This window comes from Scyliorhinus torazame, chromosome 4 (assembly GCF_047496885.1).
Source record: "Scyliorhinus torazame isolate Kashiwa2021f chromosome 4, sScyTor2.1, whole genome shotgun sequence".
NCBI lineage: Eukaryota > Metazoa > Chordata > Chondrichthyes > Carcharhiniformes > Scyliorhinidae > Scyliorhinus > Scyliorhinus torazame.
The window spans coordinates 5,211,159-5,352,950 of NC_092710.1; positions in this window are offsets into that span (position 1 = coordinate 5,211,159).

Genomic DNA, 141,792 nt, shown 5'->3' on the forward strand with positions numbered 1-141,792 from the left:
GGATTTGAGCAGGTACCATGGGCTGAATTTGAGCAGCTGCAGTGTTAAAGATTGCCTGATTGTGCAGACCACGATCCATCTGAATACATCGGTCAACTATGTCTCGGTACATGCCAGCTGTGGCCCAAGCTGGTAAAACCAAATTCAAGGCAGCAGAAACTTTGGGTTTAGCACCGGCTATAAAAGCCGTTTTAATTGGACCTAAAGTGCTTGTGTCCCACGTGTCAGTTTCCTGGGCGAGTGTCATTCCTGAGTAATCCATCCAAGGATGTAAAAATCTTTCCTCGAAATCCGGAATATCTTCAGTATATTTTTGAATGCAAGATGTGATCTTAGACCAATTGGTCCTCGGCGGGGGGGGGGGCGAAATTTTAATAGCCAATTCTTGACTGCGAGCCAACCAGCTTCTAAATTTTGCAAATCGTCCCCAAGGGCAACTTCTACCTCTGCTCCAAGAGTGGAAATGACACGAGTGCCTACCACAACAGTCAGAATTTGTACTCCATCAAATGGGTGGAGACTGTAAATGGATTGTAATCTGTGAATTCCATCCCATGTGGTCACACCACCCTTTTTAGGGTGTGGAAGATCTTTGGACCATTCGTCAATTTTTGCAGGATCTGTTGGTTCATGAATCCATTGCTGATCAAATATGTTTTTAGCGACAGTGTCACCTCCCTCCTCTATTTTTTGGCTTCCAACTCGAACCCGTTTGCGTTTTAAAGGGGCTGGTCGAATTAATTTAGTATTTTGCATTGTAGGAAAACTTGCTGCATCACTATCTTCATCCGATTCAACTGGCAAATGAACTTTGGATTTTAATGTAGTCCTGACACTCGATCTCGGCTGTGCAATTGCTGATTGTGCCACTGGGGCTGCATGCTGAGTTTGAGCTGCGATGCACGATCAATAACTCCAGAAGCGCTTGGAGACAATTGACGGCTTTAATAAGCTAGATGTTTCCCCCAGCAGCGCAGGTACAGAAGAAAGCTGCTGGGGAGGCACGGGCTCTTATACCCCGCCTTGCAGGGCGGAGCTAACATACAAGCTTAACCAATGGGAACAAGTACCTTCTCCACCAATGGTATTCCGGCATTACCAGGTACCGTAATCCTTCTAACACAGACTACCACATTCACCCCCTGTTAAAAAAGAGTCCAGCGGGGTAGTGGCTTCGTATTACAACGTGGTAAAGTGGTAGAAGTTATAGTTATGAAGGTGCCGTAATCCTTCTAACACAGACTACCACAAGCTGTTTGTTCAACTGGAGCTGCTTGTTGAATCTCAGCTGTTTGGGGTACAAGAATTGTTTGTGAAACTGAATTTGGAGGTAAAACTGTTTGAACTGTGTTGCTCAGAGTACTTACTCCAGCATCAGAACTGCCATTCACGTTTGTGCTTTGGTTTAAATTATGAGCTGCAAGACTGTCAGGATTTTGCAGTGTCCTTTAAAATTGTTCATTTCTCTTTCTAAAACACATCTTTCTTTGATTAACTTGCAATTCTCAATTTCGACTCGCTCAGCTTTTTGTTTGCAACTGTTGGTATTTTGACTCCATTTCAAGAACTTTACGTTGCAATTCCCCAATTTGAAAAGCCTCTGCTGGACTTTAAAGGGTTTGTTTTCCAATTCTGTTCTAATTTCATCATAACGCTCACGTTTGGATTTTGCATCTCGTAATTCCCCAACAACTGCAGTTAGTTGATCTTTAGTGGACTTAAGCTCATGATCACTTTTATTTTTAATAGTTATTTTTTTGCTGTCTGCGCAGCTGTCCCATTATTGCAAGGGACCATTTTGCACATTCTTCACTGTGCAAACGTGTGTATTTTCCCCATGCCCTCTTGATATTATCGAGGGACCACTGTCCTCTGGGGATATCATATATCGATCCAGGTTTTCTTGAGATTTCACAGAGTCCAAATTGTCTACGAATGAAAGATCCAAAATCACCCAACATATCTTCAGTAGAGAAATCCGATACGCGCTACCTCCCTTGGACGTTGTGGGGAGTAGTTCTCTGCCGGTTAAGGGTTCTGAATCTATCTGAGGATTTGTTTCAGCCATAAATTCAACTTTACACCTAATTTTTTGGTCGCCAACCGTGTGTAATCTGTGTACACCACCGTGACTATTTTTTCAGCCCCGATTTATTTTAGTTTCAATGACCTGCACCTGATTGAATTAACACAGTCTATAAAAAGGTCCTTTCCAGGGGTCGAAACACTGCTTGATGCGGCTTTAAGACTTTGAATGTGCGAAAAAGATGTTTCTTCCCCCAGTCCAGCTGCTTTCCTTGGGTCTTCTGTCCTCATGGGCTTCCGCCGACTCTCCCCGAAGGTTTCCGAACCTCTCCGATTTCGTCCAGCCTGGTCCGATCTCGGCCCAGAGCTCCTCCCCTTTTGCCGATACGGCGCCAGTTGAGATTTCTACCATGCGGATTCAGCGGCACTTTGCGAACACTAAAACTCAGTGGAAATTTGAGTTAAAACTTCTCAGGTGCAAATATAAGAATCTGTTTTATTTTATCTCTATTGATTACAATTGAGAATCATTTAAAGCCTTATTCTCGAATAAGTCCTAGCAAAGGACTCACAGAGAGGCAATCTTGTCGACAATTCAACTTTCAAATAACACAGAAATGATTTTCTTGCTTCCGGCAAACAGCTTGCAATAACTTCAAAAGTCAAAGTCAGAAAATGAAAAATGAAAGACAGAAAAACAGCGAATAGTTAAGTCAAAGTGTGGATTGATTCATGAAAAAGAATGGCCGTACGATCTAGCACGGTTATACTAAATCATATCCGACTTTAGCCATCTAGCTATACCCCGATGTAATCCTAATTGCCTTGGGTGAACATCACATAAGTTTGAGTCGATGTTTTAGCTGTCTGTCATTTAATATGCATCATAAACTTAAAATGTATAAGCTGAGGAATGCGATTCACCTTCCTGATCGCATGTAGTTTGCTTGTTCGGACAATGGTCCTTTTAGGCTCCATGCTGTTGCCATGGAGCTTGCCTTGTCCTTGGGTTACTTTATCTTGCAAATGTATTTGTTAGCTGCGTAGGAATTTCTGTTTAGAGCTATGTTCCGAAATGCTGAATCTGTGTTTTAAATGACCTGAGGTGATGAGTGAGTTTTTAAACTGGTATTCAATGGACCAGGGGCTTAATGCTAAATAGCTATCTTTTGAACTATCACTTTTACCTATTAGATGTATTAGAAAACAGCGGGCTTCCACAGAGTCCTCCCCCCAACAATGTCGCAGGCCTCGATTTCATTGATCCAGAAACGGGAGAAGGATCCGGAGCAATGCGGGTCATACAGGCCGATTTCTCGACTGAATGTGGACGCCAAACTGCTGGCTAAGATACTGGCCACAAGGATAGAGGACTGTGTCCCGGGGATGATAGGGGAAGACTAGGCGGGATTTGTAAAGGGCAGGCATCTCAAGGCCAATGTTCGAAGGCTTTTAAATGTTACTACGATGCCCTCAGGAGGAGAGGAGGTGGAGGTGGTGGTAGTGATGGATGCGGAGAAGGCTTTTGATCGGGTGGAGTGGAATTACCTGTGGGAGGCGCTGGAAAGGTTTGGGTTTGGTGAGGGCTTTATTGACTGGGTACGATTGCTCTATCAGGCACCAGTGGCGAGTGCGTACGAACCGGCTGAGGTCGGGGTATTTTAAACTACACCGAGGGACGAGTCAAGGGTGCCCCCTCTCCCCGTTACTGTTTGCTCTGGCCATAGAGCCATTGGCCATGGCGTTAAGAGCCTCTAGGAACTGGAAAGGGCTGTTTGGCCGGGGGGGGGGGGGGGGGGGGGGGGGTGGAAGGGGGGGGGGAGGGGGGGCGGAGCACCGGGTCTCGCTTTATGCAGGTGACCTGCTCTAGTATATTCCGGACCCGTGGGAGGGGATGGGGGAAGTTTTGCGAATCTCGGGGGATATTTGGCAATTTTTGCGGGGTATAAATTGAACATGGGGAAAAGCGAGATGTTCGCGATCCAGGCAAGAGGGCAGGAGAAGAGACTGGGAGAGCTGCCGCTTAGAATGGTAGGAAGGAGCTTTTGATATTTGGGAATCCAGGTGGCCCGGGAATGGGAGGCACTGGACAAGTTAAACCTATCCCGGCTGGTAGAACAAATGGAAGGGGACTTTAAGAGATGGGACATGCTCCCGCTATCACTGGCAGGGAGGGTACAGGCCGTGAAAATGACGGTCCTCCCCAGATTTCTGCTTGTCTTTCAGTGCCTCCCCACCTTCATCCTGAGGGCCTTTTTCAAGCGGGTGAATAAGGTGATTTCGGGCTGTGTGTGGGCGGGTAAAACCCCGCCAGTGAGGAAGGTGTTGCTGGAGCACAGTCGGGGGGAGGGGGGGTTGGCGCAGCCGAACTTCTGCATCTACTACTGGGCGGCCAATATAGCCATGATTAGGAAGTGGGTAGTGGGGGAGGGGTCGGTGTGGGAGCGGATGGAGGCGGCGCCATACAAAGACACAAGTTTGGGAGCACTGATAACGGCACCTCTTCCAATGTCGCCGGCCCGATACTCCACAGGTCCGGTGGCGGTGGAGGCTCTGAGCATCTGGGGGCAATGGAGGAGATTTCAGAGAGTGGAGGAAGCATCGGTTTGGACCCCGATTTATAATAATCATCGGTTTGTACCGGAGAGGCTGGTTGGTGGGTTCCGGAGATGGCAAAGAGCAGGAATTAGAAGGACGGGGGATCTATTTATAGACGGGAGCTTCCCCAGCTTGAAAGCCTTGGAGGATAAATTTAAATTGCCAGCAGGGAATGGGTTTAGGTATTTGCAGGTGCGAGACTTCCTGAGAAAACAGGTTCCGGCCTTTCCCGCTGCCGCCACGGGGGATACAGTATAGAGTAGTCTCCAGTACCTGGGTGGGAGAGGGGAAGGTTTCAGAGGTTTACCAGGAGCTATCGGAGGCGGAGGAAACTCCGGTGGAGGAGCTCAAGGGCAAGTGGGAGGACGAGCTAGGAGGAGAGATAGAGGCGGGTCTGTGGGCGGGTGCCCTAAGCAGGGTTAATACCTCCTCATCATGCGCCAGGCTCAGCCTGGTACAATTTAAGGTAGTCCACCGGGCACACATGACGGTGGCCCGGATGAGCAGGTTTGTCGGGGGAGAGGACAGGTTTGCGAGGTGCGGGGGAAGCCCAGCAAACCATGTCCACATGTTTTGGGCATGCCCGAAGCTTGGTTTTGTCAGGGTTTTGCTGAGGCAATGTCCACGGGGCTAAAAACACGGGTGGTGCCGAGTCCGGAGGTGGCGATCTTTGGAGTGTCGGAAGAGCCGGGAGTCCAGGGGGCGAAAGAGGCCCACGTCCTGGCCTTTGCCTCCCTGGTAGCCCGGAGACGGATCTTGGTTAATGTGGAGGGACTCGAAGCCCCCGAGCGCAGAGACCTGGGTCAGTGACGTGGCTGGGTTTCTCAGTCTCGAGAAGGTAAACTTCGCCTTGAGAGGGTCAATGGTCGGGTTCACCCGGAGGTGGCAGCCGTTCGTCGACTTTCTCGGGGAAAATTAAAATGTCAGCAGGTGCAGTATTCCAAAGGGGGGGGGATTGTTGTTGTATGGTGGGGGTGGTGTGAAGATTGAGATGGGGGGGGAATGTTTATTATACCATGTTGATGCCATTGTCTATGTTATTTTTGTAAAAATTTCCAAATCCCTTAATAAAAATATTTTTTTTTAAATAAAGTTAGAGGGTTAGTTTATTTTGCACACACAAAGTGTGGCAAAGGGCTATCGCAACGTTCACCCCTTTCGCAACAAAAGAGCAATAAGGAAAAGAATTGGGTACAGGACCAGGCCGTGATAAAATTAAGAGTTATGGTTCCGCATGTCCAGCGTCTTGAATCAAAGGTCGAATGGCGTGTAGTCCTTCAGAGGGTAGCAGGATGGCTATTGTGACCGGTCTTCCCAGAGTGAGGAGTTCCACAATGGGAGAGGGCACCGAGCTAGGAATGAATCGGTCTTCCAGGCACAGATACGGAGATTGCAACCTTCACCATTCAGAAAAGGAGCAGGCAATTGTAAACCTGGGATTGGCTCGTTCTGATGCTCCCCTGTGAGATGATCAATGGGAGACGGCGAAAGGCTGCGGCTTGGGGTCGTGCTCTACTGAGGTCAAACAGTGACAGCCACACAGCAATATTACAGGTCCTAGCAGCTACCTCTCCAGGGTGCTGAACAGAGGATATAGCTTCCCAGCTCTGCAATCTTGCGATGTTTCATCGAGGAGTTCATCCTGGGAAACATACTGTCTCCTGTCAGGGTCCTTCCTGTTGGTACCCTTAATTCCCCTTCTTTATTGTTGCAGCTATCATTCTGATCCATGGATGCTTAATGGACATGTGTCTTTAAGGCGAGCAGGGCAACTTGAAAGTTACCACAAAGATCACTCTGCCAGCTTCGGACATGGAAACTCAGACTTTTCGCCACCCGAGAGACGGGGTGAGGTTCAGTTCGATTGGTTGGCCAAATCACTGTATTCTGCCCGGTAACAGATCCTGCCTGAGTGGGATGATTTCCAGCGACTTAAGGATAACAGAGTCGGATCCCCGCACTCCCAGGGGATAGGCCTACTCTCTCGCTCTGGTTTGACAGGAGGTGTGCTGGAAACAGCCACGTGACACAAAAGCTCTCTTACTTTCATTATCATTTTTACACCCTCGCCTCCCTTCTGTGTATATCTGTCTTGTGTGTGTGTGTGTGTAGAGTGTGGGATGGGTTTAAGTGGGAAGGGGGTTAAGGGATGAGATAATAGTTAACCAGTTGTACTTGCTGCATGTTTCATTACAGTTCCTGTTCTATAATAATAATAATAATCTTTATCATTGTCACAGGTCGGCTCCCATTAACACTGCAATGGAGTCACTGTGAAAATCCCCTCGTCGCCACATTCTGGCGCCTGTTTGGGTACACTGTAGCGGGTTCCATTCTTGCTTTACTCCACTAGTGGGCCGATATCTGGGGTTTGAGTATCTGTGTGTGTCTCTCTCCAGCTGGCACTGAAACTTCAGAGGCCAGGGGATGTCGCACTGGGACACCTCCACGGGAGAGAGCACTGAATCAAGCCTGCCGTTTATCCCTAACCGGTAGCCTGAGGCTTATATCACACAGATACCCAGACCCCCACCAATGCCCAGGTGATTCTCTCTCTTGCCGGTGGTACAACACCCACCCGGTTCCTACTTCGCTGGAGTAGCTTTCCCAAGAGAGAGAATAGGACACTGCTGTTTATTACCTAACCAGCAGTCTGTCCTGAGTCAACGGGTTCGAATCGTTCAAGATGACCCCAGATTCTCGACCCCGGAATTAGGGTGAGGAGCGTTTAAATGTGACTTGGTCAGAGATCGCTGGTGAGAGATGGAAGAATTGAAACGGACTCCAATTACAAACAAATCGAGGTTTATTGAAAAACCCAGGTCAAAATCACCAAAACAGAAGAAAATACAATAAAAACCTTAAGCTCTACCAAAACTATGTCTATCAAGAAATTGCTATGACAGACACAACATAAAAGCTTACTGTTACACAGTTTCTTAGCAATGTTTCAAAACAATTCATAAACAAGTCAAACCCCCTTTCCCCAGATTCTCAACACCTATGAATCTCTCGGGAAACTTCGCAAGCTGCTCGAGGTACTCACAGTTTAAAAGGTCCGATTTCTCAGCAGACTGGAGACACAAAAACGGCAGGAGCGTAGAATCAGGAGCATTTAGAGCTGAACTGTTAGCTCCACTCAACTTGAGTTACCTAGCTGAACTGCTGGACTTGAGTCGCTGGAACCACTTGATTGAACTCCCCATCGCTCTCCTGCCCCTTACTTTATAATATGATTTCAAAGCTCCCGCAGTCTCCGCCCACTCTCCAACAGGCAAAGTCCCTATGACAAAAGCCACTATCTCTTTATCTACAAGATAAAAGGACTTCTTAACAGCCGTTCCTTGTTTCTCCGGAGATTCTGAACTTACTTCCCCATCATGGTAATGGGTATCTCCTTACCCTGAGATAAGGCCGTTAGCACCTGTATTGAAGTCCAGTTTCTGTGCTCTGACTTCCTGCTGGTTGAGTCTGGTGACATCTTTCACTCCATTGTTCTGTTGGTTGAACTAATCAGTGGCTGTCTGGCATCTTGCAGTTTGTCAATTCAAAGCTGGGGTTTCTCACACGCACACACACACACACACACACACACACACGCGCACACACACACCCACCGGCATGCTGAGCCTACTGGGAGATTTGGTCAGGTTTTGCAGCCAAACGTGGCCAACTTTCACAGTTCCTTGATTTCAATCCTCTCCCAGCTCAGAGAAAAGCCTGAGTTGCCTGAAAAACTTACAACACGGAGGGAGATATCAGGATGCCCAATTCGCCTAACAAGCGCGTCTTTCGGGGACTAATAAACTTAATTGTGTTCACATTTACAAATCCGGTGACTGCAATGATTGGATAGGAAAGGGGCCAAAGGCTTTGGGTATTTTTCGAGGAACTATTTCTTAATTCCCGATTGTGTCCTGACCCCAGGTTAGGTGGGCTCTTGACCGTGCCCGAGCCCAGGGACTCGCAACACTCCGATCACCAGAATGCTTTTGAGAAACGTAAAGACGTTTTGTGCAGTTCCAGAGCGGGTGGTTTGGCCGGGGCGGGGGGGGGGGGGGCGGGGGGCGGGGGGAGGGGGGGGCGGGGGGGGGGGAGTGGTGAAGAGAGGGGGAAATGTGATGTATAAGAGGGGGTGGAACAGTTGAACAGAGTGGAAGGTCAGCGATCGGTGGGCGTTGCCACAAAGAGACGGAAGAGGTGCGAACGGCAGGAGGCTCTCACTTCTGAACGTTATTGATTACTCACACAACTCCAGGTGTTTAGGGGTTCTCGTTTTTTGTATTCCCCCCCGTGCCCCCCCCGATCCGGAATTCTCCCATCCCGCTGCAGCTGAACAGGGGGGGTGCGATTCGGCCGAGCGCCAAATATTCCGCCCTGGCTCGCAGGCGGCAGACGGGGCAGCCTCGCGACGGAGATTCCGGCCGCGATCCCGAAACCCGCAGGTCGGCGGCCCCTGGCGACCCTGCCACTGTGCAGGGGACTGGTGCGCCCACACGCGGATGTGGGTCACTCTCGACGGTGCCGAAGATGTACTGCGGACACTGAACGCATCCACAGGGGCTAGCAGTAGGGGAATGGAGATATTGGTTTGCACAGCGGCCAGGCGCTCTCCGTCCCCACCGGTTAAGGCAACGGTGGGAGGAGAGGTCATTGTTTTGGGTTTTGAAGAGGAGCTCATGTTGGCGGTGAATAGCTGTTGGGTCAGGGATTGGTGAGCGCTGATGCAGATGGTGTGGGGGACGGGCTGTGTTTGGACTGTCAAGATGGATTCCACGAGCGCTGTGTAAATTCACAAGAATGCCACCGAGAACTGCGAGGGTTAAACTCCGAGGACATATTGCTCAAGCCAGGATTATATTCCCCGGAATTGAGAAGATTAAGGGGCGACTTCATCAAGGTTTTGGTGATATTGAGGGGAAGAGATAGTGGTTGACAAAGAGAAACTCTCTCGGCTGAGTGGGGGAGTTTCGGAACGGGGCGGGGAGGGGGGTGGTGGGCTGTGTTTGTGTGTGTGTTTGTGTGTGGGGGGGTCAGACTTTGAATATTGGACCCAGTCCTTTCCGAAGAGAAATTAGAAACCTTACTCCACACGAAGTTCGGAAAGTCTTCCACAATTGGCAACAGATCGGTTGTTAATTTTAAATCCCAGATTGATTTTGTTATCCGTAAGGGATATGGAGAGAAGGCGGGTAATTGGGGTTGCGTCACAGATCAGACAGGATCTCATTGACTGGTGGGTGGGACAGAATCAAAGGGCAGAATGGCCTCCTGCCCCTGTATTACTCAACTCTAATCCAGGTCAATCTCCCGGAACCCAAACACAAACAGCACCATTCCTGTACCCACACCTCAGGGACTGCAACGTTTAGGATCCCGGATGTGAATCCAACTATTATCCATAACAGTGAGGAAAGGAGACTTCAGATCAGGAATGCTGACTCTGACAAAATAACATAAGAACTAGGAGCAGGAGTGGGCCACCTGGCCCCTCGAGCCTGCTCCGTCATTCAATGAGATCATGGCTGATCTTTTTTGGACTCAGCTCCACTTTCCGGCCCGAACACCATAACCCTTAATCCCTTTATTCTTCAAAAAACTATCTATCTTTATCTTGAAAAGATTGAATGAAGGAGCCTCAACTGCTTCACTGGGCAAGGAATTCCATAGATTCACAACCCTTTGGGTGAAGAAGTTCCTCCTAAACTCAGTCCTAAATCTACTTCCTCTTATTTTGAGGCTATGCCCCCTAGTTCTGCTTTCACCCGCCAGTGGAACCAACCTGCCCGCATCTATCCTATCTATTCCCTTCATAATCTTATATGTTTCTATAAGATCCCCCCTCATCCTTCTAACTTCCAACGAGTACAGTCCCAGTCTACTCAACCCCCCTCAACTCTGGGATTTACCTAGCGAATCTCCTCTGCCCACCCTTCAGCACCAGTATGTCCTTTCTCAGGTAAGGAGACCAAAACTGAACACAATACGCCAGGTGTGGCCTCACTAACACCTTATACAATTGCAGCATAACCTCCCTAGTCTTAAACTCCATCCCTCTAGCAATGAAGGACAAAACTCCATTTGCCTTCTTAATCACCACATTTTTGCAACTCATGCACTAGCACACCCAGGTCCCTCTGCACAGCAGCATGTTTTAATATTTTATCATTTAAATAATAATCCCTTTTGCTGTTATTCCTACAAAAATGGATAACCTCACATTTGTCAACATTGTATTCCATCTGCCAGACCCTAGCCCATTCACTTAACCTATCCAAATCCCTCTGCAGACTTCCGGTATCCTCTGCACTTTTTGCTTTACCACTCATCTTAGTGTCGTCTGCAAACTTGGACACATTGCACTTGGTCCCCAACTCCAAATCATCTATGTAAATTGTGAACAATTGTGGGCCCAACACTGATCCCTGAGGGACACCACTAGCTACTGATTGCCAACCAGAGAAACACCCATTAATCCCCACTCTTTGATTTCTATTAATTAACCAATCCTCTATCCATGCTACTACTTTACCTTTAATGCATCTTTATCTTATGCAGTAACCTTTTGTGTGGAACTTTGTCAAAAGCTTTCTGGAAATCCAGATATACCACATCCATTGGCTCCCCATTGTCTACTGCACTGGTAATGTCCTCAAAAAATTCCATTAAATTACCCTGTGTCCAATTCTCTCAGATGGCATCCTGAAGATGGGACAGCGCGGTAGCACGGTGGTTAGCACAGTTGCTTCACGGCTCCAGGGTCTCAGGTTCGATTCCCGGCTTGGGTCACTGTCTGTGCGGAGTCTGCACATCCTCCCCGTGTGTGCGTGGGTTTCCTCCGGGAGCTCCGGTTTCCTCCCACAGTCCAAAGATGTGCAGGTTAGGTGGATTGGCTATGCCAAATTGCTCTTCGTGTCCAAAAAAGGTTAGGTGGGGTTACAGGGATAGGGTGGAGGTGTGGGTATAGAGTGGAGGTCTGGGCTTAGGTGGGCGCTCTTTCCAAGGGCCTGTGCAGACTTGATGGGCTGAATGGCCTCCTTCTGCACTGTAAATTCTATGAATTAGTTAGGCACGATCTGCCCTTTATGAACCCATGCTGCGTCTGTCCAATGGGACAATTTCCATCCAGATGCCTCGCTATTTCTTCCTTGATGATAGATTCCAGCATCTTCCCTACTACCGAAGTTAAGCTCACTGGCCTATAATTAGCCGCTTTCTGCCTACCTCCTTTTTTAAACAGTGGTGTCACGTTTGCTAATTTCCAATCCGCCGGGACCACCCCAGAGTCTAGTGAATTTTGGTAAATTATCACTAGTGCATTTGCAATTTCCCTAGCCATCTCTTTTAGCACTCTGGGATGCATTCCATCAGGTCCAGGAGACTTGTCTACCTTTAGCCCCATTAGCTTGCCCATCACTACCTCCTTGGTGATAACAATCCTCTCAAGGTCCTCACCTGTCATAGCCTCATTTCCATCAGTCACTGGCATGTTATTTGTGTCTTCCACTGTGAAGACCGACCCAAAAAACCTGTTCAGTTCCTCAGCCATTTCCTCATCTCCCATTATTAAATCTCCCTTCTCATCCTCTAAAGGACCAATATTTACCTTAGCCACTCTTTTTTGTTTTATATATTTGTAGAAACTTTTTTTTAGAACATAGAACATACAGTGCAGAAGGAGGCCATTTGGCCCATCGAGTCTGCACCGACCCACTTCAAGCCCTCGCTTCCACCCTATCCCCGTAACTCAATAACCCCTCCTCAGCTTTTTTGTCACTGAGGGCAATTTATCATGGCCAATCCACCTAACCTTTTACGATCTGTTTTTATATTCTGAGCATGTTTACTCTCAAAATCTATTTTACTCTTCTTTATAGTTTTTTTAGTAGCTTTCTGTTGCCCCCTAAAGATTTCCCAGTCCTCTAGTGTCCCACTAATCTTTGCCACTTTGTATGCTTTTCCCTTCAATTTGATACTCTCCCTTATTTCCTTAGATGTCCAGGGTCTATTTTCCCTCTTTCTGCCGTCATTCCTTTTTGTTGGTATGAACCTTTGCTGAGCACTGTGAAAAATCGCTTGGAAAGTCCTCCACTGTTCCTCAACTGTTTCACCATAAAGTCTTTGCTCCCAGTCTATCTTAGCCAGCTCTTCTCTCATCCCATTGCAATCTCCTTTGTTTAAGCACAAAACATTAGGATTTGATTTTACCTTCTCACCCTCCATCTGTATTTTAAATTCCACTATATTGTGATCGCTCCTTCCGAGAGGATCCCTAACTATGAGATCATGAATCAATCCTGTCTCATTACACAGGACCAGATCTCGGACTGCTTGTTCCCTCGTAGGTTCCATTACATACTGTTCTCGGAAACTATCGCGGATACATTCTATAAACTCCTCCTCAAGGCTGCCTTGACCGACCTGGTTAAACCAATCGACATGTGGATTAAAATCCCCCATGATAACTGCTGTACCATTTCTACATGCATCAGTTATTTCTTTGTTTATTGCCTGCCCCACCATAATGTTACTATTTGGTGGCCTATAGACTACTCCTATCAGTGACTTTTTCGCCTTACTATTCCTGATTTCCACCCAAATGGATTCAACCTTATCCTCCATAGCACTGGTGTCATCCCTTACTGTTGCCCGGATGTCATCCTTAAATAACAGAGCTACACCACCTCCCTTACCATCCACTTCCGAATAGTCTGATACCCTCGGATATTTAACTCCCAGTCGTGACCATCCTTTAACCGTGTTTCAGTAATGGCCACTAAATCATAGTCATTCACAATGATTTGCGCCATCAACTCATTTACCTTATTCCGAATACTACCTTATGTTGGCGTTTTTACCTCTGTTTTGAATGTTAACACCTCTATCAGTAACCTCTCCTAAGTTATATTTCTTTTTAATTTTTCTCCTAATTTTCCTTATCGGAGAAGCATAATCTGCTTCTTCACATTCCATTCATGTTTTTACTTCCTGTTTTCTTTTAGTATTACTGGGCCTATTCACTGAGCTCTCCTGAGTCACTGTACCTTGCACTGTGGCCCTTTTGATTTTTGATTTGGCTGCTGTGCCTTACTCTTTCCCCCTTACTGCCTTTTGATTCTGTCCCCGCTTTACTTCCCTCCGACTTCCTGAATTGGTTCCCATCCACCGACCACATTAGTTTAAACCCTCCCCAACAGCTCTAGCAAACCCCCCCCCCCCCCCTGCCAGGACATTGGTTCCAGTCCTGCCCAGGTGTAGACCGTCCAGTTTGTACTGGTCCCACCTCCCCCAGAACCGGTTCCAATGCCCCAGGAATTTGAATCCCTCCCTCTTGCACCATCTCTCGAGCCATGCATTAATTCTATCTATCCTGACATTCCTACTCTGACTAGCCTGTCGCACTGGTAGCAATCCTGAGATTACTACCTTTGAGGTCCTACTTTTTAGTTTAACTCCTAACTCCCTGAATTCAGCTTGTAGGACCGCGTCCTGTTTTTTTTACCTATACCGTTGGCGCCTATGTGCACCACGACAGCTGGCTGTTCACCCTCCCCCCCCCCCCATGGATTTATGAAGGGAATCAGCATGGATTTATGAAGGGAAAATCATGCTTGACAAATCTGTCGGAATTCTTTGAAGATGTAACCAGTACAGTCGACAAGGGGGAGCCAGTCGATGTGGGCAGTTTTGGTCTCCTTCTCTGAGGAAGGATGTTCTTGCTCTCGAGGGAGTGCGGCGAAGGTTTACCAGACTGATTCCAGGGATGGCGGGACTGTCATACGAGGAGAGATTGACTAGGTTGGGATTGTTCTCGCTGGAGGTCAGAAGAATGAGGGGGGATCTCATCGAGACTGACAAAATACTTTTTTTAAAAAAAAATATTTTATTCAAGTTTTTTGGCCAAACATAACAGTACATAGTGTTTCTTTTACACAACAATAAAGCAATATAAATAACAGTGGCCAGTTTTAAACAAATAGATAAATAATATATGAACAGAAACAAAAACCAAACTAAATGGCAACTGCCTTGTCCAAAATAAATACTCTCCAAAGATACAATCTAACAATCCAATATACATTACCTAAAACAAGTGCCTATACATATACAATAACATCCCTGAGAGTCCGTCCGATTCCTCCCCCCCCCTTCCCCCCCCTCCCCCCTGGGTTGCTGCTGTTGTCTTCTTCTTTTCCATTCCCTCTATCTTTCTGTGAGGTATTCGACGAACGGTTGCCACCGCCTGGTGAACCCTTGAGCCGATCCCCTTAGGACGAACTTAATCCGTTCTAACTTTATAAACCCTGCCATGTCATTTATCCAGGCCTCCACACCCGGGGGTTTGGCTCCCTTCCACATTAACAATATCCTGCGCCGGGCTACTAGGGACGCAAAGGCCAAAACATCAGCCTCTCTCGCCTCCTGCACTCCCGGCTCTTCTGCAACCCCAAATATAGCCAACCCCCAGCTTGGTTCGACCCGGACCCCCACCACCTTCGAAAGCACCTTTGCCACCCCCACCCAGAACCCCTGTAGTGCCGGGCATGACCAGAACATGTGGGTGTGATTCGCTGGGCTTCTCGAGCATCTCGCACACCTATCCTCTACCCCCCAAAATTTACTAAGCCGTGCTCCAGTCATATGCGCCCTGTGTAACACCTTAAATTGTATCAGGCTTAGCCTGGCACACGAGGACGATGAGTTTACCCTACGTAGGGCATCAGCCCACAGCCCCTCCTCCATCTCCTCCCCCAGCTCTTCTACCCATTTCCCTTTTCAGCTCATCTACCATGATCTCCCCCTCGTCCCTCATTTCCCTGCATATGTCCGACACCTTACCATCCCCCACCCATGTCTCTGAGATCACTCTATCCTGCACCTCCTGCGTCGGGAGCTGCGGGAATTCCCTCACCTGTTGCCTCGCAAAAGCCCTCAGTTGCATATACCGAAATGCATTCCCTTGGGGCAACCCATATTTTTCCGTCAGCGCTCCCAGCGCTCCCAGACTCGCAAACGTCCCATCCACGAACAGATCTCTCAGTTGCACAACCCCAGCTCTTTGCCATGCTCCAAATCCCCCATCCATTCTCCCCGGAACAAACCTATGGTTATTTCCTATCGGGGACCGCACCGAGGCTCCCGTCCTTCCCCTATGCTGTCTCCACTGCCCCCAAATTTTCAATGTAGCCACCACCACTGGGCTTGTGGTGTATTTCTTCGGTGAGAATGGCAACGGTGCCGTCACCATTGCTTGTAGGCTAGTCCCCCTGCAGGACGCCCTCTCCAATCTCTTCCACGCCGCTCCCTCCCCTTCTCCCATCCACTTACACACCATTGAAACATTGGCGGCCCAGTAGTACTCACTTAGGCTCGGTAGTGCCAGCCCCCCCCGTCCCTACTACGCTGCAAAAATCCCCTCATCACTCTCGGGGTCTTCCCAGCCCACACAAAACTCATAATACTCTTCTCGATTCTTTTGAAAAAAGCCTTCATGACCACCACCGGGAGGCACTGAAACACAAAGAGGAATCTCGGGAGGACCACCATTTTAACCGCCTGCACCCTACCTGCCAGTGACAGGGATACCATGTCCCATCTCTTAAAGTCCTCCTCCATCTGTTCCACCAACCGCGTTAAATTAAGCCTGTGTAATGTACCCCAATTCTTGGCTATCTGGATCCCCAAGTACCGAAAGTCCCTTGTTACCTTCCTCAGCGGTAAATCCTCTATTTCTCTGCTCTGCTCCCCTGGATGCACCACAAACAACTCACTTTTCCCCATGTTCAGTTTATACCCTGAAAAATCCCCAAACTCCCCAAGTATCCGCATTATCTCTGGCATCCCCTCCGCCGGGTCCGCCACATATAGCAACAAATCATCCGCATACAGAGATACCCGGTGTTCTTCTCCTCCCCTGAGTACTCCCCTCCACTTCCTGGAACCCCTCAATGCTATGGCCAGGGGCTCAATCGCCAGTGCAAACAGTAACGGGGACAGAGGACATCCCTGCCTCGTCCCTCTATGGAGCCGAAAATAATCAGACCCCCGTCCATTCGTGACCACGCTCGCCATCGGGGCCCTATATAGCAACTGTACCCACCTGATATACCCGTCCCCAAAGCCAAATCTCCTCAACACCTTCCACAAATAATCCCACTCCACTCTATCAAATGCTTTCTCGGCATCCATCGCCACCACTATCTCCGCTTCCCCCTCTGGTGGGGGCATCATCATTACCCCTAGCAGCCTCCGTATATTTGTATTCAGCTGTCTCCCCTTCACAAACCCAGTTTGGTCCTCATGGACTACCCCCAGGACACAATCCTCTATCCTCGTTGCCATTACCTTGGCCAGAATCTTAGCGTCCACATTCAGGAGGGAAATGGGCCTGTAGGACCCGCATTGCAGCGGGTCTTTTTCCTTCTTTAGGAGGAGCGATATCGTTGCCTCTGACATAGTCGGGGGCAGCTGCCCCCTTTCCCTCGCCTCATTAAAGGTTCTCATCAGTAGCGGGGCGAGCAAGTCCATATATTTCCCATAGAATTCAACTGGGAATCCGTCTGGTCCCGGGGCCTTCCCCGCCTGCATACTCCCAATCCCTTTCACCACTTCCTCCGTCTCAATCTGTGCTCCCAGTCCCGCCCTCTCCTGCTCCTCCACCTTAGGAAATTCCAGCTGATCCAGAAAGCACATCATTCTCTCCTTCCCATCCGGGGGCTGAGCTTCATATAATCTTTCATAAAATGCCTTGAACACTCCATTCACTCTCTCCGCTCCCCGCTCCATTTCTCCCTCCTCATCTCTCACCCCCCCTATCTCCCTCGCTGCTCCCCTTTTCCTCAGTTGGTGGGCCAGCAACCTGCTCGCCTTCTCCCCGTATTCGTACTGTACACCCTGTGCCTTCCTCCATTGTGCCTCTGCATTACCCGTAGTCAACAAGTCAAATTCTACATGTAGCCTTTGCCTTTCCCTGTACAGTCCCTCCTCCGGTGCCTCCGCATATTGTCTGTCCACCCTCAGAAGTTCTTTCAACAACCGCTCCCTTTCCCTACCCTCCTGCTTTCCTTTATGTGCCCTAATAGATATCAGCTCCCCTCTAACCACTGCCTTCAGCGCCTCCCAGACCACTCCCACCTGGACCTCCCCATTATCATTGAGTTCCAAGTACCTTTCAATACACCCCCTCACCCTTAAACACACCCCCTCATCTGCCAATAATCCCATGTCCATTCTCCAGGGTGGACGCTGTTGTTTTTCCTCCCCTATCTCCAGGTCCACCCAATGTGGAGCGTGATCCGAAATAGCTATAGCCGTGTACTCCGTCCCCGTCACCTTCGGGATCAGTGCCCTTCCCAAAACAAAAAAGTCTATTCGTGAATAAACTTTGTGGACATAGGAGAAAAACGAAAACTCCTTACTCCTAGGTCTACTAAATCTCCAGGGGTCTACTCCTCCCATCTGCTCCATAAAGTCCTTAAGCACCCTAGCTGCAGCCGGCCTCCTTCCGGTCCTGGACCTCGATCTGTCCAGCCCTGGGTCCAGCACCGTATTAAAATCTCCACCCATTACCAACTTCCCCACCTCTAGGTCCGGGATACGTCCTAACATACGCCTCATAAAGTTGGCATCATCCCAGTTCGGGGCATATACGTTCACTAAGACCACCGCCTCCCCTTGCAATTTGCCACTCCCCATCACGTATCTACCCCCACTATCCACCATTATGGTCTTTGCCTCAAACATTACCCGCTTCCCCACTAGTATGGCCACCCCCCACTAGACGTCTTTTGCGTCTAGCCCCGAATGAAACACCTGCCCCACCCATCCTTTGCGTAGTCTGACCTGGTCTATCAGTTTCAGATGCGTCTCCTGGAGCATAACCACATCTGCCTTAAGTTTCTTTAGGTGTGCGAGTACCCGTGCCCTCTTAATCGGCCCGTTCAGCCCTCTCACATTCCACGTGATCAGCCAGGTTGGGGGGCTCTTTACCCCCCCCCCCCCCCCTTGTCGACTAGCCATCTCCTTTTTCAATCCAGCTCCTCACCCGGTTCCCACGTAGCCGTATCTCCCCCCAACGGCGCCCTCCCGCCCCGACCACCCCACCCCATACCAGCTCCCCCTTCTCCCCAGCAGCAGCAACCCAGTTGACCCCCTCCCCCCCCCACCCCCCCGCTAGATCCCCCACTAGCGTAATTGCACCCCCCATGTTGCTCCCAGAAGTCAGCAAACTCTGGCCGACCTCGGCTTCCCCCCGTGACCTCGGCCCCCACTGTGCGAGGCCCCCTCCTTCCTACTTCCCTGTTCCCGCCATGATTACCATAGCGCGGGAACAAAGCCCGCGCTTCCCATTTGGCCCCGCCCCCAATGGCCGGCGTCCCTCAGCTCCTCATCCTCCCTCCCCTCCTCCCCCACGACATGGGGAAGAGAGAAAAGTTACAGGGTCGCAGGATTGACAACTTGGGAAATCATCTCTTCCCCCTTTTCCCCCCCTTCACCCCACATATTCGCCCCACCACTTTGTCCCAGACGTTCTTTTTCTAGCCCGCTCACTCCAGTTTCTCCTCGACAATAAATGTCCACGCCTCTTCTGCCGTTTCGAAGTAGTGGTGTTTCCCTTGATGTGTGACCCACAGTCTTGCCGGCTGCAGCATTCCAAATTTAACCTTCCGTTTGTGCAGCACCGCCTTGGCCCGATTAAAGCTTGCCCTCCTTCTCGCCACCTCCGCACTCCAATCTTGATGTACGCGGATCACCGCGTTCTCCCACCTACTGCTCCGAGTTTTCTTTGCCCATCTGAGGACCATCTCGCTGTCCTTGTATCGGAGAAATCTCACCACGATGGCTCGAGGAATTTCTCCAGCCCTTGGTCTTCGCGCCATAACTCGATAGGCTCCCTCCACCTCCAGCGGGCCCGTCGGGGCCTCCGCTCCCATTAACGAGTGCAGCATCGTGCTCACATATGCCCCGACGTCCGCCCCTTCTACACCTTCGGGAAGACCAAGAATCCTTAAATTCTTCCTCCTCGCATTATTCTCCAGCACCTCCAGCCTTTCCACACACCTTTTGTGTTGTGCCTCGTGCATCTCTGTCTTCACCACCAGGCCCTGTATGTCGTCCTCATTCTCAGCAGCCTTTGCCTTCACGACCCGAAGCTCCTGCTCCTGGGTTTTTTGCTCCTCCTTTAGCCCTTCAATCGCCTGTAATATCGGGGCCAACAGCTCCTTCTTCATCTCCTTTTTAAGTTCTTCCACACAACGCCGCAGGAACTCTTGTTGGTCAGGGCCCCATATTAAACTGCCTCCTTCCGACGCCATCTTGCTTTGTGCCTGCCTTCCTGGCCGCTGCTCTAGAGGATCCACCGCAATCCGGCTGCTTTCCTCTCCTTTTCCCATCCGTGTCCAGGGGGGATTCCCTTCTGGTTTACCGCACAGTGTTTTTAGCCGTTAAAATTGCCGTTGGGGCTCCTATTAAGAGCCCAAAAGTCCTTTCCACCGGGAGCTGCCAAAACGTGCGACTTAGCTGGTCATCACCGCACCCGGAAGTCCCGAGACTGACAAAATTCTAACAGGACTGGACAGGGTAGATGCAGGGAAGATGTTCCCAATGGTGGGTGTGTCCAGAACCAGGGGTCACAGTCTGAGGATTCAGGGTGAACCATTTCGGACAGAGATCACACGGGATCAGGGGTGAACTGGCAAGGTGGATACAGAACTGGCTAGGCCATAGAAGGCAGAGGGTAGCAATGGAGGGATGCTTTTCTAATTGGAGGGCTGTGACCAGTGGTGTTCCACAGGGATCAGTGCTGGGACCTTTGCTCTTTGTAGTATATATAAATGATTTGGAGGAAAATGTAACTGGTCTGATTAGTAAGTTTGCAGACGACACAAAGGTTGGTGGAATTGCGGATAGCGATGAGGACTGTCGGAGGATACAGCAGGATTTAGATTGTCTGGAGACTTGGGCGGAGAGATGGCAGATGGAGTTTAATCTGGACAAATGTGAGGTAATGCATTTTGGAAGGGCTAATGCAGGTAGGGAATATACAGTAAATGGTAGAACCCTCAAGAGTATTGAAAGTCAAAGAGATCTAGGAGTACAGGTCCACAGGTCATTGAAAGGGGCAACACAGGTGGAGAAGGTAGTCAAGAAGGCATACGGCATGCTTGCCTTCATTGGCCGGGGCATTGAGTATAAGAATTGGCAAGTCATGTTGCAGCTGTATAGAACCTTAGTTAGGCCACACTTGGAGTATAGTGTTCAATTCTGGTCGCCACACTACCAGAAGGATGTGGAGGCTTTAGAGAGGGTGCAGAAGAGATTTACCAGAATGTTGCCTGGTATGGAGGGCATTAGCTATGAGGAGAGGTTGAATAAACTCGGTTTGTTCTCACTGGAACGAAGGAGGTTGAGGGGCGACCTGATAGAGGTATACAAAATTATGAGGGGCATAGACAGAGTGGATAGTCAGAGGCTTTTCCCCAGGGTAGAGGGGTCAATTACTAGGGGGCATAGGTTTAAGGTGAGAGGGGCAAGGTTTAGAGTAGATGTACGAGGCAAGTTTTTTACGCAGAGGGTAGTGGGTGCCTGGAACTCGCTGCCGGAGGAGGTGGTGGAAGCAGGGACGATAGTGACATTTAAGGGGCATCTTGACAAATATATGAATGGGATGGGAATAGAAGGATACGGACCCAGGAAGTGTAGAAGATTGTAGTTTAGTCGGGCAGTATGGTCGGCACGGGCTTGGAGGGCCGAAGGGCCTGTTCCTGTGCTGTACATTTCTTTGTTCTTTGTTCTTTTGAGATGAGGAGACATTTCTTCACCCAAAGAGTGGTGAACCTGTGGAATTCACTACCTCAGGAAGTAGTTGATGCTAAAACATTGAATATAGTCAAGAGGCGGCTGGACAAAGCACTTGGGGAGAACGGGATCAAAGACTATGGGGAGAAAGCAGGATTAGGCTATTGAGTTGGATGATCAGCCATGATCCTGATGAATGGAGGAGCGGGCTAGAAGGGCCGAAAGGCCTCCTCCTGCTCCTATCTTCTATGTATCTATGTATCTATGTATGCTAAAGCTCTCCGATAGGGAATGGGCTGCCCGGTGTCAGTAACTGGGAAGAGGGTGTGTGAAAGGGTTAATGCTCCCCGATGGGGAATGAGCTGCCTGGTGTCAGTAACTGTGTACCCTTGACCTGAGAGGCTCGCTCGGCCGTTCCGGAGGGGCGGGTAAGGGTCCCCCACATTGCTGTGGGTCCGGAGTCACATGTCGGCCAGACCAGGGTGAGGAAGGCAGATTTCCTTCCCTCAAGGACATTAGTGAACCAGATGGCTTATTACGACAATCGAGGATAATTTAGGGAGGTGCAAGTTCCTCATTTCTCTATTCATTGTGACCAGGTGCTCTGGGGGGGATTTGATTTCCTATCCCTTACAGCATTGAAGAATAAAACAAGAGGTGTGAGGGGAATGATCCTATTTGAGACATCTTTTTTTGATACATGTTTTTTATTGGGTTTTGGAACAAAGTATTTACCGTTCTGTACACAGGATAAAATATATATAGAAGAGAAAAGAACACACAAAAAAAAGTAAAGAAAATAACTGGTAAGGGATTATGCACTAGCTCAACAACAGCAACTCTGTACAATTGGCAATATAATTTTTAACACATTAGTAGGCATCTATTTGTGTGTGTGTGTGTGTGTGTGGGGGGGGGGGTGGGTAACTGGGGAGGTACGTACACACTTGGGTGCAGGAGAAACAATTACATTGGTTATGTCCAATATTGCAATACATAGAACATAGAACATAGAAAATACAGCACAGAACGGGCCCTTTGGCCCACGATGTTGTGCCGAACCTTTGTCCGAGATTAATCATAGATTATCATTGAATTTACAGTGCAGAAGGAAGCCATTCGGCCCTTTGAGTCTGCACCGGCTCTTGGAAAGAGCATCCTACCCAAACTCAACACCTCCACCCAACACCAAGGGCAATTTTGGACACTAAGGGCAATTTATCATGGACAATCCACCTAACCTGCACATCTTTGGACTGTGGGAGGAAACCGGAGCACCCGGAGGAAACCCACGCACACACGGGGAGGATTGCAGACTCCACACAGACAGTGATCCAAGCCGGAATTGAACCTGGGACCCTGGAGCTGTGAAGCAATTGTGCTATCCACAATGCTACCGTGCTGCCCTTAAGAACAAATAAATCTACACTATATCATTTTACCGTAATCCATGTACCTATCCAATAGCTGCTTGAAGGTCCCTAATGTTTCCGACTCAACTACTTCCACAGGCAGTGCATTCCATGCCCCCACTACTCTCTGGGTAAAGAACCTACCTCTGATATCCCTCCTATATCTTCCACCTTATGGAGAGCTAGCACCCTCCATACCAGGCAACATCCTGGTGAACCTCCTCTGCACCCTCTCTAAACCATCCACATCCTTCTGGGAATGTGGTAATCTGGTAATGTGCACGCAGTATTCCAAATGTGGCCGAACCAAAGTCCTATACACCGGTAACATGACCTGCCGACTCTTGTACTCAATACCCCGTCCGATGAAGGCAAGCATGCTGTCTGCCTTCTTGACCACTCTATCGACCTGCGTTGCCATCTTCAGGGTACAATGGACCTGGACTCTCAGATCTCTCTGTACATCAATTTTCCCCAGGCCTCTTCCATTTACCGTATAGTCCGCTCTTGAATTAGATCTTCCAAAATGCATCACCTCGCATTTGCCTGAACTCCATCTGCCATTTCTCTGCCCAACTCTTCAATCTATCTATATTTTGCTGTATTCTCTGACCGTCCTCCTCGCTATCCGCAACTCCATCAATCTTAGTATCATCTGCAAACTTGCTAATCAGACCACCTATACCTTCGTCCAGATCATTTATGCATATCACAAACAACAGTGGTCCGAGCACGGAGCCCTGTGGAACACCACTAGTCACCTTTCTCCATTTTGAGACACTCCCTTCCACCACTACTCTCTGTCTCCTGTTGCTCAGCCAGTTCCTTATCCATCTAGCTCGTACACCCTGAACCCCATACGACTTCACTTTTTCCATCAACCTGCCATGGGAAACTTTATCAAACGCCTTACTGAAGTCCATGTATATGACATCTACAGCCTTTCCCTCATCAATTAACTTTCTCACTTCCTCAAAGAATTCTATTAGGTTTGTAAGACATGACCTTCCCTGCACAAAACCATGCTGCCTATCACTGATAAGTCTATTTTCTTCCAAATGTGAATCGATCCTATCCTTCAGTATCTTCTCCAACAGTTTGCCTACCACTGACATCAAGCTCACAGGTCTATAATTCCCTGGATTATCCCTGCTACTCTTCTTAAACAAAGGGACAACATTAGCAATTCTCCAGTCCTCCGGGACCTCACCCGTGCTCAAGGATGCTGCAAAGACATCTGTTAAGGCCCCAGCTATTTCGGCCCTCGCTTCCCTCAATAACCTGGGATAGATCCCATCCGGACCTGGGGACTTGTCCACCTTAATGCCTTTTAGAATACCCAAAACTTCCCCCTTCCTTATGCCGACTTGACCTAGAGTATTTAAACATCCATCCCTAGCCTCAACATCCATCATGTCCCTCTCCTTGGTGAATACCGATGCTAAGTACTCATTAAGAATCTCACCCATTTCTCTGACTCCATGCATAAATTCCCTCTTTTGTCTTTGAGTGGGCCAATCCTTTCTCTAGTTACCCTCTTGCTACTTATATACGAATAAAAGGCTTTGGGATTTTCCTTAACCCTGTTAGCCAAAGATATTTCATGACTCCTTTTAGCCCTCTTTATTGCGCGTTTGAGATTTGTCCTACTTTCCCGATATTCCTCCAAAGCTTCATCAGTTTTAAGTCGCCTAGATCTTATGTATGCTTCCTTTTTCATCTTAGCTAGTCTCATAATTCCACCCGTCATCCATGGTTCCCTAATCTTGCCATTTCTATCCCTCATTTTCACAGGGACATGTCTGTCCTTCACTCTAATCAACCTTTCCTTAAAAGACTCCCACATTTGAAATGTGGATTTACCCTTAAACAACTGCTCCCAATCCACATTCCCTAGCTCCTGCCAAATTTTGTCATACTTGGCCTTTTCCCAATTTAGCACTCTTCCTTTAGGACCACTCTCGTCTTTGCCCATGAGTATTCTAAAACTTACGGAATTGTGATCACTATTTCCAAAGTAATCACCGACTGAAACTTCAACCACCTGGCCGGGATAATTCCCCAATACCAGGTCCAGTATGGCCCCTTCCCGAGTTGGACTATTTACATACTGCTCTAAAAAACTCTCCTGGATGCTCCTTACAAATTCTGCTCCATCTACACCTCCAACACTACGTGAGTCCCATTCAATGTTGGGGAAGTTAAAATCTCCCATCACGACCAACCTATTGCTCCTACATTTTTCTATAATCTGTCTACATATTTGTACCTCTACTTCACGCTCACTTTTGGGAGGCCTGTCGTAAAGTCCCAACAATGTTACTGCACCCTTCCTATTTCTTAGCTCTACTCATATTGCCTCAGTGCTCGAATCCTCCATCGTGCCCTCCTTAATCACAGCTATGATATCATCTCTGGCCAGTAATCCAACTCCTCCACCCCTTTTACCTCCCTCTCTATCCCTCCTGAAGCATCTATACCCTGGGATATTTAGTTGCCAGTCTTGCCCTTCCCTCAACCAAGTCTCAGTAATACCAATAACATCATATTCCCAGGTACTAATCCAAGCCCTAAGTTCATCTGCCTTACCTGCTACACTTCTCGCATTAAAACAAATGCTCCTCAGACACCTGTCCCTTTGCGTTCATCATCTCTTCCCTGTCTACTCTTCCCCTTAGTCACATTGAGTTTATTATCTAGTACCTTACTGGCTTTAGTTGCTGCCTCTTTACTGACCTCTAACTTCCTAATCTGGTTCCCATCCCCCTGCCACATTAGTTTAAAACCTCCCCAACAGTGTTAGCAAAAGCACCCCCTAGGACATTGGTTCCAGTCCTGCCCAGGTGTAGAACATCCAATTTGTAATGGTCCCACCGCCCCCAGAACCAGTTCCAATGTCCCAAAAATCTGAACCCCTCCCTCCTGCACCATCTCTCAAGCCACGTATTCATTCTGACTATTCCTGAATTTCTACTCTGACTGTCTCGTGGCACTGGTAGCAATCCTGAGATTACTACCTTTGAGGTCCTACTTTTTAACTTATCTCCTAACTCCCTAAATTCTGATTGTAGGGCCTCATCCCGTTTTTTACCTATATCGTTGGTTCCTATATGCACCACGACAACTGGCTGTTCATCCTCCCCCTTCAGTATGTCCTGCAGCCGATCTGAGGCATCCCTGACCCGTGCACCCGGGAGGCAACATACCATTCAGGAGTCTCGTTTTCGACTGAAACGCCTGTCTACTCCCCTTACGATTGAATCCCCTATGACTATAGCCCTGCCAATCTTTCTCCCGCCCTTCTGTGCAGCAGAGCCAGCTACGGTGCCATGAGCCTGGCTACTACTGCCTTCCCCTGGTGAGTCATCTCCCCCAACAGTATCCAAAACGGTATACCTGTTTTGGAGGGAGATGACCACAGGGGACACCTGCACTGTCTTCCTGCTCTTTCTCTGCCTTTTGGTCATCCATTTCCTGTCTCCCTAATCTGCGAAGTGACCAACTCACTGAACGTGCTATCCACGACCTCCTCAGCGAACGGATCCGGTGTTGGGGTCGTCACCTGCTTCTCCCGGTCGGTTTTTCGCTGCCGTCGTCGTCTCGCCCTCGCCTCTTGCCTTGTCCCGTTTTTTTCCCCCTGCTACTCTGTTCCTGTATTTGACAGGTTCGTTATCGCCTATTTGAGACAGGGACGTCCTCTCAGGATTTGGCTTCCCTCTCCTATCCCAGCCCAGCGCGCCCCATTCTTTAACTGGGAGTGCAGCTGGGTCATTTACACACACGGCATTCCGCAAATATCATCGCGGTGATTCATCGCACTGTACGGGAAAGACAGGCAAACTATTTCTGCCCGTCACGTTGGTTTGGCTGAACTCCAACATCAAAAATTACTCAAGTGAACAATGAAAGACATTTCTGGCAGTTAATGTGGAATAACCAGATTTGGAACAAGTACATTCCATCCAGGACACGTCATCCTACTCCCCTCAATCGGTGCGTAAACACCGAGGAAACAGACTGGTGAAACCGTCACACCCAAGCCAATTCCTTTTTGAATTATTCTCTCAATTATTGTCCATTCCTAATTGCCCCTTGGACTGAGAGGCTCCCTCGTCCCCTCCAGAGGGGCAGGTAAGAGACGCCCACATTGCTGTGTGGGTCTGGAGCCACATGTAGGCCAGACCGGGTAAGGACGGCAGATTTCTCTCCCTGTAGGATATCAGTGAACCAGATTGGGGCGGGGGGTGGGGGGCGCGGTGTTCCCCCAAAAATATGCTTTATTCATAAAACCTCTGAGAAACATTACAGAACATTTCAAGTTGTCTTCACTGTACATTTCCATCAAAGTTACACATTCCCTTGACTTTCTTGCATTCAATTGGGATGACATCACCCACATATCCCTCTTTACATTACAATTCTTTCTTAAACATTCACATCGTCGTGTTTCTTTTATACATTGGAGTGTTGGTGGCCCAGACCCAGACCAAGGGGAATTTACACTGTTCCCCGCCCCTCGGTGTACATTTGCTGGAAAGACCTTACACAGTGGTCTTTCCCCATTGCGCCTTGGCGGCAGCTGCCCCAAGCTTGAGTGCGCCCCTCAGCACGTAGCCCTGGACCTTGGAATGTGCCAGTCTGCAACACTCAGATTGGTTTTTCCAACCACTGAGGCTAACTTCACTGACACAAGATGGCGCCAGAGCGTGGCGGCTCTCTGCGAGCACGCCCTAACCGATCCACTTTTTACTTAACTTACAATCGTTCTAATCTTTTAAGAATCCCTACGATGTATTTTCTTTTCTTCCCTTTTCTTCCCATGTACTTAATGATCTGTTGAGCTGCTCGCAGAAAAATACTTTTCACTGTACCTCGGTACACGTGACAATAAACAAATCCATCCATCGTTACAGAGGTTCAGTCGCTAAATTTGAACTCAAATGTTTGGGATGGAACCCGCTGTGCCTGAATGATCCTGAAGAATTGTTGTGATGCAGAAGGAGATCATTCAGCACATCGCTTCCACCCTGACCCTCCAGGCTATCAGCCCAGGGATATCATCGCGACACCCACCGTCGCCCTTGTACGCCAAGTTCCGATAGAGTAATCATGGGGAAATGATTCCCAGTGCTGGGAGTGGGCCGGGGGGGGGGGTCAGAAAGCAGAGGGACCCGGATTAAAGAGAATCTGCTAAAGAATTAGAGGGTGTTGTGTTAGATCCACCAAGCGGTTTTCACAGCACTTTGCGATTACTAGAACTCAGTAGAAGTTTAAGTTAAAACTTCTCAGGTGCACACTATTTTTTCAGTCCCGTTTTATTTTAGTTTCAACGACCGGCCCCTGATTGAATCAAAGTCTATAAAAAGGTCCTTTCTAAGGGGTCGATTGATGCGGCTTTAAGACTTTTAATGGTTGAAGAAGATGTTTCTTGCCCTAGCCTAGCCGACTGTCCTTGAATCTTCCGGTCCCTCTGGGCCTCCTCCGATCATTCCCGAACCTCTCCGATGTCGCCCAATCTTGTCTCAGAGCTCCGCCGCTTTTGCCGAACTACGCCAAGTTGATAGATCTACCGTGCGGTTTTAGCAGCACTTTGCGATTCCTAGAAATTTAAGTTGAAACTTCTCAGGTGCAAATGAGAATTGTTTTCGTTGTCTTCCGTTGATTACAATTGAGAGCCATTTAAAAGGCCAATTTTCTTTTTTTTTATAAATATATTTATTAATGTTTTTTAACACAATTTTTCTCCCCCTCGTAACAAAAAAAACGGGAAATCGCGCAGAGCAAGATATATACATGGCAAAATGATATATTTACACAGCTTTGTACACTGGCCCTCACCCGTACGTGCCAGTTTTCCCAACCGTTCGTGTTATCTCTTGCTCATCCACCCCCCCAAGCAATCCCCCCTTTCGCCCCCCCCCCCCCCCAGGGTTGCTGCTGCTGCTGTCCGACCTTCCTCTAACGCTCCGCGAGATAGTCTAGGAACGGTTGCCACCGCCTGTAGAACCCCTGCGCAGACCCTCTCAAGGCAAACTTAATCCTCTCCAACTTTATGAACCCAGCCATATAATTTATCCAGGCCTCCAGGCTGGGGGGCTTCGCCTCCTTCCACATTAGCAAGATCCTTCGCCGGGCTACTAGGGACACAAAGGCCAGAATGCCGGCCTCTTTCGCCTCCTGCACTCCCGGTTCGTCCACTACTCCAAATATTGCTAGCCCCCAGCTTGGCTTGACCCGGACTTTCACCACCTGAGATATTGCTCCCGCCACTCCTCTCCAGAACCCCTCCAGTGCCGAGCATGACCAAAACATATGGACATGGTTCGCCGGGCTCCCTGAGCACCTTCCACATCTGCCCTCTACCCCAAAGAACCTACTCAACCTCGCCCCCCGTCAAGTGCGCTCTTAAACCAACTTAAATTGTATCAGGCTGAGCCTGGCACACGAGGAGGAGGAATTAACCCTACCTAGGGCATCAGCCCACAGACCTTCCTCGATCCCCTCCCCCAGCTCCTCCTCCCATTTACCCTTCAACTCTTCTACCAGCGCTTCCCCCTCTTCTTTCATCTCCTGGTGTATTTCCAACACCTTGCCCTCCCCGACCCATACACCCGAGATCACCCTATCTTGAACTTCTTGTGCCGGGAACAACGGGAATTCCCTCACCTGTCACCTCACAAAAGCCCTCACCTGCATATATCTAAAGGCATTTCCCGGGGGTAACTCGAACTTCTCCTCCAGTGCCCCTAGGCTTGCAAATGTCCCGTCGATGAACAGGTCCCCCATTCTTCCAATCCCCGCTCGATGCCAGCTCTGGAACCCCCCGTCCATCTTCCCCGGGACAAACCGGTGGTTACCCCTGATCGGGGACCACACCGATGCTCCCATTGCACCCCGGTGCCGTCTCCACTGGCCCCAGATCCTTAGCGTTGCTGCCACCACCGGGCTCGTGGTATACTTTGTCGGCGAGAGCAGCAGCGGTGCCGTCACCAACGCCCCCAGGCTCGTTCCTTAACAGGACGCCATCTCCATCCTCTTCCATGCTGCCCCCTCTCCCTCCATAACCCACTTGCGGATCATCGCCACATTTGCTGCCCAGTAGTAGCTCCCCAGGTTTGGCAGCGCCAACCCTCCTCGGTCCCTACTGCGTTCCAGGAACCCTCTCCTTTCTCTCGGGGTCTTATTCGCCCACACAAACCCCATAATACTCCTGCCTACTCTCTTAAAAAAGGCCTTAGTGATCACGATGGGAAGGCACTGATACACAAACAGAAACCTTGGAAGGACCACCATTTTGACCGACTGCACTCTACCCGCCAGCGAGAGCGGTAACATGTCCCATCTTTTGAAATCCTCCTCCATTTGCTCCACCAACCTCGTCAGATTCAGTTTATGTAGGGTCCCCCAACTCCTGGCTATCTGGATCCCCAGGTACTGAAAGCTCCCCTCCGCCCTCCTCAGCGGTAGGTCCCCTATCCCTCTTTCTTGGCCCCCCGCCTGTAACACAAAGAGCTCAATCTTCCCTACATTGAGCTTATAGCCCGAAAACGCCCCAAACTCCCTTAGAGTCTGCATGACCTCCACCATCCCCTCCACTGGATCCGCCACGTACAGCAACAGGTCATCCGCATATAGCGACACCCGATGCTCTTCTCCCCCTCGGACCACCCCCCTCCATTTATTAGACTCCCTCAATGACATAGCCAATGGTTCGATCGCCAATGCGAACAACAGGGAGGACAGGGGGGACAGGGGGCACCCCTGCCTCGTCCCTCGGTACAGTCGAAAGTACTCCGACATCCGCCGGTTCGTCACTACACTCGCCATCGGGGCTCTGTAAAGGAGCTTAACCCAATTGATAAACCCTACCCCGAACCCAAACCTACGCAGCACGTCCCAGAGGTACTCCCACACTACTCGGTCCAAGGCCTTCTCCGCGTCCATAGCTGCCACTATCTCCGCCTCTCCCTCCTCCGATGGCATCATTATCACGTTTAAGAGCCGCCGCACATTGGTGTTTAGTTGCCTGCCCTTTACAAATCCCGTCTGGTCCTCGTGGATTACCCCCGGGACACAGTCCTCGATCCTCGTGGCCAGCACTTTTGCCAGCAACTTTGCATCCACATTGAGGAGCGAGATCGGTCTGTACGATCCACATTGCAGTGGGTCCTTGTCTCGCTTTAGGATCAAAGAAATTGTCGCTTCCGACATTGTCGGGGGCAGGGTCCCCTCCTCTCTTGCCTCATTAAAGGTCCTCACCAGTAGCAGGGCCAACAGGTCTGCGTACTTCCTGTAGAACTCCACCGGGAATCCGTCCAGTCCCGGGGCCTTCCCCGCCTGCATGCTCCCCAAACCCTTGCTCAGCTCCTCCAACCCAATTGGTGCCCCCAAACCAGCCACCTCTTGCTCCTCCACCCTCGGGAATCTCAGCTGATCTAGGAATCGTCTCATCCCCTCTTCCCCCGCTGGGGGCTGGGATCTGTACAGCTCTTCACAAAAGGCCTTGAATACCTCGTTTATTTTCATCGCACTCCGAACTGTGGCTCCCCTTCCATCTTTGACTCCCCCTATTTCCCTCGCTGCCATCCTCTTACGGAGCTGGTGTGCCAGCATCCGACTAGCCTTTTCCCCATACTCGTAGGTCGCCCCCTGCGCCTTCCTCCACTGTGTCTCCGCCTTCCCTGTGGTCAACAGGTCAAACTCCGTCTGGAGCCGTCGTCTTTCCCCAAGTAACCTTTCCTCCGGGGCCTCTGCGTATCTCCTGTCCACTCTCAAAATCTCCCCCACGAACCTCTCCCTTTCCATGCCCTCTGTCTTCTCCCTATGAGCCCTGATGGATATTAGCTCTCCCCTGATCACCGCCTTCAACGCCTCCCATACCACCCCCACCTGCACCTCCCCGTTGTCGTTGGCCTCCAAGTACCTTTCGATACACCCCCTCACCTTCCCACACACCACCCCGTCCGCCAGCAGTCCCACATCCAGCCGCCACAGCGGGCGTTGGTCCCTCTCCTCTCCCAGCTCCAGTTCCACCCAGTGTGGGGCATGGTCCGAAACGGCTATGGCCGAATACTCCGTCCCCTCCAACCTCGGGATGAGCGCCCTGCCCAGAACAAAGAAATCTATCCGGGAGTAGGCTTTGTGCACATGGGAGAAAAAAGAAAATCCCCTTGCATGCGGCCTTGCAAACCGCCATGGGTCCACTCCCCCCATCTGATCCATAAACCCCCTAAGCACCTTGGCCGCCGCCGGCCTCCTTCCCGTCCTTGATTTGGAGCGGTCCAGTGCTGGGTCCAACACTGTATTGAAGTCCCCTCCCATTATCAGGCCTCCTATCTCCAGGTCCGGAATGTACCCCAACATAAGACCATAAGACCATAAGACATAGGAGCGGAAGTAAGGCCATTCAGCCCATCGAGTCCACTCCACCATTCAATCATGGCTGATTTCAGCTCCATTTACCCGCTCTCTCTCCATAGCCCTTAATTCCTCGAGAAATCAAGAATTTATCAACTTCTGTCTTAAAGACACTCAACGTCCCGGCCTCCACCGCCCTCTGTGGCAATGAATTCCACAGACCCAACACACTCTGGCTGAAGAAATTGTCATGATATACAAACACACACATCATGATAGACACACCAACAGACAAATCAGAACACACAACACCACAACCAATCACAGACAAAGACAGGAAACATATAAAAAGCACAAACACGACACCTGGTGGACAGTATTAGCTGGAGACAAGGACAAGGACAGACCTGCTACACGACACACTCAGGGAGACAGCACGTGCAGAGTATCCAGAACGAACTGGATATAAGAGTTAAAATAAAATAGAGTTGTACCACATACAACTGTGTTGGCTCATCTGTGCACCAGAGCACCCAACACCACAGAACCTACCTCTGATATCCCTCCTACATCTTCCACCTTTCACCTTAAATTTATGTCCCCTTGTAATGGTGTGTTCCACCTGGGGAAAAAGTCTCTGACTGTCTACTCTATCTGTTCCCCTGATCATCTTATAAACCTCTATCAAATCGCCCCTCATCCTTCTCCGTTCTAATGAGAAAAGGCCTAGCACCCTCAACCTTTCCTCGTAAGACCTACTCTCCATTCCAGGCAACATCCTGGTAAATCTTCTTTGCACCTTTTCCAAAGCTTCCACATCCTTCCTAAAATGAGGTGACCAGAACTGTACACAGTTCTCCAAATGAGGCCTTATCAAGGTTTTGTACAGCTGCATCATCACCTCACGGCTCTTAAATTCAATCCCTCTGTTAATGAACGTGAGCACACCATAGGCCTTCTTCACAGCTCTATCCACTTGAGTGGCAACTTTCAAAGATGTATGACCATAGACCCCAAGATCTCTCTGCTCCTCCACATTGCCAGGAACTCTTCCGTTAACCCTGTATTCCGCATTCATATTTGTCCTTCCAAAATGGACAACCTCACACTTTTCAGGGTTAAATTCCATCAGCCACTTCTCAGCCCAGCTCTGCATCCTATCTATGTCTCTTTGCAGCCGACAACAGCCCTCCTTACTATCCACAACTCCACCAATCTTCGTATCGTCTGCAAATTTACTGACCCACCCTTCAACTCCCTCATCCAAGTCATTAATGAAAATCACAAACAGCAGAGGACCCAGAACTAATCCCTGCGGTACGCCACTGGTAACTGGGATCCAGGCTGAATATTTGCCATCCACCACCACTCTCTGACTTCTATCGATTAGCCAGTTCGTTATCCAACTGGCCAAATTTCCCACTATCCCATGCCTCCTTACTTTCTGCATAAGCCTACCATGGGGAACCTTATCAAATGCCTTACTAAAATTCATGTACACTACATCCACTGCTTTACCTTCATCCTCATGCTTGGTCACCTCCTCAAAGAATTCAATAAGATTTGTAAGGCAAGACCTACCCCTCACAAATCCGTGCTGACTATCCCTAATCAAGCAGTGTCTTTCCAGATGCTCAGAAATCCTATCCTTCAGTACCCTTTCCATTACTTTGCCTACCACTGAAGTAAGACTAACTGGCCTGTAATTCCCAGGGTTATCCCTAGTCCCTTTTTCGAACAGGGGCACGACATTCGCCACTCTCCAATCCCCTGGTACCACCCCTGTTGACAGTGAGGACGAAAAGATAATTGCAGCATTGGAGCAACACCAAACAGAACAACAGGCCGAAGTCCATTTGAAATCTTCACAAGCAGACCAATGTCTCTGCCAGGAACTATTGACTTGCGGAAAGCAGACTGTCATTTAATGAGTGATGCTTTGCTGTCTTACTGTCAAAATCTAACAAATGCTGTTAGCTCTGCCTCTCAACATGGTAATCGAGGCAAGGTACTAACATGGATTGACGATTGGCTGTCAGGCAGAAGGCAGAGAGTTGGGATAAAAGGTTCTTTTTCGGAATGGCAACCGGTGACGAGTGGTGTCCCGCAGGGTTCAGTGTTGGGGCCACAGCTGTTCTCTTTATATATTAACGATCTAGATGACGGGACTGGGGGCATTCTGGCTAAGTTTGCTGATGATACAAAGATAGGTGGAGGGGCAGGTAGTATGGAGGAGGTGGGGAGGCTGCAGAAAGATTTAGACAGTTTAGGAGAGTGGTCCAAGAAATGGCTGATGAAATTCAACGTGGGCAAGTGCGAGGTCTTGCACTTTGGAAAAAAGAATAGAGGCATGGCCTATTTTCTAAACGGTGACAAAATTCATAATGCTGAAGTGCAAAGGGACTTGGGAGTCCTAGTCCAGGATTCTCTAAAGGTAAACTTGCAGGTTGAGTCCGTAATTAAGAAAGCAAATGCAATGTTGTCATTCATCTCAAGAGGCTTGGAATATAAAAGCAGGGATGTACTTCTGAATCTTTATAAAGCATTAGTTAGGCCCCATTTAGAATACTGTGAGCAATTTTAGGCTCCACACCTCAGGAAGGACATACTGGCACTGGAGCGGGTCCAGCGGAGATTCACACGGATGATCCCAGGAATGGTAGGCCTAACATACGATGAACGTCTGAGGATCCTGGGATTATATTCATTGGAGTTTAGGAGGTTGAGGGGAGATCTAATAGAAACTTACAAGATAATGAATGGGAGTCACTTTAGAACAGAGAATAAAAGGGAGCCACTTTAGAACAGAGATGAGGAGAAATTTCTTCAGCCAGAGAGTGGTGGGTCTGTGGAATTCATTGCCACAGAGGGCGGTGGAGGCCGGGACGTTGAGTGTCTTTAAGACAGAAGTTGATAAATTCTTGATTTCTCGAGGAATTCAGGGCTATGGAGAGGGAGCGGGTAAATGGAGTTGAAATCAGCCATGATTGAACGGTGGAGTGGACTCGATGGGCTGAATGGCCTTACTTCCACTCCTATGTCTTATGGTCTTATGGTCAACAGGTGTTAGCCGCGTGGGGGGATCCTTGTGGGGTGCCCGGTGAAGAAGTGTACGTCAAAAAGCTGCAGAAAAGGGGCAGCACAGTGGGTTAGCCCTGCTGCCTCACGGCGCCGAGGTCCCAGGTTCGATCACGGCTCTGGGTCACTGTCCATGTGGGGTTTGCACATTCTCCCAGTGTCTGCGTGGGTTTCGCCCCCTCACTCCAAAAATGTGCAGGGTAGGTGGGTTGGCCTTGCTAAATCGCCCCTTAATTGGAAAAAATGAATTGGTGTCATGTGAGGGAACCTTTAAGAAATGGATGTTTAAGCAATGTACCTTTAAGAAATGCAGTGATGTCAGAGTGTGGGTGGAGCTTGGCTTTAGATCAGCTATTTTGCAGTTTAGTTTGTGTTTGGAAAGAGCTTGTGCGTGTCTGTGTTTGCAGTGAGCTGGATCTGCTGTGATCTCTGCCATGAAAGATTATCTTTGGATCATTTGGGTGACTTAAACTCATAAAAGTAAAGCCTTTAACCTGATGTGTTTCTGTTTAAAGGTGTTAAGTCTCAATGGATGTTGAAAGGAATAACTGAAAGATTATTTAGTGTTGTAATATTTTCGAGGTTATCTTTGAAGTAAGGGGTGTTAAGAGATCCAATGTTTATTTAAGAGGTTAAGTTGAGTTCATGGAATAAACATTGTTTTGTGTTTAAAAACCCACGTGTCCATAATTGTAATCCCACTCCAGGAGAACAAGCCGTGTGCTCGGAAAAGCAACAATAGCATTAAAGGGGAAGGTTAGTTGAACTCCATGATGCATTTTGGGGTTCTGAAAACGCCTCTACCATAACAATTGGGGTTTGAGGGGGATAAAAGTCTATCTATTGGATTGGCTTTTGTGAACTTAAAGACAGTGAAGGATTGTTGCTTTTCCGGTGTGGTATTTTAGTTTAAGTGGGGAGAGTGTTGTAAACAATGGCTCTTTCAGAGGCTCAGAAGTTTTTGAGTGTGGACACGATAACACGTGATACCTTACTTTCAGAGAGTAAAAGCAGATTGTTAGATTTGGCAAGAACATTGCAGTTAACATTAACTGACAAAATGCGAAAAGATGAGGTAATTATAGCAGTGGTTAAGCATTTAAAGTTGCCTGAGATAGAGTTTGACTCATTGGAAATGGCAAAAATTCAGTTGCAAACTAAACAAATGGAACATGAGAAAGAATTAAAGCGGCTGGAATACGAGAGTTAGAGAGAGGAAAAAGAGAGAGAAAGAAAGAAAGAGGAAAAAGAAGAGAGAGAAGAAAGGAGAAAAGAAAGAATAGCCCGAACAGGGAAACAGAACAAAAAGAAAAAGAAAGGGAGATATAGATCAGGGAAAAAGATAAAGAGAGGGAGTTTGAACTTCAGAAAATGGTCATGAAACATGACAATCGGTTAAAATTGGCAGACGTAAAGGGACACGTACAGTTGGAGGATAGTGAAGAGGATGTGAGAAAGAGCGTCATAGTCGAAGGCTTGGTGGGAATCTATTTAAATATGTCCAAGCATTGCCAAGGTTTGACGAGAAGGAAGTGGAAGCCTTTTTCATTCAATTTGAGAAGGTAGCTAAACAAATGAAATGGCCACAGGACATGTGGGTGTTACTGATTTAAACAAAGCTGGTCGGTAGAGCTAGTGAAGTGTTTGCATCACTACCGGAGGAGGTATCTGGAACGTATGAGGAGGTGAAGAAATCCATCTTAAGTGCATATGAGCTAGTGCCTGAAACTTACAAAGGTTTAGAAATTTAAGGAAAGAATTTGGTCAAACATACATGGAGTTTGAAAGGCTCAGAGTAATTTTGATAGGTGGATAAGGGCTTTGAAAATAGACCAAATGTATGAAGCTCTCAGAGAAATTACACTTTTGGAGGAGTTTAAAAATTCAATTCCTGATGTAGTGAGAACTCATGTGGAAGAACAGAGGGTTAAAACTGCAAAATTAGCAGCAGAAATGGCAGATGATTATGAATTAGTTCATAAATCAAAGATTGGTTTCCAACATCAGTTTCAGCCAGTGAGGGATAGAAACTGGGGACATGAGAAATACTCAAGTGGTAAAGGTAAAGGTGATCTGATGGGAGACAATAAAGAGAGTGTACCTCAGATTAAAAAAGAAATCCAGGAGGGTGGAAAAGAGATGAAAAGTTTCAAATGTTTTCACTGTAATAAACTAGGCCATGTAAAGTCACAGTGTTGGTGGTTGAAGAAAAGCACTGGGAAGGCTGATGTGGTAAAACAGGATAAGACAGTGGGGTTTGTTAGAGTGGTAAAGGAAAGCCCAAGGGAAGCGAAGGAGGTGCAAATGATTGTCCACCCTGTTCAAGAAGTAACTGTTAAGAAGGTGGCAGATGTCTTTAAAGAATTTACTTGTGTGGGTAAAGTTTACTCATTGTATCAGGAGGAGCAGGTAAAGAAGTCACAATTTTAAGAGATACAGGGGCTAGTCAATCTTTAATGGTAAGGGATGAGGAATTATGTAGTTTGGGAAGAATGTTGCCAGAAAAGGTGGTAATATGTGGAATTCAGGGTGAGAGGAGTAGCATTCCATTGCTACCAAGGCGGATACTTTTAGTTCAGGAAAATTGGCGGAGTTACAACAGAAAGATGTAGAAATAAAACAGATATATCAGAAAGCATATACGGAAGAGGAATCTGAGAGTATACCAGAGTGTTATTACCATAAAAATGATGTCTTGATGAGAAAATGGAGACCTGTACATATGCAGGCGGATGAAAAGTAGGCAGACGTTCATCAAGTAGTATTGCCGGTAGGGTATAGAAAGGAGGTGTAGCGAGTTGCACATGGGATACCAGTGGGAGGTCATTTGGGAATAAGCAAAACTCAAGCTAAAATCCAGAAACATTTTTATTGGCCTGGACTACATAGAGATGTAGTTAAATTTTGTCAATCATGTCACACATATTAAGTGATAGGGAAACCTCAAGCAGTGATAAAACCAGCGCCCTTAATAGCCATTCCAGCATTTGAGGAACCTTTTACAAGGGTCCTAATCGATTGTGTAGGACCGCTTCCTAAAACAAAAAAGTGGGAATCAATATCTTTTGACTATAATGGATGTGTCTACTAGGTTTCCAGAGGCCATTCCAGTACGTAATATTACAGCTAAAAGGATTGTGGAGGAGTTACTTAAATTCTTTACTAGATATGGACTACCCACAGAAATTCAATCGGATCGAGGATCGAATTTTACTTCAAAGTTATTCAAAGAAGTTATGGATAGTTTAGGAATAAAACAATTTAAATCAACTGCGTACCATTCAGAATCGCAGGGAGCGTTAGAAAGGTGGTATCAGACATTAAAGACAATGTTGAAGGCGTATTGTCAAGATTATCCAGAGGATTGGGATAAAGGAATTCCATTCGTACTGTTTGCAATTAGGGATGCACCTAATGAGTCAACCAAATTTAGTCCTTTTGAACTAATTTTTGGTCATGAGGTAAGAGGACCACTTAAATTGATTAAGGAAAAATTGGTGGGTGAGAAATCGGAAATTACACTGTTGGATTACGTGTCAAATTTTAGGGTATGATTAAATAGAGCAGGTGAATTGGCTAGACAACATTTGAAAGTTGCACAAAATGTGATGAAACGGGTAGCGGACAAGAAATCCAACGATTTCGACGATTCGAGAAGGAAACTTTGAGTTGGGTGCTGGCTTTGCAACATTTTTACATTTATGCGACCAGCAATCCGTCTGACACCATTATGTATACTGATCATAATCCATTGACGTTTTTGGAGCGATTCTGGAATAACAATGCAAGGCTGTTTCGCTGGAGTTTATTGTTACAGACATTTCATTTAAAAATAGTACATGCGGCAGGATGGGAAAATGTGATAGCCGATGCTTTGTCACGGATGTGATCAATCGAGAAGGATTTCGGTTGGAGGAAGAGCGAAGAAAAATGGACTATATTATTAGGCCTGTTTGAGTGTTGTTTTCTTTAAATGAAAATTTATATTTACTTGTGCATTTCTTAATGGATGGTGCAAAAGTGAAAAATGAAACCATCTTGAAGTTTTTTTGTTTTTAAAAAATATTTTTATTCTCCTCCTTTTTCACATTTTCTCCGGCATTTTGTAGAGGGTGCCATCTCTGCTACTCCACTACTGGGCCGATATCTGGGGTTTGAGTATCTGTGTGTGTCTCTCTCCAGCTGGCACTGAAACTTCAGAGGCCAGGGGATGCCGCACTGGGACACTTCCACTGAAGAGAGCACTGAATCAAGCCTGCCGTTTATCCCTAACCGGAAGCCTGAGGCTTATATCACACAGATCTCCAGACCCCTACCAATACCCAGGTGATTCTCTCTCTCTTGCCGGTGGTGCAACACCCACCCGGTTCCTACTTCGCTGGAGTAGCTTTCCCAAGAGAGAGAATAGGACACTGCTGTTTATAACCTAACCAGCAGCCTGTCCTGAGTGAATCGCTCAAGATGACCCTTGATTCTTGAACCCGGAATTAAGGTGAGGAATATTTTAACAATGACTTGGTCAGAGATCGCTGGTAAGAGATTGAAGAATTTAAACGACTCCAATTATCAGCAAATCAAGGTTTATTGCAAAACCCAGGTCAAAATCATCAACAGAAGAAAATATAATAAAATCTTAAACTCTAACACAAACTAAGTCTATTCAGAAAGTACTATATCGGACACAACGAAAAATCTTATGGTTACACAGTTTTAGCAATAGCACAAAACACAAATCAAGCCCCCTTCCCCAAAGCCTCAACCACTATTAAAGTCAAGGGAGTTTCGCAAGCTGCTGCAGGGTACTTACGGTCACAGGCTGCAGAGGTCAAGTCAAAGGTGGAGAGGTCGAGCCAAGAGCCAAGAGACCCTCAATCGAAACACAGCCCCTTTTATATTGTTTTACCTGGCTTTGTCCTGTGTTCGGCCAGCCCCTTTTGCATTGAAAAAGGTAAGGTTTAAAGTTCCCGCTGGTCCCGCCCCCTTTGAGCCGGTCAGAGCTGTATGTTTCCGGGTATTCCTCGCAGGTCCGCTCCTTCCAGCTAGGCAGACCTGCGCGATTTGAATTTGGCGCCGACTCCGCCCCCTCCTTCCAGTGAGTTTCTGCCGGTGGCTTCTGTCAAGATTGGAGTACCTCCCCCAGGTCCGCCTCCAACTTGGTTTTTTCTACCGTCCGCGATTTGAATTTGGCGCTGACTCCGCCCCCTCCTCCCAGTGAGTTTCTGCCGGTGGCTTCTGTCAAGATTGGAGTACCTCCCCCAGGTCCGCCTCCAACTTGGTTATTTCCACCGCTTATCTTCAAGGGGCTTTTCCAGCGCAATATACTGAACCCAGACAGTCTGTTTTTAGGATAACGAGGTTAAGCTCTCTTGTGAAGAATTTCAGTGTTTTCCAGCTGCTCCGGAGATGGCTGCTATTCTCACCTCGCTATGTTGATGGGGTGTTAATTGGATTCTGCTCTGGTGGAGGCCAGGTCATTTACATTTGCATGGGGCTATGACCATCCCATTGTCCTGCTTGCAGGCAGGCCCCCTGTGTATTCCCGTGCCCCTTTGTCTGTGTTTTGATCTTATCTCGTTGTCTGGCTCCTTCTTCCTTGTAGCTCCTAGGGGGGGGTTTGTAAATACTTATGTCCCTACTCAGCTCAGCGGACCAAGCCTGCTGGGAAAACTGGTTACGTTCTCTTGGCTGAAAAGTCAGTTTACAGTCTCTGAGTTTTATTCTTGGGCAGTTCCAAAAAGGGCCGAATTGCCCGAAAACCTTACAGATGCCCCTTCGATACGTCCCTACCTGCTTGGACCGTATCGACACAGGTGAAGGGCAATCATTTCCTTTTGTGTGGACCGTAGGCCCCCCCTCAACATCATGCGAAACTACAAGTCCCAAGACAGTTCCCTTAATCTAGGCTACCCCTGATTTCAATGAAAGGGAAAGACAAGACCATACTTAATTCAAACACACAGTAACATATACACATTTCACCGGAACCCCAAACGTAAGGGTCCCTGTACATATATCACAATCAAGTACACATTTCACCGGAACCCCAAACGTAAGGGTCCCTGTACATATATCACAATCAAGTAACTGAAACCCGCGAATCCATACAACTATTTACAATTGCATCTCTTTATTTCACCAAGGATCCTCCTTTCTTGGCTGCACTTCGCTTCTTCCCGTTGAAGGCTCTTCATTTTTCCTCCGTCGTCGATACCTGCAGCTGAGAGGTTTAGTCCAACTGAGGCGACAGCATAATGTACCCCCTGTACAACATTTTCTTTGTGGGGGCAAACACTAAACCATTCTCAGGCCCCCCCCTGGTGGTGATCGGACAGTTGTGAGGGTCGATCGGTTGGGCTGTGGGCAGGGGTCGCTTTACCTGAACCAGCAGTTCGGTAGCTTTTACAGTCATCCCTTCCCTGGGCGTTACACATCCCTCCCCACTGCGGTCAATTTATCCCGTTCCCTGGGTTCTGCCACCACCTTACAAAAGTGATTAATGCCCCTTGTGGACATGCCTTGGTAGACCCCCATAAACACAAATAAATGCCCTGGTCAGAAGCCCACCACTTATCCCAGCAAACGGTGATCCTACCCGGTGACCCCGTGATGGTCCGGTAGGTGTTGTCCAGTCCGTTCCCAGTCCGAGGACCGATCTCTCATGTCCAGCCTCAGCTTCCTGGGCCACCACCATCTTCCCAAAGGAACGTCCCCCTCACAGGTAAAACACACCCGCCTGCCCTCAGTCACCCTAACCCGGTCAGTCGAAGGACTCTTCTGTCTCGCCTCTGCGGAGTTCTCCCGGTCCCACCATCGCCAAGATCATCAGCAAGCTCCACATCGTCGGGTGCCCCATCTGTAAAACAGACCAAACACATCCTTGCCTCTACAGCCCTACCTACCTTAAAGTGCATGGCTTCTATCCAGCGGCAGCAGCAGCTTCCGCTTTGAAGTTGTGAAATCAACATGAAATTGCCGCAGTCTGTCTGTGATTCTGTGTCCACAGCCCGGCTCCCCAGGGTCCTAGTGCCTGCTGCTATCCGGCGGCAGCAGCAGCTCCCGCTTTGAAGTTGCCGCAGCCTGTCTGTGATTCTGTGTCCACAGCCCGGTTGCACCAAGGTCCTAGTGCCTGCTGCTCCATCATTTATACCATTGCACTAGGCGCTTCTGTGATCCCACGATCCTAAATACCCACACACCACTACACACTAATTAGAACTAGCAGGGGGAAAATGATATATACAATGCCACCCGTCCCCGGGTGGCCAAATTAAAACTGCGCCCCGCTAAACTGGGGCAGTTCACCTGTTTGGTCCAACGGCTCGGGCCAGACCGTCCCCTCCCGGGGGTTCAGGCTGCCCCTTGCCTCTCCTTTCCCAACAGGGTTCGGTGATCCCTCATCGCTCCCTTCTACTCGGGCCCCCTTACTGCGGGACCGGGTGACAGGGAGGTGTGATGGGGACCATCTTAGAGGGGGCTTGGAGACCCGATTGCTCCTTCGTCCCCTGACTGGTTCCCAAGCCCAAGGTGATACCTCCACTTCCTCCGCCTCCTTAGCCTCTATACTAAGGCAGGCCACCTGACCCACAGGTAAGGGCTTGGGAATCGTTACTGTCCCTGGGCTGGGTGCTTGCAGCACTGTCGGTCTCTTTGGGACTGCCCCTTCGGGACAGCACCTTGTCACCGGTTGTGTGACCGTGGAGTCAGGGACCTCCCCCACCGTCGTTAATTCTACGGGGGGTTTCTCCACTATCACCCCCAGTCTCCCCCCCACCTTGCTCTTTCTTGTCCTTATGGGGTGGAACAATTTAAATTGACTGATGTGGCGTTCGCATGGGTCCCACCTTAAGGGATTTAAACTGCAAATAGCCCCTGAGGCAGCCTCCAGAATGGGACCCTGCACCTGGACCGGACCAGGGTCTGGGGCTAGAACTACCCCTGCGCTCCCTTTTTCCTGAGGCTGCTCCCTGGGTAGTCATACGGGTTCTTGTGGTGTGGGTGCGGGCAGGCCCTGGCCCGTTGCCATTGCCACCTGTCCTGAGCCTTGCAAAAGGGCTAAAATTTTACTTATCTCGATGGTTCCCGGGGCAGCTGCTCCTACCGCCGGGGTCTGACTCTCTGCTGCGGGAGCCCAATTGTTGGACTCAGCTCCACTTTCCGGCCTGAACACCATAACCCTTAATCCCTTTATTCTTCAAAAACTATCTTTATCTTAAAAATATTTAATGAAGGAGCCTCAACTGCTGCACTGGGCAAGGAATTCCACAGATTCACAACTCTTTGGGTGAAGAGGTTCCTCCTAAGCTCAGTCCTAAATCTACTTCCCCTTATTTTGAGGCTATGCCCCCTAGTTCTGCTTTCACCCGCCAGTGGAAACAACCTGCCCGCATCTATCCTTCATAATTTTATATGTTTCTATAAGATCCCCCTTCATTCTTTTAAATTCCAACGAGTACAGTCCCAGTCTACTCAACCTCTCCTCGTAATCCAACCCCTTCAGCTCTGGGATTAACCTCGTGAATCTCCTCTGCACACCCTCCAGTGCCACGTTTTGACAAAATCGAATGGCACTTGATTATGTGCGAGCCGAAAAAGGTGGCTCCTTCGCCCTGATTGGTGCGGAGTGTTGCACTTTCATTCCAGATAACTCAAAGGAAGTTGAAGACATGGCATCACACACCCCAAAAGAAATCAAGAAACTTGATCCAGCCCAAGTTACCCCCCTCTGGGATAAACTTTGTGGGTGGTTGGGACACTCTGGAATATCCACAATAAGAATAATCCTATTCTCCTGCGTAGCTGGATTCATCATTTACACAACATACCAATGTGCTAAGTGATCAAAGAACTATTCGCTAAACGCAGGGGACCAACTATCAGAATGCTTCAAACTAATCCAACTGCATCACCATTGGATGAAGTTGAAATTAGATATTATTGTTAAAATGTTACTGATCAATCAATTATTTGACTGCATCATTAACTTATTGTATCATTTATTAATATTGAATCAGTAGTATCATATTAATTTATTAATTGTTAATTTATAATAATGATTTTAGTTTAGTCGGGCAGTATGGTCGGCACGGGCTTGGAGGGCCGAAGGGCCTGTTCCTGTGCTGTACCTTTCTTTGTTCTTTGTTAATAATGGTTCTTTAAGAAATAGAATGATTATTGCTAAAATCCTCGAATGCAATGCTTAAAACTGCACTGACAATATGGATGAGTTATTCTTTGCGCTTTTACCTAGCCTATCGCATTAATAATGTATTTTATCTTATTGTGATAATATCTCACTTATCCTTTCGATCTATCAAAAGTGCTGACTGTGGAAGCCCGCTGTTTTCTAATACATCTAACAGGTAAAAGTGATAGTTTAAAAGATAGGCCATTGAATACCAGTTTAAAAACTCACTCATCACCTCAGGTCATTTAAAACACAGATTCAGCATTTCGGAACATAGCTCCAAACAGAAATTCCTACGCAGCTAACAAATACATTTGCAAGATAAAGTAACCCAAGGACAAGGCAAGCTCCATGGCAACAGCATGGAGCCTAAAAGGACCATTGTCCGAACAAGCAAACTACATGCGATCAGGAAGGCGAATCGCATTCCTCAGCTTATACATTTTAAGTTTATGATGCATATTAAATGACAGACAGCTAAAACATCGACTCAAACTTATGTGATGTTAACCCAAGCCAATCAGGATTACACCGGGGTATAGCTAGATGGCTAAAGTCTGATATGATTTAGTATAACCGTGCTAGATCGTACGGCAATTCTTTTTTCATGAATCAATCTATACTTTGACTTAACTATTCGCTGTTTTTCTGTCTTTCATTTTTCATTTTCTGACTTTGACTTTGGAAGTTATTGCAAGCTGTTTGCCGGAAGCAAGAAAATCATTTCTGTATTATTTGAAAGTTAAATTGTCTACAAGATTGCCTCTCTGAGTCCTATGCTAGCTGGACTTAAATGAGAATAAGACTTTAAATGACTCTCAATTGTAATCAATAATGATAAAATAAAACAATCTCTTATTTGCACCTGAGAAGTTTTCACTCAAATTTCTACTGCGTTTTAGAGTGCGCAAAGTGCCGCTGAATCGGCATGGTAGACCTCACAAGGGTACATTTCTGAAGGACTGCCCAGGTTCGAGCTCAGATTTAGCATTCCTGTGAAGCATCTTGACATGTGTTACTAAGTTAGAGGAAGTATATCAATGTAGCTTGTTTGCGTTTGTTATATTAAAGATCTGCTACTGGTCTCTTTTGAATTTATGCTGAATTAAAGTATATAATTAAAAAAACTAATGATTCGGAGCAAATCTTTACTCGTGCCATCATAGTTTGCTTTGATATCTTTAAGAATAGATTGAATGCTCAACGACATTCCATAAATATTCTTAACCTCTGTCCACATATATCCAGATGTGACCATTCCAACCAGACAGCCGTCGGAATCGAAAAGCGGGGAACCAGATGAACCCCGTCCAAACGATGTCGAATAAGTGATTATTTCTTCGGAATAAGATGTTTCGAAACTTTTTTCTGTGAAACGGTGAATACAGGTTAATTCATTCTCGGCCCCTCTCTCTCTACACATCTTGTGATCAGACTTGAGGGCATCATTTAAAATAGCATCAGAATGGGCTTTACGCTGTTCAAATGGGATTATTTTACATGCATCAGAGCTTTTATCTTTTGTGCCTGGGTATCCTATCATGTACACAATCCCACAATTGGGTGGGCTGCGATTTGATATTAATAAACATCTCGGCAACAGTTCCGGGTCACAATCGATCTCAAAAAGAATGTAATCATATTTCTTCGAGAAAGGGCCTACTTTCCTGACTCTGAAAGAGTTTTGCTGTGAGGCTGGACTATCAAAACTAACCCTCAGTTCAATCCCAGAGAGGTAACTTTCCATAGCATGGTAACAAGTGATTAGATATCCGCCATAAAATACAAAACAGGTAGCATGGGGAATAATGTGACGATTTTGCAAATAGAAGATTAAACCCACAGCTTCATTAGTGGGTACGAATGAATCACTAGACATTTTAAATAATTCTGGAGGTGCAATATTTTCTTCGGACGATGGGACATTGTTAAAATTATAATTTGGAGTTTGACGGATTCTATTTTCGTCAGACGAACTGATCTTGTTCAAACCATAATTTGGAATTTGACTATTTTCTATTTTTTTCAGATAATGGGGTATTGGTAATATCTAAATTAGCAGTTGGATACATTCTATTTTCTTCAGATAATGGGGTATTGGTAATATCTAAATTAGCAGTTGGATACATTCTATTTTCTTCAGATAATGGGGTATTGGTAATATCTAAATTAGCAGTTGGATACATTCTATTTTCTTCAGATAATGGGGTATTGGTAATATCTAAATTAGCAGTTGGATACATTCTATTTTCTTCAGATAATGGGGTATTGGTAATATCTAAATTAGTAGTTTGATACATTCTATTTTCTTCAGATAATGGGATATTGGTAATATCTAAATTAGTAGTTGGATACATTCTATTTTCTTCAGATAATGGGATATTGGTAATATCTAAATTAGTAGTTTGATACATTCTATTTTCTTCAGATAATGGGATATTGGTAATATCTAAATTAGTAGTTGGATACATTCTATTTTCTTCAGATAATGGGATATTGGTAATATCTAAATTAGTAGTTTGATACATTCTATTTTCTTCAGATAATGGGGTATTGGTAATATCTAAATTAGCAGTTTGATACATTCTATTTTCTTCAGATAATGGGGTATTGGTAATATCTAAATTAGCAGTTGGATACATTCTATTTTCTTCAGATAATGGGATATTGGTAATATCTAAATTAGTAGTTTGATACATTCTATTTTCTTCAGATAATGGGGTATTGGTAATATCTAAATTAGCAGTTGGATACATTCTATTTTCTTCAGATAATGGGATATTGGTAATATCTAAATTAGTAGTTTGATACATTCTATTTTCTTCAGATAATGGGGTATTGGTAATATCTAAATTAGCAGTTTGATACATTCTATTTTCTTCAGATAATGGGGTATTGGTAATATCTAAATTAGCAGTTGGATACATTCTATTTTCTTCAGATAATGGGATATTGGTAATATCTAAATTAGTAGTTTGATACATTCTATTTTCTTCAGATAATGGGGTATTGGTAATATCTAAATTAGCAGTTTGATACATTCTATTTTCTTCAGATAATGGGGTATTGGTAATATCTAAATTAGCAGTTGGATACATTCTATTTTCTTCAGATAATGGGATATTGTTAATATCTAAATTAGTAGTTTGATACATTCTATTTTCTTCAGATAATGGGATATTGGTAATATCTAAATTAGTAGTTTGATACATTCTATTTTCTTCAGATAATGGGATATTGTTAATATCTAAATTAGTAGTTTGATACATTCTATTTTCTTCAGATAATGGGATATTGGTAATATCTAAATTAGCAGTTGGATACATTCTATTTTCTTCAGATAATGGGGTATTGGTAATATCTAAATTAGCAGTTGGATACATTCTATTTTCTTCAGATAATGGGGTATTGGTAATATCTAAATTAGCAGTTGGATACATTCTATTTTCTTCAGATAATGGGGTATTGGTAATATCTAAATTAGCAGTTGGATACATTCTATTTTCTTCAGATAATGGGATATTGGTAATATCTAAATTAGCAGTTGGATACATTCTATTTTCTTCAGATAATGGGGTATTGTTAATATCTAAATTAGTAGTTGGATACATTCTATTTTCTTCAGATAATGGGATATTGGTAATATCTAAATTAGTAGTTGGATACATTCTATTTTCTTCAGATAATGGGATATTGTTAATATCTAAATTAGCAGTTGGATACATTCTATTTTCTTCAGATAATGGGGTATTGTTAATATCTAAATTAGCAGTTGGATACATTCTATTTTCTTCAGATAATGGGATATTGGTAATATCTAAATTAGCAGTTGGATACATTCTATTTTCTTCAGATAATGGGATATTGGTAATATCTAAATTAGCAGTTGGATACATTCTATTTTCTTCAGATAATGGGATATTGGTAATATCTAAATTAGCAGTTGGATACATTCTATTTTCTTCAGATAATGGGATATTGGTAATATCTAAATTAGCAGTTGGATACATTCTATTTTCTTCAGATAATGGGGTATTGTTAATATCTAAATTAGCAGTTGGATACATTCTATTTTCTTCAGATAATGGGATATTGGTAATATCTAAATTAGCAGTTGGATACATTCTATTTTCTTCAGATAATGGGATATTGGTAATATCTAAATTAGCAGTTGGATACATTCTATTTTCTTCAGATAATGGGGTATTGTTAATATCTAAATTAGCAGTTGGATACATTCTATTTTCTTCAGATAATGGGGTATTGGTAATATCTAAATTAGTAGTTGGATACATTCTATTTTCTTCAGATAATGGGATATTGGTAATATCTAAATTAGCAGTTGGATACATTCTATTTTCTTCAGATAATGGGATATTGGTAATATCTAAATTAGCAGTTGGATACATTCTATTTTCTTCAGATAATGGGATATTGGTAATATCTAAATTAGCAGTTGGATACATTCTATTTTCTTCAGATAATGGGGTATTGGTAATATCTAAATTAGCAGTTGGATACATTCTATTTTCTTCAGATAATGGGGTATTGTTAATATCTAAATTAGCAGTTGGATACATTCTATTTTCTTCAGATAATGGGATATTGGTAATATCTAAATTAGCAGTTGGATACATTCTATTTTCTTCAGATAATGGGATATTGGTAATATCTAAATTAGCAGTTGGATACATTCTATTTTCTTCAGATAATGGGGTATTGTTAATATCTAAATTAGCAGTTGGATACATTCTATTTTCTTCAGATAATGGGGTATTGGTAATATCTAAATTAGTAGTTGGATACATTCTATTTTCTTCAGATAATGGGGTATTGGTAATATCTAAATTAGCAGTTGGATACATTCTATTTTCTTCAGATAATGGGGTATTGGTAATATCTAAATTAGCAGTTGGATACATTCTATTTTCTTCAGATAATGGGGTATTGTTAATATCTAAATTAGCAGTTGGATACATTCTATTTTCTTCAGATAATGGGATATTGGTAATATCTAAATTAGCAGTTGGATACATTCTATTTTCTTCAGATAAAGGGGTATTGGTAATATCTAAATTAGCAGTTGGATACATTCTATTTTCTTCAGATAATGGGATATTGTTAATATCTAAATTAGCAGTTGGATACATTCTATTTTCTTCAGATAATGGGGTATTGTTAATATCTAAATTAGCAGTTGGATACATTCTATTTTCTTCAGATAATGGGATATTGGTAATATCTAAATTAGCAGTTGGATACATTCTATTTTCTTCAGATAATGGGATATTGGTAATATCTAAATTAGCAGTTGGATACATTCTATTTTCTTCAGATAATGGGATATTGGTAATATCTAAATTAGCAGTTGGATACATTCTATTTTCTTCAGATAATGGGGTATTGTTAATATCTAAATTAGCAGTTGGATACATTCTATTTTCTTCAGATAATGGGGTATTGGTAATATCTAAATTAGTAGTTGGATACATTCTATTTTCTTCAGATAATGGGGTATTGGTAATATCTAAATTAGCAGTTGGATACATTCTATTTTCTTCAGATAATGGGGTATTGGTAATATCTAAATTAGCAGTTGGATACATTCTATTTTCTTCAGATAATGGGGTATTGGTAATATCTAAATTAGCAGTTGGATAAATTCTATTTTCTTCAGATAATGGGGTATTGGTAATATCTAAATTAGCAGTTGGATACATTCTATTTTCTTCAGATAATGGGGTATTGGTAATATCTAAATTAGCAGTTGGATAAATTCTATTTTCTTCAGATAATGGGGTATTGTTAATATCTAAATTAGTAGTTTGATAAATTCTATTTTCTTCAGAAGACGGTATATTGTTAATTCCACAATTTGGAGTTTCACAGATTGTATTTTCTCCAAACGACGGTGTGTTGCTAAGGTTATAATTTCGAATTTGATGGACGATCTCAGAATCTTGCTGAAAAGAAGCTTAACATCCTGTTCGACATCCGGTTTGACAAATTTAACCTGTGAAGAGCGAGTACAGCTTTGTTTAAAATAAGCTACAACATTCAAATCGCCAACTTTACTCTACACCATTAACCTCCACCATTCGCCTTCGAATCGAAGATTCACTGATTCATACGGAGCAGGGAGGATGTTCAGTCCATCGAGCCTGTGGTAGCTCCTTATAGCAACAATCTGCTTGATGCCTTCACCCTTCTCTCCCCAGTCCTGCCTTTCCCTGTCCCTCCAGGACTGGCCCAATTCTCAATTCTGAGCACTCCTCTTCAATTTGCTTCCTTGGAGGTCACAACCTCTAGTAATTGATCCCCAACACAAATACTGTCACACAAATGTAATCATTCAAGCACACACACACACTGAGACACAGATTCAGACACACACACTGAGATACAGACTCAGACACACACACTGAGATACAGACTCAGACACACACTCAACCTCAGATACAGACAGACACACTGAGATACAGACTCAGACGCACATACGCTGAGATACAGACTCAGACAGACACACTTAGATACAGACTCAGACACACACACACACACAGATTCAGTCTCAGACACACACACACTGAAATTCAGACTCAGACAGACACACACTGAGATACAGACTCAGACAGACACACACTGAGATACAGACTCAGACAGACACACACTGAGATACAGACTCAGACAGACACACACTGAGATACAGACTCAGACAGACACACACTGAGATACAGACTCAGACAGACACACACTGAGATACAGACTCAGACAGACACACACTGAGATACAGACTCAGACACACACACACACTGAGATACAGACTCAGACACACACACACTGAGATACAGACTCAGACACACACACACTGAGATACAGACTCAGACACACACACTGAAATACAGACTCAGACAGACACACACTGAGATACAGACTCAGACACACATACACACTGAGATACAGACTCAGACACACACACTGAAATACAGACTCAGACAGACACACACTGAGATACAGACTCAGACACACACACACTGAGATACAGACTCAGACACACACACACTGAGATACAGACTCAGACACACACACACACTGAGATACAGACTCAGACACACACACACAGAGATACAGACTCAGACACACTCACACTGAGATACAGACTCAGACACACACGCACTGAGACTCAGACTCAGACACACACACACACTGAGATACAGACTCAGACAGACTCACAGACCGACACTGAGATATAGACTCAGACACACACTGAGATATAGTCTCAGACACACACACACACACACACACACTGAAATACAGACTCAGACACATGCACACACACACACACACACACACACACAGAGGTACAGACTCAGACTCAGACACACACACTGAGATACAGACTCAGACACACACACACCCCGAGATACAGACTCAGACACAGACACAGACACCCACTGAGATACAGACTCAGACACAGACACATACACACACTGAGATACAGACACAGACACAGACACACTGAGATACAGACTCAGTCACACACACACTGAGATACAGACTCAGACACACACACTGAGATACAGACTCAGACACACACACACTGAGATACAGACTCAGACACACTCACACTGAGATACAGACTCAGACACAGACACAGACACCCACTGAGATACAGACTCAGACACAGACACAGACACCCACTGAGATACAGACTCAGACACAGACACATACACACACTGAGATACAGACTCAGACACAGACACACTGAGATACAGACTCAGACACACACACACTGAGATACAGACTCAGACACACACACTGAGATACAGACTCAGACACACACACACTGAGATACAGACTCAGACACAGACACATACACACACTGAGATACAGACACAGACACAGACACACTGAGATACAGACTCAGACACACACACACTGAGATACAGACTCAGACACACACACTGAGATACAGACTCAGACACACACACACTGAGATACAGACTCAGACACACTCACACTGAGATACAGACTCAGACACAGACACAGACACCCACTGAGATACAGACTCAGACACAGACACATACACACACTGAGATACAGACTCAGACACAGACACACTGAGATACAGACTCAGACACACACACACTGAGATACAGACTCAGACACACACACTGAGATACAGACTCAGACACACACACACTGAGATACAGACTCAGACACACTCACACTGAGATACAGACTCAGACACACACACACACTGAAATACAGACTCAGACACACGCACACACACTGAGATACAGACTCAGACACACGCACACACACTGAGATACAGACTCAGACACCACACACTGAGATACAGACTCAGACACACACTGAGATACAGACTCAGACACACACTGAGATACAGACTCAGACACACACTGAGATACAGACTCAGACACACACTGAGATACAGACTCAGACACACACTGAGATACAGACTCAGACACACACTGAGATACAGACTCAGACACACACTGAGATACAGACTCAGACACACACTGAGATACAGACTCAGACACACACTGAGATACAGACTCAGACACACACTGAGATACAGACTCAGACACACACTGAGATACAGACTCAGACACACACTGAGATACAGACTCAGACACACACTGAGATACAGACTCAGACACACACTGAGATACAGACTCAGACACACACTGAGATACAGACTCAGACACACACTGAGATACAGACTCAGACACACACTGAGATACAGACTCAGACACACACTGAGATACAGACTCAGACACACACTGAGATACAGACTCAGACACACACTGAGATACAGACTCAGACACTCACTGAGATACAGACTCAGACACTCACACTGAGATACAGACTCAGACACACACTGAGATACAGACTCAGATACACACACACTGAGATTCAGACTCAGACACAAACACACACACAGATTCAGTCTCAGACACACACACACTGAAATTCAGACTCAGATACACACACACTGAGATACAGACTCAGACACACACACACTGAGATACAGACTCAGACACACACACACACACAGATTCAGTCTCAGACACACACACACTGAAATTCAGACTCAGACAGACACACACTGAGATACAGACTCAGACAGACACACACTGAGATACAGACTCAGACAGACACACACTGAGATACAGACTCAGACAGACACACACTGAGATACAGGCTCAGACAGACACACACTGAGATACAGACTCAGACACACACACACACTGAGATACAGACTCAGACACACACACTGAAATACAGACTCAGACAGACACACACTGAGATACAGACTCAGACACACATACACACTGAGATACAGACTCAGACACACACACTGAAATACAGACTCAGACAGACACACACTGAGATACAGACTCAGACACACACACACTGAGATACAGACTCAGACACACACACACACTGAGATACAGACTCAGACACACTCACACTGAGATACAGACTCAGACACACACGCACTGAGATTCAGACTCAGACACACACGCACACTGAGATACAGACTCAGACAGACTCACAGACCGACACTGAGATATAGACTCAGACACACACTGAGATATAGTCTCAGACACACACATACACTGAGATACAGACTCAGACACACACACACACTGAGATACAGACTCAGACACACTCACACTGAGATACAGACTCAGACACACACTGAGATACAGACTCAGACACACACTGAGATACAGACTCAGACACACACTGAGATACAGACTCAGACAGACACACACTGAGATACAGACTCAGACACACACATACACTGAGATACAGACTCAGACACACACACACACTGAGATACAGACTCAGACACACTCACACTGAGATACAGACTCAGACACACACGCACTGAGATTCAGACTCAGACACACACGCACACTGAGATACAGACTCAGACAGACTCACAGACCGACACTGAGATATAGACTCAGACACACACTGAGATATAGTCTCAGACACACACACACACACTGAAATACAGACTCAGACACACACACACACACACACACACACACACACACACACACAGAGGTACAGACTCAGATACATTTACACACACTCACACTGAGATACAGACTCAGACACACACACTGAGATACAGACTCAGACACACACACTGAGATACAGACTCAGACACACACACACTGAGATACAGACTCAGACACACACACACTGAGATACAGACTCAGACACACACACTGAGATACAGACTCAGACACACACACACTGAGATACAGACTCAGACACACACACACTGAGATACAGCCTCAGACTCAGACACACACACTGAGATACAGACTCAGACACACACACTGAGATACAGACTCAGACACACACACTGAGATACAGACTCAGACACACACACTGAGATACAGACTCAGACACACACACACTGAGATACAGCCTCAGACTCAGACACACACACTGAGATACAGACTCAGACACACAAACTGAGATACAGACTCAGACACACACACACTGAGATACAGACTCAGACGCACACACACACACTGAGATAGAGACTCAGACAGACTCACAGACCGACACTGAGATATAGTCTCAGACACACTCACAGACTCACACTGAGAAACAGGCTCAGGCACACTCACACACACACTGAGATACAGACTCAGACACACGCACACACACTGAGATACAGACTCAGACACACGCACACACACTGAGATACAGACTCAGACACACACTGAGATACAGACTCAGACACACACTGAGATACAGACTCAGACACACACTGAGATACAGACTCAGACACACACTGAGATACAGACTCAGACACACACTGAGATACAGACTCAGACACACACTGAGATACAGACTCAGACACACACTGAGATACAGACTCAGACACACACTGAGATACAGACTCAGACACACACTGAGATACAGACTCAGACACACACTGAGATACAGACTCAGACACACACTGAGATACAGACTCAGACACACACTGAGATACAGACTCAGACACACACTGAGATACAGACTCAGACACACACTGAGATACAGACTCAGATACACACACACTGAGATTCAGACTCAGACACAAACACACTGAGATTCAGACTCAGACACACACTGAGATTCAGACTCAGACACAAACACACTGAGATACAGACTCAGACACAAACACACTGAGATACAGACTCAGGCACACACACACACTGAGATACAGACTCAGACACACACTGAGATACAGACTCAGACACACAGAGATACAGACTCAGACACACACACACAATGAGATACAGACTCAGACACCACACACACACACACACACTGAGATACACACTCAGACACACACTGAGATATATTCTCAGACACACACACACAGATACAGACTCAGACACACTCACACTGAGATATAGTCTCAGACACACTCACAGACACACTGAGATACAGGCTCAGGCACACTCACACACACACACTGAAATACAGACTCAGACACACGCACACTGAGATACAGACTCAGACACACACACACACTGAGATACAGACTCAGACAGACTCACAGACCGACACTGAGATATAGACTCAGACACACACTGAGATATAGTCTCAGACACACTCACAGACTCACACTGAGATACAGGCTCAGGCACACTCACAGACACACTGAGATACAGGCTCAGGCACACACACACACACTGAAATACAGACTCAGACACACGCACACACACTGAAATACAGACTCCGACACCACACACTGAGATACAGACTCAGACACCACACACTGAGATACAGACTCAGACACACACTGAGATACAGACTCAGACACACACACACACTGAGATACAGACTCAGACACACACACACAGAGATACAGACTCAGACACACACACACACTGAGATACAGACTCAGACACACACACACACTGAGATACAGACTCAGACACACACACACACTGAGATACAGACTCAGACACACACACACACTGAGATACAGACTCAGACACCACACACACTGAGATACAGAGTCAGACACACACACACACACACACACACGCTGAGATACACACTCAGACACACACACACAGATACAGACTCAGACACACACACACTGAGATACAGATTCAGACACACTGAGATATATTCTCAGACACACACACACTGAGATACAGGCTCAGACACACACACTGAGATACAGACTCAGACACACACACACTAAAGTACAGTCTCAGACACTCACAGACTCACACTGAGATACAGACTCAGTCACAATCACACACACACTGAGATACAGACTCAGACACACACTGAGATACAGACTCAGACACACACACACTGAGATACAGACTCAGACACACACACACACTGAGATACAGACTCAGACACACACACACACACACATGCTGAGATACAGACTCAGACACACACACTGAGATACAGACTCAGACACACACTGAGATATATTCTCAGACACACACACACTGAGATACAGACTCAGACACACACACACTGAGATACAGACTCAGACACACACACTGAGATACAGACTCAGACACACACACAGAGATACAGACTCAGACACTCACACACACACTGAGATACAGACTCAGACACACACACACACACTGAGATACAGACTCAGACACACACACACACACTGAGATACAGACTCAGACACACACACACTGAGATACAGACTCAGACAGACTCACAGACCGACACTGAGATATAGACTCAGACACACACTGAGATATAGTCTCAGACACACTCACAGACTCACACTGAGATATAGTCTCAGACACACTCACAGACACACTGAGATACAGGCTCAGGCACACACACTCACACACTGAAATACAGACTCAGACACACGCACACTGAGATACAGACTCAGACACACACACACACACACTGAGATACAGGCTCAGGCACACACACACACACACTGAGATACAGACTCAGTCACAATCACACACACACTGAGATACAGACTCAGACACACACACTGAGATACAGACTCAGACACACACACACTGAGATACAGACTCAGACACACACACACTGAGATACAGACTCAGACACACACACACACACTGAGATACAGACTCAGACACACACACACACTGAGATACAGGCTCAGATACATTTACACACACTCACACTCGCAGCCCAGCCCAGCGAGCCCAGCCCAGCCCAGTGCAGTTTGTACAGCATTGAATCAAATACATATTTTACTCCATCTTTCTCGATATGAAGTCTCCATTGTTACATTAGCCAAGCTATCTTAAAACCAGTTTATTGCTGGTAAAGATTAGCAGAATATCACATTCCATAACATGCAGACATTAAACAATTAAAAGATAATGTTGCACATTGAAGATGGACGGCTTGCCATCAAATCAAATGTGTTTGAGTCTGTCAGAGTGTCTGTGTGTCAGAGTGTCTGTGTGTCAGAGTGTCAGAGTGTCAGAGTGTCAGAGTGTCTGTGTGTCAGAGTGTCTGTGTGTCAGAGTGTCTGTGTGTCAGAGTGTCTGTGTGTCAGAGTGTCTGTGTGTCAGAGTGTCTGTGTGTCAGAGTGTCTGTGTGTCAGAGTGTCTGTGTGTCAGAGTGTCTGTGTGTCAGAGTGTCTGTGTGTCAGAGTGTCTGTGTGTCAGAGTGTCTGTGTGTCAGAGTGTCTGTGTGTCAGAGTGTCTGTGTGTCAGAGTGTCTGTGTGTCAGAGTGTCTGTGTGTCAGAGTGTCTGTGTGTCAGAGTGTCTGTGTGTCAGAGTGTCTGTGTGTCAGAGTGTCTGTGTGTCAGAGTGTCTGTGTGTCAGAGTGTCTGTGTGTCAGAGTGTCTGTGTGTCAGAGTGTCTGTGTGTCAGAGTGTCTGTGTGTCAGAGTGTCTGTGTGTCAGAGTGTCTGTGTGTCAGAGTGTCTGTGTGTCAGAGTGTCTGTGTGTCAGAGTGTCTGTGTGTCAGAGTGTCTGTGTGTCAGAGTGTCTGTGTGTCAGAGTGTCTGTGTGTCAGAGTGTCTGTGTGTCAGAGTGTCAGAGTGTCAGAGTGTCAGAGTGTCAGAGTGTCAGAGTGTCAGAGTGTCAGAGTGTCAGAGTGTCTGTGTGTCTGTGTGTCTGTGTGTCAGAGTGTCAGAGTGTCAGAGTGTCAGAGTGTCAGAGTGTCAGAGTGTCAGAGTGTCTGTGTGTCAGAGCGTCTGTGTGTCAGAGCGTCAGAGCGTCAGAGCGTCAGAGCGTCAGAGCGTCAGAGCGTCAGAGCGTCAGAGCGTCAGTGTGTCAGTGCGTCCGCCGTGTCAGAGTGTCAGAGCGTCAGAGCGTCAGTGTGTCAGTGTGTCAGTGTGTCAGAGCGTCAGAGCGTCAGAGCGTCAGAGCGTCAGAGCGTCAGAGCGTCAGAGTGTCAGAGCGTCAGAGCGTCAGAGTGTCAGAGCGTCAGAGCGTCAGAGCGTCAGAGCGTCAGAGTGTCAGAGCGTCAGAGCGTCAGAGCGTCCGCCTCGTCAGAGTGTCAGAGTGTCAGAGCGTCAGAGCGTCAGAGCGTCAGAGCGTCAGAGCGTCAGAGCGTCAGAGCGTCAGAGCGTCAGAGCGTCAGAGTTTCAGAGTGTCAGAGCGTCCGCCGCGTCAGAGTGTCAGAGCGTCAGTGCGTCCGCCGTGTCAGTGTGTCAGAGCGTCAGAGCGTCCGCCGCGTCAGAGTGTCAGAGCGTCAGTGCGTCCGCCGTGTCAGTGTGTCAGAGCGTCAGAGTGTCAGAGCGTCAGAGCGTCCGCCGCGTCAGAGTGTCAGAGCGTCAGTGCGTCCGCCGTGTCAGTGTGTCAGAGCGTCAGAGTGTCAGAGCGTCAGAGCGTCAGAGCGTCAGAGCGTCCGCCGTGTCAGTGTGTCAGAGTGTCAGAGCGTCAGAGCGTCAGAGCGTCAGAGCGTCAGAGCGTCAGAGCGTCAGAGCGTCCGCCGCGTCAGAGTGTCAGAGTGTCAGAGTGTCAGAGCGTCAGAGCGTCAGAGCGTCCGCCGCGTCAGAGTGTCAGAGTGTCAGAGTGTCAGAGCGTCAGAGCGTCAGAGCGTCCGCCGCGTCAGAGTGTCAGAGTGTCAGAGTGTCAGAGCGTCAGAGCGTCAGAGCGTCAGAGCGTCAGAGCGTCAGAGCGTCAGAGCGTCAGAGCGTCAGAGCGTCAGAGCGTCAGAGCGTCAGAGCGTCAGAGCGTCAGAGCGTCCGCCTCGTCAGAGTGTCAGAGTGTCAGAGCGTCAGAGCGTCAGAGCGTCAGAGCGTCAGAGCGTCAGAGCGTCAGAGCGTCAGAGCGTCCGCCTCGTCAGAGCGTCCGCCGTGTCAGAGTGTCAGTGCGTCCGCCGTGTCAGAGTGTCAGAGTGTCAGAGTGTCAGAGCGTCAGAGCGTCAGAGCGTCAGAGCGTCAGAGCGTCAGAGCGTCAGAGCGTCAGAGTGTCAGAGCGTCAGAGCGTCAGAGCGTCAGAGCGTCCGCCTCGTCAGAGCGTCAGAGCGTCAGAGCGTCAGAGCGTCAGAGCGTCAGAGCGTCAGAGCGTCCGCCGCGTCAGAGTGTCAGAGTGTCAGAGTGTCAGAGTGTCAGAGCGTCAGAGCGTCAGAGCGTCCGCCTCGTCAGAGCGTCAGAGCGTCAGAGCGTCAGAGCGTCAGAGCGTCAGAGCGTCCGCCTCGTCAGAGTGTCAGAGTGTCAGAGTGTCAGAGTGTCAGAGCGTCAGAGCGTCAGAGTGTCAGAGTGTCAGAGTGTCAGAGCGTCCGCCTCGTCAGAGTGTCAGAGCGTCCGCCTCGTCAGAGTGTCAGAGTGTCAGAGTGTCAGAGTGTCAGAGTGTCAGAGTGTCAGAGTGTCAGAGCGTCAGAGTGTCAGAGTGTCAGAGTGTCAGAGTGTCAGAGTGTCAGAGCGTCAGAGCGTCAGAGTGTCAGAGTGTCAGAGTGTCAGAGCGTCAGAGCGTCAGAGTGTCAGAGTGTCAGAGTGTCAGAGCGTCCGCCTCGTCAGAGCGTCAGAGCGTCCGCCTCGTCAGAGCGTCAGAGCGTCAGAGCGTCCGCCTCGTCAGAGCGTCAGAGCGTCAGAGCGTCCGCCGCGTCAGAGCGTCCGCCTCGTCAGAGCGTCAGAGCGTCCGCCGCGTCAGAGCGTCAGTGCGTCAGAGCGTCAGAGCGTCCGCCTCGTCAGAGCGTCAGAGCGTCAGAGCGTCAGAGCGTCAGAGCGTCAGAGCGTCAGAGCGTCAGAGCGTCAGAGCGTCCGCCGCGTCAGAGTGTCAGAGTGTCAGAGCGTCAGAGCGTCAGAGCGTCAGAGCGTCAGAGCGTCAGAGCGTCAGAGTGTCAGAGTGTCAGAGCGTCAGCCGCGTCAGAGTGTCAGAGCGTCAGTGTGTCAGAGTGTCAGAGCGTCAGAGCGTCAGAGCGTCAGAGCGTCCGCCGTGTCAGTGTGTCAGAGCGTCAGTGTGTCAGAGCGTCAGAGCGTCAGAGCGTCAGAGCGTCAGAGCGTCAGAGCGTCAGAGCGTCAGAGTGTCAGAGCGTCAGAGCGTCAGAGCGTCCGCCGCGTCAGAGCGTCAGAGCGTCCGCCGCGTCAGAGTGTCAGTGCGTCAGTGCGTCAGAGCGTCAGAGCGTCAGAGCATCAGAGCGTCAGAGCGTCCGCCGCGTCAGAGCGTCAGAGTGTCAGAGTGTCAGTGCGTCAGTGCGTCAGAGTGTCAGTGCGTCAGAGCGTCAGAGCGTCAGAGAGTCAGTGCGTCAGAGCGTCAGAGCGTCAGAGCGTCAGAGTGTCAGAGCGTCAGAGCGTCAGAGTGTCAGAGCGTCAGAGCGTCAGAGCGTCCGCCGCGTCAGAGCGTCAGAGCGTCCGCCGCGTCAGAGTGTCAGTGCGTCAGAGCGTCAGAGCGTCAGAGCATCAGAGCGTCAGAGCGTCCGCCGCGTCAGAGCGTCAGAGTGTCAGTGCGTCAGTGCGTCAGAGTGTCAGTGCGTCAGAGCGTCAGTGCGTCAGAGCGTCCGCCTCGTCAGAGCGTCAGAGTGTCAGTGCGTCAGAGCGTCAGAGCGTCAGAGTGTCAGTGCGTCAGAGCGTCAGAGCGTCAGAGCGTCAGAGTGTCAGAGCGTCAGAGTGTCAGAGCGTCAGTGCGTCAGAGCGTCAGAGTGTCCGCCTCGTCAGAGCGTCAGAGCGTCAGAGCGTCAGAGCGTCAGAGCGTCCGCCGCGTCAGAGCGTCAGAGTGTCAGTGCGTCAGAGCGTCAGAGCGTCAGAGCGTCAGAGCGTCAGAGCGTCAGAGCGTCAGAGCGTCAGAGCGTCAGAGCGTCAGAGCGTCAGAGTGTCCGCCTCGTCAGAGCGTCAGAGCGTCAGAGCGTCAGAGCGTCAGAGCGTCAGAGCGTCAGAGCGTCAGAGCGTCAGAGCGTCAGAGCGTCAGAGCGTCAGAGCGTCAGAGCGTCAGAGCGTCAGAGCGTCAGAGCGTCAGAGTGTCCGCCTCGTCAGAGCGTCAGAGCGTCAGAGCGTCAGAGCGTCAGAGCGTCAGAGCGTCAGAGCGTCAGAGCGTCAGAGCGTCAGAGCGTCAGAGCGTCAGAGCGTCAGAGCGTCAGAGCGTCAGAGCGTCAGAGCGTCCGCCGCGTCAGAGTGTCAGAGTGTCAGTGCGTCAGAGCGTCAGAGCGTCAGAGCGTCAGAGTGTCAGAGCGTCAGAGCGTCAGAGCGTCAGAGCGTCAGAGCGTCCGCCGCGTCAGAGTGTCAGAGCGTCCGCCGTGTCAGTGTGTCAGAGCGTCAGAGTGTCAGTGCGTCCGCCGTGTCAGTGTGTCAGAGCGTCAGAGCGTCAGAGCGTCAGAGCGTCAGAGCGTCAGAGCGTCAGAGCGTCAGAGCGTCAGAGCGTCAGAGCGTCCGCCGTGTCAGAGTGTCAGAGTGTCAGTGTGTCAGTGCGTCCGCCGTGTCAGTGTGTCAGAGTGTCAGAGCGTCAGAGCGTCAGAGTGTCAGAGTGTCAGAGTGTCAGAGTGTCAGAGTGTCAGAGTGTCAGAGCGTCAGAGCGTCAGAGCGTCAGAGCGTCCGCCGCGTCAGAGTGTCAGAGCGTCCGCCGCGTCAGAGTGTCAGAGCGTCAGTGCGTCCGCCGTGTCAGTGTGTCAGAGCGTCAGAGCGTCAGAGCGTCCGCCGTGTCAGAGTGTCAGAGTGTCAGTGTGTCAGTGTGTCAGTGTGTCAGTGTGTCAGTGCGTCCGCCGTGTCAGTGTGTCAGAGTGTCAGAGTGTCAGAGTGTCAGAGCGTCAGAGCGTCAGAGTGTCAGAGTGTCAGAGTGTCAGAGCGTCAGAGCGTCAGAGTGTCAGAGCGTCAGAGCGTCAGAGCGTCCGCCTCGTCAGAGTGTCAGAGTGTCAGAGTGTCAGAGTGTCAGAGTGTCAGAGTGTCAGAGTGCCAGAGCGTCAGAGTGTCCGCCTCGTCAGAGTGTCAGAGTGTCAGAGTGTCAGAGCGTCAGAGCGTCTGCCTCGTCAGAGCGTCAGAGTGTCAGAGCGTCAGAGCGTCAGAGCGTCAGAGCGTCAGAGCGTCAGAGTGTCAGAGTGTCAGAGTGTCAGAGCGTCAGAGCGTCCGCCGCGTCAGAGCGTCCGCCTCGTCAGAGCGTCAGAGCGTCAGAGCGTCCGCCGCGTCAGAGTGTCAGAGTGTCAGTGCGTCAGAGCGTCAGAGCGTCAGAGCGTCAGAGTGTCAGAGTGTCCGCCTCGTCAGAGCGTCAGAGCGTCAGAGCGTCAGAGCGTCAGAGCGTCCGTGCGTCAGAGCGTCAGAGTGTCAGAGCGTCAGAGCGTCAGAGCGTCAGAGCGTCCGCCGCGTCAGAGCGTCAGAGCGTCAGAGCGTCCGCCTCGTCAGAGCGTCAGAGCGTCCGCCTCGTCAGAGTGTCAGAGTGTCAGTGTGTCAGTGCGTCCGCCGTGTCAGTGTGTCAGAGCGTCAGAGCGTCAGAGCGTCAGAGCGTCAGAGCGTCAGAGCGTCAGAGCGTCAGAGCGTCAGAGCGTCAGAGCGTCAGAGCGTCAGAGCGTCAGAGTGTCAGAGCGTCAGAGAGTCAGAGTGTCAGAGTGTCAGAGTGTCAGAGAGTCAGAGCGTCAGAGCGTCCGCCGCGTCAGAGCGTCAGAGCGTCAGAGCGTCAGAGTGTCAGAGTGTCAGAGCGTCAGAGTGTCAGAGTGTCAGAGTGTCAGAGAGTCAGAGCGTCAGAGCTTCCGCCGCGTCAGAGTGTCAGTGTGTCAGAGTGTCAGAGTGTCAGAGTGTCAGAGTGTCAGAGTGTCAGAGTGTCAGAGCGTCAGAGTGTCAGAGCGTCAGAGCGTCAGAGCGTCAGAGCGTCAGAGCGTCAGAGCGTCAGAGCGTCAGAGCGTCAGAGTGTCAGAGTGTCAGTGTGTCAGTGCGTCCGCCGTGTCAGTGTGTCAGAGCGTCAGAGTGTCAGTGCGTCCGCCGTGTCAGTGTGTCAGAGCGTCAGAGCGTCAGTGCGTCAGAGCGTCAGAGCGTCAGAGTGTCAGAGTGTCAGAGTGTCAGAGAGTCAGAATGTCAGAGCGTCAGAGCGTCCGCCGCGTCAGAGTGTCAGTGTGTCAGAGTGTCAGAGCGTCAGAGTGTCAGAGCGTCAGAGCGTCAGAGCGTCAGAGTGTCAGAGCGTCAGAGTGTCAGAGCGTCAGAGTGTCAGAGTGTCAGAGTGTCAGAGTGTCAGAGCGTCAGAGCGTCCGCCTCGTCAGAGTGTCAGAGTGTCAGAGCGTCAGAGTGTCAGAGCGTCAGAGCGTCAGAGCGTCAGAGTGTCAGAGCGTCAGAGTGTCAGAGCGTCAGAGTGTCAGAGTGTCAGAGTGTCAGAGTGTCAGAGCGTCAGAGCGTCCGCCTCGTCAGAGTGTCAGAGCGTCAGAGTGTCAGAGCGTCAGAGCGTCAGAGTGTCAGAGTGTCAGAGCGTCAGAGTGTCAGAGCGTCAGAGCGTCCGCCTCGTCAGAGCGTCAGAGTGTCAGAGCGTCAGAGTGTCAGAGTGTCAGAGTGTCAGAGTGTCAGTGCGTCAGAGCGTCAGAGTGTCAGAGCGTCAGAGTGTCAGAGCGTCAGAGCGTCCGCCTCGTCAGAGCGTCAGAGTGTCAGAGTGTCAGAGCGTCAGAGCGTCCGCCTCGTCAGAGCGTCAGAGTGTCAGAGTGTCAGAGTGTCAGAGCGTCAGAGCGTCAGAGCGTCAGAGTGTCAGAGTGTCAGAGCGTCCGCCTCGTCAGAGCGTCAGAGCGTCCGCCTCGTCAGAGCGTCAGAGCGTCAGAGCGTCAGAGCGTCAGAGTGTCAGAGTGTCAGAGTGTCAGAGTGTCAGAGTGTCAGAGTGTCAGAGTGTCAGAGTGTCAGAGTGTCAGAGCGTCCGCCTCGTCAGAGTGTCAGAGCGTCAGAGTGTCAGAGTGTCAGAGTGTCAGAGTGTCAGAGTGTCAGAGCGTCCGCCTCGTCAGAGCGTCAGTGTGTCAGAGTGTCAGAGTGTCCGCCGTGTCAGTGTGTCAGAGCGTCAGAGTGTCAGTGCGTCCGCCGTGTCAGTGTGTCAGAGCGTCAGTGTGTCAGTGCGTCCGCCGTGTCAGTGTGTCAGTGTGTCAGTGTGTCAGAGCGTCAGAGCGTCAGAGCGTCAGAGCGTCAGAGCGTCAGAGCGTCAGAGCGTCAGAGCGTCAGAGCGTCAGAGCGTCAGAGCGTCCGCCGCGTCAGAGCGTCAGAGCGTCAGAGCGTCAGAGCGTCAGAGCGTCAGAGCGTCAGAGCGTCAGAGCGTCAGAGCGTCCGCCTCGTCAGAGCGTCAGAGTGTCAGAGTGTCAGAGCGTCCGCCGCGTCAGAGCGTCAGAGCGTCAGAGTGTCAGAGCGTCAGAGCGTCCGCCTCGTCAGAGCGTCAGAGTGTCAGAGTGTCAGAGCGTCAGAGCGTCCGCCTCGTCAGAGCGTCAGAGTGTCAGAGTGTCAGAGTGTCAGAGTGTCAGAGTGTCAGAGCGTCAGAGCGTCAGAGCGTCAGAGCGTCCGCCGCGTCAGAGTGTCAGAGTGTCAGAGCGTCAGAGCGTCAGAGCGTCAGAGCGTCAGAGTGCCAGAGCGTCAGAGTGTCAGAGCGTCAGAGCGTCAGAGCGTCCGCCGTGTCAGAGCGTCAGAGCGTCAGAGCGTCAGAGCGTCCGCCGTGTCAGAGTGTCAGAGCGTCAGAGCGTCCGCCGTGTCAGAGCGTCAGAGCGTCAGAGCGTCCGCCGTGTCAGAGCGTCAGAGCGTCAGAGCGTCAGAGCGTCAGAGCGTCCGCCGTGTCAGAGCGTCAGAGCGTCAGAGCGTCAGAGCGTCAGAGCGTCAGAGCGTCAGAGCGTCAGAGCGTCAGAGCGTCAGAGCGTCAGAGTGTCAGTGCGTCAGAGCGTCAGAGCGTCAGTGTGTCAGTGCGTCCGCCGTGTCAGTGTGTCAGAGTGTCAGAGCGTCAGTGTGTCAGTGTGTCAGAGCGTCAGAGCGTCCGCCGTGTCAGTGTGTCAGTGTGTCAGTGCGTCCGCCGTGTCAGTGTGTCAGAGTGTCAGAGCGTCAGAGCGTCCGCCTCGTCAGAGTGTCAGAGTGTCAGAGTGTCAGAGTGTCAGAGCGTCAGAGCGTCCGCCGCGTCAGTGTGTCAGTGTGTCAGTGTGTCAGTGCGTCAGAGCGTCCGCCTCGTCAGAGTGTCAGAGTGTCAGTGCGTCCGCCGTGTCAGTGTCAGAGCGTCAGAGCGTCAGAGCGTCAGAGCGTCAGAGCGTCCGCCGCGTCAGAGCGTCAGAGCGTCCGCCGTTTCAGAGTGTCAGAGTGTCAGAGTGTCAGAGTGTCAGAGTGTCAGAGTGTCAGAGCGTCAGAGCGTCAGAGCGTCAGAGTGTCAGAGCGTCAGAGCGTCAGAGCGTCAGAGCGTCAGAGCGTCAGAGTGTCAGAGTGTCAGAGTGTCAGAGTGTCAGAGTGTCAGAGTGTCAGAGCGTCAGAGCGTCAGAGCGTCAGAGCGTCAGAGCATCAGAGCGTCAGAGCGTCAGAGCGTCCGCCTCGTCAGAGCGTCAGAGCGTCAGAGCGTCAGAGCGTCAGAGCGTCAGAGCGTCAGAGCGTCAGAGCGTCAGAGCGTCAGAGCGTCAGAGCGTCAGAGCGTCAGAGAGTCAGAGAGTCAGAGAGTCAGAGAGTCAGAGTGTCAGAGCGTCAGAGCGTCAGAGCGTCAGAGCGTCCGCCGCGTCAGAGTGTCAGAGCGTCAGAGCGTCAGAGCGTCCGCCGTGTCAGTGTGTCAGAGCGTCAGAGCGTCAGAGTGTCAGAGCGTTAGAGCGTCAGAGCGTCAGAGCGTCAGAGCGTCAGAGCGTCAGAGCGTCAGAGCGTCAGAGGGTCAGAGCGTCCGCCGCGTCAGAGCGTCCGCCTCGTCAGAGCGTCAGAGCGTCAGAGCGTCAGAGCGTCCGCCGCGTCAGAGTGTCAGAGTGTCAGAGTGTCAGAGTGTCAGTGCGTCAGTGCGTCAGAGCGTCAGAGCGTCAGAGCGTCAGAGCGTCAGAGCGTCAGAGCGTCAGAGCGTCCGCCGCGTCAGAGTGTCAGAGTGTCAGTGCGTCAGAGCGTCAGAGCGTCAGAGCGTCAGAGTGTCAGAGTGTCAGAGTGTCAGAGCGTCAGAGCGTCAGAGCGTCCGCCGCGTCAGAGTGTCAGAGTGTCAGTGTGTCAGTGTGTCAGTGCGTCCGCCGTGTCAGTGTGTCAGAGCGTCAGAGTGTCAGTGCGTCCGCCGTGTCAGTGTGTCAGAGCGTCAGAGCGTCAGAGCGTCAGAGCGTCAGAGCGTCAGAGCGTCAGAGCGTCAGAGCGTCAGAGCGTCAGAGCGTCAGAGCGTCAGAGCGTCAGAGCGTCAGAGAGTCAGAGAGTCAGAGCGTCAGAGCGTCAGAGCGTCAGAGCGTCCGCCGCGTCAGAGTGTCAGAGCGTCAGAGCGTCAGAGCGTCCGCCGTGTCAGTGTGTCAGAGCGTCAGAGCGTCAGAGCGTCAGAGCGTCAGAGCGTCAGAGCGTCAGAGCGTCAGAGCGTCAGAGCGTCAGAGGGTCAGAGCGTCCGCCGCGTCAGAGAGTCAGAGAGTCAGAGCGTCAGAGCGTCAGAGCGTCAGAGCGTCCGCCGCGTCAGAGTGTCAGAGCGTCAGAGCGTCAGAGCGTCCGCCGTGTCAGTGTGTCAGAGCGTCAGAGCGTCAGAGCGTCAGAGCGTCAGAGCGTCAGAGCGTCAGAGCGTCAGAGCGTCAGAGGGTCAGAGCGTCCGCCTCGTCAGAGCGTCAGAGCGTCAGAGCGTCAGAGCGTCCGCCGCGTCAGAGTGTCAGAGTGTCAGAGTGTCAGAGTGTCAGAGTGTCAGAGTGTCAGTGCGTCAGTGCGTCAGAGCGTCCGCCTCGTCAGAGCGTCAGAGCGTCAGAGTGTCAGAGTGTCAGAGTGTCAGAGTGTCAGAGCGTCAGAGCGTCAGAGCGTCAGAGTGTCAGAGTGTCAGAGTGTCAGAGCGTCAGAGCGTCAGAGCGTCAGAGTGTCAGAGCGTCAGAGTGTCAGAGTGTCAGAGCGTCAGAGCGTCTGCCTCGTCAGAGTGTCAGAGTGTCAGAGTGTCAGAGCGTCAGAGCGTCAGAGCGTCAGAGCGTCAGAGCGTCAGAGCGTCAGAGTGTCAGAGTGTCAGAGCGTCAGAGCGTCTGCCTCGTCAGAGCGTCAGAGTGTCAGTGCGTCAGAGCGTCAGAGTGTCAGAGCGTCAGAGCGTCAGAGCGTCCGCCGCGTCAGAGCGTCCGCCTCGTCAGAGCGTCAGAGCGTCAGAGCGTCCGCCGCGTCAGAGTGTCAGAGTGTCAGTGCGTCAGAGCGTCAGAGTGTCAGAGTGTCAGAGTGTCAGAGCGTCAGAGCGTCCGCCTCGTCAGAGCGTCAGAGCGTCAGAGCGTCAGAGCGTCAGAGCGTCCGCCGCGTCAGAGTGTCAGAGTGTCAGTGCGTCAGTGCGTCAGAGCGTCAGAGCGTCCGCCGCGTCAGAGTGTCAGAGTGTCAGAGCGTCAGAGCGTCCGCCGCGTCAGAGCGTCAGAGCGTCAGAGCGTCAGAGCGTCCGCCTCGTCAGAGCGTCAGAGCGTCAGAGCGTCAGAGCGTCCGCCTCGTCAGAGCGTCAGAGTGTCAGTGCGTAAGCCGTGTCAGTGTGTCAGAGCGTCAGAGTGTCAGAGCGTCAGAGTGTCAGAGCGTCAGAGTGTCAGAGCGTCAGAGTGTCAGAGTGTCAGAGTGTCAGAGTGTCAGAGCGTCAGAGTGTCAGAGTGTCAGAGTGTCAGAGCGTCAGAGTGTCAGAGCGTCAGAGTGTCAGAGTGTCAGAGTGTCAGAGCGTCAGAGTGTCAGAGAGTCAGAGCGTCAGAGCGTCCGCCGCGTCAGAGTGTCAGAGCGTCAGAGTGTCAGTGTGTCAGTGCGTCCGCCGTGTCAGTGTGTCAGAGCGTCAGAGTGTCAGTGCGTCCGCCGTGTCAGTGTGTCAGAGCGTCAGAGCGTCAGAGCGTCAGAGCGTCAGAGCGTCAGAGCGTCAGAGCGTCAGAGCGTCAGAGCGTCAGAGCGTCAGAGCGTCAGAGAGTCAGCCGGTCAGAGCGTCAGAGCGTCAGAGCGTCAGAGCGTCAGAGTGTCAGAGTGTCAGAGCATCAGAGCGTCAGAGCGTCAGAGTGTCAGTGCGTCCGCCGCGTCAGTGTGTCAGTGCGTCAGTGCGTCAGAGTGTCAGAGTGTCAGAGAGTCAGAGTGTCAGAGTGTCAGTGTGTCAGAGCGTCAGAGTGTCAGAGTGTCAGTGCGTCCGCCGCGTCAGTGTGTCAGTGCGTCAGAGCGTCAGAGAGTCAGAGCGTCAGAGTGTCAGAGCGTCAGAGAGTCAGAGCGTCAGAGCGTCCGCCGCGTCAGAGTGTCAGAGCGTCAGAGCGTCCGCCGCGTCAGAGCGTCAGAGCGTCAGAGCGTCAGAGCGTCAGAGCGTCCGCCTCGTCAGAGCGTCAGAGTGTCAGAGTGTCAGAGTGTCAGAGTGTCAGAGTGTCAGAGTGTCAGAGCGTCAGAGCGTCAGAGTGTCAGAGTGTCAGAGTGTCAGAGTGTCAGAGTGTCAGAGCGTCAGAGCGTCAGAGCGTCAGAGTGTCAGAGTGTCAGAGTGTCAGTGCGTCCGCCGCGTCAGTGTGTCAGTGCGTCAGAGCGTCAGTGTGTCAGTGTGTCAGAGCGTCAGTGTGTCAGTGTGTCAGAGCGTCAGAGCGTCAGAGTGTCAGTGTGTCAGTGTGTCAGTGTGTCAGTGCGTCCGCCGTGTCAGTGTGTCAGAGCGTCAGAGTGTCAGTGCGTCCGCCGTGTCAGTGTGTCAGAGCGTCAGAGCGTCAGTGCGTCAGAGCGTCAGAGCGTCAGAGCGTCAGAGCGTCAGAGTGTCAGTGTGTCAGAGTGTCAGAGCGTCAGAGTGTCAGAGTGTCAGAGTGTCAGAGTGTCAGAGCGTCAGAGCGTCAGAGCGTCAGAGCGTCAGAGTGTCAGAGCGTCCGCCTCGTCATAGCGTCAGAGCGTCAGAGCGTCCGCCGCGTCAGAGTGTCAGTGTGTCAGAGCGTCAGAGCGTCAGAGCGTCAGAGTGTCAGAGTGTCAGAGCGTCAGAGCGTCAGAGTGTCAGTGCGTCCGCCGCGTCAGTGTGTCAGAGCGTCAGAGCGTCAGAGTGTCAGAGTGTCAGAGTGTCAGAGTGTCAGAGAGTCAGAGCGTCAGAGCGTCCGCCGCGTCAGAGTGTCAGAGTGTCAGAGTGTCAGAGTGTCAGAGTGTCAGAGTGTCAGAGCGTCAGAGCGTCAGAGCGTCAGTGCGTCCGCCGCGTCAGTGTGTCAGTGCGTCCGCCGCGTCAGAGTGTCAGTGTGTCAGTGTGTCAGTGTGTCAGTGTGTCAGTGTGTCAGTGTGTCAGAGCGTCAGAGCGTCAGAGCGTCAGAGCGTCAGAGTGCCAGAGTGTCAGTGTGTCAGTGCGTCCGCCGCGTCAGAGTGTCAGAGCGTCAGAGTGTCAGAGTGTCAGAGTGTCAGAGCGTCCGCCGCGTCAGAGTGTCAGAGTGTCAGAGTGTCAGAGCGTCCGCCGCGTCAGAGTGTCAGTGTGTCAGTGTGTCAGAGTGTCAGAGTGTCAGAGCGTCCGCCGCGTCAGAGTGTCAGAGTGTCAGAGTGTCAGAGTGTCAGAGTGTCAGAGCGTCCGCCGCGTCAGAGTGTCAGTGTGTCAGTGTGTCAGAGTGTCAGAGCGTCAGAGCGTCAGAGCGTCAGAGTGTCAGTGCGTCCGCCGCGTCAGAGCGTCAGAGCGTCAGAGCGTCAGAGCGTCAGAGCGTCAGAGCGTCAGAGCGTCAGAGCGTCAGAGCGTCAGAGCGTCAGAGCGTCAGAGCGTCAGAGTGTCAGTGCGTCCGCCGTGTCAGAGTGTCAGAGCGTCAGAGCGTCAGAGCGTCAGAGCGTCAGAGCGTCAGAGCGTCAGAGTGTCAGTGTGTCAGAGTGTCAGAGCGTCCGCCGTGTCAGAGTGTCAGTGTGTCAGTGCGTCCGCCGCGTCAGAGTGTCAGAGTGTCAGAGTGTCAGAGTGTCAGAGCGTCAGAGCGTCAGAGTGTCAGAGCGTCAGAGCGTCAGAGCGTCAGAGCGTCAGAGCGTCAGAGTGTCAGAGTGTCAGAGTGTCAGAGTGTCAGAGTGTCAGAGTGTCAGAGTGTCAGAGTGTCAGAGCGTCCGCCGTGTCAGAGCGTCAGAGCGTCAGAGCGTCAGAGCGTCCGCCGTGTCAGAGTGTCAGAGTGTCAGAGTGTCAGAGCGTCCGCCGTGTCAGAGTGTCAGTGTGTCAGTGTGTCAGTGTGTCAGTGCGTCCGCCGTGTCAGAGTGTCAGAGTGTCAGAGTGTCAGAGTGTCAGAGTGTCAGAGTGTCAGTGTGTCAGTGCGTCCGCCGTGTCAGAGTGTCAGAGTGTCAGAGTGTCAGAGTGTCAGTGTGTCAGTGTGTCAGTGTGTCAGTGTGTCAGTGCGTCAGAGCGTCAGAGCGTCCGCCGCGTCAGAGTGTCAGAGTGTCAGAGTGTCAGAGTGTCAGAGCGTCCGCCGTGTCAGAGTGTCAGAGTGTCAGAGTGTCAGAGTGTCAGTGCGTCCGCCGTGTCAGAGCGTCAGAGCGTCAGAGTGTCAGTGCGTCCGCCGTGTCAGAGTGTCAGAGTGTCAGAGCGTCAGAGCGTCAGAGCGTCAGTGCGTCCGCCGTGTCAGAGTGTCAGAGCGTCAGAGCGTCAGAGTGTCAGTGTGTCAGTGCGTCAGAGCGTCAGAGTGTCAGTGCGTCCGCCGTGTCAGAGTGTCAGAGTGTCAGAGCGTCAGAGCGTCCGCCGTGTCAGAGCGTCAGAGCGTCAGAGCGTCAGAGCGTCAGAGCGTCAGAGCGTCAGAGCGTCAGAGCGTCAGAGCGTCAGAGCGTCAGAGCGTCCGCCGTGTCAGAGCGTCAGAGCGTCAGAGCGTCAGAGCGTCAGAGCGTCAGAGCGTCAGAGCGTCCGCCGTGTCAGAGCGTCAGAGCGTCAGAGCGTCAGAGCGTCAGAGCGTCAGAGTGTCAGTGTGTCAGTGTGTCAGTGTGTCAGTGCGTCAGAGCGTCAGAGCGTCAGAGCGTCAGTGTGTCAGTGTGTCAGTGTGTCAGTGCGTCAGAGCGTCAGAGCGTCAGAGCGTCAGAGCGTCAGTGTGTCAGAGCGTCAGAGCGTCAGAGTGTCAGAGTGTCAGAGTGTCAGTGTGTCAGTGTGTCAGTGCGTCCGCCGTGTCACTGTGTCAGAGCGTCAGTGTGTCAGTGCGTCCGCCGTGTCAGTGTGTCAGAGCGTCAGAGTGTCAGTGCGTCAGTGTGTCAGAGCGTCAGAGCGTCAGAGCGTCAGTGTGTCAGAGCGTCAGAGCGTCAGAGCGTCCGCCTCGTCAGAGCGTCAGAGCGTCAGAGCGTCAGAGCGTCAGAGCGTCAGAGCGTCAGAGCGTCAGAGCGTCCGCCGTGTCAGTGTGTCAGTGCGTCCGCCGCGTCAGAGCGTCCGCCGCGTCAGAGCGTCAGAGCGTCAGAGCGTCAGAGCGTCAGAGCGTCAGAGCGTCCGCCTCGTCAGAGCGTCAGAGCGTCAGAGCGTCAGAGCGTCAGAGCGTCAGAGCGTCAGAGCGTCAGAGCGTCAGAGCGTCCGCCTCGTCAGAGCGTCAGAGCGTCAGAGCGTCCGCCGCGTCAGAGCGTCAGAGCGTCAGAGCGTCAGAGCGTCCGCCCCGTCAGAGCGTCAGAGCGTCCGCCTCGTCAGAGCGTCAGAGCGTCAGTGTGTCCGCCGCGTCAGTGTGTCAGAGCGTCAGAGCGTCCGCCTCGTCAGAGCGTCAGAGCGTCAGTGCGTCCGCCGTGTCAGTGTGTCAGAGCGTCAGAGCGTCAGAGCGTCAGAGCGTCAGAGCGTCAGAGTGTCAGAGCGTCAGAGCGCCAGAGTGTCAGAGCGTCAGTGCGTCAGTGCGTCAGAGCGTCAGAGCGTCCGCCTCGTCAGAGCGTCAGAGCGTCAGAGTGTCAGAGTGTCAGTGTGTCAGTGCGTCCGCCGTGTCAGTGTGTCAGAGCGTCAGAGTGTCAGAGTGTCAGAGTGTCAGAGTGTCAGAGCGTCAGAGCGTCAGAGCGTCAGAGCGTCAGAGCGTCAGAGCGTCAGAGCGTCAGTGCGTCCGCCGTGTCAGTGTGTCAGAGCGTCAGAGCGTCAGAGTGTCAGAGCGTCAGAGCGTCCGCCTCGTCAGAGCGTCAGAGCGTCAGAGTGTCAGAGCGTCAGTGCGTCAGTGTGTCAGTGCGTCAGTGTGTCAGTGCGTCCGCCGTGTCAGTGTGTCAGTGTGTCAGTGCGTCCGCCGTGTCAGTGTGTCAGAGCGTCAGAGCGTCAGAGCGTCAGAGCGTCAGAGCGTCAGAGTGTCAGTGCGTCCGCCGTGTCAGTGTGTCAGAGCGTCAGAGCGTCCACCTCGTCAGAGCGTCCGCCTCGTCAGAGTGTCAGAGTGTCAGAGCGTCAGAGCGTCAGAGCGTCAGAGCGTCAGAGCGTCAGAGCGTCAGAGCGTCAGTGCGTCCGCCGTGTCAGTGTGTCAGAGCGTCAGAGCGTCAGAGTGTCAGAGCGTCAGAGCGTCCGCCTCGTCAGAGCGTCAGAGCGTCAGAGTGTCAGAGCGTCAGTGCGTCAGTGTGTCAGTGCGTCAGTGTGTCAGTGCGTCCGCCGTGTCAGTGTGTCAGTGTGTCAGTGCGTCCGCCGTGTCAGTGTGTCAGAGCGTCAGAGCGTCAGAGCGTCAGAGCGTCAGAGCGTCAGAGCGTCAGAGTGTCAGAGCGTCAGAGTGTCAGAGCGTCAGAGCGTCAGAGTGTCAGAGCGTCAGAGCGTCAGAGCGTCAGAGCGTCAGAGCGTCAGAGCGTCAGAGCGTCAGAGCGTCAGAGCGTCAGAGTGTCAGAGCGTCAGAGCGTCAGAGTGTCAGAGCGTCAGAGCGTCAGAGCGTCAGAGTGTCAGAGCGTCAGAGCGTCAGAGTGTCAGAGCGTCAGAGTGTCAGAGCGTCAGAGCGTCAGAGCGTCAGAGCGTCAGAGCGTCAGAGCGTCAGAGCGTCAGAGCGTCCGCCTCGTCAGAGCGTCAGAGCGTCAGAGCGTCAGAGCGTCAGAGCGTCAGAGCGTCAGAGCGTCAGAGCGTCAGAGCGTCAGTGCGTCAGTGCGTCAGTGCGTCAGTGCGTCAGAGTGTCAGAGTGTCAGTGTGTCAGAGTGTCAGTGTGTCAGTGTGTCAGAGCGTCCGCCGTGTCAGTGTGTCAGTGCGTCAGTGCGTCAGTGCGTCAGTGCGTCAGTGCGTCAGTGCGTCCGCCGTGTCAGAGTGTCAGAGTGTCAGAGCGTCAGCCTCGTCAGAGTGTCAGTGTGTCAGTGTGTCAGTGCGTCCGCCGTGTCAGAGTGTCAGTGTGTCAGTGTGTCAGTGCGTCCGCCGTGTCAGAGTGTCAGTGTGTCAGAGTGTCAGAGCGTCAGAGCGTCCGCCGCGTCAGAGTGTCAGTGTGTCAGTGCGTCCGCCGTGTCAGAGTGTCAGTGTGTCAGAGTGTCAGAGTGTCAGTGTGTCAGAGCGTCAGAGCGTCAGAGCGTCAGAGTGTCAGAGTGTCAGAGTGTCAGAGTGTCAGTGTGTCAGAGCGTCAGAGCGTCAGAGCGTCAGAGCGTCAGAGCGTCAGAGCGTCAGAGCGTCAGAGCGTCAGAGCGTCAGAGCGTCAGAGCGTCAGAGCGTCAGAGCGTCCGCCGTGTCAGAGCGTCAGAGCGTCAGAGCGTCAGAGCGTCAGAGCGTCCGCCGCGTCAGAGCGTCCGCCTCGTCAGAGCGTCAGAGCGTCAGAGCGTCCGCCGTGTCAGTGTGTCAGTGTGTCAGTGCGTCCGCCGCGTCAGTGTGTCAGTGTGTCAGTGTGTCAGTGTGTCAGTGTGTCAGAGCGTCAGAGCGTCAGAGCGTCAGAGCGTCCGCCGTGTCAGAGCGTCAGAGCGTCAGAGCGTCAGAGCGTCAGAGCGTCAGAGCGTCAGAGCGTCAGAGCGTCAGAGCGTCAGAGCGTCAGAGCGTCCGCCTCGTCAGAGCGTCAGAGCGTCCGCCTCGTCAGAGCGTCAGAGCGTCAGAGCGTCAGAGCGTCAGAGCGTCCGCCGTGTCAGTGTGTCAGTGTGTCAGTGTTTCAGTGTGTCAGTGTGTCAGTGTGTCAGTGTGTCAGTGTGTCAGTGTGTCAGAGTGTCAGAGTGTCAGAGCGTCAGAGCGTCAGAGCGTCAGAGTGTCAGAGCGTCAGAGCGTCCGCCGTGTCAGAGTGTCAGAGCGTCAGAGCGTCAGAGCGTCAGAGCGTCAGAGCGTCCGCCTCGTCAGAGCGTCAGAGCGTCAGAGCGTCAGAGAGTCAGAGCGTCCGCCCCGTCAGAGCGTCCGCCGTGTCAGTGTGTCAGAGCGTCAGAGTGTCAGAGTGTCAGAGTGGCAGAGCGTCAGAGCGTCAGAGCGTCAGAGCGTCAGAGCGTCAGAGCGTCAGAGTGTCAGAGCGTCAGAGCGTCAGAGCGTCAGAGCGTCAGCCGTGTCAGAGTGTCAGAGTGTCAGAGCGTCAGAGCGTCAGAGCGTCAGAGCGTCAGAGCGTCCGCCGTGTCAGTGTGTCAGAGCGTCAGAGCGTCAGAGCGTCAGTGTGTCAGTGCGTCCGCCGTGTCAGAGTGTCAGAGCGTCAGAGCGTCAGAGCGTCAGAGCGTCAGAGCGTCAGAGCGTCAGAGCGTCAGAGCGTCAGAGCGTCAGAGCGTCAGTGCGTCAGTGCGTCAGTGTGTCAGTGCGTCAGTGTGTCAGTGCGTCCGCCGTGTCAGTGTGTCAGTGCGTCAGTGCGTCAGAGCGTCAGAGCGTCAGAGCGTCAGAGCGTCAGAGCGTCAGAGCGTCAGAGCGTCAGAGTGTCAGTGTGTCAGTGCGTCCGCCGCGTCAGTGTGTCAGTGTGTCAGTGTGTCAGTGTGTCAGTGTGTCAGTGTGTCAGTGTGTCAGAGTGTCAGTGTGTCAGAGTGTCAGTGTGTCAGTGCGTCCGCCGTGTCAGAGCGTCAGAGCGTCAGAGCGTCAGAGCGTCAGAGTGTCAGTGTGTCAGTGCGTCCGCCGTGTCAGAGCGTCAGAGCGTCAGAGCGTCAGAGCGTCAGAGCGTCAGAGCGTCAGAGCGTCAGAGCGTCAGAGCGTCAGAGCGTCCGCCGTGTCAGTGTGTCAGAGCGTCAGAGCGTCAGAGTGTCAGAGCGTCAGAGCGTCCGCCGTGTCAGAGTGTCAGAGCGTCAGAGCGTCAGAGCGTCAGAGCGTCCGCCTCGTCAGAGCGTCAGAGCGTCAGAGCGTCAGAGAGTCAGAGCGTCCGCCCCGTCAGAGCGTCCGCCGTGTCAGTGTGTCAGAGCGTCAGAGTGTCAGAGTGTCAGAGCGTCAGAGCGTCAGAGCGTCAGAGCGTCAGAGCGTCAGAGCGTCAGAGTGTCAGAGCGTCAGAGCGTCAGAGCGTCCGCCGTGTCAGTGTGTCAGAGCGTCAGAGCGTCAGAGCGTCAGAGCGTCAGAGCGTCAGAGCGTCAGAGCGTCAGAGCGTCAGAGCGTCAGAGCGTCAGAGCGTCCGCCTCGTCAGAGCGTCAGAGCGTCCGCCTCGTCAGAGCGTCAGAGCGTCAGAGCGTCAGAGCGTCAGAGCGTCCGCCGTGTCAGTGTGTCAGTGTGTCAGTGTTTCAGTGTGTCAGTGTGTCAGTGTGTCAGTGTGTCAGTGTGTCAGTGTGTCAGAGTGTCAGAGTGTCAGAGCGTCAGAGCGTCAGAGCGTCAGAGTGTCAGAGCGTCAGAGCGTCCGCCGTGTCAGAGTGTCAGAGCGTCAGAGCGTCAGAGCGTCAGAGCGTCAGAGCGTCCGCCTCGTCAGAGCGTCAGAGCGTCAGAGCGTCAGAGAGTCAGAGCGTCCGCCCCGTCAGAGCGTCCGCCGTGTCAGTGTGTCAGAGCGTCAGAGTGTCAGAGTGTCAGAGTGGCAGAGCGTCAGAGCGTCAGAGCGTCAGAGCGTCAGAGCGTCAGAGCGTCAGAGTGTCAGAGCGTCAGAGCGTCAGAGCGTCAGAGCGTCAGCCGTGTCAGAGTGTCAGAGTGTCAGAGCGTCAGAGCGTCAGAGCGTCAGAGCGTCAGAGCGTCCGCCGTGTCAGTGTGTCAGAGCGTCAGAGCGTCAGAGCGTCAGTGTGTCAGTGCGTCCGCCGTGTCAGAGTGTCAGAGCGTCAGAGCGTCAGAGCGTCAGAGCGTCAGAGCGTCAGAGCGTCAGAGCGTCAGAGCGTCAGAGCGTCAGAGCGTCAGAGCGTCAGTGCGTCAGTGCGTCAGTGTGTCAGTGCGTCAGTGTGTCAGTGCGTCCGCCGTGTCAGTGTGTCAGTGCGTCAGTGCGTCAGAGCGTCAGAGCGTCAGAGCGTCAGAGCGTCAGAGCGTCAGAGCGTCAGAGCGTCAGAGTGTCAGTGTGTCAGTGCGTCCGCCGCGTCAGTGTGTCAGTGTGTCAGTGTGTCAGTGTGTCAGTGTGTCAGTGTGTCAGTGTGTCAGAGTGTCAGTGTGTCAGAGTGTCAGTGTGTCAGTGCGTCCGCCGTGTCAGAGCGTCAGAGCGTCAGAGCGTCAGAGCGTCAGAGTGTCAGTGTGTCAGTGCGTCCGCCGTGTCAGAGCGTCAGAGCGTCAGAGCGTCAGAGCGTCAGAGCGTCAGAGCGTCAGAGCGTCAGAGCGTCAGAGCGTCAGAGCGTCCGCCGTGTCAGTGTGTCAGAGCGTCAGAGCGTCAGAGTGTCAGAGCGTCAGAGCGTCCGCCGTGTCAGAGTGTCAGAGCGTCAGAGCGTCAGAGCGTCAGAGCGTCCGCCTCGTCAGAGCGTCAGAGCGTCAGAGCGTCAGAGAGTCAGAGCGTCCGCCCCGTCAGAGCGTCCGCCGTGTCAGTGTGTCAGAGCGTCAGAGTGTCAGAGTGTCAGAGCGTCAGAGCGTCAGAGCGTCAGAGCGTCAGAGCGTCAGAGCGTCAGAGTGTCAGAGCGTCAGAGCGTCAGAGCGTCCGCCGTGTCAGTGTGTCAGAGCGTCAGAGCGTCAGAGCGTCAGAGCGTCAGAGCGTCAGAGCGTCCGCCGTGTCAGTGTGTCAGTGCGTCAGAGCGTCAGAGTGTCAGTGTGTCAGTGCGTCCGCCGCGTCAGTGTGTCAGTGTGTCAGTGTGTCAGTGTGTCAGTGTGTCAGTGTGTCAGTGTGTCAGTGTGTCAGTGTGTCAGAGTGTCAGTGTGTCAGAGTGTCAGTGTGTCAGTGTGTCAGTGCGTCCGCCGTGTCAGAGCGTCAGAGCGTCAGAGCGTCAGAGCGTCAGAGCGTCAGAGCGTCAGAGCGTCAGAGCGTCAGAGCGTCAGAGCGTCAGAGCGTCAGTGCGTCAGTGCGTCCGCCGTGTCAGAGCGTCAGAGTGTCAGAGCGTCAGTGCGTCCGCCGTGTCAGAGCGTCAGAGCGTCAGAGCGTCAGAGCGTCAGAGCGTCAGAGCGTCAGAGCGTCAGAGTCTGTCAGAGCGTCAGAGTCTGTCAGAGCGTCAGAGCGTCAGAGCGTCAGTGCGTCAGAGCGTCAGAGCGTCAGAGCGTCAGAGAGTCAGAGCGTCAGAGCGTCAGAGCGTCAGAGCGTCAGAGCGTCAGAGCGTCAGAGCGTCAGAGCGTCAGAGCGTCAGAGCGTCAGAGCGTCAGAGTCTGTCAGAGCGTCCGCCTCGTCAGAGCGTCAGAGCGTCAGAGCGTCAGAGAGTCAGAGCGTCCGCCCCGTCAGAGCGTCCGCCGTGTCAGTGTGTCAGAGCGTCAGAGTGTCAGAGTGTCAGAGCGTCAGAGCGTCAGAGCGTCAGAGCGTCCGCCGCGTCAGAGCGTCAGTGCGTCAGTGCGTCCGCCGTGTCAGAGTGTCAGTGTGTCAGTGCGTCCGCCGTGTCAGAGTGTCAGTGTGTCAGTGTGTCAGTGCGTCCGCCGTGTCAGAGTGTCAGTGTGTCAGTGTGTCAGTGCGTCCGCCGTGTCAGAGTGTCAGTGTGTCAGTGCGTCCGCCGTGTCAGAGTGTCAGTGTGTCAGTGCGTCCGCCGTGTCAGAGTGTCAGAGCGTCAGAGCGTCAGAGCGTCAGAGCGTCCGCCGCGTCAGAGCGTCAGTGCGTCAGTGCGTCCGCCGTGTCAGAGTGTCAGTGTGTCAGTGCGTCCGCCGTGTCAGAGTGTCAGTGTGTCAGTGTGTCAGTGCGTCCGCCGTGTCAGAGTGTCAGTGTGTCAGTGTGTCAGTGCGTCCGCCGTGTCAGAGTGTCAGTGTGTCAGTGCGTCCGCCGTGTCAGAGTGTCAGTGTGTCAGTGCGTCCGCCGTGTCAGAGTGTCAGAGCGTCAGAGCGTCAGAGCGTCCGCCGCGTCAGAGTGTCAGTGTGTCAGTGCGTCCGCCGTGTCAGAGTGTCAGAGTGTCAGAGTGTCAGAGCGTCAGAGTGTCAGAGCGTCAGAGCGTCAGAGTGTCAGAGCGTCAGAGTGTCAGAGCGTCAGAGCGTCCGCCGCGTCAGAGTGTCAGTGTGTCAGTGCGTCCGCCGTGTCAGAGTGTCAGAGCGTCAGAGTGTCAGAGCGTCAGTGCGTCCGCCGTGTCAGTGTGTCAGTGTGTCAGTGTGTCAGAGCGTCAGAGCGTCAGAGTGTCAGTGTGTCAGTGTGTCAGTGTGTCAGAGCGTCAGAGTGTCAGAGCGTCAGAGCGTCAGAGTGTCAGAGTGTCAGAGCGTCAGAGCGTCAGAGCGTCAGAGCGTCAGAGCGTCAGAGCGTCCGCCGTGTCAGAGTGTCAGAGTGTCAGAGTGTCAGAGTGTCAGTGTGTCAGAGTGTCAGAGCGTCAGAGCGTCAGAGCGTCAGAGCGTCAGAGCGTCAGAGCGTCAGAGCGTCCGCCGTGTCAGAGTGTCAGAGCGTCAGAGTGTCAGAGCGTCAGAGCGTCAGAGCGTCAGAGCGTCAGAGCGTCAGAGCGTCAGAGCGTCAGAGCGTCAGAGCGTCAGAGCATCAGAGCGTCCGCCGTGTCAGTGTGTCAGTGTGTCAGTGCGTCCGCCGCGTCAGTGTGTCAGTGTGTCAGAGTGTCAGAGCGTCAGAGCGTCAGAGCGTCAGAGCGTCAGAGCGTCAGAGCGTCAGAGCGTCCGCCGTGTCAGTGTGTCAGTGTGTCAGTGCGTCCGCCGCGTCCGCCGCGTCAGAGCGTCAGAGCGTCAGAGCGTCAGAGCGTCCGCCGTGTCAGTGTGTCAGTGTGTCAGTGCGTCCGCCTCGTCAGAGCGTCAGAGTCTGTCAGAGCGTCCGCCGCGTCAGAGCGTCAGAGCGTCAGAGCGTCAGAGCGTCAGAGCGTCAGAGCGTCAGAGCGTCAGAGCGTCAGAGCGTCCGCCTCGTCAGAGCGTCCGCCTCGTCAGAGCGTCAGAGCGTCAGAGTGTCAGAGCGTCAGAGCGTCAGAGCGTCAGAGCGTCAGAGCGTCAGTGCGTCAGTGCGTCAGTGCGTCAGTGTGTCAGTGTGTCAGAGTGTCAGTGTGTCAGTGTGTCAGAGTGTCAGTGTGTCAGTGTGTCAGTGTGTCAGAGTGTCAGTGTGTCAGAGCGTCCGCCGTGTCAGTGTGTCAGTGCGTCAGTGCGTCAGTGCGTCAGTGCGTCAGTGCGTCAGTGCGTCCGCCGTGTCAGAGTGTCAGAGCGTCAGAGCGTCAGAGCGTCAGCCTCGTCAGAGTGTCAGTGTGTCAGAGCATCCGCCGTGTCAGTGTGTCAGTGTGTCAGAGCGTCAGAGTGTCAGAGCGTCAGAGCGTCCGCCGCGTCAGAGTGTCAGTGTGTCAGTGCGTCCGCCGTGTCAGAGTGTCAGTGTGTCAGAGCGTCAGAGCGTCAGAGCGTCAGAGCGTCAGAGTGTCAGAGTGTCAGAGCGTCAGTGCGTCCGCCGTGTCAGTGTGTCAGTGTGTCAGAGCGTCAGAGCGTCAGAGCGTCAGAGTGTCAGAGCGTCAGTGTGTCAGTGTGTCAGAGCGTCAGAGCGTCAGAGCGTCAGAGCGTCAGAGCGTCAGAGTGTCAGAGCGTCAGTGCGTCCGCCGTGTCAGTGTGTCAGTGTGTCAGAGCGTCAGAGCGTCAGAGCGTCAGAGTGTCAGAGCGTCAGTGTGTCAGTGTGTCAGTGTGTCAGAGCGTCAGAGCGTCAGAGCGTCAGAGCGTCAGAGCGTCAGAGCGTCAGAGCGTCAGAGCGTCCGCCGTGTCAGAGCGTCAGAGCGTCAGAGCGTCAGAGTGTCAGAGCGTCAGAGCGTCAGAGCGTCAGAGCGTCCGCCGCGTCAGAGCGTCCGCCTCGTCAGAGCGTCAGAGCGTCAGAGCGTCCGCCGTGTCAGTGTGTCAGTGCGTCCGCCGCGTCAGTGTGTCAGTGTGTCAGTGTGTCAGTGTGTCAGTGTGTCAGTGTTTCAGTGTTTCAGTGTTTCAGTGTTTCAGTGTTTCAGTGTGTCAGTGTGTCAGAGCGTCAGAGCGTCAGAGTGTCAGTGCGTCCGCCGTGTCAGTGTGTCAGAGCGTCAGAGCGTCAGAGCGTCAGAGCGTCAGAGCGTCAGAGCGTCAGAGCGTCAGAGCGTCAGAGCATCAGAGCGTCAGAGCGTCAGAGCGTCAGAGCGTCCGCCGTGTCAGAGCGTCCGCCGTGTCAGAGCGTCAGAGCGTCAGAGCGTCAGAGCGTCAGAGCGTCAGAGCGTCCGCCTCGTCAGAGCGTCAGAGCGTCAGAGCGTCAGAGCGTCAGAGCGTCAGAGCGTCAGAGCGTCAGAGCGTCAGAGCGTCCGCCGTGTCAGTGTGTCAGTGTGTCAGTGTGTCAGTGTGTCAGTGTGTCAGTGTGTCAGTGCGTCAGAGCGTCAGAGCGTCAGAGCGTCAGAGCGTCAGAGCGTCCGCCGTGTCAGTGTGTCAGAGCGTCAGAGCGTCAGAGTGTCAGAGCGTCAGAGCGTCCGCCGTGTCAGAGTGTCAGAGCGTCAGAGCGTCAGAGCGTCAGAGCGTCCGCCTCGTCAGAGCGTCAGAGCGTCAGAGCGTCAGAGAGTCAGAGCGTCCGCCCCGTCAGAGCGTCCGCCGTGTCAGTGTGTCAGAGCGTCAGAGTGTCAGAGTGTCAGAGCGTCAGAGCGTCAGAGCGTCAGAGCGTCAGAGCGTCAGAGCGTCAGAGCGTCAGAGTGTCAGAGCGTCAGAGCGTCAGAGCGTCCGCCGTGTCAGTGTGTCAGAGCGTCAGAGCGTCAGAGCGTCAGAGTGTCAGAGCGTCAGAGCGTCCGCCGTGTCAGTGTGTCAGTGTGTCAGTGTGTCAGAGCGTCAGAGCGTCAGAGCGTCAGAGCGTCAGAGCGTCAGAGCGTCAGAGCGTCAGAGCGTCAGAGCGTCAGAGCGTCCGCCGTGTCAGTGTGTCAGTGTGTCAGTGTGTCAGCCGCGTCAGTGTGTCAGTGTGTCAGAGTGTCAGAGCGTCAGAGCGTCAGAGCGTCAGAGCGTCAGAGCGTCAGAGCGTCAGAGCGTCAGAGCGTCAGAGCGTCAGAGCGTCCGCCGTGTCAGTGTGTCAGTGTGTCAGTGCGTCCGCCGCGTCCGCCGCGTCAGAGCGTCAGAGTCTGTCAGAGCGTCCGCCGCGTCAGAGCGTCAGAGCGTCAGAGCGTCAGAGCGTCAGAGCGTCAGAGCGTCAGAGTCTGTCAGAGCGTCAGAGTCTGTCAGAGCGTCAGAGTCTGTCAGAGCGTCAGAGTCTGTCAGAGCGTCAGAGCGTCAGAGCGTCAGAGCGTCAGAGCGTCCGCCTCGTCAGAGCGTCCGCCTCGTCAGAGCGTCAGAGCGTCAGAGCGTCAGAGCGTCAGAGCGTCAGAGCGTCAGTGCGTCAGTGCGTCAGTGCGTCAGTGTGTCAGTGTGTCAGAGTGTCAGTGTGTCAGTGTGTCAGAGTGTCAGTGTGTCAGTGTGTCAGTGTGTCAGAGTGTCAGTGTGTCAGAGCGTCCGCCGTGTCAGTGTGTCAGTGCGTCAGTGCGTCAGTGCGTCAGTGCGTCAGTGCGTCAGTGCGTCCGCCGTGTCAGAGTGTCAGAGTGTCAGAGCGTCAGCCTCGTCAGAGTGTCAGTGTGTCAGAGCATCCGCCGTGTCAGTGTGTCAGTGTGTCAGAGCGTCAGAGTGTCAGAGCGTCAGAGCGTCCGCCGCGTCAGAGTGTCAGTGTGTCAGTGCGTCCGCCGTGTCAGAGTGTCAGTGTGTCAGAGCGTCAGAGCGTCAGAGCGTCAGAGTGTCAGAGCGTCAGTGCGTCCGCCGTGTCAGAGCGTCAGTGTGTCAGTGTGTCAGAGCGTCAGAGCGTCAGAGCGTCAGTGTGTCAGTGTGTCAGAGCGTCAGAGCGTCAGAGCGTCAGAGCGTCAGAGCGTCAGAGCGTCAGAGCGTCCGCCGTGTCAGAGCGTCAGAGCGTCAGAGCGTCAGAGTGTCAGAGCGTCAGAGCGTCAGAGCGTCAGAGCGTCCGCCGCGTCAGAGCGTCCGCCTCGTCAGAGCGTCAGAGCGTCAGAGCGTCCGCCGTGTCAGTGTGTCAGTGTGTCAGTGCGTCCGCCGCGTCAGTGTGTCAGTGTGTCAGTGTGTCAGTGTGTCAGTGTTTCAGTGTTTCAGTGTGTCAGTGTTTCAGTGTGTCAGTGTGTCAGAGCGTCAGAGCGTCAGAGCGTCAGAGTGTCAGTGCGTCCGCCGTGTCAGTGTGTCAGTGTGTCAGAGCGTCAGAGCGTCAGAGCGTCAGAGCGTCAGAGCGTCAGAGCGTCAGAGCGTCAGAGCGTCAGAGCATCAGAGCGTCAGAGCGTCAGAGCGTCAGAGCGTCCGCCGTGTCAGAGCGTCCGCCGTGTCAGAGCGTCAGAGCGTCAGAGCGTCAGAGCGTCAGAGCGTCAGAGCGTCAGAGCGTCCGCCTCGTCAGAGCGTCAGAGCGTCAGAGCGTCAGAGCGTCAGAGCGTCAGAGCGTCAGAGCGTCAGAGCGTCAGAGCGTCAGAGCGTCCGCCGTGTCAGTGTGTCAGTGTGTCAGTGTGTCAGTGTGTCAGTGTGTCAGTGTGTCAGTGCGTCAGAGCGTCAGAGCGTCAGAGCGTCAGAGCGTCAGAGCGTCCGCCGTGTCAGTGTGTCAGAGCGTCAGAGCGTCAGAGTGTCAGAGCGTCAGAGCGTCCGCCGTGTCAGAGTGTCAGAGCGTCAGAGCGTCAGAGCGTCAGAGCGTCCGCCTCGTCAGAGCGTCAGAGCGTCAGAGCGTCAGAGAGTCAGAGCGTCCGCCCCGTCAGAGCGTCCGCCGTGTCAGTGTGTCAGAGCGTCAGAGTGTCAGAGTGTCAGAGCGTCAGAGCGTCAGAGCGTCAGAGCGTCAGAGCGTCAGAGCGTCAGAGCGTCAGAGTGTCAGAGCGTCAGAGCGTCCGCCGCGTCAGAGCGTCAGAGTGTCAGAGCGTCAGAGCGTCAGAGCGTCCGCCGTGTCAGTGTGTCAGAGCGTCAGAGCGTCAGAGCGTCAGAGCGTCAGAGTGTCAGAGCGTCAGAGCGTCCGCCGTGTCAGTGTGTCAGTGTGTCAGTGCGTCAGAGCGTCAGAGCGTCAGAGCGTCAGAGCGTCAGAGCATCAGAGCGTCAGTGTGTCAGTGCGTCCGCCGTGTCAGAGTGTCAGAGCGTCAGAGCGTCAGAGCGTCAGAGCATCAGAGCGTCAGAGCGTCAGAGCGTCAGAGCGTCAGAGCGTCCGCCGTGTCAGTGTGTCAGTGTGTCAGTGTGTCAGTGCGTCCGCCGCGTCAGTGTGTCAGTGTGTCAGTGTGTCAGTGTGTCAGTGTGTCAGAGTGTCAGAGTGTCAGAGTGTCAGTGTGTCAGTGTGTCAGTGCGTCCGCCGTGTCAGAGCGTCAGAGCGTCAGAGCGTCAGAGCGTCAGAGCGTCAGAGCGTCAGAGCGTCAGAGCGTCAGAGCGTCAGAGCGTCAGTGTGTCAGTGTGTCAGTGTGTCAGTGTGTCAGTGTGTCAGAGTGTCAGTGTGTCAGTGTGTCAGTGCGTCCGCCGTGTCAGAGTGTCAGAGCGTCAGAGCGTCAGAGCGTCAGAGCGTCAGAGCGTCAGAGCGTCAGAGCGTCAGAGCGTCAGAGCATCCGCCGTGTCAGTGTGTCAGTGCGTCCGCCGCGTCAGTGTGTCAGTGTGCCAGTGCGTCCGCCGTGTCAGTGTGTCAGAGCGTCAGAGCGTCAGAGCGTCAGAGCGTCAGAGCGTCAGAGCGTCAGAGCGTCAGAGCGTCAGAGCGTCAGAGCGTCAGAGCGTCCGCCGTGTCAGTGTGTCAGAGCGTCAGAGCGTCAGAGCGTCAGAGCGTCAGAGCGTCAGAGCATCAGAGCGTCAGTGTGTCAGTGCGTCCGCCGTGTCAGAGAGTCAGAGCGTCAGAGCGTCAGAGCGTCAGAGCGTCAGAGCGTCAGAGCGTCAGTGTGTCAGTGCGTCCGCCGTGTCAGTGTGTCAGTGTGTCAGTGCGTCAGTGCGTCAGTGCGTCAGAGCGTCAGAGCGTCAGAGCGTCAGAGCGTCAGAGCGTCAGAGCGTCAGAGCGTCCGCCGTGTCAGTGTGTCAGTGCGTCAGAGCGTCAGTGTGTCAGTGTGTCAGTGCGTCCGCCGCGTCAGTGTGTCAGTGTGTCAGTGTGTCAGAGTGTCAGAGTGTCAGAGTGTCAGTGTGTCAGTGCGTCAGAGCGTCAGAGCGTCAGAGCGTCAGAGCGTCAGAGCGTCAGTGTGTCAGTGTGTCAGTGTGTCAGTGTGTCAGTGCGTCCGCCGTGTCAGAGCGTCAGAGCGTCAGAGCGTCAGAGCGTCAGAGCGTCAGAGCGTCAGAGCGTCAGAGCGTCAGAGCGTCAGTGCGTCAGTGCGTCCGCCGTGTCAGAGTGTCAGAGCGTCAGAGTGTCAGAGCGTCAGAGCGTCAGAGCGTCAGAGCGTCAGAGCGTCAGAGTGTCAGTGTGTCCGCCGTGTCAGAGCGTCAGAGCGTCAGAGCGTCAGAGCGTCAGAGCGTCCGCCGTGTCAGAGCGTCAGAGTGTCAGAGCGTCAGAGCGTCCGGCTCGTCAGAGCGTCAGAGCGTCAGAGCGTCAGAGCGTCAGAGCGTCAGAGCGTCAGTGCGTCCGCCGTGTCAGTGTGTCAGTGTGTCAGTGTGTCAGAGCGTCAGAGCGTCAGAGCGTCAGAGCGTCCGCCGTGTCAGAGCGTCAGAGCGTCAGAGCGTCAGAGCGTCAGAGCGTCAGAGTGTCAGTGTGTCCGCCGTGTCAGAGCGTCAGAGCGTCAGAGCGTCAGAGCGTCAGAGCGTCAGAGCGTCAGAGCGTCAGAGCGTCAGAGTCTGTCAGAGCGTCAGAGTCTGTCAGAGCGTCAGAGAGTCCGCCTCGTCAGAGCGTCAGAGTCTGTCAGAGAGTCCGCCGCGTCAGAGAGTCCGCCGCGTCAGAGCGTCAGAGCGTCAGAGCGTCAGAGCGTCAGAGCGTCAGAGCGTCCGCCCCGTCAGAGCGTCAGAGCGTCAGAGAGTCAGAGCGTCCGCCCCGTCAGAGCGTCCGCCGTGTCAGAGTGTCAGAGCGTCAGAGCGTCAGAGCGTCAGAGCGTCAGAGCGTCCGCCTCGTCAGAGCGTCCGCCGCGTCAGAGCGTCCGCCGCGTCAGAGCGTCAGTGCGTCCGCCGTGTCAGAGTGTCAGTGTGTCAGTGCGTCCGCCGTGTCAGAGTGTCAGTGTGTCAGTGTGTCAGTGCGTCCGCCGTGTCAGAGTGTCAGTGTGTCAGTGTGTCAGTGCGTCCGCCGTGTCAGAGTGTCAGTGTGTCAGTGCGTCCGCCGTGTCAGAGTGTCAGTGTGTCAGTGCGTCCGCCGTGTCAGAGTGTCAGAGTGTCAGAGCGTCAGAGCGTCAGAGCGTCCGCCGCGTCAGAGCGTCAGTGCGTCCGCCGTGTCAGAGTGTCAGTGTGTCAGTGCGTCCGCCGTGTCAGAGTGTCAGTGTGTCAGTGTGTCAGTGCGTCCGCCGTGTCAGAGTGTCAGTGTGTCAGTGTGTCAGTGCGTCCGCCGTGTCAGAGTGTCAGTGTGTCAGTGCGTCCGCCGTGTCAGAGTGTCAGTGTGTCAGTGCGTCCGCCGTGTCAGAGTGTCAGTGTGTCAGTGCGTCCGCCGTGTCAGAGTGTCAGAGCGTCAGAGTGTCAGAGCGTCAGAGTGTCAGAGCGTCAGAGTGTCAGAGCGTCAGAGTGTCAGAGCGTCAGAGTGTCAGAGCGTCAGAGCGTCCGCCGCGTCAGAGTGTCAGTGTGTCAGTGCGTCCGCCGTGTCAGAGTGTCAGAGCGTCAGAGTGTCAGAGCGTCAGTGCGTCCGCCGTGTCAGAGCGTCAGAGCGTCAGAGCGTCAGAGCGTCAGAGCGTCCGCCGTGTCAGAGTGTCAGAGTGTCAGAGTGTCAGAGTGTCAGAGCGTCAGTGTGTCAGAGCGTCAGAGTGTCAGAGCGTCAGAGCGTCAGAGCGTCAGAGCGTCAGAGCGTCAGAGCGTCAGAGCGTCCGCCGTGTCAGTGTGTCAGTGTGTCAGAGTGTCAGAGTGTCAGTGTGTCAGTGCGTCCGCCGTGTCAGTGTGTCAGAGCGTCAGAGCGTCAGAGCGTCCGCCGCGTCAGTGTGTCAGTGTGTCAGAGCGTCAGAGCGTCAGAGCGTCAGAGCGTCAGAGCGTCAGAGCGTCAGAGCGTCAGTGCGTCAGTGCGTCAGAGCGTCAGAGCGTCAGAGCGTCAGAGCGTCAGAGCGTCAGAGTCTGTCAGAGCGTCAGAGTCTGTCAGAGCGTCCGCCGCGTCAGAGAGTCCGCCTCGTCAGAGCGTCAGAGTCTGTCAGAGCGTCCGCCGCGTCAGAGAGTCCGCCGCGTCAGAGCGTCAGAGCGTCAGAGCGTCAGAGCGTCAGAGCGTCAGAGCGTCAGAGTCTGTCAGAGTCTGTCAGAGCGTCCGCCTCGTCAGAGCGTCAGAGCGTCAGAGCGTCAGAGCGTCAGAGCGTCAGAGCGTCAGAGCGCCCGCCTCGTCAGAGCGTCAGAGTGTCAGAGCGTCATAGCGTCAGAGCGTCAGAGTGTCAGAGCGTCAGAGCGTCATAGAGTCAGAGCGTCAGAGCGTCATAGAGTCAGAGCGTCAGAGTGTCAGAGCGTCAGAGCGTCAGAGCGTCAGAGTGTCAGAGCGCGTCAGAGCGCGTCAGAGCGTCAGAGCGTCAGAGCGTCAGAGCGTCAGAGCGTCAGAGCGTCAGAGCGCGTCAGAGCGCGTCAGAGCGCGTCAGAGCGTCAGAGCGTCAGAGTGTCAGAGCGTCAGAGTGTCAGAGCGCGTCAGAGCGTCAGTGCGTCAGAGCGTCAGAGCGTCAGTGCGTCAGTGCGTCAGTGCGTCCGCCTCGTCAGAGCGTCAGAGCGTCGGCCGCGTCAGAGCGTCAGTGCGTCCGCCGCGTCAGAGCGTCCGCCTCGTCAGAGCGTCCGCCTCGTCAGAGCGTCCGCCTCGTCAGAGCGTCAGAGCGTCCGCCTCGTCAGAGCGTCCGCCGCGTCAGAGCGTCCGCCTCGTCAGAGCGTCCGCCTCGTCAGAGCGTCAGAGCGTCCGCCTCGTCAGAGCGTCCGCCTCGTCAGAGCGTCCGCCTCGTCAGAGCGTCAGAGCGTCCGCCTCGTCAGAGCGTCCGCCTCGTCAGAGCGTCCGCCTCGTCAGAGTGTCCGCCTCGTCAGAGCGTCAGAGCGTCCGCCTCGTCAGAGTGTCCGCCTCGTCAGAGTGTCCGCCTCGTCAGAGTGTCCGCCTCGTCAGAGCGTCCGCCTCGTCAGAGTGTCCGCATCGTCAGAGCGTCCGCCTCGTCAGAGCGTCCGCCTCGTCAGAGTGTCCGCCTCGTCAGAGTGTCCGCCTCGTCAGAGCGTCAGAGTGTCCGCCTCGTCAGAGCGTCCGCCGCGTCAGAGCGTCAGAGCGTCCGCCGCGTCAGAGCGTCCGCCTCGTCAGAGCGTCCGCCTCGTCAGAGCGTCCGCCTCGTCAGAGCGTCCGCCCCGTCAGAGCGTCCGCCTCGTCAGAGCGTCAGAGCGTCCGCCTCGTCAGAGTGTCCGCCTCGTCAGAGTGTCCGCCTCGTCAGAGCGTCCGCCGCGTCAGAGCGTCAGAGCGTCCGCCGCGTCAGAGCGTCAGAGCGTCCGCCGCGTCAGAGCGTCCGCCTCGTCAGAGCGTCCGCCTCGTCAGAGCGTCCGCCTCGTCAGAGCGTCCGCCGCGTCAGAGCGTCCGCCTCGTCAGAGCGTCCGCCTCGTCAGAGCGTCCGCCGCGTCAGAGCGTCCGCCTCGTCAGAGCGTCCGCCTCGTCAGAGCGTCCGCCTCGTCAGAGCGTCCGCCGCGTCAGAGCGTCCGCCTCGTCAGAGCGTCCGCCTCGTCAGAGCGTCCGCCTCGTCAGAGCGTCCGCCTCGTCAGAGCGTCCGCCTCGTCAGAGCGTCAGAGCGTCCGCCTCGTCAGAGCGTCCGCCTCGTCAGAGCGTCAGAGCGTCCACCTCGTCAGAGCGTCCGCCTCGTCAGAGCGTCAGAGCGTCAGAGCGTCAGAGCGTCAGAGCGTCAGAGCGTCAGAGCGTCAGAGCGTCCGCCTCGTCAGGGCGTCCGCCTCGTCAGAGCGTCAGAGCGTCAGAGCGTCAGAGCGTCAGAGCGTCCGCCTCGTCAGAGCGTCCGCCTCGTCAGAGCGTCCGCCTCGTCAGAGCGTCAGAGCGTCAGAGCGTCCGCCTCGTCAGAGCGTCAGAGCGTCCGCCTCGTCAGAGCGTCAGAGCGTCCGCCGCGTCAGAGCGTCAGAGCGTCCGCCGCGTCAGAGCGTCCGCCTCGTCAGAGCGTCCGCCTCGTCAGAGCGTCAGAGCGTCAGAGCGTCAGAGCGTCAGAGCGTCCGCCTCGTCAGAGCGTCCGCCTCGTCAGAGCGTCAGAGCGTCCGCCTCGTCAGAGCGTCCGCCCCGTCAGAGCGTCCGCCCCGTCAGAGCGTCCGCCCCGTCAGAGCGTCAGAGCGTCAGAGCGTCAGAGCGTCAGAGCGTCAGAGCGTCCGCCGCGTCAGAGCGTCAGAGCGTCCGCCGCGTCAGAGCGTCAGAGCGTCCGCCGCGTCAGAGCGTCCGCCTCGTCAGAGCGTCAGAGCGTCAGAGCGTCCGCCTCGTCAGAGCGTCAGAGCGTCCGCCCCGTCAGAGCGTCAGAGCGTCAGAGCGTCCGCCGCGTCAGAGCGTCCGCCTCGTCAGAGCGTCAGAGCGTCCGCCGCGTCAGAGCGTCAGAGCGTCAGAGCGTCCGCCCCGTCAGAGCGTCAGAGCGTCCGCCGCGTCAGAGCGTCCGCCTCGTCAGAGCGTCAGAGCGTCCGCCCCGTCAGAGCGTCAGAGCGTCAGAGCGTCCGCCTCGTCAGAGCGTCAGAGCGTCCGCCCCGTCAGAGCGTCAGAGCGTCAGAGCGTCCGCCGCGTCAGAGCGTCCGCCTCGTCAGAGCGTCAGAGCGTCCGCCTCGCCAGAGCGTCAGAGCGTCCGCCTCGTCAGAGCGTCAGAGCGTCAGAGCGTCCGCCCCGTCAGAGCGTCAGAGCGTCAGAGCGTCCGCCGCGTCAGAGCGTCCGCCTCGTCAGAGCGTCAGAGCGTCCGCCCCGTCAGAGCGTCAGAGCGTCAGAGCGTCCGCCTCGTCAGAGCGTCAGAGCGTCCGCCGCGTCAGAGCGTCAGAGCGTCAGAGCGTCCGCCTCGTCAGAGCGTCAGAGCGTCCGCCTCGTCAGAGCGTCCGCCGCGTCAGAGCGTCAGAGCGTCAGAGCGTCAGAGCGTCAGAGCGTCCGCCGCGTCAGAGCGTCAGAGCGTCAGAGCGTCAGAGCGTCAGAGCGTCAGAGCGTCAGAGCGTCCGCCGCGTCAGAGCGTCAGAGCGTCAGAGCGTCCGCCGCGTCAGAGCGTCCGCCGCGTCAGAGCGTCCGCCTCGTCAGAGCGTCAGAGCGTCAGAGCGTCCGCCTCGTCAGAGCGTCCGCCTCGTCAGAGCGTCAGAGCGTCAGAGCGTCCGCCTCGTCAGAGCGTCCGCCGCGTCAGAGCGTCCGCCGCGTCAGAGCGTCCGCCGCGTCAGAGCGTCCGCCGCGTCAGAGTGTCCGCATCGTCAGAGCGTCCGCCTCGTCAGAGCGTCCGCCTCGTCAGAGCGTCCGCCTCGTCAGAGTGTCCGCCTCGTCAGAGCGTCAGAGTGTCCGCCTCGTCAGAGCGTCCGCCGCGTCAGAGCGTCAGAGCGTCCGCCGCGTCAGAGCGTCCGCCTCGTCAGAGCGTCCGCCTCGTCAGAGCGTCCGCCCCGTCAGAGCGTCCGCCTCGTCAGAGCGTCAGAGCGTCCGCCTCGTCAGAGTGTCCGCCTCGTCAGAGTGTCCGCCTCGTCAGAGCGTCCGCCGCGTCAGAGCGTCAGAGCGTCCGCCGCGTCAGAGCGTCAGAGCGTCCGCCGCGTCAGAGCGTCCGCCTCGTCAGAGCGTCCGCCTCGTCAGAGCGTCCGCCTCGTCAGAGCGTCCGCCGCGTCAGAGCGTCCGCCTCGTCAGAGCGTCCGCCTCGTCAGAGCGTCCGCCTCGTCAGAGCGTCCGCCGCGTCAGAGCGTCCGCCTCGTCAGAGCGTCCGCCTCGTCAGAGCGTCCGCCTCGTCAGAGCGTCAGAGCGTCCGCCTCGTCAGAGCGTCCGCCTCGTCAGAGCGTCAGAGCGTCCGCCTCGTCAGAGCGTCCGCCTCGTCAGAGCGTCAGAGCGTCCACCTCGTCAGAGCGTCCGCCTCGTCAGAGCGTCAGAGCGTCAGAGCGTCAGAGCGTCAGAGCGTCAGAGCGTCAGAGCGTCAGAGCGTCAGAGCGTCAGAGCGTCAGAGCGTCCGCCTCGTCAGAGCGTCCGCCTCGTCAGAGCGTCAGAGCGTCAGAGCGTCAGAGCGTCAGAGCGTCCGCCTCGTCAGAGCGTCCGCCTCGTCAGAGCGTCCGCCTCGTCAGAGCGTCAGAGCGTCAGAGCGTCCGCCTCGTCAGAGCGTCAGAGCGTCCGCCTCGTCAGAGCGTCAGAGCGTCAGAGCGTCAGAGCGTCCGCCGCGTCAGAGCGTCAGAGCGTCAGAGCGTCAGAGCGTCAGAGCGTCCGCCGCGTCAGAGCGTCAGAGCGTCCGCCGCGTCAGAGCGTCAGAGCGTCCGCCTCGTCAGAGCGTCAGAGCGTCAGAGCGTCAGAGCGTCAGAGCGTCAGAGCGTCAGAGCGTCAGAGCGTCAGAGCGTCCGCCTCGTCAGAGCGTCCGCCTCGTCAGAGCGTCAGAGCGTCCGCCTCGTCAGAGCGTCCGCCCCGTCAGAGCGTCCGCCCCGTCAGAGCGTCCGCCCCGTCAGAGCGTCAGAGCGTCAGAGCGTCAGAGCGTCAGAGCGTCAGAGCGTCCGCCGCGTCAGAGCGTCAGAGCGTCCGCCGCGTCAGAGCGTCAGAGCGTCAGAGCGTCCGCCGCGTCAGAGCGTCCGCCTCGTCAGAGCGTCAGAGCGTCAGAGCGTCCGCCTCGTCAGAGCGTCAGAGCGTCCGCCCCGTCAGAGCGTCAGAGCGTCAGAGCGTCCGCCGCGTCAGAGCGTCCGCCTCGTCAGAGCGTCAGAGCGTCCGCCGCGTCAGAGCGTCAGAGCGTCCGCCCCGTCAGAGCGTCAGAGCGTCCGCCGCGTCAGAGCGTCCGCCTCGTCAGAGCGTCAGAGCGTCCGCCCCGTCAGAGCGTAAGAGCGTCAGAGCGTCCGCCTCGTCAGAGCGTCAGAGCGTCCGCCCCGTCAGAGCGTCAGAGCGTCAGAGCGTCCGCCGCGTCAGAGCGTCCGCCTCGTCAGAGCGTCAGAGCGTCCGCCTCGTCAGAGCGTCAGAGCGTCCGCCTCGTCAGAGCGTCAGAGCGTCCGCCCCGTCAGAGCGTCAGAGCGTCAGAGCGTCCGCCGCGTCAGAGCGTCCGCCTCGTCAGAGCGTCAGAGCGTCCGCCCCGTCAGAGCGTCAGAGCGTCAGAGCGTCCGCCTCGTCAGAGCGTCAGAGCGTCCGCCGCGTCAGAGCGTCAGAGCGTCAGAGCGTCCGCCTCGTCAGAGCGTCCGCCGCGTCAGAGCGTCAGAGCGTCCGCCGCGTCAGAGCGTCAGAGCGTCCGCCTCGTCAGAGCGTCAGAGCGTCAGAGCGTCAGAGCGTCCGCCTCGTCAGAGCGTCCGCCGCGTCAGAGCGTCAGAGCGTCAGAGCGTCAGAGCGTCAGAGCGTCAGAGCGTCCGCCGCGTCAGAGCGTCAGAGCGTCAGAGCGTCCGCCGCGTCAGAGCGTCCGCCGCGTCAGAGCGTCCGCCTCGTCAGAGCGTCAGAGCGTCAGAGCGTCCGCCTCGTCAGAGCGTCCGCCTCGTCAGAGCGTCAGAGCGTCAGAGCGTCCGCCTCGTCAGAGCGTCCGCCTCGTCAGAGCGTCCGCCTCGTCAGAGCGTCAGAGCGTCAGAGCTTCCGCCTCGTCAGAGCGTCCGCCGCGTCAGAGCGTCAGAGCGTCCGCCTCGTCAGAGCGTCCGCCTCGTCAGAGCGTCCGCCGCGTCAGAGCTTCCGCCGCGTCAGAGCGTCCGCCGCGTCAGAGCGTCCGCTCGTCAGAGCGTCCGCCTCGTCAGAGCGTGCGAGCGTCAGAGCGTCAGAGCGTCAGAGCGTCCGCCTCGTCAGAGCGTCCGCCTCGTCAGAGCGTCCGCCTCGTCAGAGCGTCAGAGCGTCCGCCCCGTCAGAGCGTCCGCCGCGTCAGAGCGTCCGCCGCGTCAGAGCGTCCGCCGCGCCAGAGCGTCAGAGCGTCCGCCGCGTCAGAGCGTCAGAGCGTCCGCCACGTCAGAGCGTCAGAGCGTCCGCCGCGTCCGAGCGTCAGAGCGTCAGAGCGTCCGCCGCGTCAGAGCGTCAGAGCGTCCGCCGCGTCAGAGCGTCAGAGCGTCCGCCGCGTCAGAGCGTCCGCCGCGTCAGAGCGTCTAAGCGTCAGAGCGTCCGCCTCGTCAGAGCGTCAGAGCGTCAGAGCGTCCGAGCGTCAGAGCGTCAGAGCGTCAGAGCGTCAGAGCGTCAGAGCGTCAGAGCGTCCGCCTCGTCAGAGCGTCAGAGCGTCCGCCTCGTCAGAGCGTCAGAGCGTCAGAGCGTCCGCCTCGTCAGAGCGTCAGAGCGTCCGCCTCGTCAGAGCGTCAGAGCGTCAGAGCGTCCGCCTCGTCAGAGCGTCAGAGCGTCAGAGCGTCCGCCTCGTCAGAGCGTCCGCCGCGTCAGAGCGTCCGCCGCGTCAGAGCGTCCGCCGCGTCAGAGCGTCAGAGCGTCAGAGCGTCAGAGCGTCAGAGCGTCCGCCTCGTCAGAGCGTCAGAGCGTCCGCCTCGTCAGAGCGTCAGAGCGTCAGAGCGTCCGCCTCGTCAGAGCGTCCGCCTCGTCAGAGCGTCCGCCTCGTCAGAGCGTCCGCCTCGTCAGAGCGTCCGCCTCGTCAGAGCGTCCGCCTCGTCAGAGCGTCAGAGCGTCAGAGCGTCCGCCTCGTCAGAGCGTCAGAGCGTCCGCCTCGTCAGAGCGTCAGAGCGTCCGCCTCGTCAGAGCGTCAGAGCGTCCGCCTCGTCAGAGCGTCCGTCTCGTCAGAGCGTCCGCCTCGTCAGAGCGTCCGCCTCGTCAGAGCGTCCGCCTCGTCAGAGCGTCAGAGCGTCAGAGCGTCAGAGCGTCAGAGCGTCAGAGCGTCAGAGCGTCCGCCGCGTCAGAGCGTCAGAGCGTCCGCCTCGTCAGAGCGTCCGCCTCGTCAGAGCGTCAGAGCGTCAGAGCGTCCGCCGCGTCAGAGCGTCCGCCTCGTCAGAGCGTCCGCCTCGTCAGAGCGTCAGAGCGTCCGCCTCGTCAGAGCGTCCGCCTCGTCAGAGCGTCCGCCCCGTCAGAGCGTCCGCCTCGTCAGAGCGTCCGCCGCGTCAGAGCGTCAGAGCGTCCGCCTCGTCAGAGCGTCCGCCGCGTCAGAGCGTCAGAGCGTCCGCCTCGTCAGAGCGTCAGAGCGTCCGCCGCGTCAGAGCGTCCGCCGCGTCAGAGCGTCCGCCGCGTCAGAGCGTCAGAGCGTCAGAGCGTCCGCCGCGTCAGAGCGTCAGAGCGTCCGCCGCGTCAGAGCGTCAGAGCGTCCGCCTCGTCAGAGCGTCAGAGCGTCCGCCTCGTCAGAGCGTCAGAGCGTCAGAGCGTCCGCCTCGTCAGAGCGTCCGCCGCGTCAGAGCGTCAGAGCGTCCGCCTCGTCAGAGCGTCAGAGCGTCCGCCTCGTCAGAGCGTCAGAGCGTCCGCCTCGTCAGAGCGTCAGAGCGTCCGCCTCGTCAGAGCGTCAGAGCGTCAGAGCGTCCGCCTCGTCAGAGCGTCAGAGCGTCCGCCGCGTCAGAGCGTCAGAGCGTCCGCCTCGTCAGAGCGTCAGAGCGTCCGCCTCGTCAGAGCGTCAGAGCGTCCGCCTCGTCAGAGCGTCCGCCTCGTCAGAGCGTCAGAGCGTCCGCCTCGTCAGAGCGTCAGAGCGTCCGCCTCGTCAGAGCGTCAGAGCGTCAGAGCGTCAGAGCGTCCGCCTCGTCAGAGCGTCAGAGCGTCAGAGCGTCAGAGCGTCCGCCTCGTCAGAGCGTCAGAGCGTCCGCCTCGTCAGAGCGTCAGAGCGTCCGCCTCGTCAGAGCGTCCGCCTCGTCAGAGCGTCAGAGCGTCCGCCTCGTCAGAGCGTCCGCCTCGTCAGAGCGTCAGAGCGTCCGCCTCGTCAGAGCGTCCGCCTCGTCAGAGCGTCCGCCTCATCAGAGCGTCCGCCGCGTCAGAGCGTCCGCCGCGTCAGAGCGTCCGCCGCGTCAGAGCGTCAGAGCGTCCGCCTCGTCAGAGCGTCAGAGCGTCCGCCGCGTCAGAGCGTCCGCCTCGTCAGAGCGTCAGAGCGTCCGCCTCGTCAGAGCGTCAGAGCGTCCGCCTCGTCAGAGCGTCCGCCTCGTCAGAGCGTCAGAGCGTCCGCCTCGTCAGAGCGTCCGCCTCGTCAGAGCGTCAGAGCGTCAGAGCGTCCGCCTCGTCAGAGCGTCAGAGCGTCCGCCGCGTCAGAGCGTCAGAGCGTCCGCCTCGTCAGAGCGTCAGAGCGTCCGCCTCGTCAGAGCGTCAGAGCGTCCGCCTCGTCAGAGCGTCAGAGCGTCCGCCGCGTCAGAGCGTCCGCCGCGTCAGAGCGTCAGAGCGTCCGCCGCGTCAGAGCGTCAGAGCGTCCGCCGCGTCAGAGCGTCAGAGCGTCCGCCGCGTCAGAGCGTCAGAGCGTCCGCCGCGTCAGAGCGTCAGAGCGTCCGCCGCGTCAGAGCGTCAGAGCGTCCGCCGCGTCAGAGCGTCAGAGCGTCCGCCGCGTCAGAGCGTCCGCCGCGTCAGAGCGTCCGCCGCGTCAGAGCGTCAGCCGCGTCAGAGCGTCAGAGCGTCCGCCGCGTCAGAGCGTCAGAGCGTCCGCCGCGTCAGAGCGTCAGAGCGTCAGAGCGTCAGAGCGTCAGAGCGTCAGAGCGTCAGAGCGTCCGCCTCGTCAGAGCGTCAGAGCGTCCGCCTCGTCAGAGCGTCAGAGCGTCCGCCTCGTCAGAGCGTCAGAGCGTCCGCCGCGTCAGAGCGTCAGAGCGTCCGCCGCGTCAGAGCGTCCGCCGCGTCAGAGCGTCCGCCGCGTCAGAGCGTCCGCCGCGTCAGAGCGTCAGAGCGCCAGAGCGTCCGCCTCGTCAGAGCGTCCGCCTCGTCAGAGCGTCCGCCCCGTCAGAGCGTCCGCCCCGTCAGAGCGTCCGCCGCGTCAGAGCGTCAGAGCGTCCGCCTCGTCAGAGCGTCAGAGCGTCCGCCTCGTCAGAGCGTCAGAGCGTCCGCCCCGTCAGAGCGTCCGCCTCGTCAGAGCGTCCGCCTCGTCAGCGCGTCAGAGCGTCAGAGCGTCCGCCTCGTCAGAGCGTCAGAGCGTCCGCCTCGTCAGAGCGTCAGAGCGTCAGAGCGTCCGCCTCGTCAGAGCGTCAGAGCGTCAGAGCGTCCGCCTCGTCAGAGCGTCAGAGCGTCAGAGCGTCAGAGCGTCAGAGCGTCAGAGCGTCAGAGCGTCCGCCGCGTCAGAGCGTCAGAGCGTCCGCCTCGTCAGAGCGTCAGAGCGTCAGAGCGTCAGAGCGTCAGAGCGTCAGAGCGTCAGAGCGTCCGCCTCGTCAGAGCGTCAGAGCGTCCGCCTCGTCAGAGCGTCAGAGCGTCCGCCTCGTCAGAGCGTCAGAGCGTCCGCCGCGTCAGAGCGTCAGAGCGTCCGCCTCGTCAGAGCGTCAGAGCGCCCGCCGCGTCAGAGCGCCCGCCCGTTCCGTCAGCCCGTTCCGACAGCCCGTTCCGTCAGCCCGTTCCGTCAGCCCGTTCCGTCAGCCCGTTCCGTCAGCCCGTTCCGTCAGCCCGTTCCGTCAGCCCGTTCTCGTAGTGATGTTAGTCCACTTTTGACTTTGAGTTTGAGTTTAGCTGAAGATTAGCTTTCTCTCTCTCTTCATGTTTCATTGCCAGACTTTGACCTTTTAAAAGTTACTTTCGAGCTGTCTGCCTCAGCAAAAAGATAATGTCTGTAATTCTCTGAAAGCTTCGAATTGTCTACGAATTGCCATTTAAATGACTTTCAAATTGTTATCAATAGAAGACAAAATAAAATAATTCCTTTTGGCGCCTGAGAAGTTTTAACTGCAGATTTCTGCTGAGTCCCAGTATTCGCAAAGTGCTACTGGTAACCGAATAGTAGAAATAAGAAAATTCCTTCAACTTTACACAGTCGAATAATAGTAGGAATCCAACAACTTGGCGTAGTGCGCCTGGACTTTGATTCATCAACTAAGCTTCCCCCAACTTGGTGTAGTTCGGCAGGTAAAGATCCTTCAAAATATAGATTCCAACACTTACCCCTTGTGTATATACAGTGATGCTTTGAGTATATACTTTGATTTGGATCAGCCATAAATTTTCCTTGATCGCTGACTGCCGTGACTATTTTTTCAGTCCCGTTTTATTTTAGTTTCAACGACCGGCGACTGATTGATTTAACACAGTCTATAAAAATGTTCTTTTCAAGGGTCGAAGCATTGATTGATGCGGCTTTAAGACTTTTAATGGGTGAAAAAGATATTTCTTGCCCTAGTCTAGCCGTGGGTTCTGGCTGTCTTCTGGGCCTCCTCCGGTTACCTTCAAAGCTTCCCTAAGGTTCCGTGCCTCCTCCGATTCTCTTCAAAGCTTTCCGTCGTCGCCTGGGCCTCCTCCGAAGGTTGTCCTCCGTACTCCCCCCAGCTGCCGACTACGCCAAGTTGAAGGAATCTTAGTTGAAGGATCTATTCCTGCCGAACTACGACAAGTTGAAAGATCTGTAATATTTTTGGACTACGCCAAGTTGTTAGATTCCTACTATTGTTCGACTGTGTAAAGTTGAAGGAATTTATATTATTTCTACTATTCGGTTACCAGTAGCACTTTGCGAATACTGGGACTCAGCACAAATTTGCAGTTAAAACTTCTCAGGCGCCAAAAGGAATTCTTTTAGTTTGTCTTCTGTTGATTACAATTTGAAAGTCATTTAAAAAGGCAATTCGTAGACAATTCGAAGCTTTCAGAGAATTACAGACATTATCTTTTTGCTGAGGCAGACAGCTCGAAAGTAACTTTTAAAAGGTCAAAGTCTGGAAATGAAACATGGAGAGAGATAATCTTCAGCTAAACTCAAACTCAAAGTCAAAAAACACTACATCACTACAAAGACAGACTGACGAAACAGACTGACAGACAGACGGACAGACTAACAGACAGACTAAAATGGCAGGCGGAAACTTTTCAGTTATACACTTTCATATCTGTCTTAAGCCATCTAATCACACCCCAATATAATCCGAATTACTTTGGGTTAGACTCAAACACATTTGATTTGATGGCAAGCCGTCCATCTTCAATGTGCAACATTATCTTTTAATTGGTTCATGTCTGCATGTTATCATAGAATTTACAGTGCAGAAGGAGGCCATTCAGCCCATCGAGTCTGCACCGGCACTTGGAAAGAGCACCCTACCCCAAGGTCAACACCTCCACCCTATTCCCATAACCCAGTAACCCAACCCAACACTAAGGGCAATTTTTTGGACACTAAGGGCAATTTATCATGGCCAATCCACCTAACCTGCACATCTTTGGACTGTGGGAGGAAACCGGAGCACCCGGAGGAAACCCACGCGCACACGGGGAGAACGTGCAGACTCCGCACAGACAGTGTCCCAAGCCGGAATCGAACCTGGGACCCTGGAGCTGTGAAGCAATTGCGCTAACCACAATGCTACCGTGCTGCCCACCATAATGAATATCACATTATGGAATGTGATATTCTGCTAATCTTTACCAGCAATAAACTGGTTTTAAGCTAGCTTGGCTAATGTAACAATGGAGACTTCATGTTGAGAAAGATTGAATTAAATATATATTTGATTCAATGCTGTACAAACTGCACTGGACTCCTGCCACCTCGTTGCCATGGAATTCAGCCCTTGTCCTTGACAGTAGCACAAGCATAGTGTCAAATCGTCTTGCAACTGTGCTGTTTTAATCTATGATGGAATTTTATGCTGTTTCATGTATCTATTGAAGACCTGAATTTATGGGTGCTGAAATTCTAATTTTTAAATGAGTATTTAAAACTGGGGCTTAATATTTATGCTTAAACAGCTTTCTTTTACCAATACGAGTTGTATTCGAAATACCTGGCTTCTACAGTAAGGTAAATACACTACAACTACGTAACCACTAGAGGGAGCACCAGAGATGTATAAATACATAGACAAACAGGAAGTAGCCTCTCAGTCGTCAGAGGAACAGCAGTTGGTGAGCAGGACACAGACAGGCAGCTTTCGGGGCCAAGCCCTCACCTTGAGGGGCTAGGAGTGATTTCCGCCCTGCCGGCTGGCGGGAAAGGCCTTTGGCGCCACACCAGCCGGGGCCGAAAGGTCTTCGCCAGGCGACGCACGCGCAGGGGGAGGGGTTCTCTTCCGCTTCCTCCATAGTGAAGACCATGGTGAAGGCGGAAGGAAAATAGTGCCCCCCCGGCACAGGCCCGCCCGCGGATCGGTGGGCCCCGATCGCGGGCCAGGCCACCGTGGGGGCACCCCCCCGGGGCCAGATCGCCCCGCGCCCCCCAGGACCCCGCCCGCGCCGCCTTGTCCCGCCGTTCAAAAGGTGGTTTGATCCACGCCGGCGGGAGGGGGATCACTGTGTGGATCACTGACCTGGCGAATCCCGCACCGTTTTCCCGTAGGATCGACCAAGGCGCCGGTGCTCAACTCTCCAGGGTCGCTGAATCAGTTCAGGTCCGACAGTTGTGCTGTCGTGAAAGTCCACGAATCCGTCCCACGGCGCCAAAACCTAGAGTCAGGAACGGAGAATCCAGCACGTAAACTATGGATTTATTTTAAACAAAACAAGACTGCAAAACACTAATGACAAATCCCCAGTATTAGATCGAAAACGAGCAGCTTCTTGTCTGGATCAGTTACGCCCGAGTCCTTGAGACCCAGCTCAGTAGGAATGTTGCCGAACCAGTTTGTGGGCTGTTTTGTTACGCTCTTGACGTAGCAGAAGCTGCCTCCTTGATGGACTCTCTGACAAAGGAAGGTTCAGACTTGGAGATAGCTTTAACACATTTACTACTGTTAACAATTCTACTACTTGGATTCGACTCTCCTGTTAATCCTGCTATAGCTACTCAGACTGACGAACCAGTCTGCTACAATCCACGTAGTGGGCAAGAAGTGTTTGAATCAACCCTCTCTGTACTCACCAAGTGTCTCGACTGGAAAGACACTGAATATGTGCGCTGTGTCCTTATATACGGTAATGCCCTCCTGTGGTAGTCACACGTCTGGGCGTGTCGTGAATGCCCATTGGTCGTGTCCTATCTTACTGACCTATTGGTTGACTGTCTGTGCGTCATGATGTTTCTGGTGCTCCCTCTAGTGTCTAACTAGGTGTAGTGTGTTCACATTAACCCTGTGTGTGTTTACAGTGATGCATTTCACCACGTGGGCGGGATACTTTTCATGTGTATTTTCCCATCTGTGTAAGCCGTTTCTCGACCAAGCAAACGGGTCTTCAGGAAGTGTTGCAATCTGTGCCGTGTGGAATGTGACCTGACCCCCCACCTTTGACAGGAACAACTTACTTTATCTCAGTGAATCATTGGGCAATGTTTTCAAATTTCTACACGCCTGCTATCATTGGTCACTTAGATTAATCCATTGTCCCAATAAATAATGAAGAAATCCAAAGCAGAAAGGACTCTGCCTTGTCGATGGTGGACAGGCTTTGGGGGGGGGGGGGGGGGGGGGGGGGTCAGGAGGTGAGTTACTCTCCGCAGGATTCCCAGCCTCTGACCTGCCCTGGTAGCCACAGTATTAATGTGGCTGGGTCCAGTCCAGTTTCTGATCAATGGTAACCCCCAGGATGTGGATTGTGGGGGATTCAGCGACGGGAATGCTGTCGAACGCCAAGGGCCGGGGGTTAGATCCTCTCTTGTCGGAGATGGTCATTGCCGGGCACGTGTGTGGCGTGAATGGAACTTGCCAATTGTTAGCCTGTAGGGAGGGCAGCATGGTGGCACAGTGGTTAGCACTGCTGCCTCACGGCACCAAGGTCCCAAGTTCGATCCCGGCTCTGGGTCACGGTCTGTGCGGAGTCTGCACATTCTGCCCGTGTTTGCGTGGGTTTCGCCCCCACAACCCAAAGATACGCAGTGTAGCTGGATTGGCCATGCTAAATTGTCCCTTAATTGGAAAGAATTGGGTACTCTAAATTTAAAAAAAAAGAATGTTTTAATTGTTAGCTTGTCGTGTGACAGTTGAGGAGTATTTATCTAAGATCTCCCTGATTAGTCGCGGTTGTAAGCTACTAGACAAGGTCTTGTTTATATCTAAAGTGAGACTCGCCGAATGGGAGATCTAATTATAGATAAACAATGTGCCTTGCTTTCACTAACTTCAGTGTACAGGGTAGACTGTGACTTAGATTGCTATATTTTCCTTAACTTCAACTAAACATTTCTAATTCTTGAGAGCTGGGCATGGGCACTTGACCCTCCAGATAGCCTCAGAGGGTGAGAATATGATGAGTCTTAGTAAAACGTCACTCTTATTTATTGAAATAGACACGGGTCTGTATGGTAAAATATATACGCAATTTATTTAATGAAAAAAGGGTGATACAAGTGTTTTGATAAATGATACAGTTTGACAGATACAGGATACGCGATGAGTTAGCCTCTAACCTTCTTAACTACATATTTGCTTGAACTATTAACATCTCATACTCACATCGACTAGTACTTCTCGGAGCTCGATACGCAATCAAGAGCTGAGCTCAACGAATCGAGATTGCAGTTTTAACACCCAGTAATATCCTAACCAGCTCTCCAAGCGAAACTCTGCCTTTCGCAGTTTTGCTTGAATATTTATGTTGTTTTTACACTCAGGGAGAGCTCGGGAGTTCGAGGGGAGTTTTAGCAGAGCCCCTTTTTCCAAAAAACAAGTGAACTCCCCACAGTTATTTCGAGACAAGGGACAGTCTCGCTCTCTTGGTTGGCAAGGCCTTAGGCCTCCCTGAAATTATCAGGGCACCTGTTTCTAAAGAGACGAGGTTGATATCTCCGGTAGATATCTCCACAAAAACACCAGCCTCCCTTCTTGGCAGGGTCTCATGCCTAGACTAGCCTCCCTTAGTGGCACAGCCACTAGACAAGCAATAACCTCTGTTAATGGCAAGGCCACTAGACAAGCAATAACCTCCCTTAAATGAAAGGCTACTAGACAAGCAATAACCTCCCTTGATAGCAAGGCCACTAGACAAGCAATAACCTCCCTTAATAGCAAGGCCACTGACAAGCAGTAACCTCTGTTAATGGCAAGGCCACTAGACAAGCAATAACCTCCCTTAGTGGCAAGGCCACTAGACAAGCAATAACCTCACTTAGTGGCAAGGCCACTAGACAAGCAATAACCTCCCTTAATGGCAAGGCCACAGACAAGCAATAACCTCTGTTAATGGCAAGGCCACTAGACAAGCAATAACCTCTGTTAATGGCAAGGGCACTAGACAAGCAATAACCTCCCTTGATAGCAAGGCCACAGACAAGCAATAACCTCTGTTAATGGCAAGGCCACTAGACAAGCAATAACCTCTGTTAATGGCAAGGGCACTAGACAAGCAATAACCTCCCTTGATAGCAAGGCCACAGACAAGCAATAACCTCTGTTAATGGCAAGGCCACTAGACAAGCAATAACCTCCCTTAGTGGCAAGGCCACTAGACAAGCAGTAGACTCCCTTAGAGGCAAGGCCACTAGACAAGCAATAACCTCCCTTAATGGCAAGGCCACTAGACAAGCAGTAACCTCTGTTAATGGCAAGGCCACTAGACAAGCAATAACCTCTGTTAATGGCAAGGCCACTAGACAAGCAATAACCTCTGTTAATGGCAAGGCCACTAGACAAGCAATAACCTCCCTTAATGGCAAGGCCACTAGACAAGCAATAACCTCCCTTAATGGCACAGCCACTAGACAAGCAATAACCTCCCTTAATGGCAAGGCCACTAGACAAGCAATATCCTCCCTTAATGGCACAGCCACTAGACAAGCAATAACCTCCCTTAATGGCAAGGCCACTAGACAAGCAATAACCTCTGTTAATGGCAAGGGCACTAGACAAGCAATAACCTCCCTTAATGGCAAGGCCACTAGACAAGCAATAACCTCCCTTAATGGCAAGGCCACTAGACAAGCAATAACCTCTGTTAATGGCAAGGGCACTAGACAAGCAATAACCTCCCTTAATGGCACAGCCACTAGACAAGCAATAACCTCCCTTAATGGCACAGCCACTAGACAAGCAATAACCTCTGTTAATGGCAAGGGCACTAGACAAGCAATAACCTCCCTTAATGGCACAGCCACTAGACAAGCAATATCCTCCCTTAATGGCAAGGCCACTAGACAAGCAATATCCTCCCTTAATGGCACAGCCACTAGACAAGCAATAACCTCCCTTAATGGCAAGGCCACTAGACAAGCAATAACCTCCCTTAATGGCAAGGCCACTAGACAAGCAATAACCTCTGTTAATGGCAAGGGCACTAGACAAGCAATAACCTCCCTTAATGGCAAGGCCACTAGACAAGCAATAACCTCTGTTAATGGCACAGCCACTAGACAAGCAATAACCTCCCTTAATGGCACAGCCACTAGACAAGCAATAACCTCCCTTAATGGCAAGGCCACTAGACAAGCAATAACCTCTGTTAATGGCAAGGGCACTAGACAAGCAATAACCTCCCTTAATGGCAAGGCCACTAGACAAGCAATAACCTCCCTTAATGGCAAGGCCACTAGACAAGCAATAACCTCTGTTAATGGCAAGGGCACTAGACAAGCAATAACCTCCCTTAATGGCACAGCCACTAGACAAGCAATAACCTCCCTTAATGGCACAGCCACTAGACAAGCAATAACCTCTGTTAATGGCAAGGGCACTAGACAAGCAATAACCTCCCTTAATGGCACAGCCACTAGACAAGCAATATCCTCCCTTAATGGCAAGGCCACTAGACAAGCAATATCCTCCCTTAATGGCACAGCCACTAGACAAGCAATAACCTCCCTTAATGGCAAGGCCACTAGACAAGCAATATCCTCCCTTAATGGCAAGGCCACTAGACAAGCAATAACCTCCCTTAATGGCAAGACCACTAGACAAGCAATATCCTCCCTTAATGGCACAGCCACTAGACAAGCAATAACCTCCCTTAATGGCAAGACCACTAGACAAGCAATATCCTCCCTTAATGGCAAGGCCACTAGACAAGCAATATCCTCCCTTAATGGCACAGCCACTAGACAAGCAATAACCTCCCTTAATGGCAAGGCCACTAGACAAGCAATATCCTCCCTTAATGGCACAGCCACTAGACAAGCAATAACCTCCCTTAATGGCAAGGCCACTAGACAAGCAATAACCTCCCTTAATGGCACAGCCACTAGACAAGCAATAACCTCCCTTAATGGCAAGACCACTAGACAAGCAATATCCTCCCTTAATGGCAAGGCCACTAGACAAGCAATATCCTCCCTTAATGGCACAGCCACTAGACAAGCAATAACCTCCCTTAATGGCACAGCCACTAGACAAGCAATAACCTCCCTTAATGGCAAGGCCACTAGACAAGCAATAACCTCCCTTAATGGCAAGGCCACTAGACAAGCAATATCCTCCCTTAATGGCAAGGCCACTAGACAAGCAATCACCTCCCTTAATGGCACAGCCACTAGACAAGCAATAACCTCCCTTAATGGCAAGGCCACTAGACAAGCAATATCCTCCCTTAATGGCAAGACCACTAGACAAGCAATATCCTCCCTTAATGGCAAGGCCACTAGACAAGCAATATCCTCCCTTAATGGCACAGCCACTAGACAAGCAATAACCTCCCTTAATGGCAAGGCCACTAGACAAGCAATATCCTCCCTTAATGGCACAGCCACTAGACAAGCAATAACCTCCCTTAATGGCAAGGCCACTAGACAAGCAATAACCTCCCTTAATGGCACAGCCACTAGACAAGCAATAACCTCCCTTAATGGCAAGACCACTAGACAAGCAATATCCTCCCTTAATGGCAAGGCCACTAGACAAGCAATATCCTCCCTTAATGGCACAGCCACTAGACAAGCAATAACCTCCCTTAATGGCACAGCCACTAGACAAGCAATAACCTCCCTTAATGGCAAGGCCACTAGACAAGCAATAACCTCCCTTAATGGCAAGGCCACTAGACAAGCAATATCCTCCCTTAATGGCAAGGCCACTAGACAAGCAATCACCTCCCTTAATGGCAAGGCCACTAGACAAGCAATCACCTCCCTTAATGGCACAGCCACTAGACAAGCAATAACCTCTGTTAATGGCAAGGCCACTAGACAAGCAATATCCTCCCTTAATGGCAAGGCCACTAGACAAGCAATAACCTCTGTTAATGGCAAGGCCACAAGACAAGCAATAACCTCCCTTAATAGCAAGGCTACTACACAAGCAATAACCTCCCTTAATGGCAAGGCCACTAGACAAGCAATAACCTCTGTTAATGGCAAGGCCACTAGACAAGCAATAACCTCCCTTAATGGCAAGGCCAATAGACAAGCAATAACCTCCCTTAATGGCACAGCCACTAGACAAGCAATAACCTCCCTTAGTGGCACGGCCACTAGACAAGCAATAACCTCCCTTAATGGCACAGCCACTAGACAAGCAATAACCTCTGTTAATGGCACGGCCACTAGACAAGCAATAACCTCCCTTAATGGCAAGGCCAATAGACAAGCAATAACCTCCCTTAATAGCAAGGCTACTACACAAGCAATAACCTCCCTTAGTGGCACGGCCACTAGACAAGCAATAACCTCCCTTAATGGCACAGCCACTAGACAAGCAATAACCTCTGTTAATGGCAAGGCCACTAGACAAGCAATAACCTCCCTTAATGGCAAGGCCAATAGACAAGCAATAACCTCCCTTAATGGCACAGCCACTAGACAAGCAATAACCTCCCTTAATGGCAAGGCCAATAGACAAGCAATAACCTCCCTTAATGGCACAGCCACTAGACAAGCAATAACCTCCCTTAATGGCAAGGCCACTAGACAAGCAATAACCTCCCTTAGTGGCACGGCCACTAGACAAGCAATAACCTCTGTTAGTGGCAAGGCCACTAGACAAGCAATAACCTCCCTTAGTGGCAAGGCCACTAGACAAGCAATAACCTCTGTTAGTGGCAAGGCCACTAGACAAGCAATAACCTCCCTTAGTGGCACGGCCACTAGACAAGCAATAACCTCTGTTAGTGGCAAGGCCACTAGACAAGCAATAACCTCCCTTGATGGCAAGGCCACTAGACAAGCAATCACCTCCCTTAATGGCACGGCCACTAGACAAGCAATCACCTCCCTTAATGGCAAGGCCACTAGACAAGCAGTAACCTCTGTTAATGGCAAGGCCACTAGACAAGCAAGAACCTCTGTTAGTGGCAAGGCCACTAGACAAGCAATAACCTCTGTTAGTGGCAAGGCCACTAGACAAGCAATCACCTCCCTTAGTGGCAAGGCCACTAGACAAGCAATAACCTCTGTTAATGGCAAGGCCACTAGACAAGCAATCACCTCCCTTAATGGCAAGGCCACTAGACAAGCAGTAACCTCTGTTAATGGCAAGGCCACTAGACAAGCAATCACCTCCCTTAATGGCAAGGCCACTAGACAAGCAGTAACCTCTGTTAATGGCAAGGCCACTAGACAAGCAATAACCTCTGTTAATGGCAAGGCCAATAGACAAGCAATCACCTCCCTTAATGGCAAGGCCACTAGACAAGCAGTAACCTCTGTTAATGGCAAGGCCACTAGACAAGCAATCACCTCCCTTAATGGCACAGCCACTAGACAAGCAATAACCTCTGTTAATGGCAAGGCCAATAGACAAGCAATAACCTCCCTTAATGGCACGGCCACGAGACAAGCAATAACCTCCCTTAATGGCACGGCCACTAGACAAGCAATAACCTCCCTTAATGGCACGGCCACTAGACAAGCAATAACCTCCCTTAATGGCAAGGCCACTAGACAAGCAATAACCTCCCTTAATGGCACGGCCACTACACAAGCAATAACCTCCCTTAATGGCAAGGCCACTAGACAAGCAATAACCTCCCTTAATGGCACGGCCACTAGACAAGCAATAACCTCCCTTAATGGCACAGCCACTAGACAAGCAATAACCTCCCTTAATGGCAAGGCCACTAGACAAGCAGTAACCTCTGTTAATGGCAAGGCCACTAGACAAGCAATAACCTCCCTTAATGGCAAGGCCACTAGACAAGCAATAACCTCCCTTAATGGCAAGGCCACTAGACAAGCAATAACCTCCCTTAATGGCAAGGCCACTAGACAAGCAATAACCTCTGTTAATGGCAAGGCCACTAGACAAGCAATAACCTCCCTTAATGGCAAGGCCACTAGACAAGCAATAACCTCCCTTAATGGCACGGCCACTACACAAGCAATAACCTCCCTTAATGGCAAGGCCACTAGACAAGCAATCACCTCCCTTAATGGCACGGCCACTACACAAGCAATAACCTCCCTTAATGGCACGGCCACTAGACAAGCAATAACCTCCCTTAATGGCACGGCCACTACACAAGCAATAACCTCCCTTAATGGCAAGGCCACTAGACAAGCAATAACCTCCCTTAATGGCAAGGCCACTAGACAAGCAATAACCTCCCTTAATGGCAAGGCCACTAGACAAGCAATAACCTCCCTTAATGGCACGGCCACTACACAAGCAATAACCTCCCTTAATGGCAAGGCCACTAGACAAGCAATCACCTCCCTTAATGGCACGGCCACTACACAAGCAATAACCTCCCTTAATGGCACGGCCACTAGACAAGCAATAACCTCCCTTAATGGCACGGCCACTAGACAAGCAATAACCTCCCTTAATGGCAAGGCCACTAGACAAGCAATAACCTCCCTTAATGGCAAGGCCACTAGACAAGCAATAACCTCCCTTAATGGCAAGGCCACTACACAAGCAATAACCTCCCTTAATGGCACGGCCACTAGACAAGCAATAACCTCCCTTAATGGCACGGCCACTAGACAAGCAATAACCTCCCTTAATGGCAAGGCCACTAGACAAGCAATAACCTCCCTTAGTGGCAAGGCCACTAGACAAGCAATAACCTCCCTTAATGGCAAGGCCACTAGACAAGCAATAACCTCCCTTAGTGGCAAGGCCACTAGACAAGCAATAACCTCTGTTAATGGCAAGGCCACTAGACAAGCAATAACCTCCCTTAGTGGCAAGGCCACTAGACAAGCAATAACCTCCCTTAATGGCACAGCCACTAGACAAGCAATAACCTCCCTTAATGGCAAGGCCACTAGACAAGCAATAACCTCCCTTAATGGCAAGGCCACTAGACAAGCAGTAACCTCTGTTAATGGCACGGCCACTAGACAAGCAATAACCTCCCTTAATGGCAAGGCCACTAGACAAGCAATAACCTCTGTTAATGGCAAGGCCACTAGACAAGCAATAACCTCCCTTAATGGCAAGGCCACTAGACAAGCAATAACCTCTGTTAATGGCAAGGCCACTAGACAAGCAATAACCTCCCTTAGTGGCAAGGCCACTAGACAAGCAGTAACCTCTGTTAATGGCACGGCCACTAGACAAGCAATAACCTCCCTTAATGGCACAGCCACTAGACAAGCAATAACCTCCCTTAGTGGCAAGGCCACTAGACAAGCAATAACCTCCCTTAATGGCAAGGCCACTAGACAAGCAATAACCTCCCTTAGTGGCAAGGCCACTAGACAAGCAATAACCTCTGTTAATGGCAAGGCCACTAGACAAGCAATAACCTCCCTTAGTGGCAAGGCCACTAGACAAGCAATAACCTCTGTTAATGGCAAGGCCACTAGACAAGCAATAACCTCCCTTAGTGGCAAGGCCACTAGACAAGCAGTAACCTCTGTTAATGGCACGGCCACTAGACAAGCAATAACCTCTGTTAATGGCAAGGCCACTAGACAAGCAATAACCTCCCTTAATGGCAAGGCCACTAGACAAGCAATAACCTCCCTTAATGGCACAGCCACTAGACAAGCAATAACCTCCCTTAATGGCACAGCCACTAGACAAGCAATAACCTCTGTTAATGGCAAGGCCACTAGACAAGCAATAACCTCTGTTAATGGCAAGGCCACTAGACAAGCAATAACCTCCCTTAATGGCACGGCCACTAGACAAGCAATAACCTCTGTTAATGGCAAGGCCACTAGACAAGCAATAACCTCCCTTAATGGCAAGGCCACTAGACAAGTGTGGAGTGTGATGTGTGTGTGTGGCTGGGATGAGTGTGTGTGGGGAGTGTAATGTGTGTGTGAGAGTGGGGTGAGTGTGCGTGGGGAGTGTAATGTGTGTGTGCGGCTGGGATGAGTGTGTGTGGGGAGTGTAATGTGTGTGTGCCGCTGAGATGAGTGTGTGTGGGGAGTGTAATTTGTAGTGTGGGGCTGGGATGAGTGCGCGTGGGGAGTGTAATCTGTGTGTGTGGCTGGGGTGAGTGTGCGTGGGGTGTGTAATGTGTGTGTGAGGCTGGGATAAGTGTGTTTGCGGAGTGTAATGTGTGTGTGTGTGGCTGGGATTAGTGTGTGTGGGGAGTGTAATGTGTGTGTGCGGCTGGAATGAGTGTGTGTGGGGAGTCTAATGTGTGTGTGTGGCTGGGATGAGTGTGTATGGGAATTGTAATGTGTGTGCGCGGCTGGGATGAGTGTGCCTGGGGAGTGTAATGTGTGTGCGGCTGGGATGAGTGTGTGTAGGGAGTGTAATATGTGTGTGTGGCTGGGGTGAGTGTGTGTGGGGAATGTAATGTTTGTGTGCGGCTGGGGTGAGTGTGTGTGGGGAGTGTAATGTGTGTGTGTGGCTGGGATGAGTGTCTGGGGGAGTGTAATGTGTGTGGGACTGGGATGAGTGTGTGTGGGGAGTATAATGTGTTTGTGGGGCTGGGGTGAGTGTGTGTGGGGAGTGTAATGTGTGTGTGCGGCTGGGATGAGTGTGTGTGGGGAGTGTAATGTGTGTCTGCGGCTGGGATGAGTGTGTGTGGGGAGTGTAATGTGTGTGCGGCTGGGATGAGTGTGTGTGGGTAGTGTAATGTGTGTGTGTGGCTGGGATGAGTGTGTGTGGGGAGTGTAATGTGTGTGTGCGGCTGGGATGAGTGTGCGTGGGGAGTGTAATGTGTGTGTGCGGCTGGGATGAGTGTGCCTGGGGAGTGTAATGTGTGTGTGTGGCTGGGATGAGTGTGTGTGGGGAGTGTAATGTGTATGTGTGGCTGGGATGAGTGTGCTTGGGGAGTGTAATGTGTGTGTGTGGCTGTGATGAGTGAGTGTGGGGAGTTTAATGTTTGTGTGCGGCTGGGATGAGTGTGCGTGGGGAGTGTAATGTGTGTGTGCGGCTGGGATGAGTGTGCGTGGGGAGTGTAATGTGTGTGCGGCTGGGATGAGTGTGTGTGGGGAGTGTAATGTGTGTGTGCAGCTGGGATGAGTGTGCGTGGTTAGTGTAATGTGTGTGTGGGGAGTGTAATGTGTATGTGCGGCTGGGATGAGTGTGTGTGGGGAGTGTAATGTGTGTGTGCAGCTGGGATGAGTGTGCGTGGGTAGTGTAATGTGTGTGTGCGGCTGGGACGAGTGTGCATGGGGAGTGTAATGTGTGTGTGCGGCTGGGGTTAGTGTGTGTGGGGAGTGTAATGTGTGTCTGCGGCTGGGATGAGTGTGTGTGGGGAGTGTAATGTGTGTGTGAGAGTGGGGTGAGTGTGCGTGGGGAGTGTAATGTGTGTGTGCGGCTGGGATGAGTGTGTGTGGGGAGTGTAATGTGTGTGTGCCGCTGAGATGAGTGTGTGTGGGGAGTGTAATTTGTAGTGTGGGGCTGGGATGAGTGTGCATGGGGAGTGTAATGTGTGTGCGGCTGGGCTGAGTGTGTGTGGGGAGTGTAATCTGTGTGTGTGGCTGGGGTGAGTGTGCGTGGGGTGTGTAATGTGTGTGTGAGGCTGGGATAAGTGTGTTTGCGGAGTGTAATGTGTGTGTGTGTGGCTGGGATTAGTGTGTGTGGGGAGTGTAATGTGTGTGTGCGGCTGGAATGAGTGTGTGTGGGGAGTCTAATGTGTGTGTGTGGCTGGGATGAGTGTGTATGGGAATTGTAATGTGTGTGCGCGGCTGGGATGAGTGTGCCTGGGGAGTGTAATGTGTGTGCGGCTGGGATGAGTGTGTGTAGGGAGTGTAATATGTGTGTGTGGCTGGGGTGAGTGTGTGTGGGGAATGTAATGTTTGTGTGCGGCTGGGGTGAGTGTGTGTGGGGAGTGTAATGTGTGTGTGTGGCTGGGATGAGTGTCTGGGGGAGTGTAATGTGTGTGGGACTGGGATGAGTGTGTGTGGGGAGTATAATGTGTTTGTGGGGCTGGGGTGAGTGTGTGTGGGGAGTGTAATGTGTGTGTGCGGCTGGGATGAGTGTGTGTGGGGAGTGTAATGTGTGTGTGCGGCTGGGATGAGTGTGTGTGGGGAGTGTAATGTGTGTCTGCGGCTGGGATGAGTGTGTGTGGGGAGTGTAATGTGTGTGCGGCTGGGATGAGTGTGTGTGGGTAGTGTAATGTGTATGTGTGGCTGGGATGAGTGTGTGTGGGGAGTGTAATGTGTGTGTGCGGCTGGGATGAGTGTGCGTGGGGAGTGTAATGTGTGTGTGCGGCTGGGATGAGTGTGCCTGGGGAGTGTAATGTGTGTGTGTGGCTGGGATGAGTGTGTGTGGGGAGTGTAATGTGTATGTGTGGCTGGGATGAGTGTGCTTGGGGAGTGTAATGTGTGTGTGTGGCTGTGATGAGTGAGTGTGGGGAGTTTAATGTGTGTGTGCGGCTGGGATGAGTGTGCGTGGGGAGTGTAATGTGTGTGTGCGGCTGGGATGAGTGTGCGTGGGGAGTGTAATGTGTGTGCGGCTGGGATGAGTGTGTGTGGGGAGTGTAATGTGTGTGTGCAGCTGGGATGAGTGTGCGTGGTTAGTGTAATGTGTGTGTGGGGAGTGTAATGTGTATGTGCGGCTGGGATGAGTGTGCGTGGGGAGTGTAATGTGTGTGTGCAGCTGGGATGAGTGTGCGTGGGTAGTGTAATGTGTGTGTGCGGCTGGGATGAGTGTGCATGGGGAGTGTAATGTGTGTGTGCGGCTGGGGTTAGTGTGTGTGGGGAGTGTAATGTGTGTCTGCGGCTGGGATGAGTGTGTGTGGGGAGTGTAATGTGTGTGTGCGGCTGGGGTGAGTGTGCGTGGGGAGTGTAATGTGTGTGTGTGTGGCTGGGATGAGTGTCTGGGGGAGTGTAATGTGTGTGTGGGGCTGGGTTGAGTGTGTGTGGGGAGTGTAATGTGTGTGTGCGGCTGGGATGAGTGTGTGTGGGGAGTGTAATGTGTGTGTGCGGCTGGGGTGAGTGTGTGTGGGGAGTGTAATGTGTGTGTGGGGAGTGTAATGTGTGTGTGTGTGGCTGGGATGAGTGTCTGGGGGAGTGTAATGTGTGTGTGCGGCTGGGATTAGTGTGCGTGGGGAGTGTAATGTGTGTGTGTGGCTGTGATGAGTGTGTGTGGGGAGTGTAATGTGTGTGTGCGGCTGGGATGAGTGTGCGTGGGGAGTGTAATGTGTGTGTGCGGCTGGGATGAGTGTGCGTGGGGAGTGTAATGTGTGTGTGCAGCTGGGATGAGTGTGCGTGGGGAGTGTAATGTGTGTGTGCAGCTGGGATGAGTGTGTGTGGGGAGTGTAATGTGTGTCTGTGTGGCTGGGATGAGTGTGCGTGGGGAGTGTAATGTGTGTGTGCAGCTGGGATGAGTGTGCGTGGGTAGTGTAATGTGTGTGTGCAGCTGGGATGAGTGTGCGTGGGGAGTGTAATGTGTGTGTGCGGCTGGGATGAGTGTGCGTGGGGAGTGAAATGTGTGTGTGCAGCTGGGATGAGTGTGCGTGGGGAGTGTAATATTGGTGTGTGGCTGGGATGAGTGTGCGTGGGGAGTGTAATGTGTGTGTGCGGCTGGGATGAGTGTGCGTGGGGAGTGTAATGGGTGTGTGCGGCTGGGATGAGTGTGTGTGGGGAGTGTAATTTGAGTGTGCGAATTGGATGAGTGTGCGTGGGCAGTGTAATGTGTGTGCGGCTGGGATGAGTGTGTGTCGGGAGTGTAATGTGTGTGTGCGGCTGGGATGAGTGTGTGTGGGGAGTGTAATGTGTGTGAGCGGCTGGGATGAGTGTGCGTGGGGAGTGTAATGTGTGTGTGCGACTGGAATGAGTGTGTGTGGGGAGTGTAATGTGTGTGTGTGGCTGGGATGGGTGTGTGTGGGGAGTGTAATGTGTGTGTGCGGCTGGGATGAGTGTGTGTGGGGAGTGGAATGTGTGTGTGAGGCTGGGATGAGTGTGTGTGGGGAGTGTAATGTGTGTGTGCGGCTGGGATGAGTGTGTGTGGGGAGTGTAATGTGTGTCTGCGGCTGGGATGAGTGTGTGTGGGGAGTGTAATGTGTGTGTGGCTGGGATGAGTGTGTGTGGGGAGTGTAATGTGTGTTTGCAGCTGGGATGAGTGTGCGTGGGGAGTGTAATGCGTGTGTGCGGCTGGGATGAGTGTGTGTGGGGAGTGTAATGTGTGTGCGGGTGGGGTGAGTGTGTGTGGGGAGTGTAATGTGTGTGTGTGGCTGGGATGAGTGTGCGTGGGGAGTGTAATGTGTGTGTGCAGCTGGGATGAGTTTGCGTGGGGAGTGTAATGTATGTGTGTGGCTGGGATGAGTGTGTCTGGGGAGTGTAATGTGTGTGTGTGGCTGGGATGAGTGTGCGTGGGGAGTGTAATGTGTGTGCGGCTGAGATGAGTGTGCGTGGGGAGTTTAATGTGTGTGTGGCTGGGATGAGTGTGCGTGGGGTGTGTAATGTGTGTGTGGCTGGGATGAGTGTGCGTGGGGAGTGTAATGCGTGTGTGCGGCTGGGATGAGTGTGTGTGGCTGGGATGAGTGTGCGTGGGGAGTATAATGTGTGTGCGGCTGGGATGAGTGTGCGTGGGGTGTGTAATATGTGTGTGGCTGGGATGAGTGTGTGTGGGGAGTGTAATGTGTATGTGCGGCTGGGATGAGTGTGTGTGGGGAGTCTAATGTGGGTGTGCGGCTGGGATGAGTGTGTGGGGAGTGTAATGTGTGTGTGAGGCTGGGATGAGTGTGTGTGGGGAGTGTAATGTGTATGTGCGGCTGGGATGAGTGTGTGGGGAGTGTAATGTGTGTGTGAGGCTGGGATGAGTGTGCGTGGTCAGTGTAATGTGTGTTCGGCTGGGATGAGTGTGTGTGGGGAGTGAAATATGTGTGTGTGGCTGGGATGAGTGTGCGTGGGGAGTGTAATGTGTGTGTGCGGCTGGGATGAGTGTGCGTGGGGAGTGTAATGTGTGTGTGTGGCTGGGATGAGTGTGTCTGGGGAGTGTAATGTGTATGTGCGGCTGGGATGAGTGTGCGTGGGGAGTGTAATGTGTGTGTGTGGCTGGGATGAGTGTGTGTGAGGAGTGTAATGTGTGTGCGGCTGGGATGAGTGTGTGTGGGGAGAGTAATGTGTGTGTGTGGCTGGGATGAGTGTGTGTGGGGAGTGTAATGTGTGTGTGCGGCTGGGATGAATGTGCGTGTGGAGTGTAATGTGTATGTGCGGCTGGGATGAGTGTATGTGGGGAGTGTAATGTGTGTGTGGGGCTGGGATGAGTGTGCGTGGGGAGTGTAATGTGTGTGTGCGGCTGGGATGAGTGTGTGTGGGGAGTGTAATGTGTGTGTGCGGCTGGGATGAGTGTGCGTGGGGAGTGTAATGTGTGTGTGGGGCTGGGGTGAGTGTGCATGGGGAGTGTAATGTGTGCGCGGCTGGGATTAGTGTGCCTGGGGAGTGTAATGTGTGTGTGTGTGGCTGGGATGAGTGTGCGTGGGGAGTTTCATGTGTGTGCGCGGCTGGGATGAGTGTGCGTGGGGAGTGTAATGTGTGTGCGCGGCTGGGATGAGTGTGCATGGGGAGTGTAATGTGTGCGCGGCTGGGATTAGTGTGCCTGGGGAGTGTAATGTGTGTGTGCGGCTGGGATGAATGTGCGTGTGGAGTGTAATGTGTATGTGCGGCTGGGATGAGTGTATGTGGGGAGTGTAATGTGTGTGTGGGGCTGGGATGACTGTGCGTGGGGAGTGTAATGTGTGTGTGCGGCTGGGATGAGTGTGTGTGGGGAGTGTAATGTGTGTGTGCGGCTGGGATGAGTGTGCGTGGGGAGTGTAATGTGTGTGTGGGGCTGGGGTGAGTGTGCATGGGGAGTGTAATGTGTGCGCGGCTGGGATGAGTGTGCGTGGGGAGTTTCATGTGTGTGCGCGGCTGGGATGAGTGTGCGTGGGGAGTGTAATGTGTGTGCGCGGCTGGGATGAGTGTGCGTGGGGAGTGTATTGTGTGTGCGGCTGGGATGTGTGTGTGTGGGGAGTGTAATGTGTGTACGCGGCTGTGGTGAGTGTTCGTGGGGTGTGTAATGTGTGTGTGTGGCTGGGATCAGTGTGTGTGGGGCGTGTAATGTGTGTGTGCGGCTGGGATGAGTGTGCGTGGGGAGTGTAATGTGTGTGTGTGGCTGGGATGTGTGTGTGTGGGGAGTGTAATGTGTGTGTGTGGCTGGGATGAGTGTGTGTGGGGAGTGTAATGTGTGTGTGGGTTTGGGATGAGTGTGTGTGGGGAGTGTAATGTGTGTATGTGGCTGGGATGAGTGTGTGTGGGGAGTGCACTGCGTGTGTGCGGCTGGGGTGAGTGTGTGTGGGGAGTGTAATGTGTGCGTGCGGCTGGGATGAGTGTGTGGAGAGTTTAATGTGTGTGTGCGGCTGGGGTGAGTGTGCGTGGGGAGTGTAATGTGTGTGTGTGGCTGGGATGAGTGTCTGGGGGAGTGTAATGTGTGTGTGGGGCTGGGGTGAGTGTGTGTGGGGAGTGTAATGTGTGTGTGCGGCTGGGATGAGTGTGTGTGGGGAGTGTAATGTGTGTGTGCGGCTGGGATGAGTGTGTGTGGGGAGAGTAATGTGTGTGTGCGGCTGGGGTGAGTGTGTGTGGGGAGTGTAATGTGTGTGTGGGGCTGGGATGAGTGTGTGTGGGGAGTGTAATGTGTGTGTGTGGCTGGGATGAGTGTGTGTGGGCAGTGTAAAGTGTGTGTTCGGCTGGGATGAGTGTGTGTGGGGCTGGGATGAGTGTGTGTGGGGAGTGTAATGTGTGTGTGCGGCTGGGGTGAGTGTGTGTGGGGAGTGTAATGTGTGTGTGCGGCTGGGATGAGTGTGTGTGGGGAGTGTAATTTGTGTGCGTGTGGCTGGGATGAGTGTCTGGGGGAGTGTAATGTGTGTGTGGGGCTGGGTTGAGTGTGTGTGGGGAGTGTAATGTGTGTGTGCGGGTGGGATGAGTGTGCGTGGGGAGTGTAATGCGTGTGTGGGGCTGGGATGAGTGTGCGTGGGGAGTGTAATGCGTGTGTGGGGCTGGGATGAGTGTGCGTGGGGAGTGTAATGTGTGTGTGTGCGGCTGGGATGAGTGTGCGTGGGGAGTGTAATGTGTGTGTGCGGCTGGGATGAGTGTGCATGGGGAGTGTAATGTGTGTGTGCGGCTGGGGTTAGTGTGTGTGGGGAGTGTAATGTGTGGGTGCGGCTGGGGTGAGTGTGCGTGGGGAGTGTAATGTGTGTGTGTGGGGCTGGGTTGAGTGTGTGTGGGGAGTGTAATGTGTGTGTGCGGCTGGGATGAGTGTGCGTGGGGAGTGTAATGTGTGTGTGGGGCTGGGATGAGTGTGTGTGGGGAGTGTAATGTGTGTGTGCGGCTGGGATGAGTGTGTGTGGGGAGTGTAATGTGTGTGTGCGGCTGGGATGAGTGTGTGTGGGGAGTGTAATGTGTGTGTGCAGCTGGGGTGAGTGTGTGTGGGGAGTGTAATGTGTGTGTGTGGGGAGTGTAATGTGTGTGTGTCTGGCTGGGATGAGTGTCTGGGGGAGTGTAATGTGTATGTGCGGCTGGGATGAGTGTGCGTGGGGAGTGTAATGTGTGTGTGCAGCTGGGATGAGTGTGCGTGGGGAGTGTAATGTGTGTGTGTGGCTGGGATGAGTGTGTGTCGGGAGTGTAATGTGTGTATGTGGCTGGGATGAGTGTGTGTGGGGAGTGCACTGTGTGTGTGCGGCTGGGGTGAGTGTGTGTGGGGAGTGTAATGTGTGTGTGCGGCTGGGATGAGTGTGTGGAGAGTGTAATGTGTGTGTGCGGCTGGGGTGAGTGTGCGTGGGGAGTGTAATGTGTGTGTGTGTGGCTGGGATGAGTGTCTGGGGGAGTGTAATGTGTGTGTGGGGCTGGGTTGAGTGTGTGTGGAGAGTGTAATGTGTGTGTGCGGCTGGGATGAGTGTGTGTGGGGAGTGTAATGTGTGTGTGGGGCTGGGATGAGTGTGTGTGGGGAGTGTAATGTGTGTGTGCGGCTGGGATGAGTGTGTGTGGGGAGTGTAATGTGTGTCTGCGGCTGGGATGAGTGTGTGTGGGGAGTGTAATGTGTGTGTGCGGCTGGGATGAGTGTGTGTGGGGAGTGTAATGTGTGTGTGTGTGTGGCTGGGATGAGTGTCTGGGGGAGTGTAATGTGTGTGTGGGGCTGGGTTGAGTGTGTGTGGGGAGTGTAATGTGTGTGTGCGGCAGGGATGATTGTGCGTGGAGAGTGTAATGTGTGTGTGGGGCTGGGATGAGTGTGTGTGGGGAGTGTAATGTGTATGTGCGGCTGGGATGAGTGTGCGTGGGGACTGTAATGTGTGTGTGTGGCTGTGATGAGTGAGTGTGGGGAGTTTCATGTGTGTGTGCGGCTGGGATGAGTGTGCGTGGGGAGTGTAATGTGTGTGTGCGGCTGGGATGAGTGTGCGTGGGGATTGTAATGTGTGTGTGCAGCTGGGATGAGTGTGCGTGGGGAGTGTAATGTGTGTGTGTGTGGCTGGGATGAGTGTGCGTGGGGAGTGTAATGTGTGTGTGGGGCTGGGATGAGTGTGTGTCGGGAGTGTAATGTGTGTGCGGCTGGGATGAGTGTGTGTGGAGAGTGTAATGTGTGTACGCGGCTGTGGTGAGTGTGCGTGGGGTGTGTAATGTGTGTGTGTGGCTGGGATCAGTGTGTGTGGGCCGTGTAATGTGTGTGTGCGGCTGGGATGAGTGTGCGTGGGGAGTGTAATGTGTGTGTGTGGCTGGGATGTGTGTGTGTGGGGAGTGTAATGTGTGTGTGCGGCTGGGATGAGTGTGTGTGGGGAGTGTAATGTGTGTGTGCGGCTGGGATGAGTGTGTGTGGGGATTGTAATGTGTGTGTGTGGATGGGATGAGTGTGTGTGGGGAGTGTAATGTGTGTGTGGGTTTGGGATGAGCGTGTGTGGGGAGTGTAATGTGTGTATGTGGCTGGGATGAGTGTGTGTGGGGAGTGCACTGCGTGTGTGCGGCTGGGGTGAGTGTGTGTGGGGAGTGTAATGTGTGCGTGCGGCTGGGATGAGTGTGTGGAGAGTGTAATGTGTGTGTGCGGCTGGGGTGAGTGTGCGTGGGGAGTGTAATGTGTGTGTGTGGCTGGGATGAGTGTCTGGGGGAGTGTAATGTGTGTGTGCGGCTGGGATGAGTGTGTGTGGGGAGTGTAATGTGTGTGTGGGGCTGGGATGAGTGTGTGTGGGGAGTGTAATGTGTGTGTGTGGCTGGGATGAGTGTGTGTGGGGAGTGTAAAGTGTGTGTTCGGCTGGGATGAGTGTGTGTGGGGCTGGGATGAGTGTGTGTGGGGAGTGTAATGTGTGTGTGCGGCTGGGGTGAGTGTGTGTGGGGAGTGTAATTTGTGTGTGTGTGGCTGGGATGAGTGTCTGGGGGAGTGTAATGTGTGTGTGGGGCTGGGTTGAGTGTGTGTGGGGAGTGTAATGTGTGTGTGCGGGTGGGATGAGTGTGCGTGGGGAGTGTAATGCGTGTGTGGGGCTGGGATGAGTGTGTGGGAATGTAATGTGTATGTGCGGCTGGGATGAGTGTGCGTGGGGACTGTAATGTGTGTGTGTGGCTGTGATGAGTGAGTGTGGGGAGTTTCATGTGTGTGTGCGGCTGGGATGAGTGTGCGTGGGGAGTGTAATGTGTGTGTGCGGCTGGGATGAGTGTGCGTGGGGAGTGTAATGTGTGTGTGCGGCTGGGATGAGTGTGCGTGGGGAGTGTAATGTGTGTGTGCGGCTGGGATGAGTGTGTGTGGGGAGTGTAATGTGTGTGTGCGGCTGGGATGAGTGTGCGTGGGGAGTGTAATGTGTGTGTGTGCGGCTGGGATGAGTGTGCGTGGGGAGTGTAATGTGTGTGTGCGGCTGGGATGAGTGTGCATGGGGAGTGTAATGTGTGTGTGCGGCTGGGGTTAGTGTGTGTGGGGAGTGTAATGTGTGTGTGCGGCTGGGATGAGTGTATGTGGGGAGTGTAATGTGTGTGTGCGTCTGGGGTGAGTGTGCGTGGGGAGTGTAATGTGTGTGTGTGTGGCTGGGATGAGTGTCTGGGGGAGTGTAATGTGTGTGTGGGGCTGGGTTGAGTGTGTGTGGGGAGTGTAATGTGTGTGTGCGGCTGGGATGAGTGTGCGTGGGGAGTGTAATGTGTGTGTGGGGCTGGGATGAGTGTGTGTGGGGAGTGTAATGTGTGTGTGCGGCTGGGATGAGTGTGTGTGGGGAGTGTAATGTGTGTTTGCGGCTGGGATGAGTGTGTGTGGGGAGTGTAATGTGTGTGTGCGGCTGGGATGAGTGTGTGTGGGGAGTGTAATGTGTGTGTGCAGCTGGGGTGAGTGTGTGTGGGGAGTGTAATGTGTGTGTGTGGGGAGTGTAATGTGTGTGTGTCTGGCTGGGATGAGTGTCTGGGGGAGTGTAATGTGTATGTGCGGCTGGGATGAGTGTGCGTGGGGAGTGTAATGTGTGTGTGCAGCTGGGATGAGTGTGCGTGGGGAGTGTAATGTGTGTGTGTGGCTGGGATGAGTGTGTGTGGGGAGTGTAATGTGTGTATGTGGCTGGGATGAGTGTGTGTGGGGAGTGCACTGTGTGTGTGCGGCTGGGGTGAGTGTGTGTGGGGAGTGTAATGTGTGTGTGCGGCTGGGATGAGTGTGTGGAGAGTGTAATGTGTGTGTGCGGCTGGGGTGAGTGTGCGTGGGGAGTGTAATGTGTGTGTGTGTGGCTGGGATGAGTGTCTGGGGGAGTGTAATGTGTGTGTGGGGCTGGGTTGAGTGTGTGTGGAGAGTGTAATGTGGGTGTGCGGCTGGGATGAGTGTGTGTGGGGAGTGTAATGTGTGTGTGGGGCTGGGATGAGTGTGTGTGGGGAGTGTAATGTGTGTGTGCGGCTGGGATGAGTGTGTGTGGGGAGTGTAATGTGTGTCTGCGGCTGGGATGAGTGTGTGTGGGGAGTGTAATGTGTGTGTGCGGCTGGGATGAGTGTGTGTGGGGAGTGTAATGTGTGTGTGTGTGTGGCTGGGATGAGTGTCTGGGGGAGTGTAATGTGTGTGTGGGGCTGGGTTGAGTGTGTGTGGGGAGTGTAATGTGTGTGTGCGGCTGGGATGATTGTGCGTGGAGAGTGTAATGTGTGTGTGGGGCTGGGATGAGTGTGTGTGGGGAGTGTAATGTGTATGTGCGGCTGGGATGAGTGTGCGTGGGGACTGTAATGTGTGTGTGTGGCTGTGATGAGTGAGTGTGGGGAGTTTCATGTGTGTGTGCGGCTGGGATGAGTGTGCGTGGGGAGTGTAATGTGTGTGTGCGGCTGGGATGAGTGTGCGTGGGGATTGTAATGTGTGTGTGCAGCTGGGATGAGTGTGCGTGGGGAGTGTAATGTGTGTGTGTGTGGCTGGGATGAGTGTGCGTGGGGAGTGTAATGTGTGTGTGGGGCTGGGATGAGTGTGTGTGGGGAGTGTAATGTGTGTGTGGGGCTGGGATGAGTGTGTGTGGGGAGTGTAATGTGTGTGTGTGGCTGGGATGAGTGTGCGTGGGGAGTGTAATGCGTGTGTGCGGCTTGGATGAGTGTGCGTGGGGAGTGTAATGTGTGTGTGCGGCTGGGATGAGTGTGTGTCGGGAGTGTAATGTGTGTGTGCGGCTGGGATGAGTGTGTGTGGGGAGTGTAATGTGTGTGAGCGGCTGGGATGAGTGTGCGTGGGGAGTGTAATGTGTGTGTGCGACTGGAATGAGTGTGTGTGGGGAGTGTAATGTGTGTGTGTGGCTGGGATTAGTGTGCGTGGGGAGTGTAATGTGTGTGTGCGGCTGGGATGAGTGTGTGTGGGGAGTGGAATGTGTGTGTGAGGCTGGGATGAGTGTGTGTGGGGAGTGTAATGTGTGTGTGCGGCTGGGATGAGTGTGTGTGGGGAGTGTAATGTGTGTGTGCCTGGGATGAGTGTGTGTGGGGAGTGTAATGTGTGTGTGTGGCTGGGATTAGTGTGCGTGGGGAGTGTAATGTGTGTTTGCAGCTGGGATGAGTGTGCGTGGGGAGTGTAATGCGTGTGTGCGGCTGGGATGAGTGTGTGTGGGGAGTGTAATGTGTGTGCCGGTGGGGTGAGTGTGTGTGGGGAGTGTAATGTGTGTGTGTGGCTGGGATGAGTGTGTGTGGGGAGTGTAATGTGTGTGTGCAGCTGGGATGAGTGTGCGTGGGGAGTGTAATGTGTGTGTGTGGCTGGGATGAGTGTGTCTGGGGAGTGTAATGTGTGTGTGTGGCTGGGATGAGTGTGCGTGGGGAGTGTAATGTGTGTGCGGCTGAGATGAGTGTGCGTGGGGAGTGTAATGTGTGTGTGGCTGGGATGAGTGTGCGTGGGGTGTGTAATGTGTGTGTGGCTGGGATGAGTGTGCGTGGGGAGTGTAATGCGTGTGTGCGGCTGGGATGAGTGTGTGTGGCTGGGATGAGTGTGCGTGGGGAGTATAATGTGTGTGCGGCTGGGATGAGTGTGTGTGGGGTGTGTAATGTGTGTGTGGCTGGGATGAGTGTGTGTGGGGAGTGTAATGTGTATGTGCGGCTGGGATGAGTGTGTGTGGGGAGTCTAATGTGGGTGTGCGGCTGGGATGAGTGTGTGGGGAGTGTAATGTGTGTGTGAGGCTGGGATGAGTGTGTGTGGGGAGTGTAATGTGTATGTGCGGCTGGGATGAGTGTGTGGGGAGTGTAATGTGTGTGTGAGGCTGGGATGAGTGTGCGTGGTCAGTGTAATGTGTGTTCGGCTGGGATGAGTGTGTGTGGGGAGAGAAATATGTGTGTGTGGCTGGGATGAGTGTGCGTGGGGAGTGTAATGTGTGTGTGCGGCTGGGATGAGTGTGCGTGGGGAGTGTAATGTGTGTGTGTGGCTGGGATGAGTGTGTCTGGGGAGTGTAATGTGTATGTGCGGCTGTGATGAGTGTGCGTGGGGAGTGTAATGTGTGTGTGTAGCTGGGATGAGTGTGTGTGGGAGTGTAATGTGTGTGTGTGGCTGGGATGAGTGTGTGTGAGGAGTGTAATGTGTGTGCGGCTGGGATGAGTGTGTGTGGGGAGAGTAATGTGTGTGTGTGGCTGGGATGAGTGTGTGTGGGGAGTGTAATGTGTGTGTGCGGCTGGGATGAATGTGCGTGTGGAGTGTAATGTGTATGTGCGGCTGGGATGAGTGTATGTGGGGAGTGTAATGTGTGTGTGGGGCTGGGATGAGTGTGCGTGGGGAGTGTAATGTGTGTGTGCGGCTGGGATGAGTGTGCGTGGGGAGTGTAATGTGTGTGTGGGGCTGGTGTGAGTGTGCGTGGGGAGTGTAATGTGTGCGCGGCTGGGATGAGTGTGCCTGGGGAGTGTAATGTGTGTGTGTGGCTGGGATGAGTGTGCATGGGGAGTGTAATGTGTGTGCGCGGCTGGGATGAGTGTGCGTGGGGAGTGTAATGTGTGTGCGCGGCTGGGATGAGTGTGCGTGGGGAGTGTATTGTGTGTGCGTCTGGGATGAGTGTGCGTGGGGAGTGTATTGTGTGTGCGTCTGGGATGAGTGTGCGTGGGGAGTGTAATGTGTGTACGCGGCTGTGGTGAGTGTGCGTGGGGTGTGTAATGTGTGTGTGTGGCTGGGATCAGTGTGTGTGGGGCGTGTAATGTGTGTGTGCGGCTGGGATGAGTGTGCGTGGCGAGTGTAATGTGTGTGTGTGGCTGGGATGTGTGTGTGTGGGGAGTGTAATGTGTGTGTGTGGCTGGGATGAGTGTGTGTGGGGAGTGTAATGTGTGTGTGGGTTTGGGATGAGTGTGTGTGGGGAGTGTAATGTGTGTATGTGGCTGGGATGAGTGTGTGTGGGGAGTGCACTGCGTGTGTGCGGCTGGGGTGAGTGTGTGTGGGGAGTGTAATGTGTGTGTGCGGCTGGGATGAGTGTGTGGAGAGTGTAATGTGTGTGTGCGGCTGGGGTGAGTGTGCGTGGGGAGTGTAATGTGTGTGTGTGGCTGGGATGAGTGTCTGGGGGAGTGTAATGTGTGTGTGGGGCTGGGGTGAGTGTGTGTGGGGAGTGTAATGTGTGTGTGCGGCTGGGATGACTGTGTGTGGGGAGTGTAATGTGTGTGTGGGGCTGGGGTGAGTGTGTGTGGGGAGTGTAATGTGTGTGTGCGCCTGGGATGAGTGTGTGTGGGGAGTGTAATGTGTGTGTGTGGCTGGGATGAGTGTGTGTGGGGAGTGTAAAGTGTGTGTTCGGCTGGGATGAGTGTGTGTGGGGCTGGGATGAGTGTGTGTGGGGAGTGTAATGTGTGTGTGCGGCTGGGGTGAGTGTGTGTGGGGAGTGTAATTTGTGTGTGTGTGGCTGGGATGAGTGTCTGGGGGAGTGTAATGTGTGTGTGGGGCTGGGTTGAGTGTGTGTGGGGAGTGTAATGTGTGTGTGCGGGTGGGATGAGTGTGCGTGGGGAGTGTAATGCGTGTGTGGGGCTGGGATGAGTGTGTGGGAATGTAATGTGTATGTGCGGCTGGGATGAGTGTGCGTGGGGACTGTAATGTGTGTGTGTGGCTGTGATGAGTGAGTGTGGGGAGTTTCATGTGTGTGTGCGGCTGGGATGAGTGTGCGTGGGGAGTGTAATGTGTGTGTGCGGCTGGGATGAGTGTGCGTGGGGATTGTAATGTGTGTGTGCAGCTGGGATGAGTGTGCGTGGGGAGTGTAATGTGTGTGTGTGCGGCTGGGATGAGTGTGCGTGGGGAGTGTAATGTGTGTGTGCGGCTGGGATGAGTGTGCATGGGGAGTGTAATGTGTGTGTGCGGCTGGGGTTAGTGTGTGTGGGGAGTGTAATGTGTGTGTGCGGCTGGGATGAGTGTATGTGGGGAGTGTAATGTGTGTGTGCGTCTGGGGTGAGTGTGCGTGGGGAGTGTAATGTGTGTGTGTGTGGCTGGGATGAGTGTCTGGGGGAGTGTAATGTGTGTGTGGGGCTGGGTTGAGTGTGTGTGGGGAGTGTAATGTGTGTGTGCGGCTGGGATGAGTGTGCGTGGGGAGTGTAATGTGTGTGTGGGGCTGGGATGAGTGTGTGTGGGGAGTGTAATGTGTGTGTGCGGCTGGGATGAGTGTGTGTGGGGAGTGTAATGTGTGTTTGCGGCTGGGATGAGTGTGTGTGGGGAGTGTAATGTGTGTGTGCGGCTGGGATGAGTGTGTGTGGGGAGTGTAATGTGTGTGTGCAGCTGGGGTGAGTGTGTGTGGGGAGTGTAATGTGTGTGTGTGGGGAGTGTAATGTGTGTGTGTCTGGCTGGGATGAGTGTCTGGGGGAGTGTAATGTGTATGTGCGGCTGGGATGAGTGTGCGTGGGGAGTGTAATGTGTGTGTGCAGCTGGGATGAGTGTGCGTGGGGAGTGTAATGTGTGTGTGTGGCTGGGATGAGTGTGTGTGGGGAGTGTAATGTGTGTATGTGGCTGGGATGAGTGTGTGTGGGGAGTGCACTGTGTGTGTGCGGCTGGGGTGAGTGTGTGTGGGGAGTGTAATGTGTGTGTGCGGCTGGGATGAGTGGGCGTGGGGAGTGTAATGTGTGTGTGGGGCTGGGATGAGTGTGTGTGGGGAGTGTAATGTGTGTGTGCGGCTGGGATGAGTGTGTGTGGGGAGTGTAATGTGTGTTTGCGGCTGGGATGAGTGTGTGTGGGGAGTGTAATGTGTGTGTGCGGCTGGGATGAGTGTGTGTGGGGAGTGTAATGTGTGTGTGCAGCTGGGGTGAGTGTGTGTGGGGAGTGTAATGTGTGTGTGTGGGGAGTGTAATGTGTGTGTGTCTGGCTGGGATGAGTGTCTGGGGGAGTGTAATGTGTATGTGCGGCTGGGATGAGTGTGCGTGGGGAGTGTAATGTGTGTGTGTGGCTGGGATGAGTGTGTGTGGGGAGTGTAATGTGTGTATGTGGCTGGGATGAGTGTGTGTGGGGAGTGCACTGTGTGTGTGCGGCTGGGGTGAGTGTGTGTGGGGAGTGTAATGTGTGTGTGCGGCTGGGATGAGTGTGTGGAGAGTGTAATGTGTGTGTGCGGCTGGGGTGAGTGTGCGTGGGGAGTGTAATGTGTGTGTGTGTGGCTGGGATGAGTGTCTGGGGGAGTGTAATGTGTGTGTGGGGCTGGGTTGAGTGTGTGTGGAGAGTGTAATGTGGGTGTGCGGCTGGGATGAGTGTGTGTGGGGAGTGTAATGTGTGTGTGGGGCTGGGATGAGTGTGTGTGGGGAGTGTAATGTGTGTGTGCGGCTGGGATGAGTGTGTGTGGGGAGTGTAATGTGTGTCTGCGGCTGGGATGAGTGTGTGTGGGGAGTGTAATGTGTGTGTGCGGCTGGGATGAGTGTGTGTGGGGAGTGTAATGTGTGTGTGTGTGTGGCTGGGATGAGTGTCTGGGGGAGTGTAATGTGTGTGTGGGGCTGGGTTGAGTGTGTGTGGGGAGTGTAATGTGTGTGTGCGGCTGGGATGATTGTGCGTGGAGAGTGTAATGTGTGTGTGGGGCTGGGATGAGTGTGTGTGGGGAGTGTAATGTGTATGTGCGGCTGGGATGAGTGTGCGTGGGGACTGTAATGTGTGTGTGTGGCTGTGATGAGTGAGTGTGGGGAGTTTCATGTGTGTGTGCGGCTGGGATGAGTGTGCGTGGGGAGTGTAATGTGTGTGTGCGGCTGGGATGAGTGTGCGTGGGGATTGTAATGTGTGTGTGCAGCTGGGATGAGTGTGCGTGGGGAGTGTAATGTGTGTGTGTGTGGCTGGGATGAGTGTGCGTGGGGAGTGTAATGTGTGTGTGGGGCTGGGATGAGTGTGTGTGGGGAGTGTAATGTGTGTGTGGGGCTGGGATGAGTGTGTGTGGGGAGTGTAATGTGTGTGTGTGGCTGGGATGAGTGTGCGTGGGGAGTGTAATGCGTGTGTGCGGCTTGGATGAGTGTGCGTGGGGAGTGTAATGTGTGTGTGCGGCTGGGATGAGTGTGTGTCGGGAGTGTAATGTGTGTGTGCGGCTGGGATGAGTGTGTGTGGGGAGTGTAATGTGTGTGAGCGGCTGGGATGAGTGTGCGTGGGGAGTGTAATGTGTGTGTGCGACTGGAATGAGTGTGTGTGGGGAGTGTAATGTGTGTGTGTGGCTGGGATTAGTGTGCGTGGGGAGTGTAATGTGTGTGTGCGGCTGGGATGAGTGTGTGTGGGGAGTGGAATGTGTGTGTGAGGCTGGGATGAGTGTGTGTGGGGAGTGTAATGTGTGTGTGCGGCTGGGATGAGTGTGTGTGGGGAGTGTAATGTGTGTGTGCCTGGGATGAGTGTGTGTGGGGAGTGTAATGTGTGTGTGTGGCTGGGATTAGTGTGCGTGGGGAGTGTAATGTGTGTTTGCAGCTGGGATGAGTGTGCGTGGGGAGTGTAATGCGTGTGTGCGGCTGGGATGAGTGTGTGTGGGGAGTGTAATGTGTGTGCCGGTGGGGTGAGTGTGTGTGGGGAGTGTAATGTGTGTGTGTGGCTGGGATGAGTGTGTGTGGGGAGTGTAATGTGTGTGTGCAGCTGGGATGAGTGTGCGTGGGGAGTGTAATGTGTGTGTGTGGCTGGGATGAGTGTGTCTGGGGAGTGTAATGTGTGTGTGTGGCTGGGATGAGTGTGCGTGGGGAGTGTAATGTGTGTGCGGCTGAGATGAGTGTGCGTGGGGAGTGTAATGTGTGTGTGGCTGGGATGAGTGTGCGTGGGGTGTGTAATGTGTGTGTGGCTGGGATGAGTGTGCGTGGGGAGTGTAATGCGTGTGTGCGGCTGGGATGAGTGTGTGTGGCTGGGATGAGTGTGCGTGGGGAGTATAATGTGTGTGCGGCTGGGATGAGTGTGTGTGGGGTGTGTAATGTGTGTGTGGCTGGGATGAGTGTGTGTGGGGAGTGTAATGTGTATGTGCGGCTGGGATGAGTGTGTGTGGGGAGTCTAATGTGGGTGTGCGGCTGGGATGAGTGTGTGGGGAGTGTAATGTGTGTGTGAGGCTGGGATGAGTGTGTGTGGGGAGTGTAATGTGTATGTGCGGCTGGGATGAGTGTGTGGGGAGTGTAATGTGTGTGTGAGGCTGGGATGAGTGTGCGTGGTCAGTGTAATGTGTGTTCGGCTGGGATGAGTGTGTGTGGGGAGAGAAATATGTGTGTGTGGCTGGGATGAGTGTGCGTGGGGAGTGTAATGTGTGTGTGCGGCTGGGATGAGTGTGCGTGGGGAGTGTAATGTGTGTGTGTGGCTGGGATGAGTGTGTCTGGGGAGTGTAATGTGTATGTGCGGCTGTGATGAGTGTGCGTGGGGAGTGTAATGTGTGTGTGTAGCTGGGATGAGTGTGTGTGGGAGTGTAATGTGTGTGTGTGGCTGGGATGAGTGTGTGTGAGGAGTGTAATGTGTGTGCGGCTGGGATGAGTGTGTGTGGGGAGAGTAATGTGTGTGTGTGGCTGGGATGAGTGTGTGTGGGGAGTGTAATGTGTGTGTGCGGCTGGGATGAATGTGCGTGTGGAGTGTAATGTGTATGTGCGGCTGGGATGAGTGTATGTGGGGAGTGTAATGTGTGTGTGGGGCTGGGATGAGTGTGCGTGGGGAGTGTAATGTGTGTGTGCGGCTGGGATGAGTGTGCGTGGGGAGTGTAATGTGTGTGTGGGGCTGGTGTGAGTGTGCGTGGGGAGTGTAATGTGTGCGCGGCTGGGATGAGTGTGCCTGGGGAGTGTAATGTGTGTGTGTGGCTGGGATGAGTGTGCATGGGGAGTGTAATGTGTGTGCGCGGCTGGGATGAGTGTGCGTGGGGAGTGTAATGTGTGTGCGCGGCTGGGATGAGTGTGCGTGGGGAGTGTATTGTGTGTGCGTCTGGGATGAGTGTGTGTGGGGAGTGTAATGTGTGTACGCGGCTGTGGTGAGTGTGCGTGGGGTGTGTAATGTGTGTGTGTGGCTGGGATCAGTGTGTGTGGGGCGTGTAATGTGTGTGTGCGGCTGGGATGAGTGTGCGTGGCGAGTGTAATGTGTGTGTGTGGCTGGGATGTGTGTGTGTGGGGAGTGTAATGTGTGTGTGTGGCTGGGATGAGTGTGTGTGGGGAGTGTAATGTGTGTGTGGGTTTGGGATGAGTGTGTGTGGGGAGTGTAATGTGTGTATGTGGCTGGGATGAGTGTGTGTGGGGAGTGCACTGCGTGTGTGCGGCTGGGGTGAGTGTGTGTGGGGAGTGTAATGTGTGCGTGCGGCTGGGATGAGTGTGTGGAGAGTGTAATGTGTGTGTGCGGCTGGGGTGAGTGTGCGTGGGGAGTGTAATGTGTGTGTGTGGCTGGGATGAGTGTCTGGGGGAGTGTAATGTGTGTGTGGGGCTGGGGTGAGTGTGTGTGGGGAGTGTAATGTGTGTGTGCGCCTGGGATGAGTGTGTGTGGGGAGTGTAATGTGTGTGTGGGGCTGGGATGAGTGTGTGTGGGGAGTGTAATGTGTGTGTGTGGCTGGGATGAGTGTGTGTGGGGAGTGTAAAGTGTGTGTTCGGCTGGGATGAGTGTGTGTGGGGCTGGGATGAGTGTGTGTGGGGAGTGTAATGTGTGTGTGCGGCTGGGGTGAGTGTGTGTGTGGAGTGTAATGTGCGTGTGCGGCTGGGATGAGTGTGTGTGGGGAGTGTAATTTGTGTGTGTGTGGCTGGGATGAGTGTCTGGGGGAGTGTAATGTGTGTGTGGGGCTGGGTTGAGTGTGTGTGGGGAGTGTAATGTGTGTGTGCGGCTGGGATGAGTGTGCGTGGGGACTGTAATGTGTGTGTGTGGCTGTGATGAGTGAGTGTGGGGAGTTTCATGTGTGTGTGCGGCTGGGATGAGTGTGCGTGGGGAGTGTAATGTGTGTGTGCGGCTGGGATGAGTGTGCGTGGGGATTGTAATGTGTGTGCGCAGCTGGGATGAGTGTGCGTGGGGAGTGTAATGTGTGTGTGTGTGGCTGGGATGAGTGTGCGTGGGGAGTGTAATGTGTGTGTGCGGCTGGGATGAGTGTGCGTGGGGAGTGTAATGTGTGTGTGCGGCTGGGATGAGTGTGCATGGGGAGTGTAATGTGTGTGTGCGGCTGGGGTTAGTGTGTGTGGGGAGTGTAATGTGTGTGTGCGGCTGGGGTGAGTGTGCGTGGGGAGTGTTATGTGTGTGTGTGTGGCTGGGATGAGTGTCTGGGGGAGTGTAATGTGTGTGGGGCTGGGTTGAGTGTGTGTGGGGAGTGTAATGTGTGTGTGCGGCTGGGATGAGTGTGCGTGGGGAGTGTAATGTGTGTGTGCGGCTGGGATGAGTGTGTGTGGGGAGTGTAATGTGTGTGTGCGGCTGGGATGAGTGTGTGTGGGGATTGTAATGTGTGTGTGGGGAGTGTAATGTGTGTGTGCGGCTGGGATGAGTGTGTGTGGGGAGTGTAATGTGTGTGTGCAGCTGGGGTGAGTGTGTGTGGGGAGTGTAATGTGTGTGTGTGGGGAGTGTAATGTGTGTGTGTCTGGCTGGGATGAGTGTCTGGGGGAGTGTAATGTGTATGTGCGGCTGGGATGAGTGTGCGTGGGGAGTGTAATGTGTGTGTGCAGCTGGGATGAGTGTGCGTGGGGAGTGTAATGTGTGTGTGTGGCTGGGATGAGTGTGTGTGGGGAGTGTAATGTGTGTATGTGGCTGGGATGAGTGTGTGTGGGGAATGCACTGTATGTGTGCGGCTGGGGTGAGTGTGTGTGGGGAGTGTAATGTGTGTGTGCGGCTGGGATGAGTGTGTGGAGAGTGTAATGTGTGTGTGCGGCTGGGGTGAGTGTGCGTGGGGAGTGTAATGTGTGTGTGTGTGGCTGGGATGAGTGTCTGGGGGAGTGTAATGTGTGTGTGGGGCTGGGTTGAGTGTGCGTGGGGAGTGTAATGTGTGTGTGTGGCTGTGATGAGTGTGTGTGGGGAGTGTAATGTGTGTGTGCGGCTGGGATGAGTGTGCGTGTGGAGTGTAATGTGTGTGTGCGGCTGGGATGAGTGTGCGTGGGGAGTGTAATGTGTGTGTGCAGCTGGGATGAGTGTGTGTGGGGAGTGTAATGTGTGTGTGTGGCTGGGATGAGTGTGTGTGGGGAGTGTAATGTGTGTATGTGGCTGGGATGAGTGTGTGTGGGGAGTGCACTGTGTGTGTGCGGCTGGGGTGAGTGTGTGTGGGGAGTGTAATGTGTGTGTGCGGCTGGGTTGAGTGTGTGTGGGGAGTGTAATGTGTGTGTGCGGCTGGGATGATTGTGCGTGGGGAGTGTAATGTGTGTGTGGGGCTGGGATGAGTGTGTGTGGGGAGTGTAATGTGTATGTGCGGCTGGGATGAGTGTGCGTGGGGACTGTAATGTGTGTGTGTGGCTGTGATGAGTGAGTGTGGGGAGTTTCATGTGTGTGTGCGGCTGGGATGAGTGTGCGTGGGGAGTGTAATGTGTGTGTGCGGCTGGGATGAGTGTGCGTGGGGAGTGTAATGTGTGTGTGGGGAGTGTAATGTGTGTGTGCGGCTGGCATGAGTGTGTGTGGGGAGTGTAATGTGTGTCTGCGGCTGGGATGAGTGTGTGTGGGGAGTGTAATGTGTGTGTGCGGCTGGGATGAGTGTGTGTGGGGAGTGTAATGTGTGTGTGTGTGTGGCTGGGATGAGTGTCTGGGGGAGTGTAATGTGTGTGTGGGGCTGGGTTGAGTGTGTGTGGGGAGTGTAATGTGTGTGTGCGGCTGGGATGATTGTGCGTGGGGAGTGTAATGTGTGTGTGGGGCTGGGATGAGTGTGTGTGGGGAGTGTAATGTGTATGTGCGGCTGGGATGAGTGTGCGTGGGGACTGTAATGTGTGTGTGTGGCTGTGATGAGTGAGTGTGGGGAGTTTCATGTGTGTGTGCGGCTGGGATGAGTGTGCGTGGGGAGTGTAATGTGTGTGTGCGGCTGGGATGTGTGTGCGTGGGGATTGTAATGTGTGTGTGCAGCTGGGATGAGTGTGCGTGGGGAGTGTAATGTGTGTGTGTGTGGCTGGGATGAGTGTGCGTGGGGAGTGTAATGTGTGTGTGGGGCTGGGATGAGTGTGTGTGGGGAGTGTAATGTGTGTGTGTGGCTGGGATGAGTGTGCGTGGGGAGTGTAATGTATGCGTGCAGCTGGGATGAGTGTGCGTGGGTAGTGTAATGTGTGTGTGCGGCTGGGATGAGTCTGCGTGGGGAGTGTAATGTGTGTGTGCGGCTGGGGTTTGTGTGTGTGGGGAGTGTAATGTGTGTGTGCGGCTGGGATGAGTGTGTGTGGGGAGTGTAATGTGTGTGTGCGGCTGGGTGAGTGTGCGTGGGGAGTGTAATGTGTGTGTGTGTGGATGGGATGAGTGTGCGTGGGGAGTGTAATGTGTGTGCGCGGCTGGGATGAGTGTGTGTGGGGAGTGTAATGTGTGTGTGAGGCTGGGATGAGTGTGCGTGGGGAGTGTAATGTGTTTGTGCGGCTGGGATGAGTGTGCGTGGGGAGTGTAATGTGTGTGTGTGGCTGGGGTGAGTGTGTGTGGGGAGTGTAATGTGTGTGTGTGGGGCTGGGATGAGTGTGTGTGGGGAGTGTAATGTGTGTGTGCGGCTGGGATGAGTGTGTGTGGGGAGTGTAATGTGTATGTGCGGCGGCTCGTCAGCTGATCACAGACCCGGCCAATCCCGCGCCGTTTCTCATTGGAATCGATTGTGTTCCACGTGGCATCGATGTTTGCTCCTGAACAGTCGCGGAATTGGTGCAGGTGCGACGGCAGCATTGCTGTCATGAAAGTCCACTGATTCTGCGTTGGCGTCAACACTTAGGGCGGAATTCTCCCGCCTCTCCGTCGCCAGATCGCCACGGGCGAGACGGCAACAATGGAAAAATCCATCGACCTCAGGTGGGATTATCTGGTTGCCGGGCGCACGCGGCCTGAAAACCCCGTCCTTAGTCTCGGAAACATAAGAACATAAGAACGAGGAGCAGGAGTAGGCCATCTGGCCCCTCGAGCCTGCTCCGCCATTCAATGAGATCATGGCTGATCTTTTTTGGACTCAGCTCCACTTTCCGGCCCGAACACCATAACCCTTGATCCCTTTATTCTTCAAAAAACTATCTATCTTTATCTTAAAAACATTTCATGAAGGAGCCTCAACTGCTTCACTGGGCAAGGAATTCCGTAGATTCACAACTCTTTGGGTGAAGAAGTTCCTCCTAAACTCAGTCCTAAATCTACTTCCCCTTATTTTGAGGCTATGCCCCCTCGTTCTGCTTTCACCCGCCAGTGGAAACAACCTGCCCGCATCTATCCTATCTATTCCCTTCATAATCTTATATGTTTCTATAAGATCCCCCCCTCATCCTTCTAAATTCCAACGAGTACAGTCCCAGTCTACTCAACCTCCCCTCGTAATCCAACCCCTTCAGCTCTGGGAGAAACCTAGTGAATCTCCTCTGCACACCCTCCGGTGCCAGTACGTCCTTTCTCAAGTAAGGAGACGAAAACTGAACACAATACTCCAGGTGTGGCCTCACTAACACCTTATACAATTGCAGCATAACCTCCCTAGTCTTAAACTCCATCCCTCTTGCAATGAAGGACAAAATTCTATTTGCCTTCTTAATCACCTGTTGCACCTATAAACCAACTTTTTGCGACTCATGCACTAGCACACCCAGGTCTCTCTGCACAGCAGCATGTTTTAATATTTTATCATTTAAATAATAACCCCTTTTGCTGTTATTCCTACCAAAATGGATAATCTCACATTTGTCAACATTGTATTCCATCTGCCAGACCCTAGCCCATTCACTTAGCCGATCCAAATCCCTCTGCAGACTTCCAGTATCCTCTGCACTTTTTGCTTTACCACTCATCTTAGTGTCGTCTGCAAACTTGGACACATTGCACTTGGTCCCCAACTCCAAATCATCTATGTAAATTGTGAACAATTGTGGGCCCAACACTGATCCCTGAGGGACACCGCTAGCTACTGATTGCCAACCAGAGAAACACCCATTAATCCCCACTCTTTGCTTTCTATTAAATAACCAATCCTCTATCCATGCTACTACTTTTCCCTTAATGCCATGCATCTTTATCTTACGCAGCAACCTTTGGTGTGGCACCTTGTCAAAGGCTTTCTGGAAATCCAGATATACCACATCCATTGACTCCCCGTTATCTACCGCACTGGTAATGTCCTCACAAAATTCCACAAAATTAGTTAGGTACGACCTACCCTTTGTGAACCCATGCTGCGTCTGTCCAATGGGACAATTTCCATCCAGATGCCTCGCTATTTCTTCCTTGATGATAGATTCCAGCATCTTCCCTACTACCGAAGTTAAGCTCACTGGCCTATAATTACCCGCTTTCTGCCTACCTCCTTTTTTAAACAGTGGTGTCACATTTGCTAATTTCCAATCCGCTGGGACCACCCCAGAGTCTAGTGAATTTTGATAAATCATCACGAGTGCATTTGCAATTTCCCTAGCCATCTCTTTTAGCACTCTGGGATGCATTCCATCAGGTCCAGGAGACTTGTCTACCTTTAGCCCCATTAGCTTGCCTATCACTACCTCCTTAGTGATAACAATCATCTCAAAGTCCTCACCTGTCATAGCCTCATTTCCATCAGTCACTGGCATGTTATTTGTGTCTTCCACTGTGAAGACCGACCCAAAAAACCTGTTCAGTTCCTCAGCCATTTCCTCATCTCCCATTATTAAATCTCCCTTCTCATCCTCTAAAGGACCAATATTTACCTTAGCCACTCTTTTTTGTTTTATATATTTGTAGAAACTTTTTTTTTAGAACATAGAACATACAGTGCAGAAGGAGGCCATTCAGCCCATCGAGGCTGCACCGACCCACTTCAAGCCCTCACTTCCACCCTATCCCCGTAACCCAATAACTCCTCACCTTTTTGGTCACTGAGGGCAATTTATCATGGCCAATCCACCTAACCTTTTACTATCTGTTTTTATATTCTGAGCATGTTTACTCTCAAAATCTATTTTACTCTTCTTTGTAGCTTTTTTAGTAGCTTTCTGTTGCCCCTAAAGATTTCCCAGTCCTCTAGTCTCCCACTAATATTTGCCACTTTGTATGCTTTTCCCTTCAATTTGATACTCTCCCTTATTTCCTTAGATATCCACGGTCGATTTTCCCTCTTTCTACCGCCCTTCCTTTTTGTTGGTATAAACCTTTGCTGAGCACTGTGAAAAATCACTTGGAAAGTCCTCCACTGTTCCTCAACTATTTCACCATAAAGTCTTTGCTCCCAGTCTACCTTAGCCAGCTCTTCTCTCATCCCATTGTAATCTCCTTTGTTTAAGCACAAAACATTAGTGTTTGATTTTACCTTCTCACCCTCCATCTGTATTTTAAATTCCACTATATTGTGATCGCTCCTTCCGAGAGGATCCCTAACTATGAGATCATGAATCAATCCTGTCTCATTACACAGGACCAGATCTCGGACCGCTTGTTCCCTCGTAGGTTCCATTACATACTGTTCTAGGAAACTATCGCGGATACATTCTATAAACCCCTCCTCAAGGCTGCCTTGACCGACCTGGTTAAACCAATCGACATGTGGATTAAAATCCCCCATGATAACTGCTGTACCATTTCTACATGCATCAGTCATTTCATTGTTTATTGCCTGCCCCACCATAATGTTACTATTTGGTGGCCTATAGACTACTCCTATCAGTGACTTTTTCGCCTTACTATTCCTGATTTCCACCCAAATGGATTCAACCTTATCCTCCATAGCACCAATGTCATCCCTTACTATTGCCCGGATGTCATCCTTAAATAACAGAGCTACACCACCTCCCTTACCATCCACTTCCGAATAGTCTGATACCCTCGGATATTTAACTCCCAGTCGTGACCATCCTTGAACCGTGTTTCAGTAATGGCCACTAAATCATAGTCATTCACGAGGATTTGCGCCATCAACTCATTTACCTTATTCCGAATACTATCTTATGTTGGCGTTTATACCTCTGTTTTGAATGTTAACACCTCTATCAGTAACCTCTCCTAAGTTATATTTCTTTTTAATTTTTCTCCTAATTTTCCTTATCGGAGAAGCATAATCTGCTTCTTCACATTCCATTAATGTTTTTACTTCCTGTTTTCTTTTAGTATTACTGGGCCTATTCACTGAGCTCTCCTGAGTCACTGTACCTTGCACTGTGGCCCTTTTGATTTTTGATTTGGCTGCTGTGCCTTACTCTTTCCCTTTACTGCCTTTTGATTCTGTCCCCGCTTTACTTCCCTCCGACTTCCTGAATTGGTTCCCATCCACCGGCCACATTAGTTTAAACCCTCCCCAACAGCTCTAGCAACCCCCCCCCCATCCCCGCCAGGACATTGGTTCCAGTCCTGCCCAGGTGTAGACCGTCCAGTTTGTACTGGTCCCACCTCCCCCAGAACCGGTTCCAATGCCCCAGGAATTTGAATCCCTCCCTCTTGCACCATCTCTCGAGCCATGCATTCATTCTATCTATCCTGACATTCCTACTCTGACTGGCCTGTCGCACTGGTAGCAATCCTGAGATTACTACCTTTTGAGGTCCTACTTTTTAGTTTAACTCCTAACTCCCTGAATTCAGCTTGTAGGACCGCGTCCTGTTTTTTTACCTATATCGTTGGCGCCTATGTGCACCACGACAGCTGGCTGTTCACCCTCCCCCCCCCCCCCCCCCCCCCCCATGGATTTATGAAGGGAATCAGCATGGATTTATGAAGGGAAAATCATGCTTGACAAATCTGTCGGAATTCTTTGAAGATGTAACCAGTACAGTCGACAAGGGGGAGCCAGTCGATGTGGGCAGTTGTGGTCTCCTTCTCTGAGGAAGGATGTTCTTGCTCTCGAGGGAGCGCGGCGAAGGTTGACCAGACTGATTCCAGGGATGGCGGGACTGTCATACGAGGAGAGATTGACGAGGTCGGGATTGTTCTCGCTGGAGTTCAGAAGAATGAGGGGGGATCTCATCGAGACTGACAAAATTCTAACAGGACTGGACAGGGTCGATGCAGGGAAGATGTTCCCAATGGTGGATGTGTCCAGAACCAGGGGTCACAGTCTGAGGATTCAGGGTGAACCATTTCAGACAGAGATGAGGAGACATTTCTTCATCCAAAGAGTGGTGAACCTGTGGAATTCATTCCCACAAGAAGTAGCTGATGCTAAAACATAGAATATACTCAAGAGGCGGCTGGACAAAGCACTTGGGGAGAACGGGATCAAAGACTATGGGGAGAAAGCAGGATTAGGCTATTGAGTTGGATGATCAGCCATGATCCTGATGAATGGCGGAGCAGGCTCGAAGGACCAAAAGGCCTCCTCCTGCTCCTATCTATGTATCTAGAACATAGAACATAGAACATAGAACAATACAGCGCAGTACAGGCCCTTCGGCCCACGATGTTGCACCGAAACAAAAGCCATCTAACCTACACTATGCCATTATCATCCATATGTTTATCCAATAAACTTTTAAATGCCCTCAATGTTGGCGAGTTCACTACTGTAGCAGGTAGGGCATTCCACGGCCTCACTACTCTTTGCGTAAAGAACCTACCTCTGACCTCTGTCCTATATCTATTACCCCTCAGTTTAAAGTTATGTCCCCTCGTGCCCGCCATATCCATCCGCGGGAGAAGGCTCTCACTGTCCACCCTATCCAACCCCCTGATCATTTTGTATGCCTCTATTAAGTCTCCTCTTAACCTTCTTCTCTCCAACGAAAACAACCTCAAGTCCATCAGCCTTTCCTCGTAAGATTTTCCCTCCATACCAGGCAACATCCTGGTAAATCTCCTCTGCACCCGCTCCAAAGCCTCCACATCCATCCTATAATGCGGTGACCAGAACTGTACCATAGAACTATCTATGTATCTATGTATGTTAATGCTCTCCGATAGGGAATGGGCTGCCCGGTGTCAGTAACTGGGAAGAGGGTGTGTGAAAGGGTTAATGCTCCCCGATGGGGAATGAGCTGCCTGGTGTCAGTAACTGTGTACCCTTGACCTGAGAGGCCCGCTCGGCCGTTCCGGAGGGGCGGGTAAGGGTCCCCCACATTGCTGTGGGTCCGGAGTCACATGTTGGCCAGACCAGGGTGAGGAAGGCAGATTTCCTTCCCTCAAGGACATTAGTGAACCAGGTGGCTTATTACGACAATCGAGGATAATTTAGGGAGGTGCAAGTTCCTCATTTCTCTATTCATTGTGACCAGGTGCTCTGGGGGGGATTTGATTTCCTATCCCTTACAGCATTGAAGAATAAAACAAGAGGTGTGAGGGGAATGAGTCCTATTTGAGACATCTTTTTTTGATACATGTTTTTTATTGGGTTTTGGAACAAAGTATTTACCGTTCTGTACACAGGATAAAATATATATAGAAGAGTAAAGAACACACACAAAAAAAAGTAAAGAAAATAACTGGTAAGGGATTATGCACTAGCTCAACAACAGCAACTCTGTACAATTGGCAATACATCGCGGTGATTCATCGCACTGTACGGGAAAGACAGGCAAACTATTTCCGCCCGTCACATTGGTTTGGCTGAACTCCAACATCAAAAATTATTGAAGTGAACAATGAAAGACATTTCTGGCAGTTAATGTGGAATAACCAGATTTGGAACAAGTGCATTCCATCCAGGACTCGTCATCCTACTCCCCTCAATCGGTGCGTAAACACCGAGGAAACAGACTGGTGAAACCGTCACACCCAAGCCAATTCCTTTTTGAATTATTCTCTCAATTATTGTCCATTCCTAATTGCCCCTTGGACTGAGAGGCTCCCTCGTCCCCTCCAGAGGGGCAGGTAAGAGACGCCCACATTGCTGTGTGGGTCTGGAGCCACATGTAGGCCAGACCGGGTAAGGACGGCAGATTTCTCTCCCTGTAGGATATCAGTGAACCAGATGGGGGGGGGTTTTCCCCAAAAAATATACTTTATTCATAAAATCGCTAAGAAACATTACAGAACATTTCGAATTGTCTTCACTGTACATTCCCATCAAAGTTACACATTCACTTGACTTTCTTGCATTCAATTGGGATGACATCACCCACATATCCCTCTTTACATTACAATTCTTTCTTAAATATTCACATCGTCGTGTTTCTTTTATACAGTGGAGTGTTAATCATAGAATTTACAGTGCAGAAGGAGGCCATTCGGCCCATCGAGTCTGCACCGGCTCTTGGAAAGAGCACCTTACCCAAGGTCCACACCTCCACCCTATCCCCATAACCCAGTAACCACACCCAACACTAAGGGCAATTTTGGACACCAAGGGCAATTTATCATGGCCAATCCACCTAACCTGCGCATCTTTGGACTGTGGGAGGAAACCGGAGCACCCGGAGGAAACCCACGCACACACGGGGAGGACGTACAGACTCCGCACAGACAGTGACCCAAGCCGGAATCGAACCTGGGACCCTGGAGCTGTGAAGCAATTGTGCTATCCACAAGGCTACCGTGCTGCCCTGATGACCCAGACCCAGGCCGAGGGGGGTTTACACTGTTCCCCGCCCCTCGGTGTACATTTGCTGGAAAGACTTTACACAGTGGTCTTTCCCCATTGCGCCTTGGCGGCAGCTGCCCCAAGCTTGAGTGCGCCCCTCAGCACGTAGCCCCGGACCTTGGAATGTGCCAGTCTGCAACACTCAGATTGGTTTTTCCAACCACTGAGGCTAACTTCACTGACACAAGATGGCGCCAGAGCGTGGCGGCTCTCTGCGAGCACGCCCTAACCGATCCACTTTTTACTTAACTAACAATCGTTCTAATCTTTTAAGAATCCCTACGATGTATTTTCTTTTATTCCCTTTTCTTCCCATGTACTTAATGATCTGTTGAGCTGCTAGCAGAAAAATACTTTTCACTGTACCTCGGTACACGTGACAAATAACAAATCCATCCATCGTTACAGAGGTTCAGTCGCTAAATTTGAACTCAAATGTTTGGGATGGAACCCGCTGTGCCTGAATGATCCTGAAGAATTGTTGTGGTGCAGAAGGAGATCATTCAGCACATCGCTTCCACCCTGACCCTCCAGGCTATCAGCCCAGGGATATCATCGCGACACCCACCGTTGCCCTTGTACGCCAAGTGGCAGAGAAGCGAGGCGATAGATTTGGGGAGGAAAAATGAGGAGATTCAATTGAAGTTAAAGGGTCAAATGGAGCACTCATCGAGACAGCAAATTTGAGTTAAACTGGTGAGGACTCAGTGGGTGCAGCATGTTCAATTCAGGGAGTCACACGCGAGGAAGTGAGTGAGGGAGCTTGTGGAGGGTGCGTCAGGAGTTTCACCAGAAGAGAATCATAGAATCACTCCAGGACCGAAGGAGGCCAATCTAGCCGAGCTGCACATCTTTGGACTGTGGGAGGAAACCTGGAGCAGCCGGAGGAAACCCACGCACACACGGGAAGAAGGGGCAGGCTCCGCACAGGGTGAGGACGGCAGATTTCCCTCGATGTGGAGAGGCTGCCGAAACAGGGATTGTTCTCCTTGGGGCAGAGGAGATTAAGAGGAGATTCGATGGAGATATTCAGGAGTGTGTAAGGTTTTCGGGCAATTCGGCCCTTTTGGAGAAACTCAGAGACTGTAAACTGACTTTCCAGCCAAGGGAACAGAACCAGTTTTCCCAGCAGGCTTGGCCCGCTGAGCTGAGTAGGGAACATAAGTATTTACAAACCCCCCCCTAGGAGCTACAAGGAAGAAGGAGCCAGACAACGAGATAAGATCAAAACACAGACCAAGGGGCACGGGAATACACAGGGGGCCTGCCTGCAAGCAGGACAATGGGATGGTCATAGCCCCATGCAGATGTAAATGACCTGGCCTCCACCAGAGCAGAATCCAATCAACACCCCATCAACATAGCAGCTATCTCCGGAGCAGATGGAAGTCTTTGAAAATCTTCAAGGGAGCTCAACCTCGTTATCTCAAAAAACAGACTGGAGGCGGACCTAGGGGAGGTACTCCCATCTCGACAGGTCTGACCGGCTCAAAGGGGGCGGGACCAGCGGGAACTTTAAATCTTACCTTTTTCAATGCAAAAGGGGCTGGCCGATCACAGGACAAAGCCAGGTAAAACAATATAAAAGGGGCTGTGTTTTCGATTGGGGGTCTCTTCGTTCCTGGCTCGACCTCTGCACCCCTGACTTGACCTCTGCAGCCTGTGACCGTAAGTACTCCGCAGCAGCTTACGAAACTCCCTTGATTTTAATAGTGGTTGAGGCTTTGGGGAAGGGAACTTGTTTTGTGCCTGTGATATTGCTAAAACCTGTGTAAGCATAAGAATTTTCGTTGTGTCCGCTATATTACCTTTGAATAGACTTAGTGTGTATTAGAGTATAAGATCATATTGTGTTTCTTCTGTTGATGATTTTGACCTGGGTTTTACAATAAACCTTGATTTGATGACAATTGGAGTCGTTTAAATTCTTCAATCTTTCACCAGCGACCTCTGACCAAGTCATTGTTAAAATACTCCTCACCTTAATTCCGGGTTCAGGAATCGAGGGTCATCTTGAGCGATTCACTCAGGACAGACTGCTGGTTAGGGAATAAACAGCAGTGTCCTATTCTCTCTCTTGGGAAAGCTACTCTAGTGGAGTAGGAACCGGGTGGCTGTTGCACCACCGGCAAGAGAGAGAATCACCTGGGTATTGGTAGGGGTCTGGAGATCTGTGTGATATAAGTCTCAGGCTGTCGGTTAGGAATAAACGGCAGGCTTGAATCAGTGCTCTCTTCAGTGGAAGTGTCCCAGCGCGACATCCCCTGGCCTCTGAAGTTTCAGTGCCAGCTGGAGAGAGACACACACAGATATTCAAACCCCAGATATCGGCCCAGTAGTGGAGTAGCGGAGATGGCACCCTCTACAAGTGTGAGGGGTTCCGATAGAGTAATCATGGGGAAATTATTCCCAGTGCTGGGAGGGTGGGGTTCGAAAACCAGAGGGACCTGGATTCAAGAGAATCTGCTAAAGAATTAGAGGGTGTTGTGTTAGATCCACCAAGCGGTTTTCGCGATTACTAGAACTCAGTAGAAATTTAAGTTGAAACTTCTCAGGTGCAAATGAGAATTGTTTTCGTTGTCTTCCATTGATTACAATTGAGAGCCATTTAAAAGCCTTATTCTCTAATGTCCAGCCAGCATAGGACTCACAGAGAGGCAATTTGTAGGCAATTGAATCTTTCAAAGAATTACAGAAATGATTTTCTTGCTCAGGCAAACAGCTCGCAATAACTTCAAAAGTCAAAGTCAGAAAGTGAAACATGAAAGACAGCGAACAGTTAAGTCAAAGTATCGATTGATTCTGGAAAGAGAGAGGGAGAGAATGATCCAGAGAGAGTGTCGAATGATCCGGATAAAAATGGCCGAACGAAACCGGACAGTTATACTATATCATATCTGTCTTCAGACATCTAATTACACC